At 58.9% G+C, this 139557-nt stretch overlaps 2 protein-coding genes across 5 annotated transcripts; both read left to right on the forward strand.

The window, feature by feature from the left end:
• Positions 1–28389: 28389 nt before the first annotated feature.
• TMEM250 (transmembrane protein 250) lies at positions 28390–31893 on the forward strand. 4 transcript variants are annotated; one of them, XM_055302863.1, is made up of 2 exons: positions 28390–28467; positions 29577–31893. In XM_055302863.1, exon 2 carries the CDS (start codon positions 29627–29629, stop codon positions 30113–30115), a length of 489 nt encoding a protein of 162 aa, XP_055158838.1. In that variant the 5' UTR covers positions 28390–28467; positions 29577–29626; the 3' UTR covers positions 30116–31893. The 4 variants fall into 4 exon arrangements, with proteins under 4 accessions (XP_055158838.1, XP_055158659.1, XP_055158740.1 ...); XM_055302684.1 differs by lacking the exon at positions 28390–28467 and adding an exon at positions 28501–28836; XM_055302765.1 differs by lacking the exon at positions 28390–28467 and adding an exon at positions 28854–29429.
• Positions 31894–48242: 16349 nt separating this feature from the next.
• NACC2 (NACC family member 2) lies at positions 48243–117349 on the forward strand. Its single transcript, XM_055334154.1, is given in 7 exon segments — positions 48243–48331; positions 86826–87773; positions 108242–108406; positions 110478–110583; positions 110956–111008; positions 111011–111052; positions 112305–117349. Coding segments are annotated over 6 exon segments (1758 nt in total). The 5' UTR covers positions 48243–48331; positions 86826–86887; the 3' UTR covers positions 112811–117349.
• Positions 117350–139557: the final 22208 nt, after the last annotated feature.

A 139557-nucleotide genomic window follows, 5' to 3' on the forward strand; every position in this document is an offset into this window, starting at 1 on the left:
TGGGTTTGGCAGGCCCCTGAGCTAACGGGGGGAGCAGGGGGGCCTCTGCTTCCTGGCTGCACAGGCGGAAGGGGAAAGGGGCTGATCCCCCTGTCACCTGTCCAGCAGGGTGCATGTACCTTCTAGGACAGGTGGCCTTCCCTGGAGCCAGAATGTCTCAAGCGAGCAGGGTTTGCAGTGTCCCCTCTGCAGGGATGTGCATAGGGGGTGGTTAGCCAGCAAGGCAAGAGGCTTGGCCTCCACAGGACCACAAGGAAGCTGCCCTCCTGCCTGCCCATCTGCCTGCTGGCCCTTTCTTCCTCTGGAAATTGTCTTTCCTGTGACAGGTCCCAGGGCCCTCCCCGAGGAAAGGCACAGGGCAGTGGTGCAGAGAGACATTGCTACCTGAAGGAGGTGAAGGTCACTTTGCCCCCAGACAACCCCTGACTAGCCCCCTCTAGGCACCTGCTTCTAGAGTCCCAGGTTCCAGTGTCCCTCTCTTAGGACCCCACGGGCAGCTGCCCCTGAAGGCCTGGACACAAGGCCATCGCAGGAACAAGGATACCGTGGGCAAAAACCCTCTGGAACCCAGACCTGCAACCCTTCCTTGACAACTCTGGCCTTCAAGGGATGCCCGTAGGCCTGGGACGATGTGGTCACACTTACAGGATGCTGGGCATGAGGCCTGCCGGGACCACCAGGGATGGGGAATGCCTCACCCGGCCTGGAGATCCCTACTTGGTTGGCCTCCAGGCAGGCTGGCAGGCACTCTGAGGGAGGACCCTGGCCAGGCAGCACCCCCGGATGCAGCTCTGCCCAGGGGTGGCTGACCCTCCAGGGCAGTTGCACCCAGGCTGGCATCCTAGGGTCCGGTCCATGCACGCCCTCCACAAAGCCCAGCTTGCCCTGGGTGTGGATCTGCTTCTGACCCGTCCCCACCACCTGCTGTCTGGACTCAGTTTCCCTGTCTGCAGGGGAAGGGTCCGGGGAGGTCCCTTTGGTTCTGGGTGCTTATTGAAACAGCTCGCAGGAGGGGAGGACTCTGCATGCGTCCCAGGTGATGCGGTGACCAGGGAGTCCTTTGCTTGTTCTGAGCACCCTGGCCAGGGGGTGGGGGAGCAAGCTGTCGGGGAAATATGAAGAAATATGGGGTGCCACCAGACACGGGGGGGGGGTGCCACCTGCAACACCATCGCCGCCCGGCCCTGAGCGCAGGGAAAGGAGCAGCTGAGACTGAGAGGGAATCAAAACCAAATTATTTTCGGGATTATGGCTCTCGAGCCCCGGCAGGATATGGCCCATTTTTCAGAGCAGACAAAGCCATTTTCCGAGGGATCAATTTTGCCCGAGCAAGTCGCCTCCTCTCAGCCCACAATCCATCATATTTCCCCATTTGCAATTTCTGGTGTCTGAGTGTTTTAAGTTTCCGATGAATTATTTCATAAAGCTTTCTCTCCTCCTGCCGAAGCGAGGCACTCGGGCCGGCCGGAGCCGCGGGCCGCACGCACGGTCAGCCCCGGTCAGGGCTGCCGTGGCAGAGCCCCCAGTGCGCGGGGCCGGTCTGGAGAGTGGGAGCCGGGGGGATGGCAGCGGGCCCAGGCCCCCAGCCACACGGGGGCGGGGGAGGCGGGTGCGGGCAAAGTTTTTGAAGAGATTTATTCTGATGTGCTGCTGAGGGAGGGTCATCCTTCAAGAGGCAGCGTGTATAAAAATTTCCCGGCCTGTTGATTGGTCTGTCACAGTGATTTGTGGCTCTTCCCCCGAGGTAATGGGGAGCCACCGGGCCCTTGAAAGGCAGCCGGACAGATTGCTGAGCGGAGCGGGTGGGAGGCCGAGGCGGCCAGCAAGATTTATTGACCTCGACCCACGGAGGTCCCCTCAGTGCTTTTAATCTGGCCTTTAAGCTTGTCACCGGCCCTGATTGCGGCCCGGCCGGCTCCCCGGGGCCCCACAGGGCAGAGGCACGGGGCCGCCCAGGGGCACGCCATCTGGCCCACCATCCCCGTGGGTGCACCCGCCCCACAGAGGAGATATGTTGACCCCCTGCCGCCCCGATTTGCCACCAGCTGGGGCTGCTTCATTTTTATAAAACAACTTTATTGAGGTACAACCCACACGCCACACAGTGTGCCCACTTACAGCACATATTGGGTGGTTTCTATGTGGCTGGTGGGCCGCAAGCAGCCGTCACCGTGGTCCACTGCCAGACCTGCTTCCCGCCCCAGAGAGAAACCCTGGAGACGGTTCAGAGGTTTCTTACTAAACTAAACAGACTCTGGGCACATGATCCAGCCAGCACACTCCTTGCTTTTTACCCAAAGGAGTGGAAAACTCACATTGGCATGAACATCAGCACATGTGTTTGTAGCATGTTCATCTATGATTGCCAAAAGTTGGAAGCAACCAAGATGCCCTTCAGTAGGTGAACGGGACAGATATGTCCATGCAGACCATGGAACACGATCCAGAGCTAGACAGAAATGTGCTAAGAATTCGGGAGGAGACATGGAGGCATTGTCAGTGCCATTCGCAGCTGGAAGAAACTGATCCGAAAAGGCCACCTGTGTGCGGATCATGGCACCAACGGCCATCACAACAAAGACAAGAGGTGACAGGTGTCAGCCAGGACACAGAGAAAGGGCGGGAATGCCAAAGCTGCAGCCACAGTGGGGAATGGTGTGGAGCATCCTTAGGAAGCTAACCTAGAACTGCAATCCAGAATTACAATCCAGGAATCCCACCACTGGGTATTGCTCTGAAGGACGGGAAACTACTGTCTCAGAGAAGTGTCCGCACCCTGTGTCCCCAGAGGCCAGGGCATGGAAGGAAGCTGAATGTCCACAGACGAACAGAGAAGATGTGGCTAGGAGCCCACAGTGGAACAGCACACAGCCAGAAGAAAGAGGGCAATCTGCCACTTGCAATGACATGGATGGACCTCGAGGCCCTTAAGCTGGTGGCGTGAGTACCACAAAGACAGAGGCGGGGTGATACCCTCATGTGTGGGGTCTCACACCCCAAATCCACAGGAGCAGAGCACAGCCTGGGGGGGGGGGGGCTCGAGGGAGGGAGGTATCAAGGGACTTGAGCTTCCCGTCGGAGTTAGGATAAGCGCGAGGGGCATGGCACACACACGGCCCTGCTACCACAGTGAACAGGCCACAGTGAACAACCCCGCGTATTTGGAAGTGTCTAAGGGAGTAGATCTTACAAGCTCTCACCCCAGGAAGGAAAGGCTGTGACCTCAAGAGATGAGGGGGGTCCACTGCACATGAGTGTGCCCGTCGTGTGCTATGCGGCCCGCAGACACGACGCAGCGTGGCGCCCTTCTAAGGGCCACTGTGCTGTAGTCAGTGTGTCAGGGTCTCCCTCCATGGCCAAGTGATGCTTCCTGCTTGGGACAGGCTCCTCTTGCTTGTCCACCACCCTGGATGGGCACGTGAGCCCTTCCCCCTTTGGCAACCGTGAGTGGCGCCGCCGTGGACACTTGTGGACATGTTTTCACAGGGAGGGCAGTCGTCGTGCGTCTGGGGTGCATACCCGGGGCTGGAGGTGCAGCATGTTGGGTGGCGGCCCCTAAGGAGTGGTTGGTGGAGCTGCTGGGTGGTGGCTGCCACGCTGTCATTTCCTGTTTGCCCCCGATGGTCGAAGTAAACGGTTGCCGCAGATCTGCAACACAGGGAGACGTGTGAAGAAGCAAGATAAACAGAACGGCCCGCTGTGAAGCCCAGGGGCCAGTGCATCTTTCCATCTGTCCGTGGCCATCCGTCCATGGCCTTGTTCTTTTGCGCCACCAGCCATGCCCTTCTATCTTAGCTGCAGCTCGGTGTCAAGCTAAGGCTTTCCCTGCGTCGTCAAAACCCTCCCACGTGGTGTTTTAAACCACCGCCTGGGGACACCTGGGTGGCTCAGTGGTTGAGCACCTGCCCCTGGCTCAGGGCGTGATCCTGTGGTCTCAGGATCGAGTCCCACATCAGGCTCCTTGTCTGGAGCCTGCTTCTCCCTCTGCCTACGTCTCTGCCTTTCTCTGTCTTTCATGAATAAATAAATAAAATCATATATAAATAAATAAATAAATAAATAAATAAATAAATAAATAAACTACCGCCTGATATTCTGGGAGGTGGGGGCCCTGCCATTTGCTTATCGGATTTCTGTGTGCTCCAGGTGCCAAGAACAATGGCTCTCAGAGTTGCTGACCTCACCTTGCAGCTGTGCGTTTGCCCGTCCTCGGGCCCCAGGTCCTGGCATGGTCATGGGCTGGCCCAAGGGCCAGTGATGGAGACCAGAGCAGACTCTCAGGGCCCAGCATGAGCCGAAGTCGTGCCTCATTCTGCGGGCACTGGTTCCTGCCAGGGCAGCTCAGGGAGCAGGTACATGCCTTCCTGACCTCTTGGGAACCAGGCAAGTCGTGTGCCCCGTGGGAGGTGGCGCGCTGCAGGGGATGGGGGGCCTTACACCCCAGGTTCTCGGGGAAATGGGGATGTCATGGGGCAGCCCATCTGTCACCTTCACGGGGACCGAATTCCCTCCTCTCCAGAAGACTGGGAAGCCTCTACCGTTTGAAAATCAATAATTCTAGTGACACCAGGGGCTGGACAGGGATGCTGAAGGGAGATGACACAGAACCAACACACTTCGCCTCTTTAAAGACACCTTTACCGAGGCTCCTCCCATGGACAGGATGCCAGCTCAATCTATTCTGAGCTCACACTTAGAAATTAAATTCCCTTTAGCCAAAAAGGAGCCTGGCTTCAATCAGCCAGGGGCATGTCCTCCCTCCCCCGCCCCAGCCTGCACTCCCCACACGTCTCTCCCGTAACTATGCAAATGGGGGCACCTTGCGAGCTGAGCCCAGCAGCCAGCCATCGATCTGCGCTCTCGTCAGGGAAATGAAATTAAAATAGAGCCGAGGCTGTGGGCTGCCTGCACTCGGCCTGGCTGCTTGGCTATTCTCGGACACAGCTCTCGGGGCCCCTGACCCCGCTGCCCTGGGAGCCCTGTCCTGTCACCGGGTGGCTCTGACCTTGAGAACTTCCTGCTGTGGGACCAGGGCAGGGGCAGGTCCCGTGAGCCCTGGTGTGGGATGAATGTCCCTGCCAGCAGGACCTGTGATGCAGTTCAGGTCCTGGACCCCAGGGAGGGCCCCAGAATGGGGGGAGGCACAGCTGGCCTGTAGTCGCCAGCCCCGGGGACTTGGGTACACACCCTTGAGCACCCTCGTTTTCATCCATGCACGCACTCTCATCCCACAGATGGCCCCGCACTTTCATGGGAGCCTGGCCTGGTGCTGGACCCCGGAGACATGGGGAGGGCTGATGCCGTCCCCCAGAGCTGATCAGACCTTGGTTTCCAGTGAAAGGCCTCAGGGAGGGAAGGGTCTTCAGGACCCACCAGGGCAGCTCCTTATGGTGGGGCTCCAAGCTGGGTCGGGGGTGCTGAGACGGAGCCATTGCCTGGGGGGCAGATGTGAGCAGGGGCGGGGAGCTACTGCCATTTGTAGGGAGCCAGAGCAGCCCCAGATGGCACTGCTGGGGTCATGGCTCTGCCCCTCCCTGCGGGGCCCCCAAGCTGGGAGCCAGATGCTTCCAGAGGCAGAACCAAGTAAGGAGGTTGAGACGCTCTTGGGGTATGGGGTGGCCAACCTTTCCTGAGCCACTCAGGCTCTGTTCCCACTCAGGCAGCCCCGCAGGCCGACAGGTCAGGGCCAGACCCTCCCCCCACAGTCCTCATGGAGACGAGGGGCAGAATGAGGAGCCTCCGTGAGCTGCTGCTGCATGGGAAGGAGGTGAGATGCCTGGTGAGCCAGGGGAGAGGGCCCAGGGTGGCCCTGCTCTCCTTACCTCGGCCCACCCGCCTCCTCAGGTGCTTCCTACCCCTACCTCAGGGCCTCCGCACCTGCCACTCCCCGTCCCCAGGGCCTCTTGTGGCTGGTTCCTTCTTGCCACTGAGGAACAGCCCCTGGGCTGCTGTACCTCCATTGCCACAGCGATGTCGGGGTGTTGACTTTCACCCCAACAGTCATGGATCCTGCTTGTCTGTTTCCCCCTGGGCTGTCAGCTCTGCGAGGCCAGGAACTCTGAAAAGCAGAGCTTGGCTCCGCAACCTGGAGCTCTGTCTGCGTGTCGCCCTGACCCTCCACCGGACACCTCACCGGTTTTCCGTTGTTGCCCTCGCAGCACGAGGCTATGAGTCCAGTGCCGTCCCCACCCCTGGGCTGCCCGTGGCCCGTCTGTGCGACAGGGACCTGCGGGAGGCCCTTCAGAGGGGTGCATGGTCCTGGCCTTGCAGCCTGGGCGTCGGGGGAGCCCCCTGTCCTCCCTGGCCAGGGCGGGGAGCAGAGCAGCCCCATCTTCGATTTGGAGCTGTAGCGTTAATTATGACGTGTGATGCTCACTGTAATTAAACTGATTCATTCCCAACAATCAAGGCTACACTGCATAATATATTTAATTAGCCAGATTTCCTGTGCTCGTTGGCGGGACAGAACTGGCAAGTTCTTGGTGTAATACACTTAATTCTGAAATAAATCATTGTTTGCAGAGGCGCATGCTCGGCCCGCCCCACCCAGGGGACTGTCGCTGGCCGCCCCACGTGGGCATATGTGCGTGTGAAGGGGCGAGTGTGTGAGGAGGGCCGGCTGCCCAGGCTGGGGGCAGGAGGAGGCCAGGAGAGGGCTCTGCCCAGGGACATCTTCCAGAGCCCTCGGGGGAGAGTGCAAAGCCCTTAGGCAGCTGCCAAAAGACACTGTGGGTGTCAGTGTGGGGGGTGGGCAGGCAGCTGGGTCGGGGCCCCCCTCCTGTCCCAGCCTCACCTGGGCCCTGAGTCCCGGGCCACAGCCTGGCCATGCAGCTAGTGCCAGCAGAGCTCCTAGGGGACCCCGGACTGGGCCCTTTCCCAGGCTGGGCCAGCTGTTGGCCCTGTGGAGCGCCCTGGGCCTGTCTTTGCCCAGTGAGGACAAGTGCCCTCCCAGAACCCACAAGGCTCCCAGTGCTGAAAGCACACACAAACAATTAAAGATGCTCCCAGGTCCAATGTCTGCAGGCTTCATCCCTCCCAGCAGAGTCCCCGGGGCAGGAGGGGGTCCCTGGCGTGTCCTTGCCCCCTGGGAGCAGGGTTGGAGGGGTCCTGGCATGCCTCCCTGTTGGACGGTCCTCCCACAGGCTCGGTTACCGTGTGTACCGCCATCTGCCACCAGCGTGGCTGGCCTCGTGCATAATTCAGGCATTTGGGGGAGGTCCCGGAGAATGGGCGCTGACAGGGCCTGACTAGTCTGATCAGGTGTCGAGACATCGGACCCATGAGCAACAGGACCTGTGTCCTTTTGCCCTGTCTGTGCTTCGGTGACAGGCCGGGCAAGGAGCAGTGCGGGGGTGCCCCTCTGTTCAGATCCAGCCCCATCCTCACCTACCTCTTGGCCTCCCTTGGGTCATCATACCCCCAGCCCTCCAGCCTCAATTCCCATCTGTGAAAAGGACCCAGGGCAGCCCCTGGTGACCTCTGAATGGGGACTGCCCTGAGGTGCCCCCTCGACCCTGGAGGCCCAGCAGCCTGGAGACCTGGCCTTGAACGGGAGCTGGGTGCCCTGCCCTGGGGCCGTGCTCCCCGTCCTGGCCACGGCCTCTCACTCTGTGAAAGTAGAGAAGCAATTCTGGCCTCTTCGGTCTGCCCCTAAAATGAGATCTCAGACCCTGGTCTGTGGCACCCGGAACCCATGACCACCCCCATCGGGGCTGCTCTAAGGGGACCCACTGCTGTACCGCTGCACCTGTGTCCCCCAGCACCTGTGGGCTTCTGGGCATCACGGCTCTTCCTCCTGGCTCAGCCAGGGGCCACCAGGAGACTGGGTAGCCCACTGCCCCTCCTGCCATGGGGACTGCAGGAAGGGCCAACCCCTAGCAGCCTTTCCTGGCCTGAATCTTCTGTGTGACCACAAGGAACATTTGGCTAAAGTGGAGAACCAGATAGTGTACATGTGCAGGCCTGTCATGGGTGAGCTGCCCCCTGCAGCCAGCCAGCCCCGCAGGCCCTGAGCCACATGCTCCCTGGATGCCCCGGGCTCAGAGGACCCAGCCTCCAGGACCACAAAGGTATCCTAACTATGTCCCCCTAGAGATGCCAGTTCCAGGGGTCAGGGGAGCACTAGGAGTGGAGAGAAGGGCGGGTGGGCCACTTGCCAGGCCTCTGCCTCCTCCATCTCTGTCCCGGGGGCCCATGGAGGCCGGTGAGAGTACAGGGACATGAGACCCGAAGGCAGAGGGCAGAGAGGGGCCCTCCCAGGTCTGCCCGGGGCTTGGCAGCTGCTTCTGGGATGCCCACCATGTCCTTTCCTGACCGGGCCCGTCCCGTCCCAGTCCTGCACTTCTCGCGTGGGCACCTGCAGACCAGGTAACCCGAGCCTGCTCCTCTGCTGCTGCCACTGCTTTGTTAAGAAAAGAGGGATCTCTCCCCTTAAATAATTGATGGCAGGCGTGAACAATTGACCCTGGAGAACATCTGGCAGGCAGGGGGCTTCCACCTGTGGTAGCGTCAGGTTAAACCTCCTTTCAGGAGGGGGGGGGCTGGCTGGTGGGAGGCTGTGCCCAGGTGTGCCCGCTCTGTGACCCGCAAGTCAAAATGCGGGGTTTGCCTGGGGCAGGACGCCTGCTGGGTGCCCTCTCCCTGTTCCCAGGGGTGCATGTGGACTCAGACGGGCGCTCACATGTATATGTGCTCCCACACAGGCAAACATTTCACAGGTGCCCTTGTGCACACGTGTGTACATGCATACACACACACCAAGGCACACACTACGCACATGTGCACATGCTCTTCCCGTGAGCACGACCTGCCCTCTCGGCCCTGATTCTGGGGACCTCGGGCAACTCCTCTAGCCCCATTGGAGGTGGGAGAGAGGAGGGCACGGTCCTGACCCGGGCATTGGCAAGTCTCCTGGTCAGTGTGCTGCCCACTGAGGCTTGACAGCGGAGTGGGGGGAGGGTTTGAGCGGGGCTGGGTGCCTCCTGGTGAGCCCGACCTCAGGGAACCCCTCTCACTCTAAGTGGGAACAGACAAGCTGGCATCTGGCCCTTCCTCTCATGTCATTCCATTTACTCTTCACAGCTGGCATATTCACTCCATTTTACATCTGGGGAAACTAAGGCCAGAGTGCTTTCCCAGAGCTGTCCGGCACTATACGTCGCAGCCAGATGCCCAGATCCTCACTCACGTGGCTGCCAGGCCAGGCAGGGGACCCCTGCCCTTCCAATGCTCATCCGTGCCCACATGGGAGCTGGTGCAAAGCCCCTTGGGCAGATCCACACCAGCCCTGCCTGCAGGCCCTGGGGGCAGGCAGCCAGAGCATGGGGGCTCCCCACCAGGTGAGGGGAACCAGGTCCCACCTGTAGGCTGAGGCAGGGAGAGGCATCCCTGGTTCCGGAACCATCCAGGGCTCGGATACTATGTCCAGGATTGATGTTGGTGAAGAGGAAATGGGAATGCTCCCCAGAGCCAGGTAGCACCCCTTGGTGTTGGTAGGAGGAGTGGGCTTGCAACTCTGCCGGGCCCCTGGACAGGTGGTTGAGGAGAGAACAGGCCAGGCAGGAACCTCTACAGTCTTGGCCTGATGGCTCCTCTGCCTTCCTCACTGGCCCCATCCAGAGGCCATCTCACGCTCTGGGCCCTGAGTCCACCATCTCAAAGACGCCTCAGGCTTACATGGGAAGCTGCACTGCAGCCTGCAGCTGTACCCAGCTGGTGGCCATGGGGAGGGGAGGGCTTCCCAGCCATGCAGAAAACTGTGGAGCAGAGATTCTAGCTGCTGGGGGAAAGGGCATCCCACTAAGGTCTAGGAAAGAGCTTCTGCTCAGAATGGTCCATGTCCCCTTATGGAGACTCATTCTTTGTCTGAATTCACCAACCCCAGCCCCCAGCGGCCGTCCAGAGAATGGGCCTGTCCCCTGCCACACGTAGTGCTGCGTGAGGGGAGGGGGCCCAGGCTGGCCCCCCCCCCCAGGGAGGCATGTGGACATTCCCGGGATGGCCTCACTGCCCGAGAGATTCCGATTTCCTGCACCCGGTGTTGGCTGAACCCAAACCTTCCCAAGTGATGCTAATGGGAGGTGGAAGTATGAGCCTGCCCCAGAGACAGTCTGCCCAGCTTGGCCCTGACCCTGAGGAGGGGCAAGAAGGACACTTTCTGGGCATCAGATGGGAGGACCTGCCAGTCCCTCCCCTCCAGAGAGGGAAGGGGGGACCCCCGTAGGGGCCTTGGTGCTGGAACGTTCCCATAGGCCTGGAGCAGGGGGAAACAGCAGAGCACTTCCTCCCAGACATAGGCAACCCCGTCTCCTAGACCCCTCCCAGAGGTTGCCCTGGAGAACCTGGATGTCTGCAGCCTGGACTTCCTGGGACACCCCTGGTCACCCTCTGAGGTCACGGGGAGTAGACACTGCTGAGGGCTTGGAAACATGAATAATGCTTAGATTTTTTGTTTTACGACCTGGAGACAGGGTTTCAGATGGCCTCACCACGGAAAGGCAGTGTTCTCGCTCTCTGAGGGACCCAGGCCAGCCCTGGGCACACACAGGCCCTGCCCTTACTGCAGGCTGCCCCCGACTCCCTGGGGGCCTCTGGCCCTGAGCGATGACTCCGATGACCCAGAGGACTGTCCCTTCAGCTCATAGAATAGTGATTCTGGTCCCACGCATTGATCTCCCTGAATTTGTAAAGGAAATTTTATTTGGGGATCCTTGGGTGGCTCAGCAGTTTGGCACCTGCCTTTGGCTCAGGGTGCAATCCTGGAGTCCTGGGATCGAGTTCTGCGTCAGGCTCCTGGCATGGAGCCTGCTTCTCCCTCGCTGCCTGCTTCGTCTCTGCCTCTCTCTCTCTCTCTCTCTCTCTCTCTCTCTATCTATATATATATATATATATATATATATATATATATATATAATGAATAAATAAATAAAATCTTTAAAAAAAAGAAATTTTATTTGTTTGGGGTTTCTAGTCATTAAGTCAAAACCAGTAAAATAGAGCAAAATCAATACCTATAGGGCGCAGTGCAGCCCATCGTATTATGAGGTGAAACAGGCAGAATAAATTGCGGCTGGGACTCAGCCTGGGGGAAGGGCCACAGCGCACACTGGGTGGATGATGGGCATTTTGGGGACCCTCCCTGACCTCGCAGGGAGCCACCATGGGGCCAGCAGGGATGAGCTAGACCTCAAAGCCCAGCGCCTTCGGGCCTCCCTACTGCCCCCCCGCCCCCCCGGCCTCTGCACAGATGAGGATTCTTTCATTCAGATTCTGGATTCACATTAGAGCAAGCGGGTGGGTTGTGATTCTCAGCTTCTATGATGCACTTGAGCTTTGCAGACGGTGCCAACGGCACAAGCCCGCATCTGCCCCTGGCATGCATGGGGACAGCCTGGCATGGATGTGCCAGGAGGAGGTCCTGCCAGCCTTCTCCTGGGCACCAACCAAGCACCAGGACTCTGATCCACTTGGTTGCCTACACCCAAGTGGAGGGAGAGAGAGAGAGAGAGAATGAGAGAGCACAATAGGGGGAGCGGCTGAGGGAGAAGCAGGCTCCCCTGTGATCAGAGACCCCGACTTAGGACTCAATCCCAGGACCCTGAGATCATGACCTGAGCCAAAGGTGAATGCTTTACCAACTGAGTCTCCCAGGCGCCCCTCAGTGATTTTTAGTGTATCAGTGATTTTTAGTGTATCTGTGAATGTGTACCAAGGTCAACTTTAGAACATTTTTATGACCCCAGAAAGACACCTGCTATGACGTGGATGGACCTGGGGGACATGGTGCCGGAGGTGAGGGCACGTGCACGGAGACCAGCCCTGAAGGACCTGTTCCCAGAAGGCTCCCAAGGAGTTGGACCCACAGACAGGGGACTGGGGGAAGAGACCTTACCGTGTTCAGTGGAGACGGAGGCTCAGTCCGTGCAGATGGAGAGTCCTGGGAACAGACATGGGATTGTGCACAACAGTGAGAATGCACTGATGCCCCTGATGTCACCTAAATGTTGTGTTGTGTACAATTTACCAGGATTGAAAAGCAAAGGCAAGAAGCCTTGTACCCACTAGCTCTGACCCCCATGCCCCCATCTGCCCATTGCCAGGCAGCCACAAATCCACGCTCTGTTCTGGACTCACCTGTGAAGGGAGTCACACCCCGTGGACTGCTGTGCACGCTGGCCTGACTCACCTAGAATTGTGTGAGATTCACCACTGCCACAGGGCATGTGAGGTCCTCACTCCACTTTGCAGCCGAATGGCTTCCTACTGTGTGGCTATACCACAACTCCTCTGTCCGATTTTGTCTTTGACCCCACATGGACATGAATTTTCGGGTCTTTGGGGGTACACACAGGAGCAGGCCTGCGGTGCCAATGGGAATGCTGTGGCTACGGCTGGGGGAGCAGCCGCTTTGTTTTGTGAGCCCGACCACATTTTGTAAAATTTACTTTTAATTTATTTTTTAATGATTTTATTTATTTATTCATGAGAGACACACAGAGAGAGGCAGAGACACAGGCAGAGGGAGAAGCAGTCTCCCTGCGGGAAGCCTGATGCAGGACTCAATCCCAGGACCTACGGGATCACTACCTGAGCCAAAGGCAGACGCTCAACCACTAAGCCACTCAGGTGTCCCCTGACCTACATTTTAATAGGTGGCCCCACGATGTATCCTAATCCAGGAGGAGAAAACTTCCTCCCTAGGGCTGCTCTCTGGCCTAGGAGGACCCGGGGTCCAAGGTAGCCATCACATATTGAACAGAAGGATGCCCTGTCCTTCTGTGGCTTCAAATAATGAAAGGTCACCGCTCACAACACCCCCAGATGTTCCAGGGGTTTTCATCTCACAGATGACCTCCAGGTCCATCTTTCCTGCTGACGGTGACCATTCTTGGGAGACAGAGGAGGGAAAGTTTTCTCCCATGTCCCTGCTTCCCAGTGCTGCCACACAGGGCACTCTACTCTCGGGGATCCATGCTGGGGCAGGGAACAGTCAACACACACTGGCTGTCCACCCCCCCCAGGCCCCCTCCAACCCCATGCGCTCAGCAGGGGACACAAAGGACAGCTGGGCAGGAATTCCCCATCCAGCGGCCCACCAAGTCAGAACATATGTCACTGTCTCCTGGGACCTCTGGAGGAGACCCTGTCTCCCCGCAGACCAGGGGCAGCAACAGAGGCTTCACCCACCACAGGAACTCAAACTTTAAGATTTCCAGAACCCCTTCGGCAGCAGGGGCATGGCCTCCTAGGCCCCTCCCGGCTTTCCCATCAGGGAAAACTCTTGATTGCAAGAGTTGCAGCTTGGGGGGAGGGTGGACTCCTCAGGTGACAAAGCCCAAAGTGGGGGGGGGGCGAGGAAAAGGGGGAAGGGGCAGGGAGGGGAGGTGGCTCGTGCCCTGTCTGTGGGGCTCTGGGAGGAGACCCCTGCATTCCTGGAGCTCTGACTGTGTGACCATCCGTTTGTCTCCACCCCCCGGAATCTGGGACTTCATGCAGCAGAGGTGTTTGACACTTGAATTCCATAGGAAATTAAATCAATTACAGAGTCTAATAAAGGATCCTAGGTTTTTAATTAAACTAAGCTTAATTAAATGGTGAGCACGGCTCTGTCGATGCCCTGATCAGGCCCTGGGGGGCTGGGAGCATCTGGGGAGGCCGCGGTGGCCCTGGAGGGAGGGGGTCGATGAGCCGCAGGCCTGCAGGGTCTGGCTGCCCGGTGGCAAGTGTGGCAGGTGTCATGGGGCAGCCGGGCACTGCGGGGGATGGGGGGGGGGCTGTGATCCTGCCCTGCAGAAGATCAACCACTCCTGGTGCCCCTAGAGAGAGCCTGGAGATGGCCCCCATTTGACAGAGGAGGTGAGGCCCCCCAAGACCTGGCCAAGTGCTTGAGGCCACTCAGCAGTCTGGTGCCAGGGTCTCCCCTCTACTTTGCCCTGGAGCACCTCTCTTTGGAGTGGCCATGCATCCAGGGGTCTCACGGGCACCCCGGCTCCACAGGCTCTGCATCCAGGTGGTCCCCTCTGCCCCCAGCTCCCTGCGGAGCCCTGGGCTGAGCCTCCCTCCCCTGGCCACCTGGGCTTCTCACCCTCCCCTGGTCCTGAACCCTTAGTGGTCGGTGAAAGCAAATAGCCAGCCTGGCCAAAGCTGTTGTGTTTCCAAATAAGCCATCTGTGCTGGGACCAGGATGCTGGCCCCCAAACCACCTGCAGACCTGCCCTAGGCATGAATGCTCAGGGGTGACCTGGTGGCCAAGCAGGATGGGGCCACCGCTGGTCTGCAGTGGGCCAGGAGAACAGACCTGGGCAAGCTTTCCAGGAGACCCAGGTTGGGGAGAGACTGGGCAGGGGCCAGTGAGGGCCATGCACGGACAGCAAACAGACCACATTCGAATCCCAATCATTGTGAAACCTCAAACTTGTGACATCACATCTCTGTGCTTCTATTGATTGGAGGTGAAGTAGTGGTGTTTGCCTCGACGGCTGGATGGATGCAGGACCATCCTGGCCATGCGATGTGCTAGGCGAGTGTCTGCAATGGTCAGGAGAATGGAAACTAAAATCAACACAGCCAGGTGGACAAAGAGTCTACCTGGACCCATCCTGGACCTGTCCTGGACCCTTCTGCCCTCGCCTCCCAAGCCAGCCTGAAACCTGGTGGGCATGAGGATGTTTGCACCATTTCTGGTGAATTGTCCCTGCTGCCTGGACAGATGGAGCGGGAATGGCCAGCCTCAGGCAGCCCTGAGGCCACAGAGCAGGCCCCTTCTCGTGAGCACCCCTGGCTGGAAGGGACCATGCAGTCCCATGCAATAGTTTGGGGCGATTTCAACTTCCTGGCCTCCCGTCTGAATGGCACTGTCCATCCAGCTGTGAGAATCCCTCCTGGGGCTGCCCAGGATGCCTGGGTCCCTCAGGCTTCTCCCCTCCCCTGCAGTCCTGTCGCACTGCCCCTCCCCATTCTCAGGCTCAAGGCTCAGGAGCGCTTCTCTGCACCCTGCCCAGGTGCCCAGAATCTGATGGATGTGTGTCAGCATGATGCTGTGGAGCATCCTACCTCGGGCACCAAGAACCAAACTGCATAATAATAAAAAAAAGAACCTTCACTGTGATTGTCTGATCTATATTTATTTCATAACATTCAGAATTAATAAGATACCGACTTTAAGGCAACCATGGCAACCAGATGCAGAAAGGCTTGTCCTGGCAAATAGATGAATTCATAAATAACCCTGAAGTGCTGAAATCACCAGTCTTGGGACCCTACTGCAATGCTAATGCATCGCCCCTGCCCCTGCGCCGAAAACAGGTGAGTGTTCTGTGGTTGCTCAGACAGGCATCCTGGGAAAGCTCTGCGCCTGTGGGGACTGGGGGTATAGATCTGTGGCCCTGGGAGGGAGGGGGGACACGGCTAGGTGGTGGGGCCCTGGTCCTGCCTGCTGGAGCAGCAAGGCGACTCATGTAAGAAGGGAATCATTCATTCACTTGGCAGATCTATGGCCACCAAGAATGAAGGGGGAACAGCAGTGAACGAGGCGAGCCAGGCAGGGGGGTCCAGGGGAGTCCCTGGTAACCCCTGCCAGCAGGGTGGCCTCCGAGCTGACTGTTCAGCCTGAGACAGCCCCCTGCAGACTCTCCCTGGGCACCTGGCAGAGCCAGCAGGTGCCATGCCTCCCCCAGGGCCATTGTTTCCCTGCCTTGGTCCTTCTGTTCTGCATTGAAACCAGAACAGCTCAGCATGGCATGAGGGGCCACCATACTGGCCATCAGGCCACCCACGGGACCTGGCTGAGCCAGGCTCCACACCTGTGTCCCCTGCGTGTGGTCTGAGCAGCGCTGCAGGGGCCACGTTCTCAGCCTGGCTGGGCACCGGTTCCTTCACCCTGAGCCCGTGTCTCCTTATCTGTGAACCCCGGCCCCTGCCTGGCCAGACTCACAAGACAAAAAATCCGAATGAGAAGTGAAGCCTGGCTCTGAGTGGGGAGGGAGGGATGGCGGGGGCGAGGGGTGGGATTTCCAGGGCAGTGACACTGCCTGTAGGATCGATGACAACGGAGGGCCCAGGACATGGCACACATGTCCAAACCCACAGACTGTGGCAAACCAGGAGTGAGCCCTGAGGGGAACTATGGACTCTGGGTGACAACGACATGTCAATGTAGGTCGGTCAACTGTGAGAAATGGCCGAAATGGCCGTGGTGGGGGTGTTGACCATGGGAGAGGCTGCAATTGCGGGCGGCAGACGGTATAGCAGCCTTTATTCCTTTCTGTCCATTTTGCTGTGAACCTAAAGTGTCCTAAAAAATAGTGTGTGTGTGTATATATATCCTCTCTCATGGATGTAACCCTTTCGCGGATCCCTTAGACGCTTTCGTGAGACCACCCCCTATGGCAGGTCTTCCTAAGCTCAGCCTGTGGCCACGACCCCCAGGCCACCGCCCAGACCACCACGCCTGAGCTCTTCCCAGGCAAGGCTGCTCTGCCTGGCCCCTTTGTGTCTGCAAGCAAACCCCAGGAGCTGTGTGGGACAGACAGCCGGGGAGGAGGGGAGGCAGGGGCGGAGCTGGCTGGGGCCTGGGATGACAGAGGCTGCGCCCAGAAGCTCCCAGAGACAGGACAGCATGAGTCACTGAGCGAGGCTTCAAGGCTCCCATCTGCATCTCCCCGGCCACCCATGGGAAGACACCAGGCCAGCAGGGACCTGCGGCCAGGAAGGTGCCAAGGACGGACATAGGGGACACTTCTGGAGAGCTGGCAGCTTGTCCTTGGGTCTACTGACTCCATCAGCTACTCTACCAGCGGCTGGGCCCCAAGGGCTGGTCTAGCTCCCAGAAGCCTGTGTGGGCCAGGACACTGACCCCCTGCAACAGGAGGGGACAAGCTCCAGAGAGCATCAAGTTGTACCCGAGACCCCTGCCCCTGCTCTCTGGTGCCACCTCACCCATCTGACCCCCCGTCCACAGTCACATTTCTTATCAAACTGTGCCCCTCGTTTTCTTACCTGTGTATTGGGGTCTCCCACACTCTGTGTCTCTCTCTGTGTGTCTCTCTCTGTCTCTGTCCTCTGCTGCCCATTGACAGATGACTCTTCTGCAGCAGTGCAGAGCACACACAGCCCAGGCCTCACCCCTCACCCCTGCATTCCTGCAAGAAATCCCAGCCCTCTCCATACTCCACCTGAGGACAGTGCAGGGGTTTCAGGAGCCAGGCAGCGGGGGCACTTGCAAGCCTCTGAGGGATCTCAGGGTTGAGAGCAGAGGCACAGAGGGAGTCCAGCCCCCCGCACCCTGCCATGGGCTAGGGGGCCCAGGAGCCTGGCAGAAGGGCACGGCTACCTTCTAGCTCCAGATGACTCACTTCAGGCGGGTGGTGGGGACCCCAGGAAGGGGCAGGTCAGGATGCACAGCCCGGCCCTCAGTGCCCCCCACCTGCCCTGCCGGGGATCCTCATGTCCGGGGGTGCAAGTCCCTTCTGGCCTCAGTGCTCTGCTAACACTTAAAAGTGGGGCACCCAGGGTGCTCGGCGGCAGCCTGGGCTCCCTATATTGTTGCACCCCCACCTCTGACCTGCAGCAGCATGGCCCCAATTCACAGTCAGCTGACCCTGAGAGGACACTGAGGCCCAGAGAGAGGGAGCGACCTGCCTGGGTCCCTCGGGGAGATGGGGGAGCAGGGATTAGCCACTGTGTATGGAGGGGTGCCCCGCGGCAGGAGGTGGGTCAGGTGCCCCTGGGAGTAGGGGCAAGCTGGGGTGAGCCAGGGCCTGAGGTGCGCTGGCTGTGTGGAGATGTAGGGTCCTGGAGATGCTGCGGCGGCCACTTGGGGTCCCTGTGGCCAGTGGCCTGGACTGCTGGCTGCATGCCCCTGTGGGCTAGGGTGTATCCTGGCCGGGGGACGCCCTCTGCCGGCTGCTGCGTGTACCAGGAGGCCGAGAGGACGGAGGCGGGGGGGGGGGGGGGGGGGGGGGGGGGGGGGGGGGGGAGGGCGGTGGGGGGGGGGGGGGGGGGGGGGGGGGTATTGATGTTTTTTACCTATTTTTTTTTAATATTTATTCGGGGTTTTTGGTGTCCCTCGGTGCCACCTGTGCAGCAGTACAGTGTTGGGCAGGATTTTCCCTCTTCCACTGCGGATGAAACAATGGTGGCCCTGCAGCCAGCATGATCTCAGGTCTAGGGAGAAGCAGTGGGCAGGCCCCAGGGTGAGCACCCAATGTTGTGATCCCCCTGTATAACGAGGAGGAACCTGCCCCAGGATGCCCCAGTCCACATGCTCTTAACCATCCTGGGAGTGGGCATGGAGGGCCTCCGGAAGGCAGTTCCTCCAGACCCAGACCACGGGGCCAGGGCCTGCAGCCAGAAGGGGGAGCCGCACTGAGCAGCTGGGCAGCAGCAAAAGGCAAAGTCAGTATGCTGGTCCTGGGCCTCGCTCAGGACAGGCTGGATCTAGCACAAGTCCTGCGCCTGCAAACTTTCGGTGCTCCCAGGAGCAGCAGTAGGCTCTCCCACCCAAGGACCTCAGGGGGAGAGGGGAGGGGAAGGGGCCATTTGGTTTTGCTCTGAAGTCTACCCAGCACTGAGGAGAGTTATTTTTTCATGGCCGACTTTTACCCAGCAGCAGGTCTTGACAGCTGCAGTGAGGTGTGATCGGCCCTCCCATGATGTCCAGGGCTGCCCGTGCACACCTGTGCCCATCAGTTCCCACCTGTCCGTGTCAGAGGCACGGCCCACCCCACCGCACACAGGCAGAAACTGGGCCCCACATGTAGTGAGACCAGGGAGGTCCAGCAAGGATGTGGGGACCCCTGAGGTCAGTCTGGTCCCAGCGCCCCTGCCTGGGGAATCGGGGCTTGGTGACCAGGGTTGGAAATGTCATTTCTCAGGGGATACTGTGCTCATCTGGGCACAGAACAGGGGCAGTTTCAGTGTCCAGGGCACATAGTTCTGCTGCTCTCCTCCAAGGGTCAACAAACCAAACTCCAGTGTCCCTTTGCTGCTCATGATGCCTCCACCCTGCAGTTTCCAAGTCCTGGGAGCGCTCTTCTCCAGGGAGCTGGGGACCCCACGAGGACACAGGCCAGCTACCGTCACCTGGGCTGGAGCTAGTGCCTTAGCCAGTGGGGCACCTGGACAGGGTCAGGTTTCCCAGCATGAGCCTTACTCCACAGGGACATGCTGACCGATGCTTCTGCCCCTCCAAGGTCCAGCATGGTATGTTTCCTTCCAGTAAACCCCCAAAACCCAGTGGGGCTGGAAGACCTGGGACTCCTGGTGATGCCAAGGCACAGGGCAGAAAGACGTGGAGGCTGCGTGTCATCCTCACGGGCCCCCACCCAGCCCGCATGCCCCTTCCCCAGCACACGGAGAACAAAGCCTTCAAATCCACTGCTGGAAGGCTCCCTTCCCTTGGGCCCTGGCTGAGCCCTCACTCACCCTCCAGCCTGCCCAAAGCCTGTTCCTGCCCTGGCCCTCCCTCCTTTCCAGCTGGGCTGGGGCTGGCTACTGCATCAGCCTCTACCCACTCAGCCTCATCTTGGCATCAAGGGGCCCAGTTGGGAAGGAGTATCATGGGGGTGCTGAGCAGTCATGCCCCTGGGACACTGGGACAGACAGGCTGTCGAGCCTCCTGCTTTTAGGGACTCCTAGAAGGTGACCTTGGCTCATTCTGGCTAGGCAGGCCCTGTGCTGGGCAGAGGGTCATACAGCTCAGGCAGACCCAGGCCCTACTACCCAGGAGTTCATGCCCAGCAGGTAGTCCCACCAGGATAGGTTCTGAGATAGGTACCTGCCCCATGCACTTGGTCTGACCCTGAGGGTCAGGAAGGCTTCCTGCACAAGGAGGGGACTTGGGCTGACTCTTAGAGGATCAGAAGGGACAATGTTGCAAGGGGTCATGCACCAGAGGAGGAAGACTTCTAGGGTATGGCCCTTGTGGGGAGACACCTGTTGTTAGGTTTCCCGGGGATAGGGTGGCCCAGGTGACAGTGGCTGGGCTGCAGAGCCTCTAGAGCCTGTGGGTCAGCTGTGTCTTTGAGAAGATTTCCTCTGGAAGGACAGAAGCTTCTGGAAGGGTGGCAGGGTTGACACTGCAAGTGCGCACATGCCTATTTAGCAGATGCCCGTACAAGGCCAGGCACTGCGGCGTTTGTAAGTGTGTAGTCGGCAAACAGCTCAGCGTCCGTGCACAGGGCAGCAGCCCCTTCACCCTGCCCCACCTGCTGGCAGCCCACCCGCCAGGCTCCACCCACTCTCTTTACTCTTCTGGAGCTTTCCATGCAAACCCAAGCATTCAGGAATATGATTTTATCTTCCCACCCCACCCCACCCCCACTTTCTTTTTAATTTTTATTTTTAAAATATTTTATTTATTTGTGAGAGAGAGAGCATGAGCAGGCCTGGGGAAGAGAAGAGGGAGATGGAGAAGCAGGCTCCCCGAACACATGCTGGGGTGCAGTCACTGTCTGAACCAGCTTTAAGTGCACAGTCTGGGCCCGTTACACATGCCCCCCCACACTGTGTGCCGGTGGGTCCGACGCATCTGGGGCCTCCTAGGAGTGGATTCCTCAGCATTCATGTTTCGAGTCTGGATGATGCAGGTGGCAAGCTGCTCTTCTGGTTGGGTCCGGCCACACCTGCACACTGCTAGGTTCCCCCACACCCGGCGTGTCACAGACCATCACCCTCTGTGCTTCCACACAAGGGCACTTCTCAGCATCCGCTGGGGTGGCCTCAGGCCTCTCCTTCCAGAGACTCACCACAGGCCTGCTTACGTATGTGTGTGGAGCCTGCCCCGCACTGGTGGTGACAAGGTGGATCCCTCTCTCTGTGCCGTGGCGCTTGTTTTGGGAACAGCAGGCATGATTCCCTTGGCGGCTCTCAGGAGATGAGCCTGTGCCAGGGAGAGCGGGCAAGGGGTGGTGAGGGCAGAAGCTCTTCAGGGAGCCCCTGGCCCGGCCCTTGGCCCTGGGTCATCTGCTGCAGCAAGGGGGCCAGGGGTCGGGGGCTAAGGGCCACCACGGCCACTACAGGGAGCCTGGGAGGGTCAGCCCGCAGCAGCCGTCCACCCAGGAGAAACGTGTGTGTGCACTCGGATTTACGCACTGGGATGTTCATCACAGGATTATCTATAATCACAAAAAATTGGCGCCAACACACATGTCCAACCAGAGAGGAACTGATGTGGTAGATGATGGAGCATCGGGCACCAAACGCCACATGGCCCTTACATGCCGGATTATGAAGAGCGTTCGTTGTGTAGAAATATGTTCAATATAAGGTCATGTTGGGGAGGAGCACAGAATGCAAACTCAGGCGTGCAATGTAAACCCTGTTTTGACAATAAAAATACAATGAAATAAAACATTTTGCCTGGCGGAGAGCAGAGTGAGCTCTGTGAGTTCAGCGGGGGCCTAGGCCCAGAGATGAGACGCCTGCCTCCCCCTGCAGGCCCTGGTGCCGGTCACTGCCGGCCCCACCCTCCGGAAAGGAAGGATAAAGCACACTGGAGTCAAAACCCTCATTCATTCATTTAAGATTTTATTTATTTATTCATTAGAGACACACACACAGAGAGAGAGAGAGAGAGAGAGAGAGAGAGAGGCAGAGACACAGGCAGAGGGAGAAGCAGGCTCCATGCAAGGAGCCCGATGTGGGACTCGATCCCAGGACTCCGGGATCATGACCTGAGCAGAAGGCAGACACTCCACCGCTGAGGCACCCAGGTGCCCCTCATTTATTATTTTTAAAGATTTATTTATTTTAGAGAGAGAGAGAGAGAGAGAGAGCAGGAGGGAGGGGCAGGGGGAGAGGGAGAGAGAATTTCAAGCAGACTCTGAGCTGGTCACAGTCATGGGGCTCAATCCCCAATCTGAGATCAGGACTTGAGCTGAAACCAAGAGTCAGATGCTTAACTGACTGAGCCACCCAGGTGGCCGTCAAAACCCTCCTTTACTCAAGAATCAGAGGTCAGAATGGGCAGGCTCCAGGGGGACAGAACCATCCCCAGCACGTTCTAGAAGGGGACTGGTGTCCACAGCTGGGGAGAGCCGAGGGATCTGGAGCTGAGCAAAACCTACGTGGGGTTCATCCCAGATGACAATGTCCAGGTCCATCCTCCAGATGACCCAGGTGGATGCTGCCTGCTTCCCAGGACAGCATGCCCAGTTGGGATGTGAGCCAAGTGCCTGGCTGCCAGCACCCCCTGGGGAGAGGGGAAGTGGGGGAAATCGCTGCCCTGTGGAAAACAGCACCTTTCTCAGCGGCCCTGACCTGGGTGCTCTTGCCCGTCGCTCTGCCCCTCCCACGGCACGGGCCCACACTCACTCATCAGCTCCCGGCTGCCAGATTATTCCGGGGCTGATTAAATTAGCGAATGCAATCACAATCTGAGGCAAGTTAATTGGGAGAATTTATTGGACCTGCCAGTTTTATGCATGTCTGATTAAGTATTATAAGGTTTGTTTTTGATTTTGCATAATTTAACTTTAGATCCTGCACTGGGGGCCCATCAACCATTAACGACCCGAATAAACCTCTTTTAGGATGCGCCTGTTTATGATTTATTTCTGAATGCAATATCTTCCAGATTTTTTTGGGGGGCGCTGTTGCCAAAGTGACAAATATGTTAAAAGTAACATTTTGAGCCATTCCGTTCACCCTATAAATCTCTCGGAATGTATACAATTCATTAAAAGTTTTGAAAGGAGTACAAGTTAGCATTTATATTGCAACAAGTGACATATAAATGCGTATGTTTGTCTTCCCAGCATGCCATAAATACAGCTGCCTCCCCAGCGCCCCGCCAGCCACCCCGCCCATGCTCTGGGGCTGTGATAAGCTCCACTGCAAATCTTCGCCCCTGTCAGTGCAGACTGTTCAATCAGCAGGAATAGGAGCCACGTCGCTGTGAAATTAGCACAGGAGAAAATACAGCCAGGGCCCGGGAGGCATGGCAGGACAGGGCTGAACCCCCGAAAGCGAGCCTCCTGTGTCCCCTTCGTGGCCTGGGTTTCAGGAGGGCACATCCGTGAGGTGGCAGAAAGCCTGCTGCCAGGAGGAGGGCGGGGCCGCCTGGAAGCTGGCAGTGCGGCCACCTCCCATCGCCACCGCCACCGCGTAAGGCCAGGTCTCCGCCTGCGACCTATGCCTCTGGCTTGTTTGTTTACGAGTGTTTCTGTGTGTCCCAGCGGTGGCGGCGGTTACTGAGCACGGATTCCACACAGCCTTGGCCGAGGGCTGCACATCATTAAACCCTCTAACGGCCACTGGGGCCGCACCACCTAGGAAGATTGAGTAGTTTATCCAACCCGGAGCCCCGGGGCTGGGGCACTGGTGAAATCTAGGCAAGTCTGTAGCCTATAAACCATCTCTCAGCAGCCCTGGGCAGCCCCCCCCCGGGGTCACTCACAACGTCCCTGGGTGTGGCCTGAGTGCGCTCCCAGAGCCTAGCCCAGTCCACTTCCCTCTGCTGCTGTCCACCCCTCAACCCCCTGCCCCCCCGCCCACACAAGCTGTGTGCGGGGGTCAGACAGAAGCTGGGTGGGCCAATGCCCTCGGCAGCCCCAGGTCTGCAGGCTTCTGATTCTAAAGGCACGACCCAGGCCGGGCCCTGGAATCAGCGGGGCAAGCAGTCCAGTCTATACTGGGCCCTGCTGTGTGTCAGGCACCAGGGACACGGCAGGATACAGGGGCTCTCTGCCCTTAAGGGCTTCAGCTCCAGGGGCAGGATGAGCAGAAGAGGTGGCATTCCTTCTCCCCAAGCAGGTGGGCCTGCTGAGAGTACAGAGGACCTGTCCATCCATCCGTCTCTGCTGCTGTGGTTCGCGCCCCTGCCAGGGAGCCGAATGCTTTTGTTTGCACTCAGGCCAGCATGGCCAGAGACCCTAAGGCCTGTCCCTCCTTCCAGCCCGGCTGGACCTAGGTGCTAGTACCTGAGACACCACGAGATGGGGACAGCAGCGTCGCCCCCACCCAGGCTGTGGGGACCAATGCTCTCGGGAGACAAACTACAGGAAGGACTCAGCGTGGCCTGGTGCTCATGACTCAGTACCACTGCTCATAGCTGTGCTGGTCACCTGCTGCCCGACAAGGGGTCCTGGAACAGGACGGCTTAACGTAGTAACAACACGCGTGTCAGTTCACCAGGGTTGCCGTGACGGAGCACCACGGACCGTGGCTCAGGTCACAGAAGCGTATTCCCTCACATCCTGGAGGCTGGACGTCCTAGATGCCAGCGCGGCAGGGCTGGTTCCTCCCTCCTGCGCTTACAGACAGCTGGTCTCCAATCATTTAGCTTTCCCAGTGAGTGACCCAAGGGACAACAAGATGGGGCTGCAGAGCAGTTTGTGGCCGAGCCTGCGGCATCACGTGGCCGCATCTGCCTCGCCCTCTTGGCAACACAGGTCAGCCGTGCCCAGCACGGGGGTCAGCCACCCTGGAGGCTCACTCAGCAACGGCTCCTGGCCTCACACACAGGGGGCAAAGTTGACACCTGGGCGTTATTGTCACCACTCTACAGATGAGGAGACTGAGGTCCAGAGAGGCTGACGCCTTTGCCCACAGCTGAAAAGTGGAGCCAGAACGACAGCGGGCAGGGACTGCCTCCATGAATGCCATCTACTACTTCTATGCTGACCAGCCTCTGGGCATCCAACAGGCTCCTAGGACCAGTTACCGGCAAGTGGTTCCCCGGACTCCGGCCCAGGGTCTGCCCTGACCAGAAGAGCATCCTCCCGGGGCTCAAAGAGGTAAAGGAGGAACCACGGCAGGGTGGGAGATGCTGGGATCCATCAGCGGGGCAAACTGTCACCCCAAGTAGGCTGGACTTCTGCAACCGAAACCTAGTAGGGAAAGGGCCATTGGTCAGACAACCAGGGACCCTGCTGGAGTGCCAACCCAACAGCGAGGCCCGCAGGGAGCCAGGAGGAGGTGGCACTGTGTGCGTGTCACACCTGGCGGTGCCAGACTCAACCCCGGGTGTCTGAGTAAGGCCCAATAAGAAAAATTCTCTCCTCACCCGAGAGCTACTTGCTCCCAACGTGGTTATAATGATTCAAAATGACATGTGCCACTCAGACCATTTGGGCTGGAAACAGACCAGCCCAATCATAGTACCGAATAGATAACAATATTTTCTTATGGTCAGAGTCTGCGGGCCGGGATCCCACACAGCCCCACCTAGGGCTTCTCTGCTCTGGGCTGTCTGGGGTCTTGGCCCCCAGCCCTGAGGCTCACCCCCACTGACCTGCACGACATCATTCACAGGTACAATGCCCCAATGTGCTCAGATAGGCGCAGCCCTGAAGCCCCCGTGTGGCTTCCCCACATACCCACCACATACCCCTGGCACACCTGTCACATGCCTGCCCCCTGGGGCTCCCCTTGTGGCTCAGTGTCTACCAGACATCACCACCCTGGAAATGGTTCGGGGTCAGCTGGGTGGCCTGGGGTAAACTGGGTGGCTCAGGGTCAGTGGGGTGGCCCGGGGTTAGCTGGGCGGCACAGGGTCAGTGGGTGGGAATTCCAGTCCATGTCTGCTGGAGGGGTGGGACAGAGGCACTGGGTGTGGAGACCACGGAGGCTGAGCCCCTCCGTAAGCTGAGGCGGTTTTGCTCAGGCCTCTCAACTAAGCCAAGCCCAGGGCATGGGGGGCGGGGGGAGGGGGAGGTAAGCTCTCCTGCCTTCAGCACACACAACAGCTAACATCGGTTCACCATAAGCTTTCGGTCTCACTTGACCTCTGCCAAGGACCAGTAAGCTACAAGAACGTGACCCAAAGGTGACAGTTGTCCTTCCCTCATTTACAGCCAAAAAACTTCACAAAGGCCAGAGTCAAGGTTCTCAGGCTTGTAGGCCATTGGCTCTCTTCCGGAGTCCGCTCACTCCCACCACAGGGACCAGAAAGCAGCCACGGACAAGGCAGGAGTGGGCTGGGCTAGCCTGATTTTACTGCCCCTCGCCCTCCAAGCCTCCAAGGAGCCACCCTCACTCCAGTCCCCTTTTCACTCACCCTTGGCCAGCTCTACACGGCAACCCCAACGCTGTCCCAGCAGGTGGCGCCCGGCCACTGCCTACAGCCCTGACACCCGCTGGGAGGCCTGCAGAGAGCGGGTACTCAGGATGACCGGAGCAAGACAAGGACCCCCAATGGACCCCCTCACTGAGAACCTACAGACAAACACAGCAGGTGTTGGGGGCGACCCGCGCAGCCCAGAGAACATAGCCCCATCCTCATCCTCCCTGGTCGTGGTAAGGCTGCAGGTGTGTGGCGTCTGGCATCTTCACGGCAAAGCAACAAAACCTAGTGGACTGTGTGCTCAGAAGTACTGTTCCTAGAAGCTGCTGCAGTTGCTCAAACACGTGCACGCGGGCTGGCTCCCCAGGTAGAAGCACGCCTTACAGCGGGCCACCGGGGTACACAGGTCTACACACAAATCCTCGCAGCCCCAGGGGTGGAACACAAGGAGGGCTGAGCCCCCTCCACGCGCGCAGGAAGTGTAAGGGTCCCAGGAAGGGGTGGCATGTGGTTCCAGACAGCTTTCCAGAGCAGGGGCTATGGGACTGGGGTCTTGAGGGTGAGTAGGAGCTTGGCAGGCGGAAACAGCACCGAGGAACAGAACAAGTGTATATGAAAGGCCAGGTCATATATGAGAGTGATGGGACCCCTCACAGAGGTGAGGAGAGACCTGTATGGGATGTCCTGGGGAGACCAGCCGGGGTGGAGAGGAGAACCGCCAGCCCAGGGCCCAGCATGAGCAAGGAGCTACTGCAGAAACCCAGCCTGGGGCAGCTTGGGCGGCTCAGCGGTTTCAGCGCACGCCTTCAGCCCAGGGCATGATCCTGGAGACCCAGGATGGAGTCCCACGTCGGGCTCCCTGCATGGAGCCTGCCTCTCTTTCTCTGCGTCTCTCATGAATAAATAAAATCTTTTAAAAAAAAAAGAAAAGAAAGAAAGAAAGAGGGCAGCCCGGATGGCTCAGCGGTTTAGTGCTGCCTTCAGCCCAGGGCATGATCCTGGGACCTGGGATCCAGTCCCACGTCAGGCTCCCAGCATGGAGCCTGTTTCTCCTTCTGCCTGTGTCTCTGCCTCTGTCTCTCTCCTCTCTGTGTATTCTAATGGATGACTAAATAAATAATCAAGAAAGAAAAGAAAGAAAAGAAAAAGAAAAGAAAACCCAGCCTGCACAAAGCCTGCATTTTAAGAAATGCCCCTTAAAATATCCTCCTTCTCTCCCCATCTTCTCCTGCTGCTGCTTCACATTTGCTCTGCACACTTTTCACACGTCCGGGCCCTTCTGCACTTGATCCTGCCAGACCCTGCTCCCCAGGACAGCAGGAGCACGATGGCCAGGACCACTTGGGCCAGAACCAAGTGAGCCCTGAAACAGGGATGGGGTGGGGCGGGGGTGGGTAGGGGTTAGGGTGCGGGGTGCTGGGGGACCTGGGCTTAAGGTGTGGGAGGCTGGGGGTTCTGGAGTTAGGGTGCAGGGGGCTGGGGGACCTGGGGTTCGGGTGTGGGGTGCTGGGGACTCTGGGGTTAAGGGGGGGCTGGGGGACCTGGGGTTAGGGGTGTAGGGAGCTCTGAGATTAGGGTGGGGGTGCTGGGGTGTAGGGTGTGGGGGGCTAGAGGACCTGGGGTTAAGGTGTGGGGAGCCTGGGGGCTCTGGGGCCAGGGCTGTGGAGGGTTGGTTGGACCTGGGGTTAAGGTGTGGGGAGGCTGGGGGACCTGGGGTTAGGGTGAGGCGGGCTGGGGGCTCTGGGGCCAGGGGTGTGAAGGGTTGGAGGACCTGGGGTTAGGGGTGCGGAGGTCTGGGGGACCTGAGGTTAAGGGTGCAGGGGGCTGGGGGACCCGGGGTTAGGGGTACAGGGCGCTCTGGGTTTAGGCGTGCAAGGGTCCGTGGGGCGCTGGAGGCTTTGGGGTTAGGGTGCGGGGGCTGGGGGAGCTGCGGCTAGGCTGCGGGGGGCTCCGGGGTTGGGGTGCGGGAGTCCGTGGCGGGCTGGGGTTAGGGTTAGGGTTAGGGCTGGAGAGGCGGCGGGCGGCCAGCCTGGAGCAGAGCAGACTCCAGCGCTGGCCCGGAAGGGTGCCTGAGCGGCGGGCCTCCAGCCTCCGGGGCACAGGTATCGCGTAGACCAGTGAGCGCCCGGGGCCCAGCGTCTCCGCGACGCGGACGCCCGCGGGGCTCACGTAACAAGCCTGCACGGAATCCCCACTCCGGACGCGCCGGCTGCAGTCAACCTGCCCGCCCCGCCCCCCGCGGGCGGGGACCAGGACGCCCCTCCACGGCCCGGCCCTTGGGGGGCGCGCCTGCGCACTGCCAGCCGCCTCGGGAGCCGCGGCGCGTGCGCGGAGGGGCTGCCCGTGGCCCGCACGCGCAGGCCCTCGATCTGCGCCTGCGCAGGGCAGACCGAACAGCCTGCGGCGTACGCGGGGCGAGGCGCCGCCGGGCGGCCGCGTTAAGGGCCGCGCGCGCACGCAGGCACGTAAGCACGTACGCCCTGGGGAAGCATCGAGTTCCGGCCGCTCCGAGACGGCCCTAGCCGGGGGGAAGGGACGCACTTTCGGTGTCGGCGCGGGCGGAGGGGGCTGGAGGAAGGTCCTACGGTGGCCGCAGGGGGACGGCGCTACGGCTCCCAGGCTGGGCCAAACGCTGCCGGCCGCCTGGCGCGCGAGCCCCGGGACCTTCGGGGCGGTGTCGGGAGGGGGCGCGTGAACGGCCGGGCCGCGCAGCTGCCGCGCGGTGGGCAGCATGCGGCTGCCCTGCTCCTGGAGCCCCGCGTGCCGGGGGGCCCCGCAGGCCCGGCCGCCCGCACCGCCGGCCTCCCCCGGCGCCGGCGCGGAGAGGGCACCTGGTGAGCGGCAGGCGGGCCGGTGCTCGCCGGGGTCCGCCGCCTGCCCGGCCCGGGAGCCCAGGCGCGGACGGCGGGGGTGCGGGCGGGACGCGGCGGCGCCGCAGGAGGGAAGCGCGGAGCCGCCCGCGGATGTCAGCCCCCGCTCTGGCCCTGCCTGCAGGGAGGGCTGGATGTCCCCGCGACCCTGCGACCCCGGGCACGGCCAGGCCGACGCCCATGCGATGGTGTCTCCCAACCTGAAACCAACCTGGCTGCCCCCCTTCCGTGTTCTGTACCTGCAGGTTTTCCACCCGCCAGTCACCTAGGCAGCCCGTGATGGCGGTGACCACAGAGCCCCTCCTTGTTCCTCTTTTCCCATCACTGGGTCTGTAGGCCTGTCATGACGCCGCCGGTGGTCACCCCTTCTCCCAGCACCACTGGGACGCAGCTGGGGGCATCCCTGTCTTACAGGGCAGGGATGGGCGGGGGAGGTGCTCCAGGTGACTCCTGGTGAGTGACCCCCGATACCGCTGTCTGCTCTGCAGCACCTGGCTGGCCTGGTTGCAGAAGTGAACTCATCTGTGTGTGTGTTCTGTCCCTTGGAAGTGTCCCCAGTAGGTGCCCGTGGAAAGGGCAAGGCCCTGGGGATGTGAGTGGGAGCAGATCCTCTCCCCTAGGGGCGGTTCCACTGTGGCCCTGGGGCTGGCACCTGCTCGCTCATCTTGGGGCTTACCCGTCTCCTCTCTGTCATTTTCCTGCAGGCCGCCACATCCCCCAGGGCTCAGCGGCTGGCTTCCAGGCCTAGGTGCCCATGACGCCTATGCTGACTGCTACCTGGACACCACCGCTGCCACAAGCTAGCACCAGCGCCCAGGCCCCAATGCCGGTCATGCCCATCCCGCGGCGGGTGCGCTCCTTCCACGGCCCGCACACCACCTGCCTGCACGCAGCCTGTGGGCCGGCGCGCACCTCTCGCCTGGCCCGTACTAAGTACAACAACTTCGATGTCTACATCCGGGCGCGCTGGCTCTACGGCTTCATCCGCTTCTTGCTCTACTTTAGCTGCAGCCTTTTCACGGCCACGCTGTGGGGCGCACTAGCCACCCTCTTCTGCCTGCAGTACCTGGGCGTGCGTGTCCTGCTGCGCTTCCAGCTCAAGCTGTCGGTGCTGCTGCTGCTGCTAGGTCGCCGGCGCGTGGATTTCCGCCTCCTCAACGAACTGCTCATCTATGGTATCCGAGTGACCGTGCTGCTCGTTGGGGGCCTGGGCTGGTGCTTCATGGTCTTTGTGGACATGTGAGGGGTACCAGTGGGCCTCGACTCTGGGGTTTATTTATTGTGACCATGGTGGTGGTTGCACCCGTGGCCGTGTTCTTTTCTTGATGGGGTAGGTCAGGATTCTGTTGTTCCCAGCCCGTCCTGCGAATGGGGTCTGCAGATGTGTCTGCCTCCCACACATGGGTCCTGGCGGGGTGCTGAGACTTCTGTGGAGGGGACGCTGGCGCCCCCTCTGTTGCCGGTTTTCTGCTCTGACCCTTCCTTGTGTGTTCGCTTAGGTACAGTGCCTCACTGGCCACCAGCCTGTGCTTCCAGCCCTCACTTTTCCAGGCTGTGCCAGAGCGAGGCCCACTGGCCCAGTCTGCTCTGAGCACAGGCATCACAGGTGGTGTGGGAGCCCCCTTCCCGTGAGCCCCGGCCCCCACCCCAGCCTTAGGGACGTGTCAGGCTCAAATAGCTGATGTACCACACTGCCACGAAGCTGTTCACTCTGCCCTGGGCCACCCACGTCCCGGCACAGCCCACAGTCCCTCCATCTTCCCCACCCCCACCCCGAGAGGCATTTAGGGGCCTGAGTCCCAGGCCAAGCTTCAGGGCCATGTTGGTTTGCTTAGATGTGGTCTAGTGGGAGTCACGGGCTGCCTTGGCAGGTTACTAGATCGGGGGCCAGCCCAGGGGACTGCTGGGTCCAGGGTAGATCTGTCTTCCTCTTGGGCAGGTTTGTTCAAGATGTCAAGTTGGAGGCCATAGTCTCTTCGAATGTAGATTTCTGAGGAGGTACCTTAACTCCTTTCCAGCTGGGGGGCGGGTAGGGGCCCTTTGGGCTTTGGATGGCTAGAATTGGAAGTGAGGCCAGAGGTGTTGAGGACCACAGTCTCTGAGTGTGTACCACGGAAACACGAGCAGAGCTTCTGTTTAAAGAGCACCTCCTAGAGGTTTGTGCACCAGGGCTGAGCCCCGAGCGAGGGACTCGGCTGCCCTGGGTCCCTGCCCTGTGGCTGTTTTCTGCCAGTAGACCATCGAGGGCCAGAGTCTTGCCCAGACCCTGCTCTTGGCCTTCTCTGTCAGAGGAGACGGTGGCCTAGTGGCTCTGTTGTCACTGTGGGTCTCCTTGGCAGGTGAGCAGGTGCTCTGGACAATCGTGCTGGGATAACGTGTGGAGACCAGGGACAGAACACAGCCCTGTATTGGGGTGACAGACTTGCTTCACCCCATTGTTCCAGTGCCACTTCCCGGGTATGGGTAGTGGCCCCTTTGACCCTGCGTGGCCAGGCAGTCCAGTGGCTAGGGGAGCTGTCACACAGTTGGGTGCCAAGGGAAGAAAGACACAAATCAGGTAGAGAAAGCAGAGAAAGCTTGGCTGTAAACTCTGCTCTTAGATTTGTAGCCAGCTTCTACCCAGCAATCATCGACTTGAGGACAGTGGGAAGGCTCCTTGGACGAAGTTCTTTCTCAGGTTGAGTCTGTTCTGTTGCCTGGACGGCAGGCGGGGAGCTGACCTGCACGGATCCCACATTTCAGCGCCACAGAGAACCTTTTGCACTAAATCATGCTGTTTCCTAAAAGTTTGTTGTGTTAATGAACTCAGACTCCCCTCCCCCCGCCCCCCACCTCCTGTCACTGAGGTGGACACATGTCCGCACAGTCAGGACAGCGGGAGGGATCTGGCCGGGCAACCTCCAATGTTGTTGGGGCCACGGAGGAGCTGGCACATTGAACACAGAGATGCTCGTTGTCTCGAGTGCCTGTTAAATTCTTTATGAAATGAGTCACCTGCATTAAACTTATTTTTTTAACCTGTTGATGGAGTGGCTGCTTGAAGCTCAGAATTGTTAATCCTGATTTGAGGGTCTAACAAACCAAAAACGCCACAGAATCTGTCATCTGTCATCTGTCATGAGTAACATTCAAGCAGGCATCAGTGACACCATGGAAGGAGCAGATGTGGGGGCCTCTGAGGGCCTGCCCTGACCTTGAAGCTGGGAGCTGGGTCAGGACGGCCATGCTGGCAGCAGGTCCTGGCAAGGCCCACGAACACCGACTTGCACCAGCAGACGAGTGTGTAGGGTCCTCACAGGCCAGGAAAGAGGTCACAGAACCGAGTGTCCAGGGTGAGCTCCATTTCAGGGGAAGATTTGTGTGCGTGAGGAAGACGCTGACTGAAAACCAAAGCTGTGGTCCTTGCTTGACGTGAAATGCTGGGAGAGACGAGAGACACATTAGCACTTACGTGTCTTCACTGTGGAGGTCTAGGCTTCTGTGCGGGGATGCCCCCGTTCTCCGCCTCTCCCAGCTCCCCTACGAGTGCGATGTCCCTCCAAGCTGCCCCCCGCCGGCCAGAAAGTGCCACGGAAAGGCAGCCTTTGCTGTTTCCAGAATTGTGTAGAACTGGGTGTTTTCTCAGAAGAAAACAGCCCAAGTCACTTTGGGGTTTAGCTCTTGATGGCAGAGCTGGTAAAATCCCCGGAAGCCGCAGAGGCTGGGGTGGGCATGCGAGCAGATGTCGCCACACCTCCCTCCAGCTGGCCGTGCAGGGTGGTCCTCACAGGCCGGGGCCACCAAAAGCCAGAGCCTCGAGGACGCCCGCCTCCCCCGAGGCTTCTTGTTCCGAGGCTCCGGACGCCCATGTGCCAGGAGGGCTGCCTGTGCTGGCGGGGGCCCTGAGTGCCCCTGGGCTGGGGTGGTTCCAGGTACCACCCAGGGGGGCAGAAGTCGGACTGGTGAGGTCCTGATGGTGCTTGGTGAGCGTGAGCCCTCTGGTGACTCCTGCCCTGGGGCTGAGGTGACCCCAGGCCCCGCCCCCTGCCCCTGTCCGCTAGTCCCTGTCTTCAAGGACGATGTGGCGACCTGACAATACTCTGAGCCCTGGGCCAGGCAGTGGGAGAGCAGGGTGACCTGTGGTTTCAGTGAGGGCCACACCCGAAGAGGAATCTCAGCCCCAGGGCATCACCCATGGGCAGGGGGCTGACTGGGAGGGTGGGCAGGGTGACCTGCGAGGGCAGCCTCTGGGGCAGCAGGTATTCTGCTGAAATGTCTTATTTGGAGCAGAGTGTGCTCGTGACGGGCTCTGCGTGTTCAGGAGAAACAAGTGAGCTGCAGGCCTGGAGGCTTTTGTGGGCTGGGGGAGGCGGGGACCGGGGGCCCAGCCAGGACAGAACCCCACGGCAATGCTAGCAGGTGCCAGGCACTGGGGCTGGATTCATCCTTACATAGCCACCCGGCCTGTGTGTCCTGCTGCCTCCTCAACCCCAGGTCACCCAGGCTGCCTTTGAGGCTGGGGCAAGGGAGGAAGTGACCTGGGACAGCCAGTGGGTCAGGCCCCAGCGAGCCAGCCCAGGACAAGATGGCTGGGAGGGCAGGACTGGAGGTGGGTGGAGATGGCCCAAGGAGAGCAGGAGGGGAAGAGGAGAGGGAGGAAAAGACCTGGAAGTTTCTGCAGGTGGGAGTGCCTGCCCCAGAGCAGCAGTGGTGGCAGGTGGGCCCTTGATTTGGGAGCCTGGCCTGCCGGCAGCTAGGGGGATGAGATGTGGGGAGGCACCAGGAGGTCTCCTGGGCTGGCAGAAAGGAGGTGGGTCAGGCAGGGTTGGGAGTTCAGGGTCAGGATGAAGCTGGGCAGGGAGGGAGAGAGCAGAGGGAGGAGGAAGGGGAGAAGCACATCCCTTGCATGAAGCAGTGCTGAGTCCCTGCAGGGGAGGGCCGGGTGCTGGGGACGCTGGGGATGCTGGGGACACTGGGGACGTGGGAGGAAAGGCCTCAGCGGGAGCTGTGGCCGGGAGGGATGGTGTTTGGGAACTTGCAGAAACCAACCATGTGAAAGTCTGGGTACTATCCATCTGCATTTCCGAAGATGCCCCCCCCCTGGCTCTGGGGGAGGGGCGGGGGGTTTCACACCTTGATGGGAGGGCCCATCAGGGGCTGTGGGGGAGGGACAGAGGGACACAGCCCCACCTGGGACGGTGGCTGGGGCAGGCACCGCCCAGCTCTGGACCAGAGTATGACATCTGCGCTGCTGTGGAGTACGGGTGGGCCGCTGGGGCTGGCTGCGCAGACATTGAAGATATGGATGGGCCCTGACCTTGAGAGATCCCTGTCGCTCCCTGCTTATGATTGGACAAGGGAGCTGGGAGCTGGCGGAGGCAGGGCGCTTGGTGCTGATTCAGCACTTTCTGGGAAGGGCGAGAGCTTCTTTCCCTCCGCGGAGGGCCAGTGCTGCTTCTTTCTTCCTCTCCTGTGCCCGTGCCCGCACACGCGCCCGCGCTATTTGGAAAGGGCTCCTGTGGGCCAACCCCTCGAGGCTCGCCTGCTGCTCTGTACCCAGCTGCATGCAGGAGCCACTTTCCAGAAATCCCAGCAGGCTGGCGGGCAGCCCTGACAGCTCCCAGAAGAGGGAGCGCCCCGCCTCACCAGCATCCTTGCCCAGAGGGGACAGGGAGGACGGAGGGAGCCGCTGAATCAGCTCTCGGGCTGCGCCCCTCCCCCGCCCCCACGGGCAGCATGCCCAGGCTTGCTGGCAGCTGTGTCACACGGGGCCTCTGGCAGGGTTGCTGTGGCTCTGTGTGGCCGACTCTGTGCCTGGTGCCGGGGGAGGGCTTGCAGGAGGGTGTGTGCTGTGCAGAGCTACCCGGGCCCAGGGAGGAAGTCCAGGTTGGGCACACCTCCACCTCTTGCCGGTTCAGCCGGGGTTGCCTGCCACCCTGACCTGGGGCTGGGCGCCGACCCTGAGCCCTGGGCCAGAGCTGGGCAGGGCACGCGCCAGGACCCCCTGGGGCCTGGCATGGGTTTGGTGGGCTTCTAACTGTGGTGGGGAGCCCAGGGTGACACTGAGGGCAGGCCTGGGCCAGGCACGTGCTGCCCTGGTGAAGTGGGTCCTGTACAGGGGTGTGAGTGGGAGATGGGACCTTCATCGTTTATCCGGGAAGGGCGGGGAGCCTGAGGAGGAGTCTGGGAAGGTAGGACAGAGGCCAGAGCAAGAGGGCAGAGGGCGACTAGGCACAGGCGTGGGTGGGAGGCTATGGTTCACCCCACCCGACAGTGGGCAGCCCTCTAGAGGGAGCGGGCCCCAGGAGGATGTCCTCAGACAGGAGCCCCACAGGCCTGCGAGTGCCTGGAAAGCACACAGCCACTTCCCAGCAGCTGCATATTGACCGCCATTCAGCCAACCCTGGGCCTGAGGACCCGTGTGCATTCTGCTTCCTGAGAATATTAATGCCTCATCCTGGCTGCAATGCTGCATGAATATTCATGCAGAAATCAATCCTTCCAGCCTGATGGTGACATCACTGGGAGAGGAGCAGTCAGGTGGCCTCCTGGGAGGCGTGTTCCCTTGCATGGGGGTGCTGTGCCCACCATGGGGGTTGTGGGGGTCAGCTCCAGGTCACCTAGAGCACAGGGGGCCCTTTCCTTCCAGGGGGACCCAGAACAGATTGTAGATGGGCAGGGAGTGGTGACCCTGCTGCCCCCGCTGGGGCCTGGACAGGGAGACATGGGCAGGAGTCCTCCCAGGGAGCTGCCCCTCCATGCAGCCCAGGGCTTACCCTGACTCCTGTGCCCCACAGGCCGACCCAGGTGAGCAGAGATGGTGAGTCTCCTGGTCTTTGCAGCGGCCCAGCTGCACCCCTGCTCTGCCTCCCCACCCCTCTCCCCTGGCCCCCAGGCCCTCCCCCTCTCCTCCTCCCCCAGGGAGGGGCCACAGCCCACTCTTCAGAGTGGGGCGGGGTCTACGCCCCCTGCCCTGCCTGCCCACACAGGCTAGGGGCAGCCCTCCTAGGATATAAATCTGAGTCGTAATCGTGAATTCGTCACTTACAACAACATCCTGACAAAATGGTAACAGATTATTTATATGTTTTCCAACTTGTGCTTTGATAACCCGAGCCTGCTTTCCCGGGCTCCCTGGGTGCCAGGAGCCTCCCAGTGCCACAGCCTGGAGCTGATTCAGCCCGTGCTATGCACCACCTGTGCGTCAAGTGGCGCTTGCTTCCCAGAGCAGCTGCAGCCCCCTCGACCCGCCAGCCCGCCCGCCTGCCTCTAGTCTGCGTGTGTGCTCACGTGTGTGTGTGTTTTCCACCATCCACGGTTCTGGGTCCCGCCCCCATTCACCCAGAGAGTGAGCGGGGGCAGGGTGGGCTGGCCCCGCCCCCTGCGCCCAGCCCCTGGGTCTCCCCCTCGGTGCTCTCAAGGAGAACAGAGGGCCTGGGGCCCCTGGATGACTGGGGACCCCCCAGTGGCCACAATCCCCAGAAACACCCTGCTGGAGGAAGCCGGAGGGCACGTGTGCTCCGCTTGCCTTCCCCACGTTTGGGTCATGCAGTCTGTAAGCTGATTCCCACGAACGGCCTCATTTCTTAGACGCTGCGTGTGCGGCTATTTGCTCCCCTCCACGACCAGCTTTTCCTGTGAGATGCAGGAGAGGAAGGCAAGAGTATCCAGGCTCACAGTCCGGAGTGGTCAGAGTTGCTGCATACAGCCCTGCCCAGGAGAGGAAGACAGCCCAGGGTTAGCAGTCCCTCAGGCAGGGGCAGCAGAGAGGAGGGTGGGGGCCTGCGGGCGGAGTTCTGGGTGGCCCTGTCCATGCCTGGAAGGTACTGGAAGCCAGGGGCCCAGGCCCTGGGCCCTGCCTGGGGGAGGGAGAGCCTTTCTGCCCTGTGTGGCCTAGACCCGTCCCTGGTCTTGAACTCAGGCTGGGTGGGCAGACCTTCTCCTGGGGCTGGTGCACTCCACGGCTGTGGAGAGAATGAAGGGGCAAAGGGGCCGTCGTGTCTCAGGCCGTCCCTGAGGCTCACAACCGGGGATCCAGAGGCTGGGGGTCCAGGGTCCCGGCGCCCGCAGAGTCGGTGTCTGGTAAAGCCACTCCCCAGTTCTCAGATGTGACCTCGCTATGTCCTCACAGGGCGGGAGGGATGCCACAGCTTCTGGGGTCCCACTCCTCAGCTCTACCCCACCACCTCCCACTTCCTGACACCTTCACCTCCACCTCGGGTGGGGTTAGGTTCCGACATGGGACTTTGGGGGGGCTGTCACACATTCTTTTTAAGATTTATTATTTGAGAGAGAGAGAATGCACGTGCAGAGTGGGGGGCAGAGGCAGAGAGAATCTCCAGCAGACTGCACAGAGCGCGGAGCCGCCGCGAGGCTCCGTCCCACAACCCTGAGATCATGAGCTGAACTGAAACCAAGAGTCGGCCTCCTAACTGTCTGTGCCCCAGGTGCCCCGAGGACACACGTTCTGATGACAGCGTGTCCCCTGGGGCCCGACGCAGGGTAGGCCCTGGACACTCACTTCCTGAAAGACTATGTCCAGGGTCATTCTGTGCCCTCCAGGCTCAGTCTCACAGGAGGACGTTTGTCTCCCTCCAGAGGTGTCCATGGGGATGGGCGCCTGCCATGTGCTGACTCCTCCTGGGAAGGTGGCCTTCGCCTCCCTGGCCAGCATGTGCCTGACTCTCACCTGTGTCTCGTGGGGCCATGCACTGCCCCCCAGTTGCTGTGCCCACCCTGGTGTGACTGGCCAGGGCCTGCCGTCCCTCAGGGGAGGTGAGTCACCACAGCCACCCATCCCTTGGCCTTCTCAGAAGCAGGAAGCAGCAGCTGCTTAACAGCTGCACAAAATGTCAGGGAGAAATTTAGGACAAAAGAGGAAAAAGATTGGAGCATCCAATTTAAACTGAGGGGAGGCACATGGAAGCCAAAGCGGTGCTGCCCTAATTCACGCGCACAGAGAGCCACGGGTTCCGCAGCCGCTGACGAGAAACCAAAATATTCACCCAGTTTCCTTCTGTGTGAGGGACCCAAGCTGGTCTCTGAGGACTCACAGATGTCCCCGGGCCCCGGGGTGTGGCCTCACATGGCCCGGGGCTCAGCAGACCCCTCAGGCACAGGGTCATGGGCAGCCAGGCTCTGGCCGGGGCGTCTGTCCCACAGGCCGTCCCCCGCTGACAGGTGCCCTCCCCCTGCCCCCCCACCCCATCCCAGCTCCACACTCTGCTGTTCAGCGGTGCCCCAGGCCATGCTGGGCAAAGCCGCACCCTCGTCCTGCACAGGTGGCCAGGTCGCCTGGCGGGTCAGCTCTATGGCGTTCTGGCTGGCGTTCCCGCTGTGGAAGGTGGTCCAGCAGGAAGCAGAGGCTTCCTGGAGTCTGGGGGCCACAGGAGCGAGTCTTAATCTCCAGCCACCAAAGGAGGACCCACCCTCAGTGGACCCACTGGGCTCAGGGTTGGTCAGTGAGCCGCTAGCGCCCCTTCCGGCCTGGAGCGGGTCCATGTGTGGATGCTAACTGAGGACCCCATCCCTGCCAGGGTGGGTGCAGCTGCAGGCAGACCCGGCCACTGCCTGGCCCCCACCTCTGCTCTCTGACACCTGCTGGTGCCTCGATTGCAGACATGTTCCAATCGGCAGGAATTAGTATCCTAACAATGAACCAGCTGTGCTTGGGGTTCGAAGGAGAGGCAGGTTGTGTGACAAAGAGCATCACACCCCATGGTCTGTTCAGGCCTCCAGCACAGCGCCCTAGAGGATCCCTCCCTGTCTGACAGGGAGCCAAGGCTGCGCACACCCATCACAGCAGGGACCGGGGCCCTGCACCCTCGAGCACCCTTGCTCTTTCTGTGAGTCGGGCACACGCTCTCTCGGCCTCCCTGGCATGTCCTTCTGAGGGCAGGCCAGGCACCACCCTGTTGGCTGTGCTCGCCGAGATGTGTTCCTGGGCTCTTGGTGGCCCAGGTCAGGGATGCCGTCGTATGGTGCTGGGCTGTCCCGGCGACAGGGCTCTGGCCTCCAAGCAGGCCCACTTGGTGCTGACCTCTGGACCCTAGCATTGAAGCCAATGCCCCTGCCGATGCCCCCTCCCCACCATGTTCACAGAGGTACTGGCCCCTCCACAAAGTACTCTAGAATGGTTTGCATTCCCTGAAGCCTGGCGTCCCAATGGTGTTAAGTACCCAGTTCCCTGGGCTGGAACCTGGCAGACAGGGCTCTGGGGTGGGAGCTCCCGCTGGGGCTGGCACTCCTGCTGCCACAGGGACTTGTCCGTCAACACAGAGCCCAGGCCTGAGCGAAGGCCATGCCTGGCAACCCAAAAGCCCACTCCAGCCCTTCCCCCAGGCTAACCGCATCACTCCGGTAGCCGGGATCTGAGACACCAGGTCCTCACCCAGAATTTTCCAGGACAAAAAACAGCTGATCAAGGCCATGGCCAGCAGGGACCTGGCCGTGGTACCCACAGGGCACGGCTAGATTGTCACCCCTGCAGCCCCAGGCACTGCCCAGAGCAGACAGTTGGGTCCTCAGGGGGCAGGGGCTGGACTTCTATCTGCCACTCTTGGCTTCCTTCCCTGGGGGAGCCCAGACTGTGGCCACCTGAGGGGACTCCAAGGGGTCACAGGGCAGTTCTGGGAGATGTGACCCCACAACCACATAGTCCAGGGAGGTGGGGCCGTGTTGAGCCCTTTCAACTCCTCCTTGGACGTGAGGTTGTAAACAGGAGGACCCTCCCCTGGACGCCACACAGAGTGACCTGAGGAGCTTGGCCAGCTCAGGGCCACCCTTATCTATGCCTGGCTGTGGGCTGTGGGCCGCGGCTCCCCCTCCTCCGTTTTCGAGCCCTGGAGTCCACATGAGGAGTGTCCCTTGGGTCAGGCTTAGAACAGTAGAGCCCTGAGCCTTCCTCTGTGCTGCCCCTCTGAGCAAGATCCTTTGCCGGACCTGGACACAGAGCAGAAGACTCAGGTCTCCTGTGAGCCACATGACAGTGGAGGGGAAGGAGGAGGGGGAGCCACACCTGGGGGGGGTCCCACAGAATCCCCGATCACCCCCCTGGCCCCGTGCTCCACACCATCTGCAGAGGCCCCTGTCTCAGGGTCAGGCCATGCCTGTGGTCAGGCCATCGAGGGGCACAGCCCCTGGGCCCTGGGCACTTGCTCTCAGAGCAGTAGGGCTTGGTGGGGAGCCCCAAGGTGAGGGATGGCCCCTCCCATAGTGAGGTCACCTCTGACCCCCTCAGGAGGCCCTGATGTATGGGTAGCATTCAGCCCAAGGGAACCACCCGGGTGTGGTTTGGCCTGAGGGTACCCAGACCTCCTGTGGCATCTGGGGGTGGGCCCAGCCCCTGCCTCGTGGGGTGAGGGGGTTCCCCTGGTGGTCACACCTGAGCTCACTGAGCAGACCCCGCAGCCTCTGGCTGTCCCTTGGAAATGGGTGGGTTTAGTCTTAGAGTCCCTCTGGTTTTCCTCACAAGACTGGACCCAGATTTCAATCTGTGGCGCCCAGCTGCCGGGCAACAGCTGCAGCCTGTACATGCAGCCCCCAGCCCCTGGTTCCTGCCTGGGGCCTGGGGTCTGAGCCACCAGGTGCCCCATTCACCCCTGAGCGCTCTGGATCCACCACGAGCAGCCTGCAGGGCCTACAGGTCTCAGGCAGGGTGGAGGCCGGGCCCCACGGCTCCCAGCACCAGGCAGCGCACCTCAGGTCATCCCTGCGGGGGCCCCAGTGCAGTGCAGGTTCTGGTTCAGCAGGATGGGGGCCTCGGAGTGGGCAGAGGAGGAGGGGTGGTGGGTCGTGGCGTGGCTCCAGAACAGTTCAACCACGCGGCTGGACACTAAGAAGTCAAGGGAGACCAGGGACAGACCAGTGATTTGGGGCAGCGATGACCACAGGAGGGCTCTCCACCCGCACCCCCCCCAACCCCTGCGCACTGACCCCTGGCCGCATCTGGTATGACCCAAGTGGGACCACCCAGGTGTTCACGGGGTCCATGCAGGAGCCTTGATTCCCCCATCTTTCTGCCGGAGGGAAGGGGCATCACAGGCCTGGCATCTCCATCCTCCTGGGGTCCTCACCCCCCCCGACCTTCCCCGGAACCCAGGGATAGTCCCCCGCTGACCAGCCCCTTCCTGGACACCCTCCCTGCCCCCTGCCCAGAGCCTGTCCCTGCACAACCACACGTGTCACCTGGCGGGCCACTTCCTTTCTCAGTGTCCGTGCACAGCATTTGGTCTTTTCTTGTGGAAAATATACATCAGATTTATGCCTACCCTGCATTTGCGCTGCTGTGCGGCCGTCCCCAGAACGTGATTGCCTCCCAGAGAGACCCGTCCCTGCTGGACGCCATCCCCTGCCACCTCCTCCCCTGCTGCCTCCAGGTGGCAACTCCTTACGGATGCAGGGACACAGGGATAGGGCTCCACTTTGGGAAGGCCACATCTTCACCCAAAGGGCCTGTGGGACGTGTTGGCCCCCAATCGTGGGGACAAACAACACTTTGGGACCTTATGCCCAAGGGGACCCGCTGAGTTGGGGGTAATTCTGTTTAATTCTGAAAGAACTACACCCCTCTTCCCAGAGCAGTTGCTCTGGCTGGTTTGGGGCCCAGCCCAGCTCTGCAGTCCAGGCCGTGTGGAGCCCCAGTACTTTTTCATCTGTGGTGTTCTGAGGATGCCCAACACCTCCCCCCCGCCCCCTCCCCCACCCCACTCGGGGGAGCGGCCCTGGCCTGCGCTCTCTAGCACATCCCAGGACCGAGCACTGGGCCCGGCACACGGCTGTGCCCAGGAGGACCTGGTCAGCCAGCTCTCTGGGTCGGGGGTGGGGGAGCAGGTATGCCGGCCCGGCCTGTTCACCCCCCAACCGTGGGGAGGGGCCTCACCTGCCACCCTCCTAGGCTCTCTTGGCCAGTGTGTCTCCTCATCCTAGGGGCCAGATTACACCATCTGCTGGAGTGTAGGAGTGCAGCCTTACCCAGGGCCATGTGGGGGGTGCTCGATGCTGTGAGAGCCAGTTGAGGAGGGGGTCCAGACCTCTTTCCAGAGGACTTGAGCAGGCCGCCTAAAGGATGAACCAATCAGAGTTCACTTGCCAATGCAGGGAGAGGAGATATCCCAGGCAGGGGGATGGCAAATGCAAAGGCCCTGTGGCAGTAGGTGCAGGGAGAGCAACAGCAGACTGGTGGCCCATGTGCTACAAGCAGAGTGTGGGTGGGTGGGAGGAAGACAGAGGCCAGGGGGTGAGCAGAGGCCAACTGCTCGGTCACTGAGCACAGAGGGAGGCCCCACTGGCCCTTCTTTCCATTTTGGCTGCCCCTCCCCGTTTTCCTCCATGCTTCTCATCCTCAGACACCTCCCAAGTCCCCAGCCTGTGTGTCTGCAGGATGACCAGAGTCTCCATCAGAAACATGAAAGTTTAAAATCCTCCTCTCATACGGGGTCTTCACCATCCACAGGCAGCAAGGACTGGCCCCGCCTGGGGGCTGCAGCCGGAACCCCAGGGGGCTGGTGCTGGATTCACTGCAGCAGAACACGCTTGGTCTCCATTCCAGTGGGCAGAGGCCAGCTATTGTGGAGCCTGGAGGGCGATGGGTGCCTGGCAGGTAGGGCTGGGAGCCGCTGGGGCCTGCACCCCATGCTGGGCTTCTGAGACCTGCCAGTGACCGTGGTGCCTTTGTGTCCAAGGCCTATGTAAATGTCCTCAGAGGTCAGTGGAGGAACCCCCAGGGCCGGAGGGCTGTTGTCCCCTCAGGGCTGCCACCGATTCTCCAGAAGAACCACAGAAAGAATAGGACTGGCAGAGGACTGGAAGGGAAGCTGGGCCGCGCCCTTTGGTGGGAGCGGCCCCCATGTCCAGGGCCTAGAGACTCCCCCGACCTGCTAGCACCTTCCATGTCCTTTCTCTCCCACAGGAACGCACACAGTGCTGCCCAGCAGCCAGGCCCTAGCTCCCCACCCAACCCCCCACCTCCAGGAGCCGGGCCAGGAACAGAAGTGAGGTGGTTTCCTGGGGAGGGGAGTGGGCGGTGTGCAAGGCTGGCCACTGCCACCCAGATCCCAGCCCGGCGTCCGGACCTGGGCTGTGGCTGGAGGGTGTCCTGAGCTTGGGGCAGATGGCCCCTGGGGGTCCCTGCCTGGGGTCCTAGTACCTGGTGAGGCTCACAGAAACCCCAGATGTGGAGAAAGATCACAGATGGGATTTTTTAAAAGATTTCATTTATTTATTCATGAGAGACAAACACACACACACAGAGGCAGAGACACAGGCAGAGGGAGAAGCAGGCTCCCTGCAGGGAGCGGATGAGGGACTTGACCTGGGAACTCCAGGATCGCACCCTGGGCTAAAGGCAGGCACTCAAGCACTGAGCCACCAGGCATCCCACAGATGGGATATAAACTGAGAGAGGGGACACCTCATTTGCCCTCGTATTTAGGAGAGCACCATGTTGGTTTTAAAGATGGACAGGATATTCTCACAACATTTACGAGAACACCACCTCTTACCTGTTAGAGACAATATGTTTACCAAGGTCCCTGGGCAGTTTTCTGTAAGAGGTGGACCCTAAAAGCCCTTGGTGGCCACCGACTGTGAGCGCTCACCCTAGAGAGCTCCTCTCTTTTGCTCTCTGCCTCATCTTCACTTAATAAACGTTCACTTCACGTCACCCTTTTGTGACGGTCAGATCTATTTTTCCACCTGGTGAGATGTGAGCCCTGCACCACTGTTGCCTGGGGTGGCCATGAAGTGTGGGCAGCGCTGGCTCTGTCCTCCTGTGGAACCCAGCTCCCCTAAGGGCTCAGCAGGGCTACCCTGGGGTCAGGGGTCGGGGCAGACATCCTGGAGGGGTAGGCCACAGGATCTGGTTGGACTGTTGGGTATTTTAAGTGGTGGCCTCGGTTTGAATCCGAAACCAGGGATGGGGTGGGCAAAAACCCAACTGCTGAAAGTGGGGGCTGGATGCGTACTACAAGCCTGGGGGCTGCAACATAGCTGGCTCTGGCCCCTGCTTAGATCCACAAACGGTCTGGGGTGAGACTGGCCCCCCCCCCCTCAAACCCTGGCTGTGAGGGGATGGGCCAGCGTTTGGCAACCCCCCTCGCCGCCTGGCTGGCACAGGGCTGAATCCTAACAAAGGGGTCCTTTGTGGGCTGCTGGCGTGTGGCCGCAGACAGGGCAGCCAGGCCTCTCCCGGAGCTTCCCAGGGGGAGGAGGTGGAAGTGGAGCCTCCCTGGCCTGGCAGCCACCTGGTCCCTGGCTGGTCATGGGTTGGGGTCTTTCCTGACTCAGCCTTTGCTGGGAACATGGGTGCTGCTTGCAGGAAAAGCCTCTGCAGCAGCCGGTCAGGGCTAAGGAAGAGCCCATCTGGGGCAGTGTCTGGGGGAAGGTTAGGAGGGTTAGGGGCCTGCCATCAGAAGTTGACTTTGGCCGCATGAACACCTCTTTGGATGATAAAAGAGGCTTCCTCCCGAGAGTGCAAAGGCCCGTGGAACCAAAGGCTTCCCTGGAGCAAGGAGGGCCCACTGCCCCCCTGCACAGGCCGCTAGGACCCAGTGTGCCCCTCCTGGGGCACGGCTGCCTTGCTGGGCAGCCATCAATAGGGCTGGAGTCTGTTCCCAGGCCTGCAGACCGGCCAAGGGTCTGACCCTGGGGTCCCCTGCCTGCTGACTGGAGACTCTGGACTGAAACTCGGGCAGGTGAGCAGGGCTCCGGGCCTTTACCTGGGAGGGCACAGCACCCGCTGCAGAAGTCCCAGGTCATCTGACCTATATCAGGCACCCCACTGGGCCAGGGATGGGATGGGAAACAAAATGGAGTGCCAGTCCCTATGGGGTTGGGGGAGGGGGGCTGTGAATGTCAGAGTGGATTAGCACCAGGGTTGGGGCAGGGAGAGCCAGCTGGCAATGGCCCATCTGGCTCTTTTTTATGGGAGGGTCGGGAAGGCCCAGGCTCCGGGGATGATTGGGCAGAGACCCAAAGGAAGTGAGTTGTCCCAAAGACATGGCGAGGGGGAGTAGAAGGTATGGGTAGTGGGAGCAGCAGGTGCAAAGTCCCTAGGGCAGAAGGATGCCAGCAGTCGGAAGGCCCATGCAGAAACCAGTGTGGCTGGAGCAGAGGGTCCCCAGTCCTGGAGCTGCAACAGGGACCCAAGTCAGGGTGAGTGTGGGGTGGGGACCCAGGTCTCAGCTGTTGCAAAGACTTGGGCTCAAGTTCTTTGTGGGAGGGAGAGGGGGGCACTGAGAGATCTGGGCGGAGGAGGATCTGACATGTTCAGAGGTGTCTCTGTGGGGCTGTGTGGTATAAGACATGGGCAGGGGCAACGGGGTGAGTGGAAACAGGGAGCCTAGCTTCGCGGCTGCTGCGTTAATTTGAGGAGCACAGAATGGGACCAGGAGGGTAGCGGGGAGCTAGCGAGTGTGAGAAAGGGTCAGCTTTAGGGTGGAGCTTTGGGCCTAGGGGAAGGCCTGGCCCCGGGATGGAAGAGAGGCAACGGACAACGAGGTGCTGGGCCTGAGCTGCCCAAAGGGTGAGAGGCTGTTTGCCGAAGCAGAGGAGGCAGGAGGAGCAGGTGTGGGGCTGGTGAGGGGCTCCACCTGCCCGTGGCACGGCAAGATGGCCATCCCCCACTCAAGCGGAGTGTCCAGGAGGCAGCTGGCGAGTGTGTCTGATGGGCCTTCATCCTTCTTCCAGACAAGCCTCGGCTGGAGCAGGTCAGGATCCTCCAGGACTGGGGCAGTCAAGCACGCAGACCTGACTGCTGCTTCCAGTCTGAGGTCTGTGCATCCAGAAACACCTCGCAGAGGAAGCCCAGGAAAGAACCATGGAGAAAGTAGAGGGGGGGCGGGTGGGTGTGTGGCCAGGGGAGCCCTGGGAGGAGAAAGGTGCTCCTCCAGACTCCTTCTTGCTGGATGGCCAGGTTTCCCCAGAGCACTGGGTGACCTACAGGACCAAAGGTTTGGGGCATCCCAGGGAGGACACACGGGTGGCCAGGCATGGGTTGTCTGCCTTGCTCCCCAGTACATTGGGCCCCCCTCCTGAGCCCCCACCTCGGTGGTTCATCAGTTTTCAGATTCCTCTCTTGTGACTTCCCTCTTCTCCCCAGCCTGACGCCCTCTGGACTAGCTACAGGGCCAGATGTGAGATCGGGCCTTCCTGAGCTGAGGAAACCCTCACGGGCATCTCCGGGGCACTGCAGCGCTAATCAGATTCTGCAAGAGGGGGCTGTGGTCACCCTGCCGGCCTAATCAGGCAGCAGCAGGCTGACGCGCAAGTCTAACTCGCAATGGGTTGCAATGGTCGGATAGAGGCAGGCCCATACCCGGGGGGTGGGTTCAAGTCCCATCTGCCCTGCCTGCTGGGAACCCTGGCGGAGTCAGCCCCAGGCTGGCTGCACTCTCTTCCTAAGCGGCATTATTCTCGTTAGGGAGATAGGAGGGTGGGGGCTAACCTCAGAGGATTGTCAGAGCTGCCCGGGACTTTGACTTGCAGCCAGCCTGGGCCTAGAAGTCAGAGCTTAGTGGGCGGCGGCGTTAGCATTTAAAACATGCAGGTGCAGCATACTGGCAGCCAGACGCACAGAAACCAAACCAGATCCTGTTAGTTCCCCTCATGGGAACAAAGTTTCTGGTTATCTGTGGCTTTTAAAAACTTCTCAATGTTTTCCAAATGTCCTCCATTAAAGGAGAAAGACTTTCTTTGATATTTAGAAAACTGAGTGAGGGGTATAATCAGAATGTGCAAAACAGCGAACCAGTTGCCACAGTGACACCAGTGCAGCCAGGAGGGACTTCGGGGCCTGGTGGATGGCTTCTGGTGGCCTTGCCCTGGGCTGGAAGTGCCCGAAGCCAGGTCTGTCCCTGCTCACCCCCCTCATCTGCAGAAGCCCCGATTCCAAAGGGGAGGGGAGGTTGCACTGCTGAGATGGAGCCAGCGGGAATCCTGAAGCTGCTGGGCACCTCAACTGGCCCAGAGCCTCCTGCCAGTACCTGTGCTGAGAAGGCAGCATCATGGTGCAGACGTTTACCTTAGGCTCCCTCACCTTGCTCCTCCTGAACCATGTGACCACACGGCAGACCACACAACTGTCTCCAGTGGGTAGAGGCCCCCTGGACATGGCAGACCGCCCCATGAGCTTGGAAGTGGCCATAGGCTGAACTGGTCTGGGGATGAGGGAACTGGGACCCAGTTTAGGGTCTGAGTGGGGACCTAGGGGTGTGTTCAGACAGCCTTGAGCTCATATCCATCCTCCCAGAGGGCAAGACAGGAGTGAGGTGTGGGAGGATGTTTTCTGTGCTGACCTCAAGGAGGGGTAGAGGTCACTCTGAGATCAAGGTGAAGGACCTGGCCTGAGGTTGGGGATGGGAGTGCTTGGACCAGCTTCTGACCATTGTCCTAGGGATGACCTTGGCTAGGTCTTGCAGGTCTTTAGTCCTAGCCTCTGTCCCCCACGTGGTCCATAACATTCTCTGGGAGGGTGAGTGGGCATCTTGTTTTTTCCCATGAACCCCCTCCTCCTGGCGACCCCATGCTCAAGATCACTGTTCTGGTACCATTTTCCCAGGAGGACCCTTGCGGGAGGGAGGGTGCCAGGCTGCCTCTGGCAGAGGGACCACTGCGGCCGTCCTGACCCCAGACATCAGGTTAGGGTGGGAGGGACTGAGAAAGGAGGCGTTTGTGGGTCCCTCCGGATGTGCACCTCTGTCCCCAAGAGCGTGGCCTCAGACAAACCTGGAGCTGCGGGGGTGGGGGGAGGGGCGGATGGTGCGGTAACGGAAAACAATAACGCACCCGTGCGCCCGGATCACTCCAGGCCTGAAAGCAGCACGGGCCAAGTTCTCTCGGCCCGGTTCCGGCCGGAACAGGAGGCCCCGGTGCCGGGCGTCCGGCTCGCCCCACGTTGCCCCCGCATCCCCGCCTTCCTCGTTCGCCCTCCGCGGGCAGTCCCGCTTGGCGCCGCCTCGCGGAGGCCGCTGGGTGCAAGCTCGGGCGCCGCGGGGAGGGGGCGCTCCAGGGCGCGGGGCTGCCGGGCTGCGCGGGTCGGTGCGGGGGCCGGAGGGCGGGGAGGGTGGGGGGCCGGTCCGGCGCAGGGCGGGACGTGGGGAGCCGGGACGGGCGGCGCGGGGGCGCGGGGGGGGGGGCCGGGGGGCACCGCCTCCCGCTGCCCGGGGCCACCCCCCGCCCCGCCCCGCCCCGCCCCTCCCGCCCGGACGGCCCTCTCGCCCCGCGCCCCCCTCCCTCGTCCCCCTCCGGCGCCTCCCCCCGCCCTCCCGGCTCCCACCTGGCGGGGGGCGGTGCGCCCCGGGGCGGCGAGTGCGCGCGCGCGGCCGGCGCGCTGTCCCTTTAAACGGCCCGCGGCGCCTCCCCGCGCCCCGCCCGCCGCGGTGCGGCCGGTGCTGGGCGAGGCCGGAGAAAGTCCATGTGAGCCGGAGCGCGGGGACGCGACACTTCCTGCCGCCGCAGGCCGGACCGGGCCGGGCGCCCGCAGGTACGCCCAACTTGGCGCCGCGGGTCGGGTCGCCGCCGCCGCACTTCCCTCAAACTCCGCGCGCGCCGGCCGCCTCCCTGCCGCAGTGCCCGCCGGCCGCCCGCAGCCCAAGTTCGCGCGCCCGCCCGGGAGGCGGCGGGAGGCGGCGGGCCCGGCCTGGGAGGTGCCGCCCGCCCGCGCCCCCGAGCGGGGTCCGAGCGGGGCCCCGGGAGCCTCCCTCCCCCCTCCTCCCTCCTCCCCCCTCCCTCCTCCCGGCGGGCGCGGGCCCCGCTCGCACTCCCGGCCTCCGCCCCAGAGCGCCGACCCCGGGCGGGGGGGCGGGGAGGCCGGGCCGGGGTCCGAGGCCGGCCGCGCCGCTGCGCATCCGCCGGGCCCGCGCCTCTCGCGCCTGCTCCCGGGGGCCCCGGTGCCTCCCTCGTGCGGACCCCCCAGCCCGGGGAGAAGCTGGTGCGGTGCCCCGGGGGGGGGGGGCTCGCACCTGTCATCCGCTGCCCTGACCCTGCGGAGCCGAGGTCTTGTGGCCCAAGCCCCTTAGCCGGGGAGCTCAGGGGTGACCTCTGAGCGCGCTGCCCACGCCCGGGACCCAGGCTCTTCCGAAGTTGGCCCGCGTTGGGGTGTGTGTGTGTGTGTGTGTGTGTGTGTGTGTGTGTAGAGGGGGCTGTCATGAGGTCAGAGGTCACCCCGCGTCCCCTCTTCCGGGCTTCTCAGAAGTTTCTTCTTGGGGCTGGTGGCCGCCAACTCTCTCCTGACGCCCTTTCATTAAACCTGTGGATCTGCTGGTGATAGGGCCCCGGGAGCTGGCCTTACAGGTCATTCCCACTGCCCCCTCCTCCCCCTTCTCCCCCTCCTCCTCCTCCTGGGGGCCTCCAGATTCGGGATGTTGTGGCTGTTTAGGCTGTTGGGCCTCTCCTTCCTAGTGGAAATTCCTGGGACTCCCTAAGGACCCAGCCGTGTGTCCCCTGGCTGCCTGTTCTAGTGGTGGGGGCTGGGCGGAGGGTGGGCCCTGAAGGCTGGAGGTGGCTGTCCTTCTGCAGCCCCCCCCCTTCTGCCAGCGGTGTGCTCACCACCTGGTAAAGCTGCTGTCTCTGAGCGGTCTGCAAGCACTCCTCTGTGCTGGACACTCTGCGGGCCAGGACCAGGCCCCTGGCCCTCCTGCTTCCTGTGCCCGCCCACCTGCCCGCTGGCCCACCCTCCCCACTGGTCTGGTGTGGTGTGTGTCTCTCCAGGTCTGCCCTCTCCACCCCTCCTCCCTCCCCCGCCTTCTCCTCCCTCCCTCTCCACTGTGCCCAGGGCCTGGTGGCAGGGGTTTCCCAGCACTCACTCGCTGGCAAGGACTCCAGGTGAGGTAGCCTCTGGTACTGACTTCCTCTCGCAGGTGAGGAAACAGCTGGGCACAAAGGAGCCAGGGGAAGGGTCAGGCGGCAGGTACTGCCTCCCACCTTCCAGAGAGCCACCTGTTCCTCCTCCCTGCGGCCCCCTGTGGTGACTGTCCCTCCCAGGAGGCCCTTTGGCATTTCACTGGGGTCATTCCATTGTTGGGTGGCACCTTGGCTGGAGCCTGAGCAAAGGAAATGGAAGGAAAAGGCCCACAGTGCTTGGCCCCTGCTCCTCAGTGAGCCTGCTGAAGGGAGCACAGAAGCACAAGGTATCACTTGTCACCTATCCGTGGCTGGAGATCTGCTGTCAGTGGGCACACCGGGGCAGAGGCGGTGCTGACTCGCAGCCGGCTCTGCCCATCGCTGCTGCAGCCATTTAGAGCCTGCTCCCGAGGATGGTTGGCGGGCAGGCGGGCGCCCCTGCTGTAACCGACCTTGAAGCATCAGGCATCCGGCCACCCTGAGGCTGCACAAGGGTGTCTCCAGGTTCTTTCCCTGTTTCCCACTCAAACACGAGCATGCTTGTTCGCGGAAGGGGGTGATGGCAAGTGCTGAGCTGGCCTGTGCAACTGGGCTCCTCTGTGCCTTTGCTTCAGGGACCTGCCTGCCTTGCGCCCTGGGCTAAGGTGGGCCCAGTCCTTCCCCCACCCCCCCACCGTGGGACAGGAGATGAAAACGTGGCGTGGAGCCTTTCCAGAACGTTCCCAAGGCTCCACCCCACACCCCTGCCTCTCAGGCCCGTGCTCCCTGGAATGCAGGCCTCCAGTGGTCACAGTCCCCAGCACTGGCCACCAACAAGGGCAGAAGCCTCAGGCCCCTGGGTCTTCATTCCCTCCATGGCCCACCCCCAGCATGTGCCCCTTCCACATGGGGCTCCCCTGCCTGGGCTCCCCTGGGTTCTCTTGTCCCTGGGCTGGGGTGTGGGGCAGCAGGGGGTGGATGCTGTAGGGGGTGGGAGTGTCCTCTGGGCTGGGGCGCTGGTGAACTTCTGCTGGATTCCACCACAGGGGGCCTCAGGGAGGAGGGACAGGTGGCTCTCTGGAAGGAGGGAGGTGGTGCCTGCTGCCTGACCCTTCCCCTGGCTCCCTCGTGCCCAGCTGCTTCCTCACCTGCGAGATGAAGCCAGTACCAGAGGCTGTCCTGGTGTCCTTGCTAGGCTTAAGTGACAGCGAGGGAGTGCTGGGAAGCCCCTACTGCCGGCCCCTGGGCACAATGTAGAGATGGCGGGTGGAGAGGGCAGACCCAGGCAGAGACCCACACCAGTCCACATCATGGCCTCTCACCCTAGAACACTCAGCTGGTTTCCCCCCGAGAACCGGGGCCTCCTTCCACAGACCCCAGTGCAGTGGGCATACTTGGGAAGTTGGACCCTGGCTGGGTTCTTGGGACAAGACAAGTTGTCTTTCAAGTCAGGGTGGTTAGTGTGAGCTCCCTGCCTCATCCCTGAGGCCGGTCCTCTGAAGGGGAGCACGGTCCTGTGGAGGGGGGGGGGGGCAGGTGTTGGGGATCCCAGGGTAAGAACAGGTGCTGCCGGCCCCTGGCTGGATCCTGAGCTCCAGCTCTAGTGAGCTGCTCCAGCTCTGGGCAGCCCGCGTTGGGAGCTAGGGAAGTCTGGCTGGGGCTGGGGTGGGCCTGGGGCTGGGGAGTGGCGTCAGGGCCTGTACAGGGCCTGCCTGCGGGGTCTGCCGACCACTGTGTCCTGGGCCCCCTGGGAGCCCCCCCACCCTCGACCAGCCCTGTGCTACATTCCTGTCTGGGTGGCGCCCCCTCGGTGTCCCCCCCCCCCCCCGCCTCTCCTAGATGAGCCGTCTAGCCCTTGGATTCCTCTGGGGTGACCCAGCTTGGGGCTACAGCCTGTTGTCTGTTCGTGTCTACACCTTAAGTCAGGGATGTGTGGGCGCCACCCTGGGGACACAGCTACTGTGGGGTGCCTGAAAGGTTCCATGCTCCCCCCCCTCCCCACTCAGACCTGGGCTCCCTGGGGTGCAGGCTGGGGAGAGCATTCTGCCTCTCCACCCAGGGCAGAGCAGGGCTCCCAGGGGGCTCTGCTGCTCTTTCAGTGAACACTCGCTCTCACCAGGCCTGGCTCTCAGGCTCTTTGTAAACTCTGGTGCCGTGCTGGCCAGGGCTCCCTCCTGGTGTCACCTGCAGCTGCTGTGTGCCGGGCGTTTGGCTTCCTCCGTGGTGGCCTTTGGCCTTTGTGCTTTCAAGTTCAGATTTTGGAAGTGGGGCCCTGTGGGTGAGGGTCTGGCGGACTGTGGGTGGGGTGGACACAGGGGTCTGGAAGTGGTGGTCATTGATGTTGGGGACATAAACTTGGAAGTGGGGCTCCCTGGTGGCCACCTTGGTGGTTAGCATCTTCAGAGTGGGGCACTGCCCTTGACAAGGGCGGCAGGAGCACGTCTGAGTGGGGGAAAGAATGGGGGGCGATGTGACCAGGACCCTGGGCTCTCTGGGCCCCTCCTTGCCCTCCTGTGTGCCCGCTGGCCCTGGGTCTGGGCGACTAGGCCAGGCAGAGGCAGGAGCTGCGGGGTCTCCCCCAGGTCACATCCTGCCTGGGGCTCCGTGACCTTGGATGCTGAATGCACCACCGTCTCTGAGCCCTGCCCTGGCCTGTGGGAAGCAGTGGCTTCCCCATTGACTTGCAGGCTGCAGGTGAGGTCGGCCCAGCCCCAGGCCCTCCCAGACGCCCCCTCCCCGCTGGAGCCTGGGAGGAGCACATGTCCCTTTAAGGGGAGGCTGCTGGTCCATGTGGCTCCGACTGAGGACGGTACCGCAGGCATACTTTTCTCCGAGGAGGCAGGAGGAGGCAGGCGCGTTTTTCTCAGTCCCGGCAGGAGGAGAGGCTGGCTCTGGGTCTCTGAAGGAATCTTCCCCCTCCCCCTCGGCCCTGGGCCCTGGCATCCAGGAGGGCACATGGCCATGGATGGGCCCCGCCCAGCGCCTGCCTGTGTGCCTGGGAAGCCGGCAGGTCGGGGGCGGGGACCGCAGGGGCCTGAAAGTGCCCATATATAGTCACTGGGTTTGAGCAAAGAGCTGCAGAGCTGTGTCCCAGGCCCCGGGCTGGCCGGCCCCCAGGCCCAGCCACCAGCTCCCCGAGGGAGGCCTTGCCTCCCGGGTCGGGGTGTTGCTGAGAGGAGAGGTGGATTTGGGGCAAACCATTAGATAGAGCAGCCTGAGACAGGCTTGGCACTCTGTGACTGTTTGTTGATTGAAAATAAAAATCTCCCAAGCCCTCGATGGTCAGGACCAGATGTATTTCTGGAAACACTGCTTTTGAGAGTTGAAGTCAGGAAGACTTGGCTGCCCGGTTGCTGAGAGCTGCCTGGGGGGTCCCTGGCTGTGGGTGGGATGCTTGTTTGTCCGCAATCCCAGCCTCTGCCCTGCAAAATGCCTGCGTTACACTGATGCCCCAGATGTCCCTCCCCACTCCGCAGTACCAGGGGCCTTCCACGGATGGCTGGTGCCCTCTGGATGGCGCGATCCCCTCTCCGGCTCCCGGACGGACGCTGCTGGGAGTCTGGAGGACGGGTGCCCCAGTGCCTGAGGGTCAGGAGCAGGAGGACATGGTCCTGGGTCTCTCTGGCACGTGGGCCCTCACGGGGCTCCCCGCCCCAGCCCTCAGCTCCTGGCCCTGCCCTGCCATCCCCCATCTTTGCCCCCATCCCTGTCTCTGTGCCAGGATTGGAGAGAAGTAACCGCCTCTGCCGCATTCCTGACTTTTGTGCCGTTAAAAAATCACAATGTTAACATAGTTTAGTTCATTTAATTTAGTTTCCATTGCACTGCTGAGCGCCTTTGTTAAATCGTGTATACTGATACTTTTTGTTGTGTCAGCAGTTTTTTCTTCCCTTTTTTTGGATATAAAGCCATTAGAGAGGCAAGATTAAAAAGATACATTACAATTAAAATGTTAATGAAATCTGCATCATACAACTTTTGAAGCCCTTTAGGCATTAATCTTGCCTGTGTCATGTCCATTAACTTCCACTATTCTTGTTCCACACTGACCCCTGCTGAGAGATTTGTGCTATAATTGGATTTTTTTTTTTTTACTAAAAAAAAAAAAAAAAGCTTTTAAGAAAATAAAGCTTGAGTGGTGGCCCTGGCTCACAAGTGGAAGGAGAGGGGAGTGGAGGAGTACGCAGCCTCCCCCACGGGGTGCCCCCTCTGAGCAGGGCGGAGACCCCTGCCCCTTTGGCTCCTGGCACCCCTGCACCTGCCCCAGGGCCCTGGGCTTCTTCACCACCCACCTCCCCCAGGCCCGGGGTTGCTAGGGTAGGAAGGCCTCCCCAGGCTGATGGAGGAGGCGCCGCTGGGGTGTGGGGTGTGGATGCGTGAGAGTCAAGGCTGAGCTTACCTCCCTGGGGAGAGGGTGCAGAGCCCAGATGCTGGGTGACGGGCGACAGGGGCGCTACCGGCTAGGCCCGCAGTGGTACAGGGAAGGGCTGGTGGCGTCAAAGCCTGGAGTATTGAGTTTTTAGGATCATGTGTCCTACGTGGGTCCTTCGGATGTCTGGCCTCCTGGGCACTTGGGTCTCTAGTGTGAGGCTGGGGCTGGGAACCATGGGAAGGGGGAGCCCCTGGCAGGAATGGGTGGTAGGTGCATCCGTGAAGTTCTGCGTGTGATTCGCCCTGTGTAGGGGTGGGGCCTCAGCGAGGAAGGGTCCCCTGGCCTGGGTGAGGCTGGGGCAACGTGCGGCCTGTGGTTTCTGGGTGAGGCTGACGGGCGGGCTCTCCTGGGCCCGGGTGCTCCAGTCACAGCCAACGCTGGGAAGCTGGTCAGGTGGTTGGCAGTGGGGCTGCTACAGACAGATTTCATGTCTGTGTGTTTTTGCAACACCTTTCTATAAAGGGAAACATAATTTAAAATATGATTACTTAGTGTTGTAACAGCCGCCTCAGCGCTCCACGCTATGCCGAGATCATTATCAGAGGCTGATATTAACTTGCAAAGAATATTATGCAAATTGCCTGCTGGCTCCTCTGGGAAACCTGCTCCCAGGAAGGGCGTGGGGCCCAGGGTGGGTGCCTCCGGGGGACGCCGAGGGACCCCGGCAGCAGGGGCAGCCCGGACCCTGCCGTGGCTTGGAGGGAGCTCTTGTTCTGCAAGCTGGCCACTGGGTACCGTGATGTTGGCTGAGTGAGCATTGCCACCCTGGGGGACCTGGCCTTCCCAGAGGTCCCTGGGATCACTGCAGGTGCCCAGTGCTGTGGTTCACTGTGACCAGGTCCTGGGGTAACTGGACCTGGTGATTCATGAGCCTCAAACACTTGTCAGTCCCTTAGTGGGGGACTGTGTCACAGACCCCCACCCCGACCCCGTGGGTGCAGAGGCCATCCCACTCACGGACTCAGCACCCTGGCTTTGCAGCGTGCAGGGGGTGGCAGGCTGTCCTTGGCCTGCGTTATTGTGGGGACTGTCTACTCACACTCTTATCCTTGGGGAGAGGTGGGGTGGCTAGAGTCTGAGGACAGTCCTCTATCACCAGACCTCTGCGGGTCCTGACTCCGGGGGGTGGGGGGCCCGCAGTTTAATGGCTTCGGATTCCTTCCAGATGCCCTCTCCCAGTGTCTGGGAGAAGTCAGACAGAACAAGTTTGGGGTGAAAACGGCCTCTGACCCCGTGGGACAGAAGAACCCATTTATGGGTTTTCAGAAGCAGCGGTAGCCCAGGAACCTCCAATCTCCTGCACTTTCCGTGAGAGGGGTGGTGAGTGGGCAAGGTCAGGAAGCAGGGCACCTGACATGGGGGTGCTGCTGTGACCCCCAGAGTGGATGGCGGCTCTCTCTCCCCTGGGACCTCACAGGCAGGAAGAGGGCAGGGTTTTGGAGGCAGCTGGGACCCGACGAGACCTTGACAGTTCCCACGATCCTGTCGGGCCACGCAGGGCTACTCTTGCCAAGCAGCCACTTTCTGCAGAGTCTGGGCGTGTCAGCGTGGGATTTTTGAGCCCTGTTCCTTGCTGTGGGACCCTGGGCCTCGGCTTCCCCATATGGAAAATGGGGGAAGACCTTTGAAGGAGAAGCAGACGTGGGCACACCCACTTCCCAGTCAGCAGGATGGCGGTGCTCCAGGCAACATACGCTCCGGCTGAGGGGCTGTGCCATGCCCCACGTGTGCTTGCCCACTGTGGGCTGGTGGTGCTTCTCCCTCTCCTGCCGAGCTCTTCCCCTCCCGGGCTCCGGGGGATTCCCTTGGGGCCCGTCAGCTCCAGGAGGGCGATGAGGTCTGTGTATGCGCACATGGCAGGTGGACAGGGGGGCCGTGGGCCTCATGAGTACCTGGCGTGCGTGTGGGCCCCGGGCAACAACTGACCATAGACCTGGTGACTTGAAATGACAGAGACTTATTCTCTCCATGGTTCTGGAGGCCAGAGGTCCGAAGTCAGGGAGTGGGCAGGGCTGTTTCCTTCTGGAGGCTTTGGGACAGGATCTCGGTCTCTCCCAGCTCCTGGGGTGGTGCTGGCGGTCCTCGGCGTCCTTTGGCTGGTAGGCACATCCCTGCCACCTCTGCCGCAGTGGTCACATGGCTGTCCTCCCTCTGTGTGTCCGTGTTCAAATTTCCCTCTTCTTTCCCTCTTTCTGTCTTCTTACAAGGATGCTGGTCAGGGGTGCAGGGCCCACCCTCCATCCAGGACGGCCTCATCTCTGTCCTTGGCTGATCACGTTCGCGGAGAGCCCGTCTCCAACAAGGCCCCACTCTGAGGTCCTGGGTAGACGGGAACCTCAGGGGACGCTAACAACCCAGTGTGTGGGGGTCACAGAAACCATTTCGTGTCTGCAGGGGAGGAGGTGCTTGCTGTCTGGGAAGTTCAGGGGGGGTTTGCTGAGACAGCCCGTGCTTGCCCAGGAGGGTGGGTGGCCAGACACACGGACGGTGGCCGTTGCTCCAATGAGTATTGGGCAGCGGGGCCAAAGGGCCAGTACCAGTTGGGAAGTCTAGAAGGCGCTTTGTTTTCAGGACCAGAGCCGGGGTCGAGGGCAGGAAATGGGGCCATGGGCGGAGGAAGAATTTCCTGAGACACAGTGTCTGTGGTTATGTAAGTTTTGGGACAGGAGGCAGAATTTGTGTTAATTGTTGTAACCCAGTTTAGTTGGCCAGTCCCTGTTATGTGAAGGGGCCAGGAAAGGAAAGGCATGTCGGCCACAGAGGAGTCCTCAGGGCTGGGCCTGGTGGTAGCACAGACGTGGGCCACTGGGGTCTGCTGGTCCCTCCTCCATCCCCCAGAGGAAAGAGGGGAAGTAACATGGCCCGGGAGGCGGGTGCCGAGAATGAGAATGAGAATGGACTGGAGGGGGCTGCAGCATCCAGGCAGCGGGGTGTGGGGGCAAGGGCGATGCTGTGCTTGGGGTGCACACCAGGCCAGACCTCCACAGGCCCCCGATCCTGGGCCCAGGAGCACAGGAAGCAGGTGGCTGGCTCAAGAGAGATGGGAACCAGGCCTTGGGGCCCTCCTTGGTTGAGAGTAGGGTTCTTGGTCTCTTCCCATGCCTCTCCAAGCCATGCACACTGACCTGGGCCTGGAGGGACTGCAGAAGTGAGAGTTCCCAGGTCGGGGGGTGGGGGTGGGGGGTGGGGGGCTGCCCTGTGCTTTTGCTCTGAGTCTCTTATCAGGTTCTTAATAACCCAGGAGAATGGAAAGGACAGCTTTTTCTTGAACCGTCTGAGAATGAGTTGCCCAGAGTACATCACCATGTCTCATGTGCATGGCAGCTGGGGATCTCTGAGACAGCCCGCTCACCCAGGACGCTTACCTGGGACACTAACCCAGGATGCCTGGTGCAGCCAGAGCGTCAGGTGTGGGTCCCAGATGCTTCCAGGGCTCCCTTTAAGGTTTTAATTCAAAACAATTCTAGTTACTCATATATACAATTTACCATCTTAACCAGTTTTAAGTGGGGTCCAGGGGCATCAGCACGTCCACACTGCTGTGCCCCATCCCCTCCGGCCGTCCCCAGGATGTGGTCACCTTCCCAGACTGGACTCTGTCCCGAGACACACGGACCCTGTTCCCCCCGCCCCTCCACGTACCCCCACATCCCCCACAGCCCCCTCCTGTCCTGTACCCTCCCCCCTCCATTCCCCACAGCCCCCTCCCCGCTTCTGTCTCTTGAATTTTTTCCTCCCCCTCCCTTTAATATGGTAAACGACACATAACATCATGTCCACCATCAGTCCAGGTCAAAGTGTGCGGTTCAGGGCTGCTGGGTGCTGGGCTGCCCTCCCACTACCCATCCCCAGGACCTGGCCTCCAGCAAATGAGAATTGGTCCCCTTGAAACGGCAGCTCCCTCCCTGTGTGTGCTGGTTCCCCAGCCCCCGGGCCTCATGGAGCAGGATCCTGCAGCACTTGTTCTTCTGCGTCCCGCTGTTCCCACGGGGTTGAGGTTCCTGCCTGTGAAGGCAGAGCCATGTGCCACACCATGGACAGACCATAGCTGCTCATCCATTGCTCTGTTGACGGGCACTCGGGTCCTGCCCACTCTTTGGCTTTGTGAATAACGCTGCTGTGAATGTGGGTGTGCTCTTCTGTGTTTGAGTCTTATTGTGTCTCTTAGGCTCCTTCAATCTGGAAACTTCTGTGGTCTTGGCTCTTGTGACTTTGGCCCTGGAATCCAGGCTAGTTTGGCTGAAGACTTCCCCCCAGCCTGGGTCTGAGGCTAACCCGTGGCACTCAGCAGGGCAGTGTGTCTTGGGGCGGGCGTGTAGGGGGGGATGTTGCAGTGTATGACTGTCCTGTCAGCTGGAGGTGGCACATCATGTCATTGGGGGACTTTTGATCTGGTGGGTGTGTTTCCAAGGCCACCCCAGCAGCTGAGCCTGTGGTTGCAGGGAGGGGTAGGTGGGGGAGTGGTGGGCTGCATGGGACCCCATGTACATGGGAATATTTGGGTCTTTGGTCCGGAGAGGAAGCTGTTGAGTGGTGAGTGACGAGGGACTGGAATGGGTGATGCCATGGTCCGGTCAGAACCTGCTGCTCCCAGAGGTGGGTCTCGTCCTGGCCTGTGTGCAGCCACCTGGCAGTCATGAGCTGGCCAAGCTTGACATGGGTGATGAGGAGGCGTCCCCAACAGCTGCTGAGGATGACAGTAGAGCAGGGGAGCAGCTTTCTTGGCTCTGCTGACCATGTCCCCTCCACTTCCCCTGACCCAGCGTGTACCAGGCCAGCTTCGCTCTTGAGGGACAACGTCTGAGAGTCTGAGCGTCGTCTGAGTCCAGAACTAGTGGGTCCCCATTCCCTCAGAGTCAGGGTCAAGGTCTGTGTCTGTGGGGTGGGTTGTGCCAGTTTCTGGGGCTGCAGGCTGGGTGACCTAACAGCAGAGCTTGGCGCTCACCTGGGTCTGGAGGTCATGGTGCCCCGCCAGAGGTTCTCCCAGCATGCTCAGCTCACAGCACACCCTTGCCATCTCTGCCTCCCCGGTCACAGTCCTCTGTGTGTCCTGTGTGTCTGCCTTTCCTTCTCAGGAGGACACCAACTGTCTAGTGTATAGCTCACCCTCAACCCCATGATACCTCCTGTCACCTGGATGGACCACATCCCCATGTCTGGCTTCAGTATCACATCGTCTGCGTCCAGGTGGACCCTCTGCCAGTACAGGGGTGACTGTTGCCTCCTCCCTCTCCGACCCCTAGTCTTGGAAGACACACAGCAGGGATGTCCACTCATCCTATGCTCTGGGGGTGCACTCCTGGCCCTCTGACCTGTCTGGGCTCCTCTCCTCCGGGGTGGCTCCATCTCTGGGTTTCCAGCCCAGGGCCAGGCCGTCGTGCTTGGAGTCCTGCACTGGAACAGAGTCTGATCTGTGTCATGTCTGTACCGAAGAGATGGAGCAGAACTTAAAACACAGGCTCATTCCTCTTGCTCCTAAATTTGGTGGGATTGCAGCATTCAGCACAAGATCCTACTCATAAGGTGGGCCATACATGAGGGGAGAATTAGCAAAATAAAATTAGCCAGAAAATGTGTTTTTCTCTGTGGGGAGAAGGAAGGAAGCAAACACCCAGGGACGGGGGATGGCCAGTGGGACACCCTGCCCAAGGGTGTGAAGGTGGGCACATAGGGAGGGGGGTGGGGCTCTGTGGTGGGCCTGTCCGTGGGAGTCTGGGCTGCCCAGATCTTCACACCTGTGGCCCCAGGGGTCCTGGTGTCCTCAGGGAGGCGCTGCCTGGGGCAATGGGTGCCTCTCCGTGCCCCTTTTTTTGTTTGGCCTGAGTCTGGGTGCTGTGCTTTGTGCTTTATGGGTGAGGGCGCCTCAGGGCAGGTGCTCTGGGGTCAGCCTTCCCCAGGGGTCAGGCTGCTGTACCCACCAAGGTGTCAGGAGGGGGCAGGTGAACTGGTGTCTGAGAGGTCCAGCTGCCAGCTCAAGGCCATGGGCCATGGCTTGGGGTGGCCTTGAGCTGCTCTCTTGGTTTGGACCCTGTGGCCCTTTGGGGAGAGTCCCCTCTTCTCCCTGCACCTGAAGAAGGACGGGCCAGTCCTGGTTTTACTTTGGTCCGATGAGGTGGCCCAGAGCTGCTGGCCCAGGGTCTCTGGAGAGTGTCTGATACTCCCTCATTTTGTGGAAGGGAAACAACCCAGAGGGGTTGGGTGAAAGAGCCGAGTGGGTATCGTATAAACACCCCCACTTATGGGGTCTTGGGGTCCCAAGGCACTGCCCTGGGTGGGCTAGGGCAGGGACAGCAGGAGCCCGCTGGCAGGGGTGGTTGCCAGCTGCCTTCCTAGCCCTGCCCTCACCCCGGAACTGCCTGATTATAGGGACCAGGTGTATCCAGGTATACGAAGTTATGTCAGGGTGGCCCAGAGGCCACCACCCTGGGTCAGGAGGGCTCAGTGAGGGGCCCGTAGGAAGTGACAGGGTGTCCCCATGTTGGTGGGGTGTCGGGGTGGTGGGTGAGGGCACAGCCACCAGGTAGGGCTGCCCCTCCACCGGTTCTTGGGTCTTCCTAAAGGTTTCACTCACTGTTTCTTCACTGTGCTTCTGTAATAATTATAACCAAACGGAGCCACAGAGCGGGCTTGCGCAGAGTCCCAGCAGCTGTGATTACATTACAGTCACTGATTTCCAAGAAACCCCAGGAGGGAATGCGTTAAAGCCCGCGGTGGAGGCGGGCGCCCTGCACATCTGAGCTGCCATGCCAGGGGATGCTCGCCCTGTGCACTGAGACTGCCACCGAGCAGGGACGGAGCAGGGACAGAGCAGGGACGGAGGCACCCACCAGCTCCTGTCAACAAGAAGTGGCCCCGGGGTGATGGTGGTGGGTCGTCGGCTCCCTCGAGTGGCACTGACCCCCGTCCTGCCACCACTCAGGGCCTCCAGGGGAGCTGGCTGGCTGGTGGCTGCGTTTCCAGTGGCGAGGGGGCCTGGAGGGTCCTTAGGTGGGTGTCTGGGCCCTGAGTCTGGTTTGGTGTCCACCCTTGGGAGCTCTTTCCCAGGTTCCTTGTCAGTCCTGGAACAGATGACGTGTGTGACTATGTCATTCCCGAGACCTTTGGAGGTCCTTGACCCTGGGCTGGGTGTTCTAGGTCAGCCTCTCCCATGTGTCCAAGCAGCCACTCATGGGGTTAGCCATCCCCAAGCCTCCTAGAGGGCATGGGCAGGGGCTGGCTGTCCAGGGCTGTCCCCGGCTGTCCCCATGCACACTGGCTCCCGCCCGGGCCATGGTGGTGACGGGGCCTTCCTGGGCTTATGGCTGCTTATGATGGCAGGGAGACTGGGGGGGAGCTTCTCACAGCCCGGGGCCCAGGGATGCTGTCTGTGTGGCGATTAATGACACAGCTGTGCGGTTACCTACTTGTTCTTGAATTTATACAGTTAACAACACTGGTGCTGGAAATGTGGGTGTTTACCTGTCACTGACCTGCTGCCCTGTCAGCCTCCCCCTGGGAGGCTGTGCTGCCCACCTGCTGCATGGGGCAGGCTGTCCAGCTCATGCATCCGTCCTTTCCCTGAGTCCCTTCTACAGGGGTATCAGTGTCCCCACGGGGTCTACCCTCTGCCCCCTAGAATAAGGTAAGAGCCCTGAAAGTTTTCCTTTGTTGGCTAAATTCCGTACAGTCTGGGTGGGGTGGTTTACATGCTCACCGTGGAGTTGACAATTTTTAAGACTCCAGGGCTGTGGGCTGACACTCAGGGAGGACTGGCCATGTGGGCTCAGTCCCTGGACAGAGCCCCACAGGGTGGCAGAGGGAGGGAGGCCCACAGCCGCAGATGGGACTCTGCTCGTGAGTGGGCCTGCCCCCCGCCTCGGTCCAGTGGCCACCGGCTGCTTGCTCCATTCTTGCTCCAGGGCCAACTGAGGTGGGAGGGGAAGGCTGGGTGCCCAGCCTCCAGGCTGATCTGGACAGCTCACGGGCCGCACAGCCAGGGAGCCGGGCCCTCCCTGAGTCAAGGGTGCGAGGTGTTGCCTGTGAGGAGCTGGATGGCAGCATGGTGGCTGATCCCATGGGGGAGCTGGCAGGTTGGCTTCTCCTGGTGTCCCCTTGGCCCAGGGTGGCATGCTCAGACAATCATGTGGGCGGTTTTCAGGTTCAGTGCCCTAAACTGAGAGAGTGCGCACTCTGTTTTAAAAAGCTGTGATTGAAGTCAAATTAACATATTTACCTTCAGTGCTCCCGGGGGAACCGTTAGGGAATCCAAGAGGTGCGGCAGTGTGCAGGCGCCGCGACGGTGGCTGGCGGTGGTGGCATCGGCTCTCCTGGCCTTGGGGACAGAGGATGGCCCTGAGTGCTGGCCACCAGCCCCCCACCCTCGCTGGGGCGGCTCCTGGGCCCCTGCCTTGCCCTAGGGGGAGGCGGAGACTGGGTGCACCCTGACACCACGCGCATCGGCCCCCACGGGGCTGCCACCTGGGGTCCCGAGCCTGGGCTCTTCCCCACCTGCTGTCTGGCACTGGGGTGCATCCCCCTGGTCTGTGGGTCCTCGGTGACTTGTGGCCCAGGAGCGCTTAGTCGGGAGTCATGTCTGGACCAAGACGCCTGATGTCCACTCTCAAGATTCACGTCCTGTTCCTGGGCCAGCCAGCTGGTTCCTTTGCTGCTCAGACCCTCGGTTTCCCTCTCTATAAAAGGGGGAGGGGGCATTTCTCCTGAGCTAAGATTAAAAAGCCAGGCAGGACCTGGACATTGAGGCCACAGCGACGGGACCTGGGATTGTTTACGTCCGCTCTCCCTGGGGAGATGGGGTTCTGAGATCTTGGGAATTTGGCAGAGCAGGGGACCATCCTGGGGAGCCTCCCACACTGCAGTGCCGGGTGGGGGTGTGTGGACACAGCCTCTGTCCCCCACCCCACCCACCACCAACATGTTTTTGAAAAACTTGTGTGTGGATTGCTGAGATAAGTTGCAGAAATGTCTGCCACCAAAAGCTGTTAGTAGAGTGACATTACTTACCCGGTTTTCTCCTGTGAAAGGCGCAGGTTTGGGTCATGAGGCGCATGCCAGTGTTTACTCCTCCTTCCATGTCTCAGCCTGCCACTGCTCACCTGTTATTTGAGGCACACCTGCCGTGCAGCCTGCAGAAACCTGGGCAGGTTCTGAGTGCACAGTTTGCTCTGTGACCCGGGGGAGGGGAAGCACTCCCTAGACCCCCCTGCCTTCATCCAGTTCCCCAACCCCCACCCCATCAACGGAGCACCTGGCACCTGGATGGGTTTGCTGTTGAGCCTCAGGTGAGGGAGTGGGTGTGGCTCCCCTGACTCAGTACCTGGCCCTTCTCAGCCACCCTGCGGGCATGTGCTATCCTGGAGGAGCTTGTGGGGCAGGTGTTCCAGGAGGTCCCCATGTTGTCAGCATCTAATCTTTTGTGGGCTCGGGGTTGATCCTCCTTGTGGGCGCTTGTGGACACCCTCTGGTGCCCTCCCGTCCCCCCCCACCCCTTCCTGCTTTGGAGGCCCTGCTCGGTCTCCCTGGTGACAACCCCTCCCCTGCCACCCCCCACTCCCCACCGCCCCTGCGCTGAGTTGTCCTTTTCCTGATTGGCTTATAGAGCTCTTGAGATGTCTTTACCGGGCATCCTTGGGTCCTGTCTCCACACGATCTTTTGAGTTCTCATTTTCCATGAAATGCAGCTTACCAGCAATTTTCTTTGTGGCTGGTCCCGTTTGTGTCTGCTCGGGACCTTTTCGCCAAAGGTCTTGTTTCTTTTTTTTTTTTTTTTTAAATTTTTATTTATTTATGATAGTCACACACACACAGAGGCAGAGACATAGGCAGAGGGAGAAGCAGGCTCCATGCACCGGGAGCCCGATGTGGGACTCGATCCCGGGTCTCCAGGATCGCACCCTGGGCCAAAGGCAGGCGCTAAACCACTGCGCCACCCAGGGATCCCCAAAGGTCTTGTTTCTTTTCCATCCCTGACGTTTGACCCTTGCAGCCTTCACATGGAGGTCTGATAAATTATTAGTTACACATTTTCAATGGTAAAATATACGTGACGTAAAATTGGTCATTTTAAGCATTTTTAAGTGCACAGCTCAGGGGCGTCAGCGCAGTCATACCGTCGTACGTCCATCCCCTCTGTCTGTTCCCAGGATGTGTTCTACTTCCCAGACTGGACTCTGTCCCTGTGACACATGCCCCTGCCCCCGTGTCTGTGGGTCCGACTCCTCGGGGGCCTCCTAGGAGTGGGTCCTTCAGGGCTGGTCCCTCTGTGCCTGGCTCACCTCCCTCAGCACCGTGTCCTCAGGTCCATCCGCGTCATGGCAGGTCCTGGGATTCCCTTCCTATTTAAGGCTGAATTATGTTCATGGTGTGGACGGGAAAGCTGGTTCAAAGAACGTTTGAGGAACTAAGTATTTATAGTCAGTGAAGAAAGAATGCTGGAGTCAGGTTGTTCAGTTAGTGACGAAATTGCTTACTGTCCCTTAGGACAAGAAAACCAGAACTTCGGGGTTCTCTTTGCTACTGGACAGAAATCGTCATTTGTGTCTTTTGGGGGCACAAATCTGAGAACTGACACAACACGGTCGGGGATGCAATGAGTGTCAAATAGCAAATCAAACAGAAGTTTCTGAATGAATCTTCCAAATGAGACAATCCCCTGGCGGGCCTGCTGGACCCCTCCTCCTATCACCCGGTCACCCTTTGCTGGCTCTCCAAGTTTTGGATCGTTGACCTTAGCAGAATCCTTTTGTGCTCATAAAGGATCTCCAGATACGGTTTTAAAAGGCGAGTCTTCGTTGTGTTTCGCTTCATAGATTGCGTGCACAGCACAGGCACCCTGTGGGGACAGCCGGCAGCCTTGATGACGGCGGGGTGGTGGGGTGGGGGACTCCTGTGCTCCCTCTGTCTGCCCCTTTCTGTGTTCTCGACACTCGCCTGGGCCGCGTGGGTCATCCTGTCCAACTCCATCGGGGAGCCAGGGGCAGGCTCTGTGGGAGGGGCGCACATAGCTCCAGGCGAGGGACAGAGGCTCCAGAAAGGTGTTGGCTTCCAGTTGCAAGCCCAGGGAGAGGGTGCTGGCACAGTATGGTGTTCCCTCTGGAATTTCCCACACTGCGCAGGAAGAAGGGCTGGAGGTGGGTGTCCAGGGGAGGGAGGGCTTTCCACCCCAGAACTCCAGCACCCACACTCACGGTTCCACGTCACCCTTGCTACGGTTACAGAGGCGGCTGGACACCAGGTCCCCTTCCTGGGGGCAGCCCATGCGGCATGCCTCCTCGTGAGTCATCCATGTCCCTGTCTGTGGACAGTCCCATCCCTGGCCAGCAGTGCCCAGGGAGCAGAAGCCACCTGCTGATGAGTCCGCGGTGGCGGTTCCTCGCCTGGGAGCCCAGTGCACCTGAACACCTGCACGGAACTAGCCATGGCGTGGGGGTGTGCTTGCTCCTTCCCCCAGAGTGAGGCCATAGATTGGCGGTGAGGGGAGACCAGCACGGGACTCCTAGCTGGGAACATGGGAGGATTACGTCCCCATCAATGGCGCTGGACGGTCCCAGCTCAACCTGGGAGGGACCTGGCTCCACGGTGAGTGCTGCCTCCGGGGCAGCTGGGAAGGCGCAGCAGGAAACCCCGGGAGCCCCAAGCCACACACCACACATGGATGCTCAGACGCTCGAGGTTGACCGTGGGCGCCCCAGGAAGCTCCAGACGAGGGTCACGTGGAAAGTCCAACGTGGTTTATTTCCTGGCCTGATGCGGAGAAGACCAACTCTCTGTGGTCAGAGACCAACACTCCACTGGCTCTCACCTGGGTGCTCGTTAATCGGGCATGATCTTAGAAAGCAGTAGCACCTCTGTGAGGAAAGGTCACTGCTTTGGGAGTGAAAAAAAGAACTCGACCCGGTTTGTGCCGAGCCCCCAGGAGGTTGGGGCCCAGGTGTCGGGGCTGCAGGTGACACATGGGCAGAGATCGCCCTCGTCAGCACAGCACCCCTGTCCGTGCTCACAGGAACGGAATGCTGGGCAGGAGAGGACTCACGGCACCTTTGGGAGGGTTACCTTCTGTGGTAACCCACCCAAACTGAGCGAACTTTGCCCAAAATTTAACATTCTGTGCCACCTTTTCAGAGTTGTGATTGACCGGGGGGGGGGGGGGGAGGGTAAAGATCGCTCCCTGCACACCTCCTAAAGTTTCCCATTTGTCCGTTTGAAGTGTTTTACCCTCTGTCTCCTTCCACATTCTGGAACATCTGGACGTCACACTGCAGGAAGAAATTATTCTTTTCCAAACCTCGATGATGGAAGCATGCCCTTTGGCGTACTCAGACCTGGAGACATACATCTTGGCCACCGTGGCACCTGGTAGTGTCTTGTGTTCTTACAGCTTCTAAACTCGGCGACTGGCCTCTCTCTGACAAAGACCGCTGCAGGTGGCCAGTGGAAGGGGATGGGGACCTGCTTGTCTGCACAGTGTCTCGGCACATGGGGCAAATATCTGGGAGCCCGCCTAGCACTTGAGCACGCATGTACACGCGTGGCACACATGCGTGTCTTTCACACCTCGTCAGAGTGGCCAGGGAATGGTCATCTGATCTATGATGAGCACAGATAAGCGAGAGTATCTGCTAACTGATCGTTGTTTCCACCCTGTGCTTAGGAATTCTGAATGTTATTAATTAATCTGATACTAGTATAGGGTGCTGAAGTAAGCAAGGATTTGGGGTATTTTAGACACATAGGGCAACAGAGTGGCTTTTTTTTTAACTTTGTATTTTAAGATTCGTGAGATTCTCATGCAGTTGTGAATAGTATACAATAAAATGGATAAAGCAAAAAATTGTGTATTCCTATACTGGAATGGGATTTGATGATAAAATGGGTAAAATTTATGGTATATTAATTAGATCTCAGTAAAGCTGTTATTGGAAAAGGCAGTGCTCAAACCCAGTGCACAGTCTCCAGGGCCCCATGGGGCCCCTGCTGTCCTAGTCCCATGAGCCTCTGACAGCCACTACCTTGATCTCTTCTGTAAACCATCCATCTCCCCACCCTTCCTCACCAGCATCGGGTGGTGTCATGATTTTGACCGTAGCCATTCTGATAATGTCTCGTCGTGGCATTGATTTGCGTTTCCTGATGGCTAATGATGGCTAATGGCGGCGAGCATCTTCCATCTCATGTGCTATCTGTATACTCCTTCATGCAATGTCTCCATGTCTTTTGCTGATTTTCTAATTGGATGGAGTCTTACTGTTGAGATGTGGAGCTTCCTTATAGAGCCTATATAGTGACCCTTGGTCATGTATGAGATGTGCAGGAAGTTTCTCCCAGCTTGTGCCATGTCTTTTCATCTTCCCGACAAGATCTTTTGCTGAGAGCAACAGTTTAAAATTTTGATTAAGTCAGGTTTATGAGTTTTTGCCTGGGGGAGAACGTCGTGTCTAGCCCTAGATTCTGAAGTTATTCTCCTGTTCATTTTTCTCTTTCTTTCTTCTTTCTTTCTTCCTTCCTTCCTTCCTTCCTTCCTTCCTTCCTTCCTTCCTTCCTTCCTTCCTTCCTTCCTTTCTTTCTTTCTAGATATTATTTATTTATTCATGAGAGACAGAGAGGCAGAAACATAAGCAGAGGGAGAAGCAGGCTTCATGCAGAGATCACAATGTGGCACTTGATCCCAGGACCCCGGGGTCATGCCCTGAGCCCAACACAGACCTCTACCAACTGAGCCACCCAGGTGCCCCTTACACGTAGATTTTTTTTTGAAAGATCATAAATGGTGTCGTATTTTTAATTGTGGTAATTGATGGTCTATAGAAATACAATTGTTTATCTTGTATCCTGTAACCTTGATAAACTCGCTAGTTCTAGGAGGTTTTTTGGTGGATTCCCTGGGATTTTGTATGTAGACTATCCTGCCATCTGCAGATAGGGACAGCTTTATTTCTTCCTCTCCAATCTATGTGTTTTCTTGCCTTATTGTGCCGTGTTGAGCAAGAGTGGTGAGGGCAGATGTCTTTGCCGTGCTCCCCATCTTAAGGAGAAAGCATCAGCTGTAGGATTTTTGTAGATGCTCTTTTATCAAGTTGAGAAAGTTCTCTGAGAGTTTTTATCATGGGTGGGTGTTAAATATTGTCAAATACTTCTTCTGCATTGAGACTGGTACGTTCATGTGATGTTTTTCATGAGTCTGATGATGGTGGGTCACATTGATTTTAAAATATTGAATCAGCTTGGCATCCCTGGAATAAACCCCATTCAGTCATGGTATATGATTTTATTTACATATTGCTGAATTCTATTTGTTCATATTTTGTTAAGGATTTTTTTTTGTTGTTTTTTGTTAAGGATTTTGGATCTGTCTCACGAGGAACATCAGTTTGCAGCTTTTTTTGTGTGTGTGCTTTGTCTGATTTTGGTGTCTTTGAATCTAGGGTAATACTAGCTTCATCAATGAATTGGGAAGTGTTCCTTCCTTTTCTGTTTTCTGGAAAAGGTTGTGTACAAGTGGTGTTAATTTTTCTTTTGACGTTTGTTAGAATTCCCCAGGGAAACCATCTGCACTTAGAGATTTCTTTTTTGAGAATTTTTAAAATTACAAATTCAATTTCCTTAATAGTTAGAAGGCTATTCAAATGCTGTGTTCCATGTTAGGTGAATTGTGGTGGGTTTTGTTCCCCCTTAGGAATTGGTTATTTAAGGGATGCTTGGGTGGCTCAGTGGTTGAGTGTCTGCCTTTGACTCAGGGTGTGATCCCGGAGTTGCAGGATCAAGTCCCACATCGGGCTTCCTGCATGGAGCCTGCTTCTCCCTCTGCCTGTGTCTCTGACCCTCTCTCTGTGTGTGTCTCTCATTAATATATGAATAAAATAAAAATATATATATATGAATAAAATCTTTAAAAAAAAAGGAATTGGTTATTTAATTTATGTTGTTGGGTTTATGTATGTGAAGTTGTCGGTATCATTCTTTTTTTTACATCTGCAGGGTCTGTAGTGATATCCCCTGTTTCATTACTGATACTAGTAATTAATTTGCCTTCTTTCCCACTTCTTGTCGGTTGTGCGAGAGGTTTTTCAATTTCATTGATCTTTTAAAAGAACCAGCTCTTTGTTTCATTGATTTTTTTTCTCTATATTTTCTTTCTATTTTCAATTTCATTGATTTCTGCTCTCACCATTATTTCCTCTGAGTTTATTTTCCTTCTTTTTCTAGATTCTCGAGATGAAAGCTTAGATTATTGATTGGAAGCTTTTCCTTTTTTCTACTGCAGGCACTTAGTGCTGTACATTACCTTTCAGCTCTGAAGGGGTGTCCCACACATTTTGGGATGTCATGTTTTCCTTTTCCTTCACGTGATCTCCTTGAGATTTCCTCTGACACGTGAGTGACTTAGAGGCGTGTTGCTTATTTCCAGATGTTTGGAGAGTTCCTTGTTAATGTTTATGTTAATTGATTTTTAATTTGATTTTGTTGTGCTAGAGGAACCGACCCTGTATGATTTCAGTTTTTAAGTTTCTTGACATTTCTTTCTTTGTTTCCCAGGATATTGCTTGTCTGGGTGTAGGTTTCATGGACACTTGAAGGGAACGTGTAGTGTACTGTGCCATTGTTGAATGGATGGCTCTGTAAATGCTGATCCTATTGGTTGACTTTGGTTCTCTGTATTGCTGCAGATCTACTATCTAGTTCTGCCCATTGTTCAGAGAGGGCTGTTGAAGTCCTCAGATAGGGTTGTACACTTGCCAACGTACAACACTATCTATGATCGTTCAAAAAAATCTCTTTTTAGTTCTATCCATTTGTACTTCAGTATATTTAGCTCCTCTCTTGTCTGGTATATACATTCTGAGGATTGCTGTGCCTTCTGGGTGGATTAACCCTTTGATCTTGTGAAATGCCTTTGCCTCGTTCATTTTCATTTCTCTGAAATCTGTTTGATAATAGTAGAGCAACCCCTGTTTTCTTTTGATTATGCTTGCATGATTGATCTTTTTCCATCTTTTTCTTTTCAAATTGCCTGTATCATTATGTTTGAAAGTGAGTTTCTTGTAGAGAGCCTATAAGTGGATCCTGGTTTGTTTCATCTACTCTGCCAATCTCTGTCTTTTAATTGGTATATTTAGACCATTTATATTTGATAGAATTACTGCTATGCCACTGCTTACGTCTGCCATTTTATTTTTTTTATTCTGTTTTTTGTCCTTTTGTTTGTTTCTGTGCCTCCCCCCTTCCTGTGGGTCCCTTGACATTAAAATTTCATTTTGAAAAAAAAATTTCATTTTGACATATCTGAAGTTTTTTCTTTTTGAAAGAAAGCTTTAATGAGATATAATTCACATACCATACAGTTACCCATAGGGTACACAATCCAGTGGCCTTTACTCCGAGTTTTGTAACCATCATCACAGTCTATTTTAGGACATTTTCATCAACCCAGAAAGAAGCCCTGTCCTCTTTAGCTGTCACTCCTACTCCCTCTTTTCCTCCCTGATCCCCCACCACTTCTGGCTCTAGGCAACCACTGATCTGTTTTTTTTTTTTTTTTTAAGATTTTATTTATTTATTCACGAGAGACAGAGAGCGAGGCAGAGGGAGAAGCAGGCTCCACGCAGAGGACCCGACATGGGACTCGATCACGGGACTCCAGGATCACACCCTGGGCTGAAGGCAGGCGCTAAACCACTGAGCCACCCAGGGATCCTGTTTTATGTCTATCAATTGCTTGTTGAAGACATTTCATACAAATGGAATCATGTAATACGTGGTCTTTTATGATTGGCTTTCCTTTTTTTTTTTTTTAACTTAACACCATGTTTTCAGGGTTTATCCATGTTGTAGCATGTGCCAGTACCTCATTCCCTTTGATGGATGAACAATATTCCATTGTATAGCTGTGCCACATTTCGTTTATCCATTCATCCACTGATGGACGTTTGGGTTGTTTCCACTTTTTAGCTATTGTGAATAATGGTGCTATTCATACACCAGGTTTTGCACGGACATTTGTTTTAATTTCTCTTGGTTATACCTAGGAGTGGAGTTGCATATGGCAAGTGGCAACTCCGTATTTAACCTTGAGGAACTCCCAGATTGTTATCCAAAAATGGCTGCACCCATTTACATTCCCATCACATCTTCCCCAACATGTTTAATCTGTCTTTTTGATGATAGCCATTCGAGTGAGTGTGAAGTGCTATCTCATTATGGTTTTGATTTGCATTTCCCTAATGGCCCATGATGTTGAACATTTTCTCATATGTGTATTGGACATTTGTGTAACTTCTTTGGGGAAATATTACCAGATGCTTTGCCTATTTTTAAATTGGGTTATCTTTATTGTTGAGTTGTTGGAGTTCTTTATATATTCTAGATATAAGTTTCTTGTCAGAAATATGATTTCCAGCTATCCCTTCCCATTCTTTGTTACTTTCTTGATGGTGTGCTTTGATGCACAAAAGTTTTTAAATTTAGTGAAGTTAAGGGCACCTGTGGCTCAGTGGTTGAATGTCTGCCTTCAGCTCAGGTCATGATCCTGGGGTCCTGGGATTGAGTTCCTCATCGAACTCCATGCAGGGAGCCTGCTTCTCCCTCTGCCTATGTCTCTGCCTCTGAGCTCTCGCTGTCTCTCTCATAAAAATAAATAGATAAATAAAATCTTTAAAAAAATTAATGAAGTCAAATTTATCCGGTTTTCTTTTGTTGTTTGTACTTTTGGGGTCATATCTGAGACTCTGCTGCCTAATCAGAGGTTACAACAATTTACTCCTACGTTTTCTTTTAAGAGTTGTACAGTTTTGGGATGCCTGGGCGGCTCAGTGGTTGAGCATCTGCTTTTGGCCCAGGGCGTGATCCCAGGATTCAGGATCAAGTCCTGCATCAGGCTCCTTGAAGGGAGACTGCTTCTCCCTCAGCCTGTGTCTCTGCCTCTCTCTCTCTCGCTGTGTCTCTCATGAATAAATAAATTAAAATCTTAAAAAAAAAAGAGTTGTATAGTTTTAACTCTTACATTCAGACCTTTGATTTGTTCAAAGTTAATTCTGGTAGATGGTGTGAGACGAGGGTCTAAATTCATTCTTTTATGTGTGAATATCCAGTTGTCCCCGCACCATATTTTGAAGATGATTCTTTTCTAGTTGAATGGTCTTGATCCCCTTGTTTGTGTCTAGATTTTCTCTTTTATTCCTCATGTCAGCTGCACTTTTGATTACTATAGCCTCACAGTAAGTCTTGAAACTGGGAAGTACGAGTGCTCTTTGTTCTTTTTCAGCTTTGTTTGGCTCTTCTGGGTTTCTTTTATTTCCGTATGAATTTTAAGATTGGCTTGTTCATTTCTGTGATGATATCAGCTGGGATTTTGATTAGAATTACACTGAATCTGTGGATGAATTTTGGAGAGTACTACCACCTTAACAATGTTAGGTCTACCAATCCACGAACATGGATATCTTTCCATTTATTTAGATCTTTAGTTTCTTTCAACAAAATTTTGCAGGTTTTTAAAGTGTAAGTTTTTATACTTCTGTTAAATTTACTTCTAAGTGTTTTATGCTCTTTGATGTCATTATAAATAGAATTATTTACTAATTTTCATTTTCAGATTGCTCATGGCATATAGAGACACATTTGAGTTTTGATTATTGGTCTTATATGTTATAACCTGGCTGAATTCATTTACTAGTTCTAATGTTTTTTTTTTTTTAATTTTTATTTATTTATGATAGTCACACACAGAGAGAGAGAGAGAGGCAGAGACACAGGCAGAGGGAGAAGCAGGCTCCATGCACCGGGAGCCCGACGTGGGATTCGATCCCGGGTCTCCAGGATCGCGCCCTGGGCCAAAGGCAGGCGCCAAACCGCTGCGCCACCCAGGGATCCCCATTTACTAGTTCTAATTGTTTTTTTTTTTGTTGTTGTTGTTGATTCCTTAGAATTTTCTGTGTTACAAGATCACATCATCTACAAAAAGATAGTTTCACTTTTTCTTTCTATTTTTTATTTCATTTTCCTGCCCAGTGGCCTCCACTAGAGACTCCTCTGCAGTGTTGACCTCCTTACCTTCTCCCACACCCTAGTAGAAGCAGCCAGTCTTCAACTGTTGAGTATGACATTGGTTGTGGATTTTCACATATGCGGTTTTTCAGGTTGAGAAAATCTCCATTTCTAGTTTACTGAGTGACTTTTTTTTAAGATTTTATTTATTATTTATGAGAGACATGGAGAGAGAGGCAGAGAGAGAAGCAGGCTCCATGCAGGGAGCCCAATGCAGGACTTGATCTCAGGACCCTGGGATCACACCCTGAGCTGAAGGCAGACCCTCAACCGCTGAGCCACCCAGGCGTCCCTCACAGAGTGTTTTTATGTGATGGTTACGTGTTCCATGTTTTTAGATAACAAATGTTAGAATTATCTGACAGAGTTTAATGCATCCCTCCAGTGTTCTACAGTGTTCCATATTCCCGGAAGTGGAGGTCTAACATAATTTTGATTCCAGTTTTGATATCAGTTTGAATTATTTAATAGAGTTGACTATAAATTTTATATTTTTTCATAGTCTTGAGCCCAATGTAAAAGTAATGCTAGCTTTTCTGGTTGGTCACACAGTATTCAGGTTAACTACTTTCCTCATGAGAAATCACATCCAGATCTTGATAATAAAATGCACGCTAGATTTATAAGTCAAAGAAAAGACATGAGGTTCCCCCTCCAAAGTTATCGAGCAGCCTGATTTGTTCAAGATTGTGGAAATTTGGAGTTTTATACGGAAATACTTTTTGAGCTGGTGGTTTCTCTGAAAAGGGTCCCCTTCCCTTTAAATGTTAGCTCATTTATAATATTAGAAGGTACCTTGCTTTATATTCTGAGAATACTAGAGGTTTTAGATTTACAAAGTCATTATCTGTGGGGCACCTGGGTGGCTCAGCAGTTGAGCATCTGCCTTTGGTTCAGGGCATGATCCTGGGGTCTTGGGATTGAGTCCCACATTGGGCTCCCTGCATGGAGCCTGCTTCTCCTTCTGCCTGTATCTCTGCCTCATTCTCTGTGTGTCTCTCATGAATAAATAAATAAGTAAATAAAGTCTTTTTTTTTTTTTAAACAGACTTTATGGGGATCCCTGGGTGGCGCAGCGGTTTAGCGCCTGCCTCTGGCCCAGGGCGCGATCCTGGAGACCGGGGATCGAATCCCACGTCGGGCTCCGGTGCATGGAGCCTGCTTCTCCCTCTGCCTATGTCTCTGCCTCTCTCTCTCTCTCTGTGTGACTATCATAAATAAATAAAAAAAATTAAAAAAAAAATAAATAAACAGACTTTATTTAAGTCTTTTTTTTTAAAGTCATTATTTGTTAGCAAGTTGAGGACACAATTCTTTAAGAAACTCTAAGTCGGGATCCCTGGGTGGCGCGGCAGTTTGGCGCCTGCCTTTGGCCCAGGGCGCGAACCTAGAGACCCGGGATCGAATCCCACATCGGGCTCCCTGCATGGAGCCTGCTTCTCCCTCTGCCTGTGTCTCGCCTCTCTCTCTCTCTCTGTGACTATCATAAAAAAAAAAAAAAAAAAAAAAAAAAACTAAGTCATGAACAATACTCTTCAGAGTTAGGAAAAACTCCAACCCAGGGTGAGAGAGGGCTCATCTCAGGTCTAGACAGAGAGCACTTGCGGCATTAACCATGGGTCAGAAGTAAACACAGGGAGCGGCTCACCTCTCCTTGTCTGATGGGAGAGAGGTCTGTCTCTGCAGTGTGGACCTGAGCTCCATCCTTGATTGATGAGCGAACATGACTGGCAGCACAGATCAGAACCCCCTCGACCGCCCCTAAGAGTCTTCTCGTGGTCAAACTGGATCACCAGACCTCAAGCACCACCTCCCCAACCTGCTCCCCGGCTTACAGTGTGGAGGTGCTCCGACAGGGCAGCCGAGACCCGCCTCAGTGCTGGTGACTGCTCCTCCCTGTTCCTTGTCATGGGGCAGGGACATGGCCCGGACCCCAAGTTGCACAGGATTCAGGTGGGCTCACAGACTTGCCCAATGACCAGAGGCAAAACAGTCTTGGAGGGAGAAATAAAGCATAAAAAGAGAAAAAGGCAGTCAGCTTGGGCTCAGATGGGGAGACGGGGCACTGGTGCTTCGCCACATGCAGGCCACTGGGTACCTGCTGGAGCACAGTGTTTCCTAAGGTGTGAATGAGAGCCTTGTGCCTGTGTGAGCGCGTGTGGAGAGTGTGCTGGGCTCCTAGTGGAGGGGCTGGTGGGGTGGGAGGCAGGGAGGGCAGGCCCTGGGGAGCAGGTGGGCCTGCAGGAGGAGCAGGTGGCCTCCTGGACCTGCCAGACGGCTGTCCTCGCCCGTGGGGTGGTCTTTCCCTGCAGAGAGAAAGCTTGGCATCTTTCCTGGACAAGAATGACGTGTTAGGTGGAACCCGATGGAGTCTGGGTGGACAGCGAGGCAGAGGGGCTGCTCATCTAGGAGCAATCGTGGGGGCAACCCTGCTTCCCTGTGGTGAGGGGAATGGTTATGCTACTTCCAAGTGCTCAATGGCTCTCTGCAGTGTACCGCCCATCTGGAGCTGAGCTCTATCTCATGAGCTTGATCCCCTCCCCAGCCTGCCTGCCTGCAACCAGCCCCCCTTTTCTGAGCAGGTGGTTTTGGGGTATCTTGCTGGGGGGGACCCTCCGGTTCCAGGAGCCATGTGGGCCCCATGCCCCTGCCCCTCCTGGGCAAGGCCCGCTTGTTCCCTCTGTCCACTGTTCCCTGTGCTCTGCTGTTGGGGAGCAAGTGCCAGCCTCCCCTGGACCCCCAGGTTCTCCTGCAGCGCTGAGTTCCCAGCTGACCCCCCAGTGGCCAAGGCCCCCTTCGTGTTCTGCGGGGCTAGGGAAGCATTTTAGTGAAGTGGAGCAAGTGCCCGGAGCTGCCAGGTACACTGCCCGCCATGGCTCCCGAGTGGCTAGAGGCAGCACACGACATGGCCAATGTCCCTACTACTCCCCACCCCGCTATACCCTGTCAGGCCGTGGGAGGCCACCTGGGGTCTGGCAGGGTGTAAGCTGGGGGCTGCGCTCTCCCTGACCTCCATGAAATTCCACGGCAAATAGGGCCCAAGCCTGGGAAGGGCCTGCCACTGAACCCTCTCCACAGCCCCTGGATGGGGGTGGGGCGTCTCCTTCAGCCTAGGATGTGCGGTACCAGTGGGCCTTGTCCCTACTCTGGGACAACCTAGGATTAGTAGTGTGGTCTGAGGCGAGGCAGTCTGGGGGTATTACACCCTCACGCACACACCTGCCTCTACTTCCTCTGCCCCATCCCACCTGTGTGGACCCCCCATCCGCAGGCTCTCAGGAGGTTTTTGGGTCTGGGGACGCTTCTGGCATGCAGAGAGGGGGAGGTTATGGCAGAGGTGCTGGCCCACAGCTGGATACCCGGAGAGCCAGAGCCAGGCAGGGGGAATGAGCCAGGGAGACCTGAGGCCCTGGGGTCCAGAGGGTGGTGAGGCCTTGCTCTGGGGCCCAGGGTGTCTTCAGGGCACTTGGTGCCCACCCAGCTGCGTCTGGGATGGTCACCCAGGCATAATCTGTTGCTATTCTGCCCTCTGGGCCGACTTCCACCCTGGAGGTGCGATGGGTCTGTGGGTAGGTAGAGCCCGGTGGGGCCCTTAGCCCTGGGGGCCAGTAGGCCTGGCAATCCTCTGACCACACAGAAGGCCTTCCGCCCCCTCGTGTCAGCTGGCCAGCCTGCCCTGGTGTCCTGCCCTTCCTGGTGTGGGCACTGAGCCCTCCGTCTCTGGGCACCCCGGCCGGCCCATCCCGTCCCATCCCTGTGCCACAGCGTCGGTGAGGTCTGGGTGTCTGCAGCCCTCACCTCCTGCTTGCCGTGGGAGCCACGTGAGACTCGGGGTGGGGGCTAACCTGAGCCCTGGTGGGGCCAGCCTGGTGCTCCCTGCCTGCCCCTGCTGACTTCTCTATGGAGGAGGAGCTGCTTCTGGGAGGGGAGCCGGGTCCTGCCCACTGCTCCTGGGCTGTAAAGTCGGGTATTTATGGTCTTTATTTTTCATATCAGTAATTACCTTTTATGGCTCCAGCTGTAAGCGGCGGCCCGTGCCTCTGATCGCGGGCCGAGCACAGAACTACCCCGCCCTCCGCTCCTCCTTCATGTGGCAAGATGCCTCTGCCTCGCACAAGGGCTTGGGGGAGATCTGGGCTGTGGTTAAGATTCTCACACTGGAGCACGAGGACAATTATGTGTAGCTTTTATTCGGCCCCCAGGATTCTTACTGCATTATCCGTATTTCCTTTAATTTGTGGGATTTCTAGTAAATGGGCTTAAAAATAGGTCTGGGCGTGATGCCAGGCAGATGCGGGCAGCAGGCATCTCTGTGTCTCCTCCTCCAAAGGCAGAGTGGGGCAACCCCTGTGTCACTTGGGCCTGTGTCTCCTACGGATCCCCCCAAGGAGAGCAGAGCCGTGCCAGCCCAGGTGCCCTGACTCCTGGATGGGAAGTGGGGCTGGGCCTTGGCTGCTGCGGGGGTCCAGGACTAGGGCAGGTGCCTGGAGCTGTGGGGAAGGCAGGCTCGGGGGCGTTTGGGGTCTGTTGGGGTAAGGCCAGGTGGCTTAGGCACCTCTTTGCTCACTGGCTGGCAGCTTTGCCCTGGGGTACACCAGGGGCGGCCTGGCCCACAGGGCCCTGAGGTCTGTATGTCTAAGCCGCCTGCTTAGGTCCCAGATGCCCTTTGCTGCCCACCTGTGAGATGGGCTCTAAGTAGCAGGTGTGGCCTCTATCCCCCTCCCTCCCTGGCCTAGACCCTTCTGTTCTGTTGGCCCTGGTGTGTCCCTGCAGCTGGGAGGCCTGGCCCCCAATGGCAGAGTCGAAGCCCACCGGGTCTCTTCTGCCCATGCGGGGCTGGGGCATCCTTGAGACTCAGGAGACCTACTGTCCCGTCCTCTTGGCCCTGAGTGGCCTGGCGCACTGTCCAGGATTCTGTCCCCCAGCATGGGGCATTTCCTGGGGGGCGGGGGATGTTGGTTCTGGTTCTGCGCTGTCGCTAGAGCTGAGCAGGCAAAGCGCCAGAGTGTCCAGAGGGTCTCCTGTGGAGACTGGGAGAAGGACTCAGCCCCCACCCACGGGGTGGCCCCAGGCCCACAGGGGCCTCTGTGAGCTGGGTGGCCGCACTGAGTGGGTAGCAGGTTGTCCTCAGGCCTAGAAGGGGGCAGGGGGCAGGGAACTCTTTAGGGAGAAGGTGAGCAGGCTGGCCAGCCCTGTGGCACTGGGGAGGGGTCTGTGAGGCTCTGCAGGCATCTCCCCCACGCTGGGCCCTGACTGGATGGCCAGTGAGGCTGAGGTTGGCCAGGGAGTGGGTGGGGACCCCGCTGCCCAGCTCCAGGACAGCCACCGCCGCGTCACCAGCTGTCAGCATGCCTGGGGCTCCAAGGTGGGGACTGCTGCATCGTGGCCCCCCCCTCCAGTGGCTGATTTAGTATTTCTGTGTCAGTCTGATTTACATTAGGTTTTTAAGCATAATTAGAAATGCAGGGGAGCTTTGTGTCTTACCTCGACTATTTATGGCACGATATGCAGATGAGGAACGGCTATGAATATTAACGGCGGGGGTGTGTGGCGGAGTCACTGTGGGGAAGGAGTTGGTGACCCACAGTGTAGGGCAGCGTCTGCCTGCCACCCAGACCCCCCCCCGGGCCCCTCCCCCCAGGCCCTGGGACCCTGCCACCCCCCACCGTAGGACATCTGCAGGGGAGGATGCCCTGTGGGCCGAGGAGGGGGTCCAGCTCCACAGAGCCCCGCCAGCTGGGTCTGGGCAGCCCCAAGGGCTCCCCGAGCCGGAGGTGCGAGGGGGGGACCTCCTGTCAGCGGCCAGGGGAGGAGGAGGCCCGGCTGCAAGCTCATGGAGCTGGCTTTTTAAGTTATTAAACTATGCCCTAGGGAGACGCTCTTCAAGCTTACGTTATTTAAATTACAAATACGGGTGAGAGAGATTGTCGGCTCTGTTCAAAACACTGCTTCATTCTTTTGGAAGCCTTCTGGAACCGTTTTGTGGCTCATGTGCGGACCTGCTGGGTCCGTAGGGCTCCCTGCGGGCGGCAGGCCAGCCTGCTCCTTCTTTGAGTGACCTCAGGCCGTGTTTGTTTGGCCCCAACTGCACGCCCACACTAAAGGCAAAATATTTGAGAGTGACGGGTTGGAAGCCAGCGTTGGTGGCAGGTGGTCATACTGGGTGGCAGTGGCCTGTCCGACGGAGCCCCGCAGGTGTGGGCTCGGCTGGGCCCCTCAGGTCACCAGACTGGACCCTTGTCAGAGCCCATGCAGTGGACACCTGCCCCGATGCAGGACCCACTCTCCCACCCGCTGGGGGCGTGTTCAGCCTGCGCCCGGCCGCGTGGCCCGGCAGTGTGGCTCCAAGGGCTGGTGCCGCCTGCACTGTGGCCTGGGTCCTCTTCTTGGGTGGGGGGGGCACCTGGGAGGGATTGATAAGCACATGTTTGAATTTGCACATGCTGGCACAGCGCCCTTTTCTGTTTGGGGGATGAAAAAGAAAGGCTTCCAGGCAAACGTTTGTTAGTGAAGTTAAAACTGGTTTCAGTGCTTGATGGCGGTCCAGGCTGTGGTCTGGGGTGGAGACCACCAGGGGCCTGGGGCTCGGGGTGCCAGGGTGGGAAGTTTCAGAGGCCCACGTGTCCCTTCCCCTGGCACCAGGGGCTCCAGGCCGAATGCCCATGGGGTTCTGCTCTGCAGCCGAGCCCTGGGGGCCAGGCCAGAGTTGCCTCCCTGTTGTGGGGCTAGTCCTCCCTCCCTGGATAGTGAAGTTGACACTGGCTGGGTGCTGTTGCGGGATGCTGGGGAGACATTGGCCCCCTGGCCTCTGCGGGAAGCATGTACTTGGTGCCTCTCTCCCGTCCACACCCACCTGGAGAGCAGGGGCTGGGAGGTGATGGGAGGTGAGCATACAGCAGGCAGAGGAACCCGTCGGGGACTGTGGAGAGGGGCTCCTGGCAGCCTAGCCCTGCTTCTGCTCACCCCAGTCTTCAAGGGGTGACTGGCCCTTCCATTAGCAGCGAGGCCATGGCTGCTCAGCTTTGTTTTATGATGTATTAAAAGTTTAATGCAAACCCGAGCACCAAGCTGGTTGGTGCCTCACCCAGCGCCCCGGGGCCTGGCCCACCCTGAGCAGGGCAGCCGGGTAGGCTTGCTGAAAACCAGCACCTGCCGTGACCCTTTGGGGGGTCAGCCAGCCTCCCTCGCTCCCCGCAGCGGCAGAGCAGCATTCACTGTGGCTGGCCACCAGTGCGCTCAGCTCCTGTAGCGTAACCAAAGCCTGCGCTCTAATCGAAAAGCCCAGGCAAGTGCTCTGCGGGCCTCAGTCCAAAGTGAGCCTCCCTCCCCGCGGACCCCTCCTCACCCTCCCTTCCTGCTCACAGTGTGTGCATGCTGACTCACGGGGTAACTCGCCTCCCTCCCGGTGGGGCGGTGGGGCGCCGCCCTGGGGGTGTGGCCTGGCACCTTGACTTTAGGAGGCGTCCTTGTGGCCTGGCCACTGTGGCCTGGCCCTGGGGACAGGGAGGCCAGGGAGGCAGGGAGGTGAGGGGGCTCCTTTGGTCCTGGCCCACCCGCCTGCCACGGTGGGTGTAATAGCTGTGCGTGTGTCCGGGCCCTGGCCTCTTATTAGAGTGGAAGAATTAAATCCTGCACAATAATTGTATTTAATTTCAGTTACGTCGCCTCTCCTCTCCTTGTGGTGGTCACCCCACAGAAGTTAAACGTTGCATTCCTCCACCTCAGGAGGCTCCCTGGGATCTGGGGGAGTGGGGGTACGGCAGGGCGAGGTGTGGCAGGGCCAGGGTCCTGGCAGGGCTTCTCAGGACATCAGGCCGGGACCTGGGGACCCTGGGAAGAGGCCCCTCCGCTGGGCTCCCCATCCTTGTCTGGCTCTCTGGGCCCCAGGGGGAGTCCTTGGCGCATTCCTGGTACCTGTTGGGGTCCCTACCCCCCCCAGGTGCATGAGAGCCTGGCCGCACCCCGAGAAGCTGTGCCCCATTTGCATCCTGCTTAGGCTCTCAGGTCCTGCTCTGTGCCTGTGTGCGGCTCTTAGGACCAGTACCTCCACCTCCTCCTCATCAGGTCTTCCCTCCTCTTTCCTCCTGCACCTGCAGGCAGGCTGCCCTTGGGGGACTGGGAGGTAGCTCTGCTTGATGGCCCGGAACCGCAGGTCCTAGGTACTGGCTCTCCCTACAGGAGTGATCTCTATGGGATGGGGGTACCCCCTGAGGCTGGCACAGCTACAGGGGCTGGACTCCAACTTTGGGATTTCCCAAAGTGGATTCCATGGTGGAGGGTATTAATGAGGAGGGAGGGTTCCATGGTGCAGTGGTTTGGAGGATGGCCAGAGTGGACCAAGAGCTCTTTGATGTCTCTCCTGGCTCTTGAGAGCCTTCCTGACACCAGTGGGCATGGTGACTCTGGCCGTGGGGGAGAAACCCAGTGGGAGCTGTTTGAGAAGCAGGAAGATGGGGAGACTGGCAGGGAAGGGGGAAGGTGTTCTGGATGGGGCACAGTCCCGCCGCCTGGGGAAAGGTGAGAGGGTGTCCCCGCTGCCCTCAGCCCACTTAGGTCCTGGGGCCCTCCTCTCTGGCCGCTGCCCGAGGGGCGGCCCATGGCCTGTCCTGCTTTCACAGCTCCAGGCGCAGAAACCAAACCTTTATTTTATTGTTTTCTCCTAAAGTTTGGCTTTGTTGGCGTCCAGGCCCAGGCTTCTAAGAAAGCAATCTAAAACCAGCCCCCTCGGGGCTCTCCTGTACCAGGCTATGGGGCAGCAGCTTCACCTGTGCAGGTGGCTTGAGGACACAGCAGCAACAGCACACTTGTCCTCCATCCCTGGGGACCAGACAGCCTTCTCACCTTCCAGGGGAATAATGGTCCCCTCTCTGAGTGCGCAGCCTGGCCCCCAGCCCTGAGGTGTAGGTGCGGGCGGAGATGGGCGGCGGGGGTGGGAGTGGGAGCAGGGGCAGAGGGAGCCACCTGCCTGTACTACCCCTCCTGTCCAGGTCATGGCAGGTAGCAGTCATCATGGGGCAGGTGACTGAGGCACAGAGCATGCCAGGCTCAAGCTGAGTGCTTCACCGATACCGTTTCCCTCAACTTTGTGGTGACCGTCCGAGGGTAGACCTGACCCCCAGTTGACAGATGAACACCCCAGATACAGTGCCATTTGCTTGAGGCCGCAGGACATGACACAAAGTAATCAGGGCGGGGGCTGGCATAGGGAGGTATTGCTTGGTGGGGCCCAGGATTCCAGCCCTGCTGACAGGCAGGACCTACTGTTTGAAGGGACAGGCTCTGAGGGCCTCCCACTGTCCCCTGCTCTCAGTTTGGGACCCGACCACTGGCCTGCCCAGCCTCGAGCAGTGGGGACCCTCTGGGGACTGGTGTGCAGTGCACCTTTGCTGGCTTGGCCCACCCCTCCCCAGGCTGGGTCACCCCCTTTCAGCACCAGGGCCCTCATCTGGCCCAGGGGACCCTGCCCGCCGTCCTCTGGGGGACACCTGACAGCAGGTGCTGTGAGTCTGTGAGGGGCCGTTTGGGGTGCCCAACATTCGGCTAAATGCCCACCAGGCATCCGGCAGACTACCCTGCCCTTCTTCAGCTCAAGAGTGGTACCTGGCAAGCTTCTCTGAGGAGGTGACAGGGAGGAGGTTCCTGAAGTCAGCAGGCCCATCCCAGAGAGAGCTGGGGGATGGCTCCTGCAGGAGTTGTGTGTGCCTGGGCTCTGTGTCCCCAACCCCCCCCCCCCCGTTGTGGGTGCCACCATCCTTTGGCCTGTGGGTGTCTCTGTGTTTCCTTAAGTCTCCCTCTGTGGCTGGTGGCATGTGGGGGCTGTGTCCCCAAGCCCCACCCCAAGCCTTCAGCCCCCTCATCTTGGGGCCGTTGGGCTTCTCTGGGGCCCCAGGAAAGGGAGACCACCAGGACAACACAACCCAGTCTGGGAGCCCAGCAGGGCTTCTGGCAGGACTTCTCTCGGTCCATCCTTCTGGGTCTGGGTGAAGGGGAGCTGGCGAGTCTGCCTCCCCCCCCTCCCCGGGTGTGCAGACACCCATGTCCATGTGGATACTCACTCCAAGCCTGCTGCTGCCCAAGGCAGCCAAGGAGTGGCAGTTTCCTAAGGCTGTCCATGGCCCCAGGTGGCTTCCTAAGGACGGTGGGGACCCGGCTGTGAGGGGTGTGTGGCCTGAAGCCTGTCTTGCTGTTGACCAGGCCCACCGCCCACTGGACTTGCTTCATCCAGGTGGGGGAGAGGGAGGGCTGAAGTTTGGACTTGCTCCATCACCAGGGGACCAGGCCCTCATATCTCATTCCTGGGCCAGGCTCCTGTGCCCTGCCCCCAGCCAAGCCCCCATGTCCCTCCCTCTAGGCCCCCCATGATCGCACCCCCCCCCCAGCTGGCCCCTGGATCCTCAGAGCAGCGAGTGGGGACCATTTCTGCCAACGCTGCAGCCACAGTGCTGGTGTAACCCACTGAGGGTTCTCATTGTCCCCTGTAGGAGGCACAGAGCCCCCTGAGGAGCCCCTGCCGGCCACTGCCCCGGGGCGGCTTCCCCACACCTGGATTTCTTCCTGCTCCCATCCTTCCTTGGTGTTTTATCTGCTCTCGGAAGCTGAGCCCAGGGTGTGTGAATGGGGAGGCGCCAGATGGCCCTTTCTTTCTCTCCGGATGCTGCTCACTGGTGGGAGGGCTGCCGCCTGGCCCCCCAGCCCCTCCCAGCTCCAGTGGCCAGAGTTTGTGCTTGAGGTGGACTCTGCGCTGGGTGCGGCAGGGGACCACACCTCAGCCATTCCAGTCTTGACTCTCTTTCTGCAGGTGCGTAGGCTCTTCCCAGAGCATAGTTAGTGGCAGGAGGGAAACTGAGGCTGGGCAGGCCACAGGTGGTTGAGTCTAGACCAGGACAGGCTGGGTGCAGAGCACAACCTCCCCTCCCCAGAAAAGCCCAGGAGCCATCAGATGTGGAGGGCCTTCATACTGTCAGCATCACGGTGGGGGGGGTGACCATGCTGTCCCCCAGCAGGGAGGGGTCCGTCAGCACTGCCGGTTGCAGCCCCCCCCCCCCCCCCCGTATGGGCCTGGCCCAGTTGTACTTGCAAAGTAGTTGTTCTTGAAAAGACCCGTGTCGGGGGCTAGGGGACAGGATGACTTCTCTGGGTGAGTGGGATGGGGTGCAGGGGTGCAGGAGTGGGACCTGCTGCTCAGGGGGGCCCCAGGGAGAAGTGGGGAGGCAGGTGTGGAGTGCTAGAGGCTCAGGGCCTCGTCTCCCACCTGGGCTTTCCTTTCTGCTTCGTTTTCTCATCACCCCTCCCCCCTGGGCTCCCCCTCCTGGGCTCGTACCCTCATCATCCAGCTTCTGCCTGTCTGCCCTGCCTGCCCCCTGTCCCCCACCCTCTTGCCCCCCATACCTGCCATGCCCCCATCTTCCCCACCCCATCCTGTTCTCCCATACTCCCCCTGCCCTCTCCTCTCCTCGTCCTCCCCCCCATCATCCCCCTTCACCCTCCCATCCTCCGTCCCCCCCACCCCATGCCCTATCCCAAGCACCCTCATCCCCCTGTCCCCCATCCCCCTTCATCTCCACCCTCACGTCCTTTGTTCCCCCTCTGCCCCCTGGCCTGCCCCCCCCAAGGCCCCCACCCGGCCGCCCGGCCCCCTGCCCGTCCAGCCCGCCCGGTGGAGTTGGGTGGCCCTGCCAGCCCTGCAGACTGTTTGGAATAGTTTAAATGCTTTGACACTCCGGCTGCATCGGGTGGCAGAGCGGCAGTTTACTGGGTAATTCACATGCAGAGCCGCACCATAAATCTCGGGCCGCTCAGTTGCCGTGGCACCACGGAGCGTTTCCCCACGTACAGTACAGTATTTCTGCCATCTTTGTTTGCATTGCGGTGAGTCATCAAAGTCTGTCTTGTACCAACACCCGGAGCCGTGCATTCCTCTGGCACCAACACTCCACTGTTTTTAAAGCTGGGGCTGGAGCTGGCATTTACTTGGGCTCCCAAATCAAAGGCGGCTATTCATTCCCAAGAGCTGCCTGAATGTCCGTCTGCATCCGGCCTCTTCATTTAGATGCTGTGCGCTGCCCCGGAGAGCCGGGCTGGGTGCAGCTGAGCTGCGGCCGCCTAGCCCGGCGCGGAGACTCTGCCCTGCTCCTGCTGCTGCTGCTGCTGCTGCCTCCTCCTCCTCCTCCTCCTCCTCCTCCTCCTCCTCCTGCTCTCCCGGCTCCTCGCGCCCTCCCCACCCCAAGGGCTCCCGCTCCGTTTGCTGCATTCCCGGAGCAGCTGGCGAGCCTGCCCCTGCCAGACTGAGCGGGCAGTGCCGGGCCACCGGCGGCAGCCGCCGAAGGTAGGTCTCCCCTGCGGGCGGGCGCCGCGGGCTGGCCGGCAACTTCTCCGCAGCGGGGGCACTGCGGGCCCTCCCCCAGCGGCCACCCATCTGCCCAACTCCAGTCGCCGGGGTCCAGGCGCTCCGCCCTCCCTCTGCCCTCCCTCCCCCCAGCCGCCCGGCGCCTCTGCAGCCGCCTGCACTTTCCTCCCGCGGGACAGAGCGGCCCTTTGTGCGGGCGCTGCTGTGCGGAGTTGGGCCGGCGCCTTCTCCACCCGGCCGGCACCAGCCCCCCTCCCGAGCCCTGGGCAGCAGATCCACCTCGCTGGAGCTCTGCCCCCGCCCTGGGGGCGCCCGGTGGTGGAGGCAGTGGCACCCAGAGCCCTTGCCGGGTCTCTCCCCCTGTCTCCCCTGACCCCTTTAGTCACCTGGGCTGGGAGCGAGCCAGCCAGGATTGGCCAGCGTGGGGAGCCGGGAGACAGGGAGGGCGGGCAGATGGGGCTGCGCCAGGCTCCCAGCAGCCGGTCCAGCCCTGTCCCTGACAGTGCCGGCGGCCTGGGGAGCTGGTCCCGGGGGAGGGGCCGCAGTGGCAGGGCGCCTGACCTAGCTTCGGCTCCTTCCCCTGGGTGCCCCCACCCCTAGCCTTCTACCTCCACGGCAGGGGCCAGCAGGGGGGACGGGCCGGCTTCTCAGCCAGTGGGGCGGGACTCTCCCCTTGCCGGCCCTCAGTCCGTCTGTCCGTGCAGCTGCTCTGAGGGAAAAGAAGACAAACCAGAAACCAAAAGCCTCCAGAAGGCCCCCTGCAGGACCCGCTGGCTCCGGGTGGTGGCCCCTCCCAGGGGAAGGGCTGTGAGGGGCTCCTCCGCCACTAACTTTTTCTTGGGGAGAAGAGTTTGCAGACACGGCCTGCTGCCCTCACCCCTCCTGGCAGCCGCGGGTGGCAGTGCCCTGTTCCATGTTCCATCCTCTCCGTCCTCTCCGTCCTCCTCAAGCGCAGGCCTCCGCTTCTGTCCCTGGCTTCTGCTCAGATGGGGCGTTCCTGCCAGAGGGTGCAAGCGCTGTCCTGGGGGTGGGCTCTGGGCGCCCCTCAAGGTGGGGGGAGCATTCCGCAACTCCCCCTCCCGCCCCCGCCGGCCGGAGCGTGGCTGTGCAGCTCAGAGTCTGTGCAGTGCTGGCCACAAGCCCAGCCAGGGTCCCGCCCGGAGGAGCTTGGCCTCAGGACGTCCCCTGGGTTGCTCGCCCTGCTGGGGGGGCCCGGGAAGGGCACCGCATGCAGGGGAGTGGGGGGCACAGACATGCTGGGGTGGTGCATTTCCATAGGCTCGCTGGTGGACCCCCGCCGTCCAGGAGCCTGACTGAGGTGTCCCCATGCCCTCTCTCCCGCAGATGTGCCCCTCTCGGGCGCTCCCGCGCTGAGTCTGAGGCGAGCCCTCTAGCGCCTGCCCGCCATGTCGCAGATGCTACACATCGAGATCCCCAACTTCGGGAACACCGTGCTCGGCTGCCTCAATGAGCAGCGCTTGCTGGGCCTCTACTGTGATGTGTCCATTGTGGTCAAGGGCCAGGCTTTCAAGGCCCACCGGGCCGTCCTGGCCGCCAGCAGCCTGTACTTCCGCGACCTGTTCAGCGGCAACAGCAAGAGCGCCTTCGAGCTGCCGGGCACTGTGCCGCCCGCCTGCTTCCAGCAGATCCTGTCCTTCTGCTACACGGGCAGGCTGACCATGGCGGCCAGCGAGCAGCTCGTGGTCATGTACACGGCCGGCTTCCTGCAGATCCAGCACATCGTGGAGCGCGGCACCGACCTCATGTTCAAGGTGAGCTCGCCCCACTGCGACTCGCAGACCGCCATGATCGAGGACGCCAGCTCCGAGCCCCAGAGCCCCTGCAACCAGCTGCAGCCGGCCGCCCCCACAGCCCCCCCCTATGTCGTGTCCCCCTCTGTGCCCATCCCGCTGCTGACCCGAGTGAAGCATGAAGCCATGGAGCTGCCGCCAGCTGCCGGCCCGGGCCTGGCCCCCAAGCGCCCTTTGGAGACGGGGCCCCGGGATGGCACGACGGTGGCGGCGGCTGCCACGGCGGCGGGCGCTGCCCCTCTCAAGCTGCCCCGGGTCTCCTACTACGGGGTGCCCAGCCTGGCCACCCTCATCCCCAGCATCCAGCAGGTGCCCTACTCCCAGGGGGAGCGGACCAGTCCGGGGGCCAGCAGCCTGCCCACCACGGACAGCCCCACCTCGTACCACAATGAGGAGGATGAGGAGGATGACGAGGCCTACGACACCATGGCAGAGGAGCAGTATGGCCAGATGTACATCAAGGCCACTGGCAGCTATGCAGGTAACGTGCGGCGGGGGCCTGGCCCCGAGACCCAACTGCCAGTGTAGCTGCGCCCCCCTGCCCTGGTGGGCATAGGTGAGCCTGATTTCTGCCCCTCTGGCCGTGACCACTCGGGGAGGCTGCTGTGCCAGGGGAGTGCAGGGGACGGTCCCCGACCCAGGCTAGCTGAACAAGAGGGGCAGGGTCTTAGCTGAGGACCAGATAGACATTTGTTGCCGGATAAAACCCCCCCAGCCTGTGTGATGGGGCTTGCTCTCCCCTGGGCCCAGAGGAGACCCAGGGACCTGCCCGAGGGCTCACAGGGTAGCGTGCGGCCCACCTGCTCGAGGCTGGGGTGATCTGTCTGCCTGCCCTTTGACCTGAGCCTTCTCCCACCCGCCTAGGTGCTCTCCCCTTCTCTGTGACTCGGCAAGGCCAGAGACTCCCCAGTGCCTGGCTCATTTGGGTCCAGCACCAAGGGACAGGCTGGAAAGTGCTTGTTGAACTGAGCGAGCTGCTCCCCCACATTGTTGGTGGGGGGCTCCCCTGCGGGGGACCTACACCCCTGAGATGCCCCAACTTAACCTGGTGTACTAGACCACATCCTGGTCCCCGGAGACTGTTCAGGGTTTGCTGGGCAAAGGGTCCGGAAATTGGGGCCCCAGCCCTAGATCGGGTGTCCACCTGCCTTCCGTGTTCCCCGAAAACTGGCTCTCTGCCTGGGCCCGCTGCCCGCTCATTTGCTTGCAGGGCCCATGTCCAGTGGACGGGCTCTGGACACATGGTGCCAGCAGGAAGTGACGTTCCAGAGTGGGGGCCCAAAGGGTAGTATGGGGACTCTCTCCTCCTCTGTCCCTATGTCCTGCTCCCCTGATGAGGTCCTCCACCTCCAGGTGGGTACTGGTCAGCAGTGCTGGGGGGTGGGGGACCCCAACTAGCTGGGGACTCCCTGGGAGCAGCCAAGGATGTGTGTTTCTCAGCGCTGTGGGAAGTGGGGAGCCTCTGCCCTGGGCTCCTCAGGGGCTGTGGGTAGTTGGTTTCTCCCTAGAACTCATTGCTTTATTTGAATGCATGTTGTTAGATTTGCATGAATTCCACAGGACCTTAGCACAGACACCCCCTTGATCTGGACTTGCTGCTTCCTCTCAGTGGCAGAGGGAAGGGCTTGGTGTCCCAACACCAGGAAAGCTGCAGGCTCTGGCTCGGTCCTTCAGAGGGCAACTGGGCTCAGGCCTCAGGGGGGCCCCCAGGGACCTGCCCCGAGTGCAGTTCCCTCTGCCTGCTGCTCACAGGCACCTAGGGTCTGGGTAACCTGCGAGGTGCAGGCAGAGGGAGCTGGGACCTGCCCAAGGAGCCACTGTGGTCCCCCATGGAGCCGACAGGACCCCAACCTCCAGACGTCTCCATGTGGTGTGGCCACAGGCCTTGGCACGTATGGGATGGTGAGAAACAGGACAAGGTGCTGGGATCGCTGGGCAGGTACACCTGCCCCTTCACCCGGACGTGCCTGGGGCCCTCTTCCCACCTGGACAGTAGTGGCCTACCTGTGTTCTTGGGTTTTCCAAGGAACCTGTGGGACAGTGAGCCTGGAAAGGCCAGGGTGGGGGTTGGAGGCCAAGCTGCCCTGGGCTGCCTCATAGCCTTGGTAGTGACCTGGCTTTCCCACCTGCCCCCCACCTCAGCTCTCAACCAAGATGCCAGGGGCACAGGCCTGGCCTGGGACATTGTGTCCGCAGAGGGTCACCCATTCATCTTCTCCCTGGGGGCGTCGGAGGGAGGATGGGAAACGGGAGAGGGAAGTGGGCATGGGCGGGCTGCCCATGGGGCCAGCCCAGGGTGCTACAGTCTGGGTTTTCTCCTCGGCTAGACCATAATTGGGGCAGGGAGGGGGGGTGTGATTTCTTGGTTAAAATCTAGGTTATTGGCAGTGACGTCGCTGGCATCGCTGGGCACCGGGTGAGCAGGGAAGAGGGCTGTGGGGGAGGGGGCCGTAGGGGCCAGCGGGTCGGGGGGACCGCCCCCAGAGGCCAGCTGCCCGCACCCCAGGCTCCCTCTGTGCACTGGCTCGGCTTGGGGGGCGTCCTCAGCCCCTCGGGCTGCTGAAGAGCCTGCTGCCCATAGTCTGGGGCCCTGACACAGGTTGGGCAGGGCTGGCTCTGAGCTGTGGAGTCGGGAATGCCCCAAGGTGCACCCCCATTTGTGAGGACCCTCAGGGATTCCCCTGCCGCCTGACCTCTTTACCCACCCATCAGCTGAGAGGCTGGCCTGAGTCACCTTCAAGGGTCTTTTGACCTGCACCCCTGTGGGAAGGCATGGGACCTCCCACGGGGCCCTGTGTCCACCCTCCACCTTGGGAAGAACGAGTAGTAGCTCCTGCCCGGTGAGCCTCTCGTTTTGGAGATCAGGGGATTCAATATGACAGATGAGGTTGGCTGGCCGTCCCCTGGCAGCCCCCCTGGGTTCCTGCCTCCGTCCCCTGCGTCTCCTGTGCTCCTTCCAATTCCTACCTACTGGGCCATGGCAGGGAGACACCACAGCTGACTTACCTCGTCCCTGGGGACACTGGCGTGGTTTCTAATTTGTTGCTCTTAGGACCCAGTAGCCAGGAAGGGCCTGACCAGGGGCAGGGGATGTTGGTAGGGTGAGTCAGGCTGCCTCCTGGTGCCCCCAGCCCACATCTTGGGGCAACATGGTCCCTCTATCCTTCCCTCCATAGCCCCTGGCTCGGGGCGGGATCTCCGCGGGGCTCAGGAAGCCCCTGCTCCAGCTCTGAGCTCTGGAGGGATGGGGTCTTCACACCTGCTGCTGCACTGGGAGTGAGGCGCTGCTCCTGTCATGGCGGAGGGTGGGGCATGGAGGGTGCCCCAGTGCAGTACAGGTCTGTCCCCAGGCTCTCCACAGGCCGTGAGCAGTGGTGGCCCAAACGAGACAGGTGGACGGCAAGCAGGCCTTGATGTTGGCTCGGTCACCACGAGGCAGGATGGGCTGCCCCCTGGCCCCAGGGAGTGAGGCTTAGGGGCGGGGAGAGTGAGCCCACCAGGGTGTGGTGAGAGGGGCTCGCTGTGCGACCTCTGCAGGGGTGGGGAATGAGGGTGGCCAGAGGGGCCACCCCTGTGCTACTTTGCCATGGCTGGGGTCCCTGTGGTGCCTCCACTGCAGGTCCAGCCCCTCCTCAGGGTGGGCAGATGCTTAATGGTCACTGGCAGATGTTGGTTCCTGAGACACAAGCCCTCCTAGCCAGGCATGGATGCCAGCCATCCCCTAGGAGGGGACCCCCACAGGATGCCGGCCGGGACAGATGGCCATGCACTGGTGTCCGTGTGCAGCGGCCTTGCTCCCACCTCCCCTCTGGGGGCTGGCCAGCTCCCCTGGGTCTACCCATCGTCCCAACACCGGGACGCAGGTTGGATGCTGGTGGTGCTCAGGTCCAGGTTTGGGGGTCTGGGCGCATGGCTCTGCCTGCTGCGAGCAGGAGCTGCAGATGGTCCCTGTGAGCTCTGCCCCAGACCAGGCCCCGTTTAGTGGCACCCACGAGGTCGGTACTGCGTCGACTGCCCCTCCACCACAGCGCCCTGCCTGTCATGGGCCGCACCACCTGCAGCCCAGCTGTCCCTTGGGGGTCCCGCAGAGAAGGGGCCTGGCCAGGGGTGTCCCCACGACTTTAGAGCTTGGTGCTGTCATGGGGAGGCCCTGGGAACAGTGGGTGCTTCCTGTCCCTGGCCTGGTGAGAGCAGAGCCAGACAGAGGCGAGTGGGGTCCCCTCCCTTTGAAAGCAGCCATCTGGCCAGGGGCCTGCTCGGGCCAGGCGGGCAAGGGAGGTACTGGCCTGGGTGTGGGGTGTTTGGAGGCTTGTCCCTGCACCTCAGGGGGCAGCCTCCCTGGCTCCCTGACCCTTGTGTCTCCTATCTCAGGCACAGGACAGAGTTCCTGGTGCAGGGTCACGTGGAGCCCTCGCCCCCTCACCCCCAGGGACCCTGGATCTCCTCCATCGGTGTCATTGAGGCATGGACCCCTGTTCCTCTCCGGAACGGGTGTGGGGGCACCTGTTGGAGTCCCGGACCGTGGCACCAGTGTGCAGTCAGAGGGAGGATGTGTTCATCACCCCTCCCCCTACCCCCGGCAGCCTGCGACCCACTGTCACTCTGGATGTCAGGTGAACACGGTGGAGCTCTCATCCTCCTGCTTCTCTCATCAGCGCAGTGCTTGTGGGGCCCATCCGTACCGTGTGGGCCCGTCCTCTGTTCCCTACCCTTGCCTTGTGCTCACTCAAGTATTTGTTCACGATAAAATACACTGACTCCAAGTGTACAGGTGATTGAGCTTGGTGATTGGAATTGTTCGAGCACCACAGTTGCAGTCAAGCATGGAGTGGTCTGCCTCCCATACGATGTCCCTCAGGACCTCTTGCCCCACCTGGCCCCCGCTGCCTCCTTCTGGCTCTCTATCCCTAGCCCTTTGTGTTTTCTAGAACCTCTGCAAACGGCATCATGCAGAATGGAGTCTTTGACTTCTGTCCCCGTGTTTTGCGATTCATGCATGTGTAGTCCTCGGGCCTCGTGGTCCCATGTGGTGGATGAGGCCACCAGCAGCTCTGCAGGGACCTGTGGTTATCTTGCTGCCTTGAACACCTGTGTACCGGTGGGACTGCTGGGCCCCACGAGAAGCGTGTGCAAGCGCCCGGCTGCCACACGGTCCACTCATCTTCTGAGGGTTGTTCCTCGTCGTGGATGATTTTACGGGTTTTCCCCTTAATTTTACTGACATCTGGTGTTGCATCAGCTCATTGTCAAACGTGAAAACCCCCCCACCTTGCGCTCCTGGGGTAAACCCTACCTGGTCATCATGTGTTGCGGTTTTTATATGGTGCTGGGTTTAATTAGCGAGTGTTTCCTTAAGGGGTTTTCTGTGTGTGCACTTGTGGGGAGTGGGCACCCATGTCTTCCTTACAAGGTATTGTATATCTGGGGAACATGAACCTTCTGCTCCTTTCTTTAGTTTCTGAGAGTCAGTATGAGGTTGATGCTCATTTCTTCTTATGTGTTTGATAGAATTCATTTGCCAGTGAAACCGCTTCATCCTGAAGTTTCTTATGGTCACTCTTAATTGAGTTTTTTTTTTTTTTTTTTTTTTTTTTTTTTTTTTTTTTTAAAATTTATTTATGATAGTCACAGAGAAAGAGAGAGAGGCAGAGACACAGGCAGAGGGAGAAGCAGGCTCCATGCACCGGGAGCCCGACGTGGGACTCGATCCCGGGTCTCCAGGATCACGCCCTGGGCCAAAGCCAGGCGCCAAACCGCTGCGCCACCCAGGGATCCCTTAATTGAGTTTTTAAAGGATAAATTCTGTTCCTTTGGATACAGAGCAGTTTGGGTTTCTCTTTCATCAGGTGCCAGCCATGGCGATCTGTGCATCTCCTGGAGCTCCTGTGCTCCCGAGTCCACTCTGATACTCCCGCGGCCGGGGCGGCTCTGGTTCTAGGGTTTGCACCTGCTGGCACTTTGCATCCTTTTCTTTTTAACTTGCCCATATTGTACGGGGTGCTGCTCACACGAGACACGTGGTTGACACTGCAGTTTCATGCACCCTGATGATACAACTTTTATCTGGAGGGCTTCATCCGTCTATGCTTGGTCAGACTTTCAGTGGAGCTGGGTTCAAGTTGGGCACCTTACTGTGTGTTTTCAGTTCCTTGTTCCCTTTCTTCCTCTCTGCCAGTGCTTTTTTTTTTTTTTTTAATATTTTATCTATCATTTGAGAGGAAGAGCAAGCGTGTGAGAGAAAGCAGCAGGGGGAGGGGGGGACAAGCAGATGTGGCACCGACCGTGGAGCCCAATGTGAGGCTCGATCCTGTGACCCTGAGATCACGATCTGAGCCCAACTGACTGAGATGCCCCGATGCCCCTCTGCCAGCACCTCTTAGGTTGGACTTTTCCTTGTGATCCTTCTTATCCCTCTGGTGACACCCTGTGTTCTTAAAAAGAAAGTCGGGTAAAATTTACCCATTTTTGGCGGTCCTATCCTCGCTTCTGCGCACAGGAGCCGGGACAGCCTCCCCTCCCCACGATGTGTGGCCCTCAGGGGTCCCTGGCTCCCCCCAGCATATATGCCCTGCTGCCCCATGTTCTCCCATAGACAGAAGCACACAGCCGTGGACACGCGGAGCCTGGTGTGCGCTGTATGTGTGTGTGGGCCTGCTGTGTGGCCACACCAGTCGATTTGCTCCCTCACCCATCACAGGGCATCTGCATGGCTTCTGGGCTTCAGTAGTCATGTGCGAGGCTGGTGTGAACCTTTGCATACCCATGTTTGCAGGGCTTTAGGTCCCCAGCCTCTGGGGTGTTTGGTAGTTTGTTTACCTACAAAGCCGATTCGCCCTGCAGTTTAGTACAGTCATTGTTCATCACGAGAGAGTTTTTAAGGATAAATTCAAGGTTGGGGGGGTCACATGGCAAGTGTGTGTTTGACTTTGTCAGACGTTGCCCAGCTCTTATATGAAGAATGAGGCCAAGTCACACCACAGACGGCTGTGCCACATTCTCGGCAGTGCTTGGCCTTGTCTTATTTTCTTTTTCTTTTTAAAGATATTATTTATTTGGGGATCCCTGGGTGGCTCAGTGGTTTAGCGCCTGCCTTTGGCCCAGGGCGTGATCCTGGAGTCCCGGGATCAAGATCCATGTGGGGCTCCCTGCATGGAGCCTGCTTCTCCCTCTGCCTGTGTCTCTGTCTCTCTCTTTCTGTGTCTTTCATGAATAAATAAATAAAAATCTTAATAAAATAAAATAAAGATATTTATTTATTCATGCGAGACACAGAGAGGCAGAAGAAGCAGGCTCCCTGTGGGGAGCCCATGTGGGACTCGATTCTGGGTCCCCAGGGTCACGCCCTGAGCTGAAGGCATACATTCAACCACTGAGCCACCCAGGCATCCCTGTCTTGCTGTCAAAGCTGCTCCCGTCGGGTGGCGGCGGTGTTTCTCTGATGTCTGATGACATTGGATCTCATTTGTGTATTCGCCACCCGGGTATCAGCTCGGGTCCGCTGCCTGTGCACCTCGGCCCTCTCTTACTGGGTTGTTTGGGTACCAAGGGTGTTGGACACTGTTGACAATTGTGAGTTCTTTGTGTGTATATTCTGGGCAGAGGCCTCTGGTGGGTGCATGATTTACGAATGTTTTCTCCTGGGCTACTGTTTGTCAAGTCCCTGGATAGAGAGTCTTTCATAAAACACATGTTTTTGGGGGACTCCATTGGTGAGGCGTCTGCCTTGGGGTCAGGTCATGATCTCGGGGTCCTAGGATGGAGTCCCACATTGGGCTCCCTGCTCTGTGTGAAGTCTGCCCCTCCCCCTGCTTGTGTGTGTGCGCTCTTGCTCTCTCTCAAATCAGTAAAATCTTTTTAAAAACACTTTTTAGATGTTTTTTAACATTGTTGAAGTTGAGCGATTAATTCCAGTTGACCCTGAACAATCTGAGTTGGTACTGTTCAGACTCCCCTCCACATGGGTGTTTTGCTGTAAGGGTATTTTCCCATCTTTAGGATTTCATTTTTCCAGTAACGTTTTCTTTCCTCCAGCGGACTTTGCAGTAAGAGACGGTACATTGTACATGCAGCACACCAAATAGGCGTTAATCGGCCGTGCACAATCCACGAGGCTTCTGGTCAGCTGTGGGCTGCCACAATTAGCAGGTCAGAGTCACACGTGGATTTTCCATGGCCTCAGGGCCGCTCATCCTTGCCTCCTTCCAGCGTCAGCTGTGTTTCTCTAACAGATTGTGCTCTCGTTGTATCTAAGTCTTTACCTCACAGGACCACAAGGGTTTTTCCCCAACGTTTTCTTCCAGATGTCTTGCAGCTTTGGGTTTTACTTTGTTCTGTGGCCCCGCTCTAGGTTAATTTTTGCATAAGGCGTGAGGTACGGGTCAAGCTTCTGTTGTCTCTTTCATGTGATGTCCAATTTGTTTTCAAAGAAATTTAGAATATGAAAAAAAAAAAACCTGGGGGTGCCTGGGGGGCCCAGGCAGCGAAGCGTCTGCCTTCGGCTCAGGTCACGGTCCCAGGATCCTGGGGTCAAGTCCCATGTGGGGAGCCTGCTTCTCCCTCTCCCTCTGCCCCCCACCCGTGCACATGCACACACACTCTCTCTCTCAAATAGATAAAATTAAAAAAAATTTTTTTTTAAAATATAAGAAAAACCTTCTGATATTTACCCACATATTTGTTTTGTGTAGATTTGAGTTTCCACCTGGTATCATTTTTCTTCTGCTCAAAGAATTTCCTTTGACATTTCTCATGTTCCTGGTGACAGACCAGCAATGAATCCTGGAAACTCACAGAAAGATCTTGCCCTAGTGACGTGGATTATCCGTGGGGTGAACCCCGTCCACTTCCACCTGCATGTCTGCCCGAGTCCCAGGCCGGAGCTCGCCTCCTGCTGTTAATGGACGCCTCTTCCTGGGTTCCCTCCTAGAAAATCGCAGGCCTCCGTGCTCTTCTGCAGTTCGCGGAGCTTCTCGGGCACTTGTGCGGATGCAGGCTTTTCTTCAGGTGACGTCATGCTCCGCTGCCCGGAGCTCCAATTGCTGTGCCTTTGTCCCTGAGGTCGCCGAGGCCCCGTTTGTTGAGTGAATCATTTCCATTGCTGTTTCTCCACGGTCACCCATCTTTTCCGCAGCTCCATTTGCTTCTTAGTTTGGCTGCCCACCTCCCCCTCATTGGGCTCCTTTCTGCATGATTCCATGGGTGTGGTCATGTTAGAGTCACCGGGTTACAGCCCCCGCCCCTGGCACCGTCCTGTACTCCCTCCATACATGGGAGCTTTATTCACCTTTTCTCGTGATCACTCTTTATATTTTGTTGAAAGATTTTTTTTTCCTCCACATTGAGGTGACGGAGATGTTCCTCTCTGTGTTCCTTGAGAAAACCAACCACTTTGATTTGAAATCATTTTAAATGTACAGAAACGTTTCTGGGTTGGGTACCCTCCACTCAGACACGCTCACGGGTCATAATGTGCCAGTCACTCCACTGTCCCGTTTCTCTTTTTAAAGAGGGGAAGGGGGTAGGTTTGTGGGATTTTTGAACCATCCTAGAGCAGGCTGCATCAAGTGAGCCCCGTTGCCCCCCGGTGCTGGGCATTTCCTGCAAACGGACATTCTCTCTCACATGAATGCAGTAGCACATTCAGAGCTGCGGAGGCTCTGCTGGGGTGTGGGGCTCCTCCCGTGCCTGGGGGACCTGTTGTCCCCTCGCTGTCCTGCAGCACTGCTGTGTCTCTGAGCCCATGCTCAGGCCAGGAGCATGCACAGTATTTGGTGGCGATCCCTTGTCCTCTCCTTAGTCTGGGACGGTTTCTCGCTCTCGGTCCTTTTCTGAGAGCACAGTTCACCTGTTCTGCAGAACATCCCTCTGTTTGGGTTTGTCAGGTTTTGTTGTGTGACGGGGCTTGGGTTGTGCTTTTCGGCTGGAACTCCAAGGAAACCACTCTGGGTGCCTCCCAGTATGTCCTATCAGGAGATGCCTGGGACCATCTGGCTTCTTGGTGATGACCGGTGACCCCTGCCAGCAAACGTCGTGCTTTTCCCTCTGTGGGAAGACACAGTGCATCACCCACACTTTTCACCCAGCAGTTTTGTTTTTTTTTTTTTGAGATTTTATTTATTTATTCATGAGAGACACAGAGAGAGAGAGGCAGAGACACAAGCAGAGGGAGAAGCAGGCTCCCTGCAGGGAGCCTGATACGGGACTTGATCCTGGGACCCCGGGATCATGACCTAAGCTGATGGCAGATGCTCCACCATGGAGCCACCCGGGCATCCCCACCAGCAGTTTGAGCATCTGCCCAGGATTCCTGCTGGGATTGATGACAGCCCCGATGGTCGCAGAACGGTCACTCCCAGCTCCATCACCCGTCTGTTTGCTGGCTGACTATCATCATCAGGGCACGGCTTCCCCACATCCTCCACTTGTTTATGTTGTGCCTTCATTTATTATTTATTTAGTTAGGATAGAGAGTTTTTAAAGCATTTCTCATATTGTCTTGTTCAGCAAATATTCCAGGACCTGGCTGCTCTTTCTTTCAGTGAGTGGGGAGTGGGGGATCCCTGGGTGGCGCAGCGGTTTAGCGCCTGCCTTTGGTCCAGGGCGCGATCCTGGAGACCCGGGATCGAATCCCACGTCGGGCTCCCGGTGCATGGAGCCTGCTTCTCCCTCTGCCTATGTCTCTGCCTCTCTCTCTCTGTGTGTGACTATCATAAATAAATAAAAATTAAAAAAAAAAGTCAGTGAGTGGGGAGTGGACGTCCAGGGGTGGCCTGTGTGGTGCTCAGGGTGGCCCTGAGTTCAGGCCGCTATCTCCAAATCCAGTTCAGCCCCAGGGTTTTGTTTTTTTTTAATTTTTTTTTATTTATTTATGATAGTCACAGAGAGAGAGAGAGAGAGAGAGAGAGAGGCAGAGACACAGGCAGAGGGAGAAGCAGGCTCCATGCACCGGGAGCCCGACGTGGGATTCGATCCCGGGTCTCCAGGATCGCGCCCTGGGCCAAAGGCAGGCGCCAAACCGCTGCGCCACCCAGGGATCCCTAGCCCCAGGGTTTTCCCAGCCTCCCCTGCTTACATCTGTTCTCCTCCTGACAGACAAGATTCTGACACTTCCGTTTCTGAACGAAAGGCTTGTGCATCTGCGGGACGTCTGGAATTGGCTTTTTAATGGGGTGGGATATGAGGCCCAAGATTTGCTTTTCTCCCCACCTGACTTTCCAGTGGGCCCACCTCTTTTCATGGGGGAGAGATTGCCTCCTCCGACACCATCCTGCCGCGCCACCCCGTGTCGTATTCCAGAGGTGAGTGTGGTGCACGAGTGCACCTGAGTTCCACACCCCCCGCCCCCCGCCACCTCCACACTGCACAGTGCACATGCACCTGCAGAAGGCCTGGTGCACACCGCCCGCAAGACTGAGTAAGGTTCGGAAGGTCTGTTTCTTTGGTTCTGTCCCTACAGTTGCCCTGCCTTGCTGCTCCTTGCATGCCTTGTATGCCTTTTAGAGTCCTTTTGTCGAAAGCCACACAGAAATACCTGCTGGAACGTGGTTGGGATTTTGTCGACTCCGTCCGGCTTGGGGGTGCATGGAGATCCTACGGTGTTGAGTATTTCCCTCCACTTACTGACATCTTCGGGTTTTTCTTGGGGCTGTTGTATTGTCCTCCGCACATGTGTGTTGTTAGATTAACTCCTAGAAATTCATATTTTGTTTGTCTCTACGTGGTTATTTAAGTTTCTTCTACTTTTTTATGGGTGTTGCTATCGTGTATAGAAACAAATTGGATTTATTATTTTAAAAAATATCTGGCCGCAGCCCACTTACATAATTCTGATAGTTTGCCTACAGATTCTTTTGGATTTTCTCTGTGTGCAGCCATGGCATCTGCTAGCAGTGGCGGTTTTATTTCTATTCCTGACCATGCTACTTCCTTACTGCCCGACTGTACTGCCCAGAGCTTCCGGCTCAGCCTGTCTCATCTCCGAATTCAGGAAGGGCTTTCAATATTTCATCTTTAAGTAGGATATTTGCTCTAGGCGTTTGTGGTGTACTTTATGAGATTACGCACATTCTTTTGCTAGGTTCAGAGCATTTGGTTTTGTTTTGTATTTTTTTTTCGTTAAGTACGTGTTGAATTTTAACAGAAGCCTTGTCTCTAAATATTAAAATGCTTGTATAGTTTTCCTCTTCTGCTCTCCTACTTTTCTGAACTACAGAGATAGCTTCTTTGAATATTCAAACAAAACCAAACCAAAAACTCGCGTTCTTGGAATATGTTCAGCCTCGTTGTGATTGAAACTCTGGATTCAGCTTCCTGATTTTTTTTCCCGTTTTGGGTGACTGTTCTGAGGTATGAGGCCCTCCCCAGGGCTGTCTCCTGGAAGGGGCGTCGGGCAGAGGAGGCATGTGCAGGGCCAGGCGTCCAGCCGTTGGCAAATTGAGGGGAACCGCTGGCTCTGGTCGGAGCCTGGGCCAAGGACCTCGGGTGGCACCGGTCATCCTGAGCTGCACCCTCAACACCAGGCAACCTATTAGATGTGCTCTGGAGCACACGTGTGGGCGCCTGTGTAGACACAGCCACATCGGAGCCGGCTTCAAACCCAGGGCCCAGAGGCCGAGGTCAGTGCTGCGCGGGTCAGGTCAGTTTGACAGGCTGCCACCAGTCGCAGGGGGCATGTCATCTAAATCTCCTTGAGGTAGTGTCTCTTGTCTCTCTGTCAGGGTCTCTCTACCTTCTGAAATGAACTGAGAATTATTTCCTGCTTTCTTTTTTTTTTTTATTTTTTTAATTTTTTTTTTTATTTATGATAGTCACAGAGAGACAGAGAGGCAGAGACACAGGCAGAGGGAGAAGCAGGCTCCATGCACCGGGAGCCCGATGTGGAATTCGATCCCGGGTCTCCAGGATCGCGCCCTGGGCCAAAGGCAGGCGCCAAACCGCTGCGCCACCCAGGGATCCCTATTTCCTGCTTTCTTAATGACTATCCTTTCTCAGTAACCTGGTGTGACATAGGCTGTTTCTGACATGCTCACCGTTGCTCACAGGTCAATGTTTGCTGGCTGCATCTCGTCTTCTGACTTACTGGTGTCGGTTTCTCCCTGATATACCCTTAAGGTCCTCATAATGTTGGTAGCAGGGGCATCACATTGTGCCATGGGCAGATCCGTCCCCCTGTGAGTTGCCTGCAGCCCACGACCCTGGATGCCATGTATATCTTTAAAGGAAAAAAAGCAAAAACAAAGAAAGCTATGCACCCCAAGTGGCATATGGCCCAAGCAGCTTCTTTACATTGAAACTTTGCTGCCCTATGTCCTGTAGGATCCTGTGCGGTGTTCTTTTCATTTTTGTTTTTGTTTTAAGATTTTATTTATTTATTCGTGAGAGACAGAGAGAGAGGCAGAGACACAGGCAGAGGGAGAAGCAGGATCCCTGATGTGGGACTCGATCTCAGGACCTTGGGATCACACCCTGAGCTGAAGGCAGATGCTCAACCACGGAGCCACCCAGGTGTCCATTGTTGTAATTTCTGAATGAAATTCCCCAGGTCATAGAATATTCAGACAAGCTCATTGCTCTGGAGGTGGCAAGAATTACTTTATTCCCCAACACATGTTTCGCATGCTCTGGAAAACATAATTGCATCATTCAGCTTAATAAACCATACCAGTAATTAATAATTGCACACTCCTTCGGGTTCGGCACTCTCTTCCTGTTGAGTTGGCCCTCTTACCATCCCAGCGTGTTCCACAACATGCCAGGAGCATCTGGATGTTCCATTGGGGTGGACGTGCTAGGTCTGCATGTGGCTTTCGACCTTTCCTTGCCTCTTTTTCAGGTTGTCTCAGGTTTTGGTTTCTGATCCGGGCCTAACAAACCCCAGTATCTTGTTGGAACCACAGTCTGGTTACATTTCATGAGGTTGGTGATAACTTTGGGTTTCTTCTCCCATCCTAGGATGTCCCGCCCGTCCCCACCAATCCGCTGCATTTCTCTTTTCCCTCTTTCTGGTTAATCAGCCGTCTGGTTCTATTTCCCCTTCTTTTACTCTAGGTTTGTACGTTGCTCTCTCCAGCATCTGTCCTGGCAACACTTCTCCTTCAAGGATCCCCAGGCCTCCCGTCCACGCACCTAGTTCTGGGAGTGTTTTCAGGGCCTCCAGCCCTTCTGTGGGCATGTCAGTAGTGGTGCTTAGACTTAACCCTGCACAGCCGGTACCTCTTGGTCACCGTGGCCTCCTGGGCTCCTGGGACATGGGTCAGGCTTTCCCCACATTCCATGTCACTTTCACTCTCTCTGGTGACTCTCCTATTTCCGTTTCCTTTCTCTGCTTCCATCTGGATTATTTCCCAGGTCATAAGTCTCGTCACCTGCTCTGTGTCCTGTTATTTGACACAGATGTTGTGTCCAGGGTCCAAATCTTTGTATAAGTTCTGGTTTTCTGGTAAAGTTCTCCTTTGTGTCCTTGCATTCCCGGCATGAATCGAGAGCAGGTGGCGGCTATTGTCCCGGACGGATCACCTGTGGGTGTGATCTCCTGTCTTTCTGTAAATTGGCTTTTTATCACTCATTTTCCCATGTTCCGGTAGTTTATTAGTGAATGCTGGTCAGTGTATGGAAACATCTGGAAGCTCCCACCAGTGCTACTCTGAAGAGGGTCTGTCCTTAGAGGCCTTGGGCTGGAGCTGGTGGGGTGCTTGGTGCCGGCGCTGCAGCCAGTTCTGGGGTTCCCTGCAGCACCTCCTGGTGGGCCCCAAAATCTGATATCTGTTTATCTTGTACAGGGACCAAATTCTTGACTTGTCTTTAGTTTGTTGGTTGTAGTTGTTTTGAATCTGGTCCTACACATGTGCTGCTTCATGATGGGAGGAAGTTGAAGGAAAGCCGGGCAGTCACCCTGGCCATGGCTGCTCGGGGCTGCATGCTCCAGGCCTGTTGCCCCGCCTTTCTGGCCCCACAGCCACCATCCGCTCAGCTCGGGGTCTTGGCCCTGAAAGTCCAGCAGCTGATTCTGATGCAACTTCAAGAGTCATTCCTGGTAGGCAACCACTCCTTCCTCGCCACACAGACAACCTTACAAGTTAAATGCATTTATTTCTAGTTAACATACGCTCATAGTTTCATAGTTTCATACGCTCATCATCATGAACAGTGTAGAAAGCTCATCCTGGGGAAAGCTGTCCTTCCATCCGTCCCTCTGCCTTCTTCTTTCTCCCAAAGTTCCGGCGACCCAGCGTTTCGTCTTCATATGGAGCGTGTGTGCATTTTACATACACATGCTCCCAGGGCACACAGAACTCTGCTCTGTTTTCATGGCGACCAGTGTCACCTGGTGTCATGGGCTGTGATCCGTGCAGGGTGGATAGGGAGGCTGCATACATCTCGTGGCCAGCGCCAGACGAGTCCCAGGAGCCAACAGAGGGACAGAGAGGAATATAGTCAGGTCGGCAGTGAGAGAAGCCACCAGATTTGCTGGGACCTCAGCTGCAGACTTCACAGGGTCCCCCAGGGCTAGACTCCAATGCTAGACACAAAAACAGCAGAGCCCTTGGGCTCCAGGGCAGCAGCATCGGTGGCAGGATTGACTGGGGTGGGCTGGGTTGGACGGGGAGATCCCCAGAGCAGGTTTCGAACGTTCTGTGCTGGGACCCAGGGGGTCAGGGGCACGGCCAGGGGCATGGCTCAGGACTGCGCTGGGTGCTGTTGGGGGCCGAGCTGTCACGGCTCTGTGTCTCCCCTGCAGCTGCGCCTTTCTGAGCACAAGGACACTGAGGCCCACCGTCTCCCTTTCTGTCTTGACTCCTGGGGCTCCGGGCAGTGGGGTTTGCACACATATCCTCCCTGCGTCCAGCCTCTTATTTGTTCACAACCACCTGTATTTTTCTTCTGGGCTTTCCCCACCACACTTGTCCTTTTATGCTCAGTGTGTCGCATGTGGTGGGTTCTGAGATACGCTCTTCCCTTGCCCTTGTGCGTCCACGAAATGGGGTGCACCTTACCTTCGGTGGGGACCTGACTACACTGATGGCACGTCTGTCTTTCTCCACAGGGAAGAATGGCCATCGGTGCTGTCACCCCACCTCTGATCCCTGCCCCTCCCCCCCAGGCCTACACACACCTTTAGGAAGCACCACCTGCGCTATTCCCGGGATACTGACACCGCTGTGCTCAGAGGCACAGACAGACACCCTTCCCGGGCGTGGCCCTTCCTGAACTGCTGGTCTGCCTGGTGCTGAGCCTGCAGATGCAGGGAAGGGGCGGGCAGCCTGGACGCAGGGGTGCTGTGGTGGGTGTTCACGCAGAGCAGCTCTGTCACCCATCCACGCTGCTCCCCACACTCACCCCCATGCCGTCCCCTGGCAACCACTGACCTGTCCCCACAGTATCACCTTAGGGACTGTGTCCTATGAAGGAGGTCATCCGGCGCATCACATGTGCGACTGGCCTCTTCTATCCCACCGCTGAGCCTGACATTCCCTGAGCTGAGCAGCTGTTGGTGCTGATGAGTGTGCAGCAGTGACCCATGTGCGGGTGCCTGGGCTGTGTGTCCGCTGCCGTGGCAGGGCGTGGGGCTGTGTCCTGGTTGGGGCATGTGTGAGCAGAGCTGGCATGCACATCCTTGCTCAGGGCCTGTGCGAACTGTCTCCATCTCCCGTTTCTCCTGGGGGAGGCAGTCCCTGGGCTGAGGTTGCTAGCTCCCTGGGGGACGCACAGCTGTGTCCCCGTGTGCGCACGCCCTCAGCATGCCTGGGGTTGGCGGGCTCAGCCACTCCGTAGGTGTGAAGTGGGGTTTTACGTCGTCCTATATTCTTTTTTTTTATATATTCTTTTTTTAAAATTTATTTATTTATTTATGATAGTCACAGAGAGAGAGAGAGAGAGAGGCAGAGACATAGGCAGAGAGAGAAGCAGGCTCCATGCACCGGGAGCCCGATGTGGGATTCGATCCCGGGTCTCCAGGATCATGCCCTGGCCAAAGGCAGGCGCCAAACCGCTGCGCCACCCAGGGATCCCTACGTCCTATGTTCTAACATCTAATGATGTTGAGCATCTTTTCGTGTGCTAATTTGCCATCTGTACGCTCTCTGGCCAAGTGTCTGTTCAGATCTTTTGCCCATTTTATTTTTATTTTTATTTTATTTTTATGAGAGAGAGAGAGAGAGAGAGAGAGAAGCAGGCTCCATGCATCGGGAGCCCGATGTGGGATTCGATCCCGGGTCGCCAGGATCGCGCCCTGGGCCAAAGGCAGGCGCCAAACTGCTGCGCCACCCAGGGATCCCATCTTTTGCCCATTTTAAACACCGAGTTGTCCCTTTTCTTGCTGTTGAGTTCTGAGAGTTTGCCCTGGGTTTTCCATACACATCCCGGGTCCAGGGTGCAGTCTATGGGCCACTCCTCCAGCCGGGGCAGGCTTGCCTGTCTTTTCACTTACCGGAGGTTTGCGTTTTGATGAAGTCAATTGATCCATTGGTTCTCTCAGGGCTTGTGCTTTTGGGGGTCAAGTCTAAGCTTTTAGCTGAACCCCAAGACCACAAAGATTCTCTTGCAAAAGTTTTACGCTTTTGTGTTTTACGTTACGTCCATGATCCACTTTTATTCATTTTTGTGTGAGGTGAGAGGCTTTGGATCAAGGGTGGTTTTGCTTTTGGTATTTGCCCGTGCACGTCCAGTTCCTGGGTGCTGCGTGTTAGAAGAGCTGTCCCTCCCCACACTGGGCTGAGGGACCCCTTGTCACACATCTGCTGCGTGTGTTTGTGTGGGTCTGTCTCTGGGCTGTGGACTGGGCATCCCCCCGCTGGCATGCACGAATCTCGCCGGCTTGGCTACGTTACCTTACAGTAAGTCACAGATCGATGCCGTCATGTAGCATTTCTCTTTCCATTTGGTTTTAAGTTGTATTTTCCTAAATAATCAGGACAAGGGTTTTGTTCTCTTATTCTGCCGTTTTGATAAGTGGCGTGTGATTTTGTAGAATGGGAGGCCCTTCTCTGTGTCCCCTCCTCCACATCCCACCTTAGCGGGCTTGGTCACCTGCTGTGGCTGCTCACACTGGTGGGGGCTCCCTACTGAGGGGGGCTGCCTATGTGTCTCTGAGGTGCACTTGCATCTGGAAACAGGAACAGAGTGTCACCCCCCACCCCAGGCCCTGGGACATGTAGCACCCTGTGGGCTGGGGGCTTGGAATGTTTGCTTGGACAGAGGGTCTGGCGCCTTCTCCAGATTCCCAGTCAGTGGGCCATAGGAAGCTGAGAAAGTGCAGGAGTGGAGGCCAGCGACCCTCCAGGGCCCCTGTGGACCTGCTTCATTTGCTCTGCCCTCATTGGTTCTTTCCACCTGTTTTACTGAGATTGAGCAATGAATCTCACGGCATGGGCTTTAGATGTGCCTACGCGTGCCACCAGATGAGGACCACCTAGCGTCTCCCACAGAGAGATTGTTTTATCACTGGAATATGCATAACCTAGGATTCCCCATGGGGCTCATCTCCCACAGCACAATGTCCCCAAGGGCCCAATCCTTCCGCATCGGCTGGACTCCCACAGCGTCACCGAGTCAGGGAGCAGTTGGGGTCCTCGTTGGTGTCCCAGGGTCCCTGCAGGGTCCATCCTCGTGTGTGATCATGGCTGTCTTTGTCCAGGGATCTGAGGGACACTGTTGGTCTGTCCTTGGTTGCTGCCCTTTGGCCCAGAATCAGCTACTGTTCCAGATCTTTCCATAGAGGCCTTTTGGACCCAGACTCACCTTTCCTGTATCAAAAGTGATGACTCCCCTCTTGGTACAAACAGCTCATTGCTCTTTCATGTGTTTTCCCCCCAATTCCATGGTGCCAAAATATTTGGAGCCCATAGTCCTGGAGGCATTAAAAACGAGGCCGTTGATGGCGAAGGTGGAAGTTCCTGCCCACAGCCCACTGAGTGGCCTTCCAGCATACCTGTAGTCAGGGCCCCAAACGCCTGCCCAAAGGCCACAGGGATGCGCAAGGGGCCCCATGTCCCCATGCCCCCCACATCCCCATGCCAGTGCCCCCATGCCACCTGCACCTGTGTCCCATACCCTCATGCCCCTGTACCCCTCACACCCCTATGCCCCCTGCACCTGTGCCCCACACCCCTGGTGTCCCCTGCACACGCTCTCCCAGGTCTCCAGAGCCTCCCCCTCTGCTCCCTGGAAGCAGGAGCCCTTGACGCTCAGCGGTGGGCTACAGCGGTGGTGGCTGGAGATCTAGGGCCAGGGAAGGGGCGGGAAGGGAATTCGGAGCACCTTTCCAGATGAGCCACCACTCGGGTTCGGGTATTTTTAGCTGGCGCAGTATCCGGCTCACAGCAGAGCAGAAATAGATGAGGCTCTTTTGGATGTTCTGGATCTGCCTGTCTCTGGCTCTCAGAGCCGGGCTGGGGCTGGGGGGTTGAGGGGCTGAGGGGCAGGCGTGCGGAGCGCAAACAACTTCTGCTGTTTAGAGAAACACGGCAGGACGTGTCGTGGATGGCGTTATTTCTGCTGGTGAGCACTCTTTATGTAAATGCCACGGCGCCGGCGTTGGCGCTGCGTCTGCGTGTGTAATCACAGCCGGCCGTGTGGGGGGCGCGGGCGGGTAATTATGTTTTAAAATATCATCCGGGTTGTTTTCCTCTGCTCCCTGAGCCCCCGGGTGTTGGAAGATTCTCTGTTGCTCTCTGCTGATCCGCCCGCCTGCCCGTCCACATGCCCCACACGTACCTGGTGGGAGGTGCCACCCTCTGACTTGTGCCCTGACCTGGGGCAGGGTGGCTGGAGCTGCAGGCCCATCCTCACCCCGAGCCCAGCCACCTGCTTCTCTGGAGGGGCTGTCCTGGGGGCTGGGTGGCCCCTGCTGCTCCCCTTCAGGAGCTTGAGGCTACTCCAGAGTCTAGAGTGGCTACTCCAAAGTCTGGGGGTGGGGAGTGTCTGCCCAGGACCCTTCCTTGCCCCCCCTCCCTCCTGAAGCCCCCTTGCAGCAGCCCCCACGTGGCTTCCCCAGGCCTGTGGCCTTCCCACCGTCAGTGCCCACAGGGTTGTAGTGCAGAGAGGACAGGACCACTGGCCCAGGGCACCTGCCCTGAGCCTGATGGATGGAGATCAGGTTCCCATAGCCAGGCCCGGCCTAGAGGGGAGGTTGGAGGGTGGGGCCTCCAGGCAGCACAGGGAAAGGGGGCAGCGGCCACCTCCATGTCCATGGCTGGCTGCTCTTATGCTCCCATGTGGCTTAGGGATGTCAGAGGGGGCCTCAGCCCCCGCCTTGTCAGAGTGCCAGGGTGGGTACATTCAAGGGTCCCTGACTGTCCGCTGGCAGTGGTTTCTCAGAAACATTCCCAGGCAGGCTGGAGAGTCGGGGACACCACATGTGCCACTGCTCGGCTCAACCACCGTCAGGTGTTTGTTTGTTTGTTTGTTTATTGCTGTCAGGTGTTTATAGAGCAGTGTCTCATCCAGGCAACATGCTGCACCCTCTGGGGAAGTGCCCCGCCTGTGGGATGGGGCTGCTGGGAGCCATCAGGCTAGGGGCACAGTGCTCCCAGCCTGCACTCCATCCGGTGGAGGTGCTGCTCCACTGGTTCATCAGACCACGGGTCCAGCCAGGCAACCTTCTGTTTAGCCTCCCTGTGTGCACTGTCCCCCTTCCCGCCTCGTCTGCAGGCCTCTGTGTGCTGGATGCCTCCCGGGAGTCTTCTGGGCCCTCACAACTTGTTCCAGGTCGGGATGGCATCCTTCCCCTGCCTTCTTCTGTTCGCTTACTTGCTCTGGTCCTCCCTGCAGAGGTCAGGATCAGGTGGGCAGGGAGAGAGGACAGAGGGTGGGTATGGAGCAGTGCAGCCCGCTGTGCAGGGTGGGCGTGGAGCAGGCCTGACATGGGCCTGGGTGGACAGGAGGGGCATTCTCGAACTCCGTCCCTGTCCTGACCTGAGAACACCCCTAACTAGATCGGGTCTGTGTCCACAGTACAAGAGAAGCCAGAGCCTGTGCCACTGGAGAGCCGCTCGTGTGTCCTCATCCGCCGTGACCTGGTGGCACTGCCCGCCAGCCTCATCAGCCAGATTGGGTACCGCTGCCACCCCAAGCTCTACTCAGAAGGGGACCCTGGCGAGAAGCTGGAGCTGGTGGCAGGTGAAGTGTCTCTCCCCACCCTGTCTATTGTATGCAAATGCCCTCTTATTGTTTTTTTTTTCTTCAGAGCTGTGAACAATGTACTCATCACTAATCACTCAAAAAAAAAAAAGAAGATAGAACATCTTAAATTTCCTCTAATTTCCTTTTAGAAGAATGTGTCATTAAGAGGAGTTATTCAATTGAATTAATTCAGCATTTTAATTGAATCCCCTGGGCTGGCCGCGCATCAGATTGGCAGGGGCTGCAGTCACGATAGTGTTTTAATTTAGGTGGCAGATAAATCCAAATGGGATGCGGTGCGCCAGCCCCTCCTGCAGCCCCCAGAGTATCCTGTGGCGGCGTGGAGGGTAACCACCAAGGTCCTAAATGTGGCTCCGAGTCAGAAACGGAATTCTGTGAAAACAAACAGTCCAAAAGCCCATTAGGGCCAGGTGCCTTTGTCAGGAATACTCCCCTTTCCAGTGTGGGGCTTCGTCAGGCCTTGCAGCCTCTGGCAGATTTTTAAGGCTATTCTTGGGGAAGTTGCCACTGCTGTGACCCAAGCTGGTCCCAGGGTCACCAGAGGATTCCCCACGGGGTGGCCAAGACCCATGGCCCTGTCCCTCCTCCTCGGTGCTGGCGTGCACCCTGTGTGAGGCTCTGGGTACCCCCCTCAGCCCTGTTTGGGGCTCCTGATCGCCACCCCCAGGGCAGCACTGTGGGGTTCTTCCTGGCCGTCCCTCTGCTGGGAGCCACGGCCCCAGATGGTGGCTTCAGAGCAGGGCAGAGAGGGGCAGCTTCACCTTCGAGCTAGCCGGAAGAGTGGCTTCCTGTCTGTCGGGGTCTGGGGTTGGGAGGGGCGAGGGCTGGCCACCTTGTCTGGCCCGACCCACAGCTGGACATCAGGTTGCCAGGCCCCACTGTGCCCCAGCCCCCATACGGGTTTCCCCACACAGGGAATGTCTAGTCCGTGTGGCTCAGGGCGACCTGCTCTGCTGTCGGCTTCGAGCCTCTGCAGACGTGACCAGGCAGGCGGGGGCCTCGGGGACACTTGATATGCCGTGGCCCAGCATGGTCAGACCACACTGACCGGCGCCCCGGCGGTGGTCTCCATCCATAGCCACGTGCTCATTTGGGCAGTGACGTGGCTCACAGGGGAAGCTGGCCCTGAGGCATTGAGCCAGGGCCCCCACAGGCCTGAGCACCTCCCCGCACCTTCCCACTGTGCTTCCCCACTCCTATTTTCTGTCCTGACGAGATTCAGAACATGGTCTGTGACAATGGGGGTCATGGTGGACGCCTGAAGGAGACGGTGGGGAGGGCCCGAGGACCCTGTGCATGTGCCCTTTGGTGTTTGCCGCGCCGTTGTCCAGAGTCGGGGGGCACCGTCTGGCGCCTACAGACTCTCTTTTTTCCTTTTTTTTTTTTTAAATAATAAATTTATTTTTTATTGGTGTTCAATTTGCCAACATACAGAATAACATCCAGTGCTCATCCCGTCAGGTGCCCCCCGACGCTCTTTTTTCCATGAGCAGTGTCCGGCCCAACAGAGGCCACCCCACACCAGCGACCAGCAGCAGGCGCGGTCCCCCCGCTAGCTCGGGCTTTCATGTTTCCAGGCCCCACAGGGCACCCAGGCCTGGCCAGGCTTCCTCAGGGTCGGCAGCTCTGTGGGCTCCCCGCTGATGCTGGGCTCATCACCTCCGTGGTTCCAGCTCCCCAGCACAGCCCAAAGTGCTTTGGTTTGGGTAATGGATGGAGAGGCAAAGAGTATTTCTGACCCAGGACCAAGCACGGAATTCCCTTGGGGCTGGAAGGGCGATCTGGGGACAGCTCTCCAAGAACCAGGCTGCCTCCTCCAGGGGACAAGGCCTCAGCACAGCAAGGAAGGCCTGCAGCAACATCCCCAGCCTTGTGGGGTCCTGGGCCCGGGCGAGGGCCTGCCCAGTGCTGCATGCAGATGTCAGGGTGCCCTCTGCCCCACCATGTACCCACTCTGGCCCCTGCAGCCACCTGGGAAGCTCATGGTCATCCCGGGTTGTGGGTGGCAAGGCCAAGGGCCTGACCCTTCTATGTCTGGTGTTCACAGGCTCCGGAGTCTACATCACACGCGGCCAGCTGATGAACTGCCACCTATGTGCAGGGGTGAAGCACAAGGTCCTGCTGCGGCGGCTCCTCGCCACCTTCTTTGACAGGTGGGTCCCTGAGCAGGTGCAGAAGCTTCTAGGGTCTCCTCTGGCCGTGAGCTCACTGAGCTATGCGTTTACGGCACCCCACCTTCCCAAGGTCTTGCCATGGTGTCCGCCCGTGCCAGGGGGCACATCACTCCAACAGGACCTGGGCCTGGGGAGCAGCCTGGCTCCTGGCTGTGGGCCACCCCCCACTTGGCCCCCCACCATGGTGGGCCGTGGCCTCATGAGTGGGTCAGAGGGGTCCCTTCTTCCTTCCCCCACACCGCAACCCCTGGAGTACAAGGGGGAGGCCAGGTGGGATTCCAGGTGGGCCAGCCCCGTTCCTGTGGCACCCTGGCCAGCTAGCCTCACTGCCCTCCCACCGCACCCTTCCAGGAACACCCTGGCCAACAGCTGTGGCACTGGTATCCGCTCGTCCACTAGTGACCCAGCCGCAAGCCTCTGGACAGCCGGGTTCTGAATGCTGTGAAACGTAAGTGGACCGGGGTCTCCCGAGTGGGGCGGAGGAGCGCTGGGGGCCCAGGACCACGGCTGGGGCAGGTGGCCTCTCCCTGGTGCCAAGCCGGCCCTGCTGGGCTGGAAGGGAGAGAGAAATGAGCAGCTCTCAGGAGCCAGGTCTCGAGGTGCTAACATTCTTGGTTCGTTTCCAAGCATGATGGATTCAGCTGTGTGCGAAACTATTTTAATATGTGAAATAGATCTAATTTTCCTTTTTGAACAAAACCCCTTATTTACATTTCGAGGTTATTTTGAGCCTTTGCCATCTGCTCGCCGGCTTCTGCCTCCCGCTCCCGGGCGCGTGGGGGTGGAGCCCGGTCCATCTCTGCAGCCAACTGCTGCCCCCCGCCTTAGCACCCCCCAGACCACAGGACCTCTGGCCCCCCGGCCACACCGGCCACCAGCAGGCCCTCCCATGGCTATCTGCTCACGCAACAGTGTCTTACTTCCTTGCTTGGAAAACACGTCTTGTGAGACTAATTCTGTGTTAGAGCAAAGAGGGACCTTTGTGGTCGGTAATTACGACCCAAAGCCAGCATGCCAGCCGGGCCCTGGGAGGAGGCACGGGGAGTGTGTGTCTGATGCTGGCGTGAGGGTCTTGTGTGGGGACATGTGTCAGGCTCCCAGGCTGCTTGCAGAGCTGGGTCCTGTGGCTCCCGATTGGGGAAGGAGAGGCTGCATTGTCATTAACGTTGGCGGTGCCCAGATGGCCCTGCTGCTTCCGCCAGGCTGGGGGCTGGGCCCCGACGGGTGTTGATCGGCTTCCACTGTGCTTCTTGTCCAGCCTATGAGGAAGAGCCTCTACTGAGGCCCTAGAGGCCTGAGCCTGGGCGTGGGCAGGTGCCCCGGGCTGCCTGACCTTCAAGCTTGTCTCAGCAGGCCCTGGTGCCAAGGTTGGGGGTTCAGAGCAGAGTGGTGAGGCCTGGAGATGCTAGGGACCTGCACAAGGCCACACAGCCAGCCGGTGCTCAAGGAGAGGCCCTGGCCTGTGCCCTGCCGCTGGCCCGCCCCTCCTCCCCTGACATTTGGCCGGAGGGAGGAGAGTGACCACTGGTCTTCAGGCTGAGGCCAGGAGGGCCCTGGGTGGCCACGTGGCCTCTGGTACCAGTGGGTGGCAGGGAGGAGAACCGTGTGCAGGCCTGGGAGGGACGTGAGCACCCTGACCCCAAGGCTCGTCTGGGGCCCCTCGCCACTGATGCCCGCCTCCTGGCGCCCTGTGCTTGCAGTGTACTGCCAGAACTTCGCCCCCAGCTTCAAGGAGAGCGAGATGAATGTCATCGCGGCGGACATGTGCACCAACGCCCGCCGTGTCCGCAAGCGCTGGCTGCCCAAGATCAAGTCCATGCTGCCCGAGGGCGTGGAGATGTACCGCACGGTCATGGGCTCCTCAGCCGCAGGTGTGCCTCTCGACCCCGACTTCCCACCCGCCACAGCGCAGGTGTTCGAGCAGCGCATCTACGCGGAGCGGCGGGGCGATGCGGCCACCATCGTGGCTCTGAGGACTGATGCCGTGAATGTCGACCTGAGCGCCGCCGCCAACCCCACGTTTGATGCAGGCGAGGAGGCAGATGGGGCCGGCTCGGTCATCCAGGAGGTGGCAGCACCTGAGCCGCCACCCACTGGCGCCCAGAGCCCCCCGCAGCCCTTTGAGCAGGGCAGCGCCAGCTCCAGCCGGCCGCAGACGCCCGCCGCCACCCGGAGACAGGAGCCATCGTACGCAGGGGCCTTGTAGAGAGCCGCCGGGAGCCTCGTGGGACCGGTACTAAAGCTGCTTGCATGCGTTACTAATACAAACAAATGTGATCAAGCCACTTACCTACGGAACTGCTACTGTTGCCTGAAAAAAATGTGATTTTTATTCTGCTTGTATTTAAAGTTTATGAAGGAAACAAATGCATTCGTTATACTGTAAAGGATCAGTCCACTGGTGACCTAGTTGCAAGGAAGGTCCCAGGGCTCCTTTGGTATCCGCGAGGTTCGTCTCCAGGCTGTGGGCCCCTGACCCTGCCAGGAGGCGCAAGGGCCTGTGGCCCCGTGGCCTGGGAGTCCGAGTGGGGGCCTATGGCAGGGCACGCGTCTCCTGACACTCGTTGCTCACCCGGCGGGGGAACCCCACCCACCCCTCTGAGGCCAGGGGCCAGGGCTGGGCCCCCAGGGGCCAAACTCCTCTTATTTTCCCTCTTCCTGAGACTCGGGGGTCAGGCCTGCCGGGTCCTCTGTGTGCGTGGGGTGCAGGAGCGCGTGTGTGAGTGTGCGTGTGTGTTTGAGTGTGTGTGGGGGGGTAGTGGTGTGGGTACAGTGGGGCGGGGAGGGAGAGTCCACACACCTTCGTCGTTCCACCCTGCCCGAGGGCCCTCCTGGCACCCTTAGCTCCACGGCCCCTTGTGTACCTGGGCCGACAGGCAGAGCTGCTGCCCCGAGTGCCCCCCACCTGGCTCTACCCGGGCCGCCAGCTGCCCTGTGGTTGGTGCAGCCCCACAGCCCTCAGCCATGTTGGGATTACATTTGTTTGTTTATTTGTTTCTGTCTTAATTCAGATCTATTTCATGTATGGTTTGAAACTTTCAGACCCAAAAGAGCAAAAAATTAGGGAGGATTTGGTGTCCCTGCCCTCAACCCACTATGCTTGGGGCTGGGTCATCTGTGTATGCATCCCACCCAACCCTGACCCAGGTCCACTGCCTCCTGTTAGGAGCAGGGCAGGGTCCCAGGGAGATGCAGCCAGGGTGTGTGACAAAGGAGGGGCCCAGAGGCCTCGCTCAGCAGGAGGTGGGGGTGGGAGCCAGGCTGGGCTGGAGTGCATCCCCATATTGTGCTGCAGACCTGGGGGCATGTTCATCCCCATATTGTGCTGCAGACCTGGGGGCATGTTCACTCTGAGGCCAGGGGGGCAGGCAGGGGGAGCCTGGAGTGGCAGGTGCTGAGGTTCTGGAATGCAGTGGCAGGGCGCAGCCAGGAGGGGCTCCCAGAAGGTGTTGGTTTGTTACAAGCTGGAATGCTCACTTTGAAGTTCAGTTTTTCTATGAGCGAGGGTGCTCACTTGGCCACTTGTTCCGGGGGCTTGCTTCCTCCTGAGTCCCAGCCCCCCCACCCCAGCAGGACCAGACACCCCTCTATTCCCAGACTTGAAGGGGTCTGTTGGTCCCTCTCCCTGTCCCCAGCCCACTGCCTCCCCAGACCAGGTGCAGAGCAAGAGCAAGCCCGCGCCACCTGTGTGTGCACGCAGGGCTGCACAGGTTGGCTCAGCCCTCCCTGTGACCCACAAAGCTGAGCCCTCCCCCCCACCCCGCTGCAGGCAACCTGCTGTGGGGGCTTAGGCACCTTCCACTCAGATTCATCCTGACTGCTGCCCTGCCAGGAAAGGCTTTGGGGGAGACCTGGGCTGTGGGCAGAGCCTCCTGGCCTCCTCCAGCCAGGCCAGACCCCTGCCTGTGTTTCAGGAAGATCCCATGGCTCCTGGAAAGGGGTGAGGGGAGTTTGGGCAGGCCCCGTGGGAGCTCGTCTCAGCCCCTGTGCCCGAGGCCGGGGGTGGGCAAGGGGTAGTCTGGGCCTGAAAGGGCTCCACTCCGGCTGGGCTCCAAACCCACCACCTGGCCCCAAGCTGAGCCTCTCTCTCTCCACCTCTTTTTTCCCAGACCCGGGCCCAGTGGGGCTTGGAGCTGCATGGGGCTGGGGCTACAGGCCACTTGGGAACTCACTCTCCTGCACCTGAGAGGCCAGCCCCCAGCATCCTCAGGCAGTGGGGGATGGAGGGGAGGATGGGTAGGGTGGGGCCCATCACCCTCTGCAGCTTCCTTTCCTGACCCCAACACCCCAACGTGCACTTTAATTTGACCATCCCTGAGGACCCTGGGGAGATAGCCAGCCTGTCCTGGCTGTCAGCAGAAGGGCTCGCGCACTCGCTCTCCCTCCTCCCCCTCCCTCCCTCCCCTCATCCCTCTCTCCTCCACTCCAGAGTGGGCCCCCCCCCAACCCCAACCTGAGGCCAGGACTCGAAGGGGTGCCCCTGGCCCGGTGGAGGCGGGGCGGCGCCCGCACAGAGAAGGCCTGACCGCTGCTCAGGCCAGCACAAAGTCCCATGCCTCTGTCCCTTAATTGTTTATAACCGCCGTCTGTTTTGTTGTTCTGGGTAAGGAAGGCAAGAGCTATACGTGAAACTTTAGTACTTCAATGTGAATGGGTTCTGAGCTCTCCCTGTGCCCCAGGCGGGCCAGGCTGAGCGTTTTGCACTAATGTGTCCCACGGTGGACGTGGGTCCAGAGCGTTTGCAGACGGGCATGGCTGATGATTGTATCTGCCGGGGCGCTCCCTCCGCGTCCTGAATGTTCCGCGGGGCGGGCAGCGGCGGGCCTGGGCTCGGAGGGGCCTTCCAGAGTGCCTTAGCATCTTCTGATCATTTTTCCCAAGGAAAACCAATTAAGAAAACCGGACCCTCCCCCTCCTCTGTTTACAAGACGACTAATCCTGTCCTGTGAGCGTGATCCTGACTCACCCAGACCCTGTAGACCGAGAGACAAGCCACTCAGTATTTATGACATGTCTGCACCTTTATTCTCGAGCTTGACTATTAGCAATATGCATACACTATGTAGAGTCTATTATAGAGCTAAGTTAGACCCGCGCCTTCTCGAGGAGGAAAGGGACTGGACCCTGGTGGAGCGGACACGGTGGGCAGCCGGCTGGGCCCCCGTCCTCCCCCGCCCTCCCCAGCCACCGGGCTGTGCCGCAGGAGGCGGCTGGAATGCAGCGCAGAAGGTCCAGAAGCAGGGATGAGATGTGACGGATACTGTGAGCCGGTGGGGCCGCCGGCCTGGCCGGTGCGTCTCGGTACTTGAATTCTGTCTTGTGTTCTGCACTGTGTCTGCTCTCACCCAGAGTTCTCTGTGGTTGCTTCACTTTGCGTTTGAATTGATTGTCTTGCCTTGCCCCATCCCCCCAATGCAGCGTGGCTGTGGCCGTGGTCGTGGGTGAGCGGCCGCAGCCCCTCTGCCGGCCACCCTGGTGCCAGCCCTGGTGCCAGAACCGCCGTGGGAGCTCCTTCTCCTTTGGTTGTGCTTGGAGCTGGGAGGGGATGGTGGGGGTGGGGACAGCCACTAGGGTGTTCAGGGTTTGGGGGGGGCCCTGACCCGTTCCCCTTTAATGGCAGGAACCTTCAGAGCACCAGCTCACACCCATCCCCCAGCCACTTACTGCTTAGATTCCCCTCAGATGGGTTATTTTTATGGAAATATCTTGATGCTGGTGGAAGGAGGCCGATGGCCCATTAAGCAACGGAAAACTGCAAGGAAACCTCTGTTTGCCTCTGCGAGCAGTAAATCCTAAACACAGAATTGAGAGTTCATAGCTGTCTTGAGCTTTAACTACTGTTTCAGAATGTTGCTGGTGCATAAATTTGTCATTATGTCAGCCGGGCAGCTCCAAGCACGTGTTACCCGCTGCCACTGCTGGCCAGAGATCGTTAGGGCTTGGTACAAGATGTTTCTAACATGGCAAAGGTTTTGGATTTTGTTTGTTTGTTTGTTTTGTTTTTTTGGAAAGAAAAAACTGAAAAGGAAAATTATGCAGAATCTAAAGCATTCAGATTGGACAACCTGCTTGAATTCTGATCAACCCTTTCATTGTTAGCGTTTTGCACATGATTGTAATTTTTATGTCAAAAGAAGCCAAAACTTGCAATACTATTTTTAGCAGACAAAAAAAAAAAGAACTAAGTATAAAATGTATAAATATTTTTGACTTGAACATTTGGATGGCACTGGGTGCAAACAGACCATTCATCCTTTGGACGGAATGTTTGGAAAAAAGAGCCTTTTTACAAAGAGACGGTTGATGTCCAGTCTGGTGAGGGGTTAAGTCCTACTGTAACTCACGACTGTTAAACAATAAATAAATGAAATCACTGTCCCTATGCCGTGGAGCAGGTTTGTTTCCTAGAACCTCCCCCGCCCTCCCCCCCCACCGTGAGCGAGCTAGTTCTAGCCTCAGCAGGTGCGTCCTCTCTCCTTCCCACTGCTGTTCTGCAGAGTCAAGACTGTTGCTTCTGAGCCGAGGCCGACGCTGCTGCACTGGTCACTCTGCCTGCAGAGACGTCCGCCCCACAGGCGGCCAGGAAACCCAGGGCTTCTGTTGCGCGCAGAGCCAGTTCAGGAGGTGGAAGTCAGTTACAAACAGGAGGATGTGATCGTTAATTGTAAAGCGCTTTGTAAAATTCACATTTACAGAATAATAAAGTCAGTTCAAACCCAAGTGAATAAAGTCAGTTCAAACCCAAGTGGCCTGCACTTTACTCAGTCAGTGGGACTGGGGCAGACACTGCGGGGCCAGGGAGGAAGCCGGCTGTTGTGCAGGGGTCCCGGGGAGACTTGGGACACCCTCTGGGCCCAGGATCACCAGGTGGGGGTGGGGCCCACAGGCTCGTTGCCCACTGCCCACCCAGGGGCAGAGATCTGGCTGCTGTGGGGTCTGGGGCCGCTGGGGCCTTACCTCTCCTTCCTCTAATGTCTTAACTTACAGGGGCAGGGGGCTGGGTGGGCAGGATGCCCAGGGGTGGAGGGGGTGACATGCTTGTGGGAGGACCCTGGGCTGGCCTGGGAGGGGCTCCTTTTCTTTTAATTGTCTGTAAACTGGGAAAGCTGGCTCACCTGCCAGCCACCCACCAGGTGTGAGGCTACCTCCTTCCACCCCAGCTACCTCCTCCGGCCGGCTGGGTCTGCCCCTAGATGAACAGAGGGAGAATTGCAAATGAACAGAACAGAAGGTGCCCCGGCCTGACTGGGACCTCTGAGACTGGGTGACCCCCACAGCATCTCCCATCATCGTTGGCACCATCTGACCAGACCAGCTCTGGACGGAGGTTCTCACGTCTCTGCCTCCTTTGTTTCAGCTCCCCCTGAAACCTGAACCCTGGGTGAGCAGGGCATCAGTGTGTCCCTCAGACCTGGATTAGGGCCCCCCCACCCCCCTTCGCACATGCACCCCTCCCACCCCACCTCACCCTCACCACCCACGGGGCAGGCTCCCGATTCCTTGATTCCTTCACGATTCCTTGATTCCTTCACGATTCCTTGATTCCTTCACGTCTGCCCCACTGCTCTCTGCCTGAGCTGAGCCATGGGTGTATTTGCTCACTTGTTTAGTGAGCTGCTTCTCCCAAGGGCCGGGTCTGTAGACCTGCTTCCTGGGGATGTCCCCAGAATGCGGTCCCCTGGAGCCATGGCCAGCATGGAGCAGGCACAGAGTCTAAAGTGGGTGGGCGTGGGTTTCTAAGGGGCCCTCTGCACTGGGGAGCCCTGCATCCAGGGGCATGGTGGCTTGGGATCTACACATCACAGTCTCTCCCCAGGAATGCCCAGGGAATCTGGGCTGGGCGGGGCTGGGGAGCTGGGTATGCATGTGCCCACCCCACCCCCAAGCCCAGCTCTGGCCACCGGGACAGCGTGCCACTTCTGGTCTTGTTTTCAGAGCTGTTTCCTGCCACCCCCAGTCCAGCTGACCGGAGTCATCTTGGGCCTGTGCAAGCCCCTTCCCACCCAGGCCTCCAAGCTGCTGGATGCGGTGGATTCCCTCGTCACCTCCCTGGGCTGGTGGAGATAGCCCACCCTTGGGCCATGGGACACACACTTGGGAGGCCCTGAAGTCCCCTCACAGGCTTCCAAATGCCCCACCCAGGCGGTCCAGGGCCAGCTGAGGCCCTAGGAGTGGGGGTGTGAGGAGGGTCTGGGCTTGGAACCCAGTTCTGCTGGGATCCTGTGGCATGGGGTCTCCAGGTGTTTCAGGATGAGGGTCCAGGCACCCGCCAGCCTGTGCTCTGTACCACCCCCCCACGCCCCTGTCCTTCAGCCGGCCTCCCTTCCCTTGCAATCTGGACAGAGACTGGCTGAGGCATCAGACGCTCAGCCCCTCCTCTCAACCCTTTGTCCTGCCCTGGGAGGAGGGTGCAGCGTCAGCAGGACCAGAGGCTCTGCCCTGGAGCCCTTTGTCCTCAGCATAAAGGGTCTGAGCCCCTGGGGTAGGGGTGGTTCTAAGCCTGTGGAGGAAGTGCAGGAGGTGGGCAGGGAGGCGAGAGGGCCGGTTGCTGGGGGCCTGGCCAGTGCAGGGGGCTGGCAGGGAGGAGGGAGGGCCAGGGGCCATCACTTGTCATTGACAAGCCTTCAGTGGTGTGTTCTTCACAACCCCCACTGGATGGGCACCGTCCCTGCCTGGAGGGGGAGCCTGAGGCCCTGCACTGGGCACCCCCTGCCATGCTGGCAAAGCCTGGCTAGAAGAGAGTCCCTACTCATCTGCTGCTGCCAAGGAGGCTTGGGGCGGGTCAGTCTCAGCTCTGTTATGTCCATGCCATCAGTTGGCCCCAGGAGGGCTGGGGCAGGGGGGTCTGCTTAGATGTGGACACAGACACTTGTCAAGGGACCACTGGGGGATCTCCATCAGAAAGAAAGGGGAGGGTGGACAGGTGGACAGTACATTAGGGCACTGGGTTGGGAAGGGGGGTAGGGTGGGAGAAGGGATAGGGTCTTCAGTGCACCTGGCTCTGAGATATTTTGGCCACTGGAGGCCTCCACATGTCTGGGCACATGGGGGACATGCAGGAGGTGACTGCAGGGGTTATAGAGGGCGGCTGCCCCTGTATCCAAGGGGGCACGATGCCATTGGCCCTGGGGGGTGCTTCTTGGGCTCTCCTAGGGAGGCTGTGGCCCGTACTGAGGGATGGGGCTGAGGTAGGGAGGGGCCCAGGAGCCTGTAAGGTGGAGGTGGGGATGCATCAGGTGCCCTCAGTGGGAGCACAGCCACGAGGGGAGGCTGGACGGGATCTCCCACCTGGGTCTGTCCCTCCCCTGTAACCCCCTCGATGGGGCCTCCATCAGTGAAGGGAAGCTGTTCCGGGTGGACCAGGGGTGGGAAGGCTGCTGTGATCCTAGCCACCCCGGCCAGAACTCCCTGGGCTCACTCGTAGGGACAGGGTTCAGCTGCAGGTTTCTAACCGAGAGAGGTGGTGGGGAGGGTGGAGGAGCCCAAGTGGGCAACACGGTGGCCCTGACAATGATAGCACAAGGGGTCTCATCCAGACATCCTCACAAACCTCCCCCTCCCCCCCCCCCCCATGCTAGGGAGGCAGGTCCAGCTAAGCAGAAGCTGCTCCCAGCCCCCTGGGACCCATAATTGACTAACTCCAGCAGACATCGGGGCTGGGAGATGTCTGGAGGCGGGGGCATGCAGAGGCTCCGGCTTCTAGGAAAGGCAGCCTGTTCCTCCAGGGCGGGCCATCAGGGCCTCAAACAGGGCCAACCAACCTGGGACAGAGCCCCTGTGCCCCGAGAGCTCGAGCTCAGTGCATGGCCTGGGGCCAGCCGGCTCCTGCCTCAGTAACGCCGCTGTATGTGAGGGATGGGCTGGTGTGTCCCCCACTCTGCCAGTTAGGGACAGAAGTGACCCTGGCCAGGAGCCAGCCATGTGTGTCCCTCTGGCCTCCCTGTGGTGACGCAGTCTCTGGAAAAGCACTCCCCCAGCAGCCCTGGGCACCTGGTTCAGGAGGCAGCCCTCCCCGGGATGGAGGTTCCGGGGCGGGGGGGCCATGCTGGCACACAGATGGGCCACACCACCCCTCGGGGCATCCCACTCTATGGCTCTCACCCCGCTCCAGCAGCGGCCAGCCTTCTGGCGTAGGGCAGGGGCAGAAGTTTGCCCCCAATGAAGCAGTCATAGGAGTCTGCCCTTGCCAGGAGGGAAGGTCACCCCTAGCGGCAGCCCCCAGGGACAGTCCATGAGGCAGTGGTGGGGAACATGACCTCTGCAGGCCCCAGCGGCCCAGGTCTCCATCCTGGGCTGTCTCCTGACCCCCTCCTTCCTCTGGACCCGTGGAGGCCTGGATGCAGCTCAAGGCTAGGAGAGCATTTCCCACCCTGAGGGAGTGAGCAGCCCGTGGAGCCTGCACCACCCGGGAATGATGGCTCCCAGCCTCCCTGCCAACAGGGACCCTGGCTGCTCACTGGTCCCATTCCTTCATCCATTGGCAGAACCCCTCCCCACGTCCTCGACCTCCAGCGATGCTGCACTGAAGGGACTCTGGCCTGGAGGAGTCCCAGCTTTGAGGTCCGACTAGGGCCATGAGCTGTGACCCTGGCATGTGTCTGCCCCTCTCTGGACCTCGGCCTTGGCCTCCAGACTGCAGGGTCTCTGGGGCCTTTGGGCTCTGAGACCCCTGAGGCCTCACCACCTGCCTGAAAGGCTGTGCTCACGCCTCTGGTGGGGAACTGCTCCACCCACAGAACATAGGGCCAGGATCCAACGTAGGTCCCCCAGGGGGTGAGGAGGGCAGGCAGGAGCACCCCTGGTCTGTGAGCAGGAGTCAGCACTCTGACTCAGGCCTCACTGGGGGCCCAGCCTGACCCTGCAGGATCCCATGGAAGCCCCAACACAACCCTGTGAGGCCACGTGGTCCCAGCCCCATTTTTCAGGCAGGGAAATTGAGGCTCCTAAGTATCCGGGGTCTCCCCCGTGGCAGAGCCAGGATCTGAATCAATCCCTGCTCGGCACTGACCTCAGTGACCCGGGCCGAGGGGCGAGGCTCCCCAGGATGGCAGGTTGGAGGGGCTCAGCCTGGGCCCACAGAGAGGTGGTACATTCCCTCAGCCTCACATGTTGGACCGGGGCAAGGGCTGCCCATGCCTCGCCCCTGCCACAAGGGGACCCGCGGCCCTTCCTCTGAGGAGGGAAAGAACAGGGCACCTGGCCTGTCCCCACGGGTGACCCGGGGGCTCTTTAAGGAAGGGCAGAGCGCCCAGGTGGCTCACCTGGGGACACCTGTGAGGGGCACAAGGGGCCCAGAGCTGGAGTCACCTGCCGGGGCAACCCCTGGGCCTAGCAGAGCAGGTGAGGAGCAGGTGAGGGGCAGGCGGCCTGGCCTAACACAGCCCTTGCCCCGAGGGGCTCCAACCTGCAGAGGCTGGTGCTGGGAACAGGGGTCTTGGGGGCTCCCTCAGCTTCTCAGTCAGGTCCCCGGAGAAGAGGCGGTTGTGGTCCTGAGGAGCCGGCATCTGGCCCAAGCGGCCATGGGGGGTGAACAGACAAGCCCACCGGGCAATATCTGTGTTCCCTCAGGGTTAGCCCGCAGATGCAGGGCTCAGCAGAGGCCTCTGCATGGCAGCCCCACAACCCCAGAGAAGCAGGGAGCTCACAGCCATGCACATGGGGGTGGAGCACCCTCTCGTCACCAGCGGTGGGCCTTGAATGACACTTTAGAAGCCAGAGCAAGATTCCCACGGAGGGTGGGCTGGGCTGCAGGCCAGGTGAGCAGCCCTGTGTCAGCTGCAACCCCTGTGAGCGTCTGCCCCAATTCTGGCTTCAGCTTCTGGGGTCAGGGCTCTGGAAAGGGCCAAGGGTCGGTAGGGAGTAATTGTGGTCTGGGGGGAAACCTTAAGGGGGACACTGCATCCAGTACAAAATACAGGAACCCCGAGAGCTCTCTCTGCTAGGGCGGGGCCCCCGTCATCACTGCAGGAGCCCCCCCCCATAACGTTCCCAGCTCCCTCATGGGGAGGCCATCACCCAGGGTTGTCACCCACAACCCAGGGTAGCCCTGAAGCCAGCAGAGGCTGAGGCCCACAGGAGGCGCAGCCACACCCCACCATGCCCCGCCCCTAGGCCCAGCCCCACCCCCAGAAGCCCATGGAGCCCCTGCCCCCAGCACCAGGCCTTGGACCTGAGGGCTGATGGGCAGGGTAAAGCTGTGGTGTCCTGCAGGGCACGGGGGTCACAGGGACAGGGGACTGGGGCCCCGTGGAGAGGAGACTAGGGTGCGGAGCTTGGAGCGGGGAGGGATGGCCCCAGGGCCAGGACAGATTCCTGAGAAAGGAGCTCCGGGCTGGCTCTGATCAGAGTGGCTGCCTCTCTCCCTGCCAACAAGGTGGGTGTGAAAGGAAGCCCCACCTGCTCCTTGATGAGTGAGGGGTGGAGGGGAGGGGTGGAGGGCAAAGCCGGACTCACCACCTGGAGGCCCTGCGTAGGCTGGAAAGGGTCTCCCTGGGCTGGGGCCCTGGCTGCAGGGGTGCCTGGCCTCGTCTGCACACAGGCCCTGGGAAGCCACCCGGCTTTGGGACCGCACGCACTCCTTCCAGAACCTTCCCGGGCCCAGGCTCCGTGCAGCCCCAGAGCCAGCCTGGGCTGGACAGTTGACTTGTGCCCTGGCTTCAGCCCCTATGGGAACTCCAGTCCCAGGGGACATACCAGGAGGTTGTGCACTGCCTAGTGCTGGCCCATGAGCGTCTCCAGGACCACACGGTGGAGCCCCTCCTGCAGGGGATGCTGGACTTGGGTTGGGAGGGGAGCATCAGGCCACCTCAGACGAGCAGTGCAGGACTGGCAAGGCGGGCACGGCTGGAAGGGAAGTTAGGACCCGGTGCCAAAGTGCTTGGAGGAGCCCAGCCTTGATCGGATGGACAGACTCGCGGGAGACCCACCCTGAGTGGGAATCCAGCAGTGATTAGGCCTGAAAGCTCAGGCCATTTAGCTTTTATTCGATTGGCAGAGAGGCCCTGTGTGCCCTCTGCTTTTTGCCGTTTGATTATATGTCTGTGCTCAAAATACCGCTCCTGGAATGCAGGCAGCCGGCAGGACTTTGGGATGGAAATCCATTTGATTAACAAGCGGTCGATTACGGGAGGACCCAGGCCTGGATCCAGGCGGAAGCCAACTCCGCAGAGTGTAACTTTCCTAGGACATGTCTGTGTAGAGGAGCCCACATGGGAGGGGCTGTGGCGGGGGGGGGGGGGCGCGGGTAGGCGGCCTAGGAGCAACCAGGATGGGCCGTGTGGAGCACCGCCCCCCTCCTTTCTCCCGCTTTGGCCTTGGTGTGCACACAGCTCCTCTGGGCCTCGGTTTTTCCCTCCATCAAATGGGATCTGGCTGCCTCCAAGAGCTTGGGACCCCCGAAGTCATGCTTATGGGGTCCACACTGCTGCACGGTGCAGAGTATAGGTTCAATGGGTGCTGGCCGGACAGGTTCTGCTCTGGCCAGCCAAGAACCTGGCTCCCCAGCCTGCATATGCTCAGCCACGGAAGGATGCCAGTGGGGGATGCTGGCACAAGAATCCAGGGAAAGCTGGCCCAGCAGCCAGAGTAGCAGGGTCAAGCGGGGACAAGCCGTGTGGGGAAGGACCCTGGGCTTATGTTCCATGAGCCTTGGCTGGGCCACTCTGAACCTCAGTCTCCTTCTCTGTTCAGGAGCAGTAGCTCCCACCTGGAAGCTGTGGAGGGAGGAGGGACAGTGTCCATCAGGCGTGCCACACATTGCAGGGGCATGATCACAGTGGCCTCCCTTCTGTTCTCCTCTGCTCAGGGCAGGAGTGTGAAGGGTCTGACCCTCAGCCTTCACCCCTATGTGGAGGCAGGTGCCCCTCTGAACTGCCTTCTCTTGGTGATCCCTCCAGCAGAGGCTGACCTGGACCACTGGGTCAGGCCTCCTCCCCATTCCTGCAACAGAGGTGTCCTGTGCCCATGTCACCTCCACCCAGCAGAGGGTGGCCCCGGGGCTCCCCGCCTAGGCCTGGGCCAGTGTGGGCCCCTGGCAGGACGTTGCCAGGCCTCCCCCAGATGCTCCACACCTCTGCACTAGTCCCCACGAGGTGTCCTGGGTGAAGGCACATGGTGTGGGGTGGGGAGCAGAGCAGCATGGGAACTGCTTCATCCTCTGGCCAGATGCCCCGGGCAGCGAGCAGCCCGGCTCCACCCTCAGGCTGGGGGACTTTTGAAGCCACTTAACCTCTGTGAGGTTTTGTGAAATAACAGTTTCTACCTTGCCCAGGTGGCATGGAAATTGGAAAGTGCCTCTCCATTTGGTATTTATAGAGCACCGACTGCATGCCACAAACTACGTGGCTGGCGCATAGCGTGTGCTCAGAAACCGTGGCTGTCACCTTTGGAGCCTGGTGCTGACAGCCATCCCCATGGGAAAGCGGGGACAGTTTCCATACAACAGGTGGGGTTACCCGAGGCTACGGACCCCCCAGCTCACACCTCTCTGCTGCAGGCCTGCCTCGCGGTGCCACCAGGGGGCCCAGCAGTGGCACTGGGCCCTGTACACCCGGAAGAACTGCCAGGGGGATGTTGAGGCAAAACCCTGTCCTCCCCCGCACACCATGGCCCTGGTCGCGATGGCTGGGAGGTAGAAACCACCCAAGGGGCATCTACAGGTGAGGGGATGAGCACGCAGGGTCCACGTCGCAACGGAATGCTCAGAACCAGAGAGAGGAGAGAGATGCTGATTCACGCGGCCACGTGGATGAACCTGGAAGACATGATGCTGAGTGAGAGCAGCCACGTGCACGAGGACGCGCACCGTGGGACTTCACTTGTGCCAAATGCCCGAGACAGGGAAGCAGACCAGTGGCGCGGGGACCCAGACTGGGGGAGCAGCTGCCAAATGGGCACACAACTCCTACTGGGGGGAGATGACATTCTAAAGTTGGGTAGTGGCATTGGCTGCACCGCATTGTTAGGAATGTACAATTGACCACTTTATGATGGTTAAATGTGTAAATTTTATCTTTTGTGTATTTTGCCACAATTTAAAAAAAGTAACTCCTTATGGCCAGTGGGTGGTGGAGCTGAGTCAGGCCAGGCAACACCCTCCACCGGCCACTGTCCCAAGCAGGGGTTTGGTGCCAGGGGCCCCTCGTGGCAGGCAGAGTGCCCTCACCAGTGTGGGCTTGCAGGTGGGATCTGGCCAGCTGCGGGGCTCCGAGCACTTAGTGCAGACAGGTGCGGGAGGGCAGGGCCCCAGCGGGGATGTGGTGTGGCTGAGCCGGGTCTGTGACTAATCTCCAGGATAGATAGCCCAGCCCTGCCAGAGGTGCCTGACTTTCCTCAAGCGGGCAGCGGAGGGACTAAGGCCTGGCTCTCAGAAGGGCAGGTGAGGGATCCCTGGGTGGCTCAGCGGTTTGGCGCCTGCCTTTGGCCCAGGGCGTGATCCTGGAGTCCTGGGATCGAGTCCCGCATCAGGCTCCCAGCATGGAGCCTGCTTCTCCCTCCTCCTGTGTCTCTGCCTCTCTCTCTCTCTCTCTGTGTGTCTATCATAAATAAATAAATAAATAAATAAATAAATAAATAAATAAATAAATAAATCTTTAAAAAAAAAAAAAAGAAGGGCAGGTGACAGGGGCAGGGGACGCCGTTAGCTGCAGGGTGGAGCCAGGCTGACCAGGGGCACAAGAGGGAGGCACGGTGGGGCACAGAGCCAGCTTGGGATCGCTGGTCCCAGAAGGGGCTTCCTGACTCCTTCCAGACCAGGGGTGACCTGGGTCAGGAGGGGCTTCCAGGGCAACTTCCAGACACTGGGGGAAGGAACAGGAAGGGACAAGGGACAAGGCCAGAGAGGCAGCCATCTAGCAGGCCCAGGGAAGGGATCAAAAAGCCAGTAGTCTCCCAATCCCAATGCCCCCCAGGCTGTCCCCACATGCCTCCCACCCCCCCAAGGTCAGCCATCCACTGGTGAACACGCCCTGCCCCTCCCAACCGGGAGGAAGGTGCTCCATCTTGTCCCCCTTGCAAAAGGGTCCCGTGAGTAGCCCCTAGCCACAGGCTTCCCTGCATCTCATGTCCCGGGTAGGGTGTCATGAGGGTCACCTGAGGGGGCCAGACACCCTGGCACCTATCCAGGGACAGAGGCAGCAGAGGGTCCATGGTGCCCTGGGCAGCGGTGGGGGTGGGGTGGGGAGCAGGACAGGCTTCCTGGCTTCCTGCTGGGGGGGTGTGGAGCGGGGGCTGAGGGACACAGCCAGGCCAAAGATGGGGCACCCAGAGCCAGCATGGCTGACTGGCCCCGGGGGGTGGGGGGCAGCCCTGGAAAGAGAAAGGGGATCTCCTGTGGCCCTGTCTCCCATCAGATTCCCTGGCTGGCTCTGGGGTTGTGCTGAGAGAGAGAGAGAGAGAGAGAGAGAGAGAGAGAGAACGCGCGGGAGAGTGAGTGCACGCCCTGGGCCAGCCTTCGGGGGCGGTGGGGGGGTGCAATGGGAGCCACAGCTGTGCATGTGAGTCCCAGCACCTTGCTTTTGTGCTGCTCTGAGTCATGTGTTCCCTGCATTTGTAGTTAGTGGAGCAGATGGTGGGCGCAGTAACACTTTAAATTAAGGATGCTAGAAGCACATTAAATTTAGATTTAATAAGACAGTTATTGTATGGAAATTAAAGACCCATTGATTATTCTTTGATTATTGAGATCTAAGCACTGCATCTATTGCCCAGGTTGCACCTGGGTGCGCACACAGGAAGCGGGGCTGGCCTCTCCATCCCAGCCTGCCCTGGCCACCTGCCTGCCCCAACCTGTAGTTTCCAGAGCCCAGTCCCCCCAGGCTGGCCTGGATGATGTCATGGAATCCTGCAGGAGAGAGAGGTTGGGGGGACGCCCGCCCATGTGGGTGGATGCCTGGAGGCCAGGTGCCAGGTCTGGGAGGGGAGCCCCGGAGCTTTGGTGGGGTGGGGGACACTTCCTCATCTTGGGCTGCCCCCTCTGCCGGCCCAGGGGGGTGGAGGAGCTGGGGAAAGGAGTGATTCCGGAGCAGGCCACCCCCACCCTGTCCCCAGCAGGCCCCCACTTCCTCTCAAGCCAGGGGCTAGAAGCCGCTGAGTGTACAACGAGCTTCTGTGGCTGCCATCAATTTGGTCCCTGTGTCCCTCCTGAGACAGAAGGGGAGATTCCTTCCGTCTCCAGACAGCAGGAAACCAGTTTCCCAACCTCGAGCAGATTAACACCCCTAGTACCCTTCCCATAACTGGCGGCCGCACTATTGATAATCAATCCCCTTTAGCCCTAAAAGTAGATGTTAATCACCTGCTTCGGGGGAGCCAGTGGCCTCCACCCTCGGCCTGGCCAGGCAGGGTCTGAGCAGCCCCGCAGCCGCCCAGTGAGCCTGGGCAGGGGGCTGAAGGCATGGGGCCTACTGAGGACAGTAGCACCCAGGCCTCCAGTAACCAAGGTCAGTCACATATTCCCTCCTGGAAGGGGGCCGACTGGCTGGACGCAGACCCCTCTGTCACTTCCAGGAAAGGACCTTGCAGCATGGGCATGGGAGGGTCAGGAGGGAGGTCAGCTCTCTCTGTGTGTACCCAGCAGGGCCTCTCAGGCAGGGGCAAGATTCAGGCCCAGGCTCACCCTGCAGCTGGGTGGGTGCTCTCAAGCTGCCCAGGTGTACCAAGTAAGAATATGTGACATCTAATTAAATCTGAATTTCACACACCAATATTTTTCTAGTATGTCCCATGCAATTTGGGGGCACAAATGAAGGAATCATCATTTATTTGAAATTTATTTATTTATTTTTTATTTTATTTTAAAGATTTTATTCATCCACTCATGACAGACAGAGAGAGAGAGAGGCAGAGACACAGGCAGAGGGAGAAGCAGGCTCCATGCAGGGAGCCCGACACGGGACTTGATCCCAGGTCTCCAGGATCACACCCCATGCTGACGGCGGCACTAAACCGCTGACTGAGCCACCGGGCCGCCCCTATTTGAAACTTAAAATTAACTGGGCATTCTGTATTTTACTTGGCAATCCCCACTCCCCCACACCAGCTCCTCCTGCCTCTGACCCCCTGTCTCTCGGGCCCGCTCTGGCCCTCGCTCCCTGTGCCTTGACCCCTTGGCCTTCTCTCTGTCTCTGCCACGGGACCTTTGCCCACACAGTCCCTCTGCCAAGGCCACCCTTCCCTTTGGCCCTGGCTGCCCCACGGAGCCCGCAGCCCTGGCTCGGGCACCCTTGGCCGGGGCAGCCTCCTAGGAGGGGCTGTGGTCGCACCCCAGCCACGAGCAGAGCAGCGCTTGTTAAAGGCGCTCCGCACGGCTTCACCCAGACTCATATTTTGGATTGGTGTCTTCCCAGTGGGCTGGAGGTCAAGACCTCGTCTGTCCCAGTCTGGCCCTGGGTCAGGCTCAGCACTACCCCGGGGGCACCCTGCCAACCTCGGCACAAGGACTGGCCTTTTGAGCCTCTGTTTCCTCATTTGTAATGGCGGGGGGGGACGGTGCGCACTTGAGAAATCTGGTTTCTGGTGATGGCAACAGAAGCCACCTGCCTGCTTTTCTTAGGGGACTGTGGGTCCCTGGTCCAAAGCAAAGTGGCAGGAGGGGTCCAGGAGAGCCCAGCAGGATTGGGGGACCTGTCCCCCACCCTGCCTTCTCATGAAAATGCAGGTGAAGGAGGGGAGGTCTCTATTTCCAGTTAGATGCCCAGGGAAGAGAGGTCCTCAACACACAGGGGACCCCCAAGCTGGGAGGAGGACAGGAGTCCACATGTGGAATCTCTGGGTAGCTGGGAGGACCCACCTGCTTGTCTGATCTTCAGGCAGGGGAGGGGGAAGGGGATGGGGAGGATGGGGTGGCTGCTTGCCTCCACCAGATCTGCCAGGCCCCAGGCTCTCTGGACCCCACTCTGCCCTGCCCCATCACCAAGGTCAAGGTATAAGGCAACGCTATTGACTCTACAAAGCACTTTCTGAGTCTATAATTTCATTGTGTTTTTCCACAAATTACAAAATAATTATGATAACGGATCATAGCAGCAGCCACGTCCTGAGCACTTGCTGTGTGCCCAGAACCTCCCCCACCCACCCTGTGACCCTGACCAGGCCCCTCCTCAGGGCTCTGCACTTCCGCTGGGGCCACAGTCCTGGGTGGGGCCTCTGAGCCATGGGATGAGGTGTCCTCCTGTCTATAGGGACCTGGGGAAGGGCGCGGGCAAGGCTGGGGTTGCCCAGCACTTATACTGAGAAGCTGCAGACTGGCCCTTAGGAGAATGAGGATGATGGGCCACAGGGCAAATTTGCCCACGGGGATGGAGGGGCCCTGCCGACCAGCTTACAGATTAGGAAACTGAGGCGGGGAAGGAAGCCAGGAAGGAGCCCAGGCCCCTCACCCCTTCCGGTCTCTCTCTGCTCCCTCCTCTGCCCCACTCGCCACCCCCCAGCCCGAGCGGCCTATGGAACCTCATGGGTCGCCCTGGGGTGCCCCCCACCCCTCCCACACACCCCAAGGGCCCCGCTGCATACGGAGGCCTGTACCCCATGGGCTCCCTGGGTCCTGGGCTGTCTGGGAGCAGCAGAGCCACCCTGTGGCTGGGTACACACATGGGCGCCAGCACCCCCAGAGACGCCCTCCCCCTTCCCGGGAGATGGCAGGCAGCCCCAGGACTTGGGCTTCTTCTGTAGAGAGTGGGGCCAGGAGAGGCTGGAGGCCAGGAGGTTACCCTCAACTCGAGATGAGGCTGGGGGGACACACAGGGAAGGCACCCCAGCACAGGCCTCCAAGGCCTCCTCCCCAGATCTCCTCCAGTGCCCACCACCCTGTACTCTGACGTGGGGAGAGGGAGAGCCTTGAGGGTCTGGATGCCAGCCTGGCACCAGAGCCCAGGCCCAGCTGCCAGGGACAGATGGGTGGGAGGGGAGGTCCCTCGAGTACCCCAGCCCTGGGAGCTGCACCCTTTGCACCTCTCCCTGCCTGCCATCTCCCGGCCGGGATCTGCCTGTGGGCACTGCTCACTTCTTCTGTTTAACCAGCGAGGTTTCGGCGGGGAAACTGTCAGCGGCAGTCTGCAAACATCCCTTCCCGCTCAGCCGCGCCGCCTGCCAAGCGCCACCAGCCGACAGCTTGGCTGGCAGTCGGCTGGCGCAGGCTGCCTGGCCTGGCACCGGGTTCCTCACTGGTGGCCGGGGAGGGCCATCCACTGCCGTGCTCTGCGTCCTGCCACCTCACAGCAGGGCTCTGGCCCCCACGTGCCCCCAGCCTCATCCCCAAGGCAGCCTCTGCAGCTCCGAGGCCCCACAGAGCTGGGAGGCTGGGGACCCCTGAGGCTCGCAGGCACCCCAGGAGGGATCACAGAAGTCTGGGGAGACAGGAGGTGTGCAAAAAGAAGCTGTAGGAGGGAGCAGGTGTTGCCGAGCCTTGGGGGACCAGTCACCTCTTGAGGTCAGGCCTGTGCCAATGAATGCTTGAATCCTCCTCCTTCCCGGGACACTGCTGCCGACTCCTGCCCTGGCTGGAGGGAGGCCTAGGGCCCAGGGCCTTCTCCATGGAGCCGGGCCTTTCAAGAAGGAGGTCTGCAGGGCACCACTGCAGGATCGGCTCCCAGTTCACATGAGGGGCTGGCTCGGTCTCACCCCAGGCAGGCCCCAGGGCCTGCTGGCCGGGCCACCTCTGGGGGCACTGAAGGCCTGGCTGGAGGGAGTGGTTTGGGGCTGCCTGGGAACCCCCCAGCCCCCAACTGCTCCTAGGCCCCCAGGAACACCCACTCTAACTCTCCACGACCACCCATAAGACCGGGTTGCACAATTTAAAATTAATAATCACACTGTTTCATGGCCTCATAATTAAGTGTCTGTTCATCCCGGTTATTGTCAGAGAGTGATTTGTTGTTCTCCAGGCAATAAAGATCAACCTGCTGAAGGCGGGGCCTGGGAGGAGCGTGTATCCCTCTGCCTGTCCGAGTGCCCCCCGACCCCTGGGCTGACTGCCCCTCAGCCTTGGCTTTCCCTGCACACACCCCAGGGCTGCAGAGGTGCGCGGGGTCCTTCTCGCTGCATTTGGGAGCCGCCAGGCAGAGTGAGCATGTGTGCATACACACACACCCCTGTGAACACAGCGCGCTGGAGGTGGCTCTCAGGGGCTGGGGTTTTCAATGAGGAGCCCCCACCTGTGCTTCACTTTCTCCATCTGGAAGGGCCGATGATCCCTCACCCTTTGTCTCCTGTGGCTGAGGGACGGTGGGTGGAGGGACGATGTGCAAGACCATGGCCGGTGGCCCGGCCCCTGTGGTCCCTCCGCATGGGGGTCTGGGCCTCCTGAGACCCCTGGTCCATGAGCCAGGTCCCTGGGGAGCAGCATCTGAGGGTCCAGCAGTTGTGAGACCCTGAGGCCCACATCTCGAGTGTCCAGCTTGGGGCAATTGAAAAGCCCTTCGCTGCCAACCAGGGCGAGGGCATACTCACTGGTGTTCCTGGGGAAGAAGCAAGGCCTGGAGGCGCCCAGGTCCTGGAGGGGACAGGCTGGCCTGCTTGGTACCAGAGCCCCGTCCTATACTCTCCCACCTAGCCCGGAGGGTGGGGCTGCTCATCGTGGAGATTACCCAAGGATCATGCCTCACCATCCCCGAGGGCTCCAAATGGAGGAGGTGGAGGGTCCTCTGGGGCTGACAGGGAGTCCCCAAGGGTGGCAAGAGCAGAAGCCCCCTCCACACCCCATGCTTTCCCTGCGAGGAAGGAGGGAGCTATCTGAGGCCTCAGGGCCCCAAGCCTCCCCAACCCGGCCGCCCTGCCCCTCACTGGGCCGGAGCTGTGTCCACACATCCTGCACCTGCACATACAGCCCCAGGCATAATCCATATTTGTTTGAGCATTTAAAAATTAGGGCCAAAATATACATAAAAGATTTTTTGGGGGGAGGAGAAAATGTGAAATAATGAGCTAACAAAAGGCATTTGGTGAGACATAATCTAACAAGAACTGACTTTGAAATCATGGTTATTAGCCATATTTCCTTTCAGGAGCAGCTAAAGACTCCACAGAAAGTAAAGCAATTAAAGTCTACGTTTATATTGCACATTTTCGTCCAGCGAGCCACTAACGAGGTGGCAGCATTAACCTAAGCGTACTTGGCAAGTGGCCGTGGGCATCCTGGGGACACTCACCGGACCGGCCCGTAGAGCGGCTCTCCCATGCCCAGCCCTGCAGGGGCAGATGCTGAGCCCTGCCAGCTGAAGGGCCTCGTCCCCTGGGAGGGATGGGCGAGGGTGAGCACGTGGGTTGCACAGAGCCCTGGGCCTGCATGTCCAGCAGCTTCGTGGACATGGGGTTATTTAGGGGAAAGGGTTCAGCCTGGGGGAGGGGGGTCAGAGGTGAGTCTAAACCCTGGACCCAGCTCAGCTAAAGTGCTTCCTCCCAGAGGCCCCACACTCTGGGGGGTGGGGAACTCAAAAGTCAGGGTGCTGAGCTGGGCTGACCCTGAAGCCAGCACTCCTGCCTCTCCCTGGGCCTCAGGTGCCCTCCCTGGAGTGACTGCCCCATGTCTCTGCCCTTAACTGGCTGGGGCACTGGCTGGGGCACTGGCTCGGGCAGGTGACACTGCTCCAACTGCAGCCCTGGGGGCCAGAGGAGAGGCCACAAGGGGACTGTCTCCAGTCCTGGCCACTCCTTGCCACTCCCCAGCACCGCCTATGGGTTCTGTGCCTGACTTTCCCCTGCGCAGGGGTTGGGGAGACAGGGCAGGAGTGAACATCCCGCCCAGTGGTAGAAGAAGCAGCCTGAGGACACACTGGAGCTGGCATCTCAGTCGTGGACACCTGATGGGGGGCAGCTCTGAGGAGACAACAGCCACAGGTCCAAAGGCACCCAGAGGGATGTGGGGGCTGAGAGGCCAGCCGGGGCTTGTGGCCCAGGGGCAGGAGACAGGTTATGTGGACCTGGAGAAAGGGACCCCCCTTTCTTCCCCCCCTGCCCAGGTAAGCCTGGCAGTGCCACCCCTCAGGGTTTTTACCTGGATTGTCTAGTCCCACAGGGCTGGGGTTAGGGGCCCATGCACTTCCTGGAACTCAACCCCTTTAAATATAAGACCCTGTGCAACGTTTGTGTTGAAACTCTCGTGAAAGTCACCCCAGGGCCCTGCCTTCTCCAGAGGTCCCTGAGCCCCATGGACCTGGCCAGCCTGGGCCAGCCTGGGACCCCCTTCCTGGTGCCTCTGCCCACCCTGCTTCTCAGGCACTGCTGGGCACCCCAGCCCTCAGATGCTTCCCCCGGGCCAGAGAGTCGAGGCCACTTTGGGTCAGTTCCTGTGTCCTCCTCTGGGCCCTACTGTCCCTCAGGGTGGGATGGGGGGCTGTAGGGTAGGACCTGTACTCCGGGTCCTGCTTTGGCCCCTCCTCCTTCCAGGGGCAGGTGGTGGGAGCAGAAGGGGTGCCCGGGCCACAGCCCCCGGTCACACCGTGGGCCTCCACCAACGAGACTCAGATGGATTTGAGACAGATCTGCGAAGTCTCATACCTATAACTTTAAATTAAAAAAGCCATGTGCTGTTTATGGTTCTGTCGGCAGCTCTGCACAGCAGCCCCATAAAGATCATATTATAGTACAAGCCATTATGTGCCGAGTTTACTATATATACATTTCTAAATGGTTCGGCAAACAGCGGCCTACTTATGGGCAGGGAAGGAGAACTGGTTCATTTGGGGTAACAAATGATCCTTGATTTGATTTTAAATGCAGTGACAGCCAAATTTATTTCTTATTTAATCACTTCCCTGTGCTGTTGAGAACAGAGTGATATTAAACTCCACAACGCAGAGCAGACTCTGGAATCCGCCGAAAGAGGCCTGCGAATAGATTATGTTTATAGGGTAGAGCAGTGCACATAACCAGAATGGGTATTTTTGTCATTTATACAGTGACTTACATCATTATTTCTTCCTGCTTCCAATTTTTCAGTAATAAAAATATAGGCAATGTGATTCTCTCTGCATTACAGATAAACCATCCTGATTCTTTATTAAATATTTGTATTAATCTCAAGTACTACAAAGCGTTCACACAGATACATCAAGCCCAGGGCAGCCATTCCCCTCTGCTCGCTCTCCACGAAACAGCCCCTTTACGAGCAAGCGGCTCCGGGAGAAGAAGGTTTCCATGAGGACCTCCAGGCCCCCTTCTGTCCCTGCTTTATGGCCCGTGTGCATGTGGCACCATTGGGACCAATGGGATATTTGCTCCTCAAGATCCAGCAGTTTGGGCGATTACACCGCAGTCCCCAGTTTTCTGTTCTATTTAATTAGGAATTACCGCCCTGGTGTCAGTCACGGGGGCTGAGACACACAACACCTGTCTGCTGTGCCTAGGGGCCCCAGGAGGGGCTGCGCCGGGCAGCGACCAGCTGTTTGGGGTCATGGAGCCCCGGGGGCCGGGCCTGAGGGGTGGGGAAGAGAGGGTGGGTGCCAGCTCTGGCCCTCACTTCCTGGGTGGCCTGGGGTGAGTCTGCCTGCCCCTCGCCATGGTATGGAGACATGGGTCACCCAGCATGGGTGACAGCTGGGTGCTCACGTTCCTGGGAGGCCGGAGGAGGTGGTCCTCCTGTACCAGGAGAGGAAGGAGGGACCCTCAGCCCCAGCTGTGCCTCCATGTCTTCCCTCCACCCCCCTCGGATTCCATGGCTCCCACAAGGGTTGGTCATTGCTGCCTCTGGCCGCCCAGGATCGATGACAGCACGATCGAGGGTTCACCTCTGGGTGGTCCCAGAGGGTGTCTGCTCTTGGGTGGGGTGTGGATCTGGGCCTGTCCCAGCTCTGGGTGTGTCTGTGAGAGGTGGGGGGCTGGGGCTGGGGTCCAGGGATCTCCAAGGATCTCCCAGACTGGAGGGGCTTCCGATGGCCCTGGGGATATGGCAAGTAGCCAGCTGGTGGTCAGTGCAGGGCGTGGTGCATGTGGTTTTGCTGCGACCACTAAGAACACTGTTACTGATGCTCTGTGCAGCCAAGACACAGCCATCACTGACCCCCGTTCCCAGTCCAGGCCACCCCACCCCATCCGTGCCTACCGACCTGACCTGTGCATGCCAAGGCCCTGGTGCCCTTCATCTTGGGCTCTTGTCAAGCTTTGGTTGGGGGCTCTCTGATCTCTGACCCCTGAATCCTCCACTGACTCCATGTTGGGGGACCCACCCAATCCAGCCTGGATGGGTCAACCAAGGTTCAGGTCCAGTCCTGACTCTACCAGGCAGGTCTGGAGGCCTTAGACAAGGCCCAACCTGTGTCCTCTATACCCACCTCCTGGCCTGGCAGGGCTTCTGGGGGTCCTAGTGAGAGAGGGTGAGCCTTGGTGAAGAAGCCCTGTCCCTTAATCCCCGGAAGGACACCCCAGGTCCACATTGACCAGATGGTGCTGGAGGAGCAGTCTGGGAAGGCTTCATGAAGGGAGAGCTCTGGAGAAGGCCATGTGTCCACCAGGAGCCAGGGCAGGGAGGGGACAAGCTTGGAGGGGGCAACGCATGGACAGGGGATAGAGCAGGGCGGTGGATGGTGTGTGGGGGAAGAAGATGGAAGTCCAAGTGCCAGGCTGCAGGGCTGGCATGGCTACCCAGGGAGAATGCCATGCCGACGGCTCCCCGGGGACCCTGCACTTGGAGCCGGCCTCGTGCCAGAGCCCAGCACTAGACCTGCAGAGCTACAGGTGTCTCCAAGACAATGGTTGAGGTGGAGAAGGGGTGGAACAAGTGACCTGAGCCCAGGGCTTACCCGACCCAGAGGAAGGAGGGGTGACTGGAACCACTGCCCAGTCCAGCCTGGGCGGGTCAGGCAGGCCAGGTGTAAGCCCTGTGGGGCTCTTAGCACTCCATCCGGAACAGGTAGGACCCACGTCCCTTGCTTACAGGCGATCAAGGCATCCTCGGGACCTAGGCCTGGACAGTCTGCATCTGGGGATGTGTTGTGTCTGGGAACCTCGCTGCCTCTTCGGAGAGTGCCTGCATGGAGGAGGGAGGGCAGCTGCCTGGCAGGGCACCAAGGGACACTGTGTTCCCACCACCGGGGGCCCTGATCTGAATGCAGCTATGTGCAGGCTGCAGCACCACCTTGGCTGCCAGGACTGGCTGGCCCAGAAGGGGGAGGGGGTGCGGGGAGGGGCCTGGGGAATGCTGGGGTAGGGGGGGTAGGGGAGGGGGTGTGGGAAAGGGTCTGGGGAGGGCTGGGGGAGGGGGTGGGTGGCTGCCCTGAGCCCCTGCCCTGAGCCCCTGACCATCCCACGGAAGCCCCCTTCCACGGCAGAATTGGGTGACTGAAGTGGAGACCCCTCCAAATCCTGTGATCTCCCCCAAAGTTATGGTCTCATTGGAGGAATGGGGTGGGGGCTGGGAGGGGGGCAGGGGAGCCACTGTGCAAGCAGCCACCCCTTACTCTGTACCTCCATGTTTCCATCATCTTAGTGGGACTTGTTACCCCTGGGCGGGAGTGGCAATCCCATAAATGCCAGGGGCAGAGCACAGCCAAGTGGGTGCCCACTGCAGCAGAGAGGGGGGCTGGGTCACCTGCACTCTGGCCCCCTGTGCCCTCTGGAGGGTCCACTGCCCCTCCCCAAGCCTGTCTCCGTTGCCCTTTTGACTGGGGCCCAGGGTGCAGAAGGGCTGAGGGGCCTGGGTGCATGTCCTGCCTCTGCTACCTGCTGGCCTAGTGGCCAGGGTGGGATGCCCTGTCCTTACCCATGAAAGTAGAATGCTACTGGAGTGTCCTGGGGCTGAGCAGGGCTTGGGTGGGCCAGGCCTCCTGGCTCTCAGTGCAGGGAGACAATGAGGGTGGGTGATGCTGTGTTGCTAGGGGTTCTACGTGCCCCCCACCCCCCGGGACAGATGGTTGCCACCTGGGCTGTGTGCCAGGTCTCCAGCCGGCTGACGAGAGGCCCATGTGCTGAGCCTGCCGGTTCCTGACTCATCCACAACTGGGCATCCCTGGCATCAATGCTTCCCGTGGTTGCACACAACCCAGTGGGGGTTGGGATCTGCGAGGTCCCTGGGAGCTCCCTCAATCCCCATAGGAGCAGCCGAAGGCAGCCAGCCTCCCCCTCCCTACTCAGGCCAGGCATGGGGGTTGGGCTGAGCCCCAGGATCCCTGAGAGTGGGAAGGCCACAGGCAGCCCACAGACTCCCAGGATCTGCAGGGAGCCCTGCATATCACCTTACCCACGAGCCCCAATGACAATGCACTGTGTTGGGGGGCTGTGTGACCCATGTGACCACCCTCCCCTGCGCTGGGGGGCCAGCTATCACCTCCCCCACGGCACCTCCTCCCTGGAGGCTGCCCCCCTGCCCTGCCCTCCCCTGCCCTGCCCCTCCCCCTTGCCCCCCCCACCCAGGGCTCTTCCCTGCCACCCTCACCGGGAGTCTTCAGGCTGGAACCTGTGGGACCTCCGGGACCTCTGTTTCTCCTAATCTGCACACAATGCCTACAGAGCCAGGCCCAGGAATCTGAGGTCTCAGCCCCGTAGGGTTGGGGGGCAACAACTAGGGGTAACAAATACAAGGGAGAGGAGCCAGCAAGCCCCTGAGGTTGGACCTTGCCAGAAGAGGCCGAGCATTGCTTGGAAGAAATTAATTTTGTTTTGTTCACATCATGCTGATGGTGTATTCGCCTGGCACCTCTGGGGGGTTCTCAATGCTTCTGGTTTCTGGGATGTTATAAGGGGAGCTTTGAGATACTGCAGCCACACCAGGGCACCGCGGATCCTGTGGGCTGAGCTCTTGGAGCATGGGGCGGGAGGCCACGGCGGAGGCCCTCAGAGCCCCTGAGCTCTGGCCCGGCAGGCACCCCGGCTCTCCTGTGCCTCTGCCTCGACTCCTACCCTACCCCGGGGCGAGCCCCCTCACCCCGCCCTGCCCCCGCAACGCTGTGCTCACCTCCTCTGGGCTGACGGGAGAGGTCCATGTTAGATGGGGTCAGAGGCTCAGTCTGGGAAGGTGGACAGTCCTGGGGACGAACGGGGGCGCAGCGTGTACGTGACGCCCCTGAACTCTGTCCTTAGAAACACTAAGATGGTAAATTTTGTTTTGTGTTCTTTGCCACAATTAAAAAATTTAAAGAAAAAAAAATTTAAAGAATTTCTTGGGGGGGGCATAAACAGACACACACAGGAGAGTCTATCAGAGGGACACAGATGCCACCCTGAAAGAGCCCCAAGGGGCCCCAACTGGGACAATGTGAGAAAAACATGGAGTTGTGTTGGACTCAAACCAAAGTGTGAAATAAATCTCCAGGATCTACTCGGGTATCAGAGTGGGAGGGAAGAGACAGATATCCCAGCAGACGCTCCTTGGGGCACATGGTACCCCCTAGATGTCAGTGACGGTGACAAGCCCTGTCCCCCATGCCTCAGCTGGTGGCCAAAGTCACCAAGGTCACCGTGATAGGCCACGCTGATGGCGGCGTGCACCTGACATGTGGCATGAGAAGGGCGCCCCACCTCTGGAGTCTCCCCAAACCCCCACCCCAGTCCTGCCATGAGGAACACATCAGAACACAAATCCCAGCTGAGGGCCATTCCATGAAATCCCTTTCCTGTGCTCCCCAGGGCCATCGAAGTCATGAAAACAAGGGTCATCTGAGCAACCGTCCTGGCCCAGAGCACCCCCCAGGACAGCTGCCTGTGGGGAGGGTCCGCGGTGGGACCCCGGGCAGGTAAGAGGCTTAGGTGAAAACTAAGGACATCTGGTGAAGTGTGCACTTAAATTAGCTACATTCCTGGGGGTGCCGGGCATTCTCAGGGAACATGCGGCAGGGGCCTGTGTGGGTCCCTCCAGCCCCTGACCCCAGGCCAGGTTGTGGGGTGTGTCTTGGTGTCTGGGCCCCGGCTGCATGGACCACCGGTCCTGGGGTAGGGGGCTCTGTGAGGACATGTGGGTTTGGGGGGCCTGGGGGCTCTCAGGGAGATGGAGGGATGGTAGCCAGCGCTCTGAGAGGGCGTGCAGAGGGA

The sequence above is a fragment of the Nyctereutes procyonoides genome, unplaced genomic scaffold (assembly GCF_905146905.1).
Source record: "Nyctereutes procyonoides isolate TBG_1078 unplaced genomic scaffold, NYPRO_anot_genome, whole genome shotgun sequence".
Classification (NCBI taxonomy): domain Eukaryota; kingdom Metazoa; phylum Chordata; class Mammalia; order Carnivora; family Canidae; genus Nyctereutes; species Nyctereutes procyonoides.

Excerpts from the sequence above, each read along its gene's own strand:
- TMEM250 (XM_055302863.1), top strand. The coding sequence starts at position 29,627 with ATGACGCCTATGCTGACTGCTACCTGGACACCACCGCTGCCACAAGCT.